Here is a 144,179-nt window from a genome sequence, read left to right as displayed (position 1 = left end):
AGCCTCCTTCCATCCCCATAACTCCTTCCCTTACCTCCAAGGATGTTCCAAGCAGCAGCTCAGCAACATGTTGTCCTTCCAGCTGCCAGTAGCATACTTCTGGCTCAGCCCGGAGGGCTAAAATGGAGGCTGCTCAACCGTCTCCACCAATCACATGATCAGAGCTAGCCTGCACTTGCCGGCTGCCCAGCTGCCACTCCAAGCCCTTAAAGTGTCAGGCACCAAAGGTGCTCTGCCACAGTCTGTTACAGCAAAAGCCCTAAGGGAAGACATCAAGCTAAGGTGGTGACTGAATTTAAGCTAGCAATGGGAATCAAGGACAATAAAAAGTCCTTCTTTAGGTATATACAGAACAGGAGAAAAACAAATGGAAGCGTGGGGCCACTGATTAACAATTTGGGACAGCTGGTTACTGACACTCAGGAGAAAACTGAACTCCTGAATGACTACTTTGCTTCCGTATTTCACCAGACTAAGGGGAAAATCATGCTAGATAAGGGGAAAATCATGCTAGATAAGGTTCAGAATGGGCATGGTGGAAATTGCCACCTTCCTTCTTTTGGCACTGAGCTGGTGCATGATCTGCTAGAAAAGTTAGACATTTATAAGTCAGCAGGACCAAATGAACATCACCTGAGAGTGCTAAAGGAGCTGGCCAAAATCATTTCAGGACCTCTGGTGAAAATCTTCCAAAACTTGTGGCATTTGGGGAGGTCCCTGAAGACTGGAAGAGGGCCCATCTTCAAGAAGGGGTGGAGAGAGGACATGGACAACTATAGGCCAATTAACCTAACTTGTATCCCAGGGAAAAATCCTGGAAAAATTCTATGCTTGCAGAAGGTAGGATTCTGAACGACAGCCAGCATGGCTTCGTTGTGGGCAGGTCTTGTCTTAGCAATCTCATCTTCCACAACCACGTAACTCGCTACCTGGATAAAAGAGAGAGGGTCAACATTGTATACTGAGACTTCCAAAAGGCCTTTGGTCTGGTATCCCATAGGGCTGTGCAAGGCTTCGGACAGAGCTTTGGATCTGGAGAAGCTTTGGACGCTTTGGGGTCCGAAGCAGCACATCTGGGTCAAAGTGCCGGCCTCGTTAGGCTTCCCGATGCAGTTCGGAGCTTCTGAAGAGCTTCAGAGCCACCTTGGAGATCCGGCCATAGGGTATAATGGGGAAACAATAAAATGTCTATAACTGTGTTGTTTTTTTCCTGATTTGGATGAAATTGTCAGGGGTGGTAGAATCTGCAGAGAGCATGAAGTCAGCCAAGTTTTAAGAAGATTGGTGCAGGGGCTTGGGGGGAACAGTACCTCAAATTCTTGAAAGCAAAACTCATGTCATGTCTAGTTGTTACAACATAGTGGGGTGAAAACTGCAGGGTGGTAGCTCTTAATGAGGCCACAAAGTGTGCTAAGTTTCAAGAAGATCGGTGTAGGGATTTGGGGGCAACTGTACCCCAAATTACTGAAAGCAAAACTCTTGTCACGTCTACGTGTGAGAACACAGGTAGGTCAAAACTGCAGGGCTGGTAGCTCTTGCTGAGGCCACAAAGCCTGCCAAGTTTCAAGAAGATCGGTGCCGGTGCAGGGGTTTATGGGGAACTGCCCCTCAAGCAGGGGATGAGCAAAACTGGTGCTATGGGTACTCTGGGACTGACTGTGTCCGTCTTGGGGCAGGGAAGGGAGACGCTGCTGCAGGCCTGACTGCTAAGCTGCTGTGTTACCAGTTACCAGTCCATCAATCATGATTCACTCAGGGCCCAGCTCAATACACAGGACCTAGCTACTACATAATGACATAAAGAGCATCAATTAGCAAGTACAAAACCAGGCTAAGGAAAGGAAATAATCAATACAGACAATCAACTGCCCCAAGACAGAGACAGTCAGTCCCACAAGCACCTATGGCCCGAGTTTTGCCCATGAGCAGCTAGTGGTGCAGGGCCCCAGAACCCCCCTGCACTGATCTCCTCAACACCTGGCAGGCGTCACAGCAGGGGCCACCATCCCTGCAGCTGTCACCCCGCTGCGCCTTAACACACGCAGTGTCACCCATGTCACGAGTTTTGCTTGTCCACAGCTTGGGGTGCAGTTCCCCCCAAGCCCCTACACCGGTCTCCTTGAAACTTGGCAGACTCTGTGGCCTCAGTAAGAGCTACCACCCCTGCAGTTTTGACGCCCTGTGTGGTGTAACACAGCTGTGACATAGGTTTGGCTTTCAAAAATTTGGGGTATACTTTTCCCCAAACCCCTGCACTGATCTTCTTGAAACTTGGCAGGTTTTATGATCTTAGCAGAGGCTACCATCCCGGCATGTTTCATCAAAATCAGACAAAAAACAACAAAGTTATAGGTATTTCATTGATTCCCCCATTATACCCTATGGTCGGATCTCTGAGGTGGCTCTGAAGCTTTGGAGCTGCTTTGGCCGGATCGAGGCAGCAACCCGGTCCAGAGCGCTGGATTGGATCATGGCCATCTGAAGTGGCCGGATCCGAATCCGGATTGGATCGCTGCCGACTTGCACTGGTCTAGTATCCCATGATGTTCTCATGGGAAAATTGGAGGCTTGCTGGCTTAACTGCTCGACAGTTCGGTGGGTAGGAAGCTGGCTGTGAGGTAGGACCCAGAGAGTTCTAATGAACAGCTCTGTGTCGTCCTGGTGAGAAGTGGCCAGTGGTGTCCCTCAGGGGTTTGTGCTTGGTCCAGTGCTTTTCAACATCTTTATCAATGATTTGAATGTGAGGGTGAAGAGCTGTCTTGGCCAAGTTCACAGACAACACCAAGTTATGGGGGAGTATGGTCACGCTTGAAGATAGGCTGCAGATACACGTGGACCTAGACCGGCTGGCAAGACGGGCAGATCAGAACCAGATGAAGTTCAACATTGAGAAGTAAGTGTAAAGTGCTCCATCTAGGCATGAAAAATCCCCAACATACATACGGGCTTGGTGGCATCAATTTAACTAGCACCACAACTGAAAGGGACCTAGAGGTAATCATAGATCATAGCATAGTATGAACATGAGCCGTCAGTGCAATACTGTAGCCAGCAAGGCAAACAATACTCTGGCATGCATCAACCGAAGCATCTCAGGTAAAACCATGGAAGTGATTCTTCTGCTTTAATCAGCATTGGTGAGACTGCAGCTGGAGTATTGTGTCCAGTTCTGGGCACCGCACTTTGACAAGAACGTGGAAAAGCTTGAGAAAGGCCAGAGAAGAGCCCCCCATATGATCAGAGACTTGTATGCCAAACCATATGAGGAAAGGCTGAGGGACCTGGGACTCTTCAGCCTGAAAAAGAGAAGGCTGAGAGGGGACTTGGTAACAGCTTACTGCTAAATTTGGGGAGTACATCAAAGGTTCACCAGGGCACCCTTGGGGAAAACCAGGAGTAGTGGCCACAAACTCCTGGAAGACTGTTTCAAGCTTAACTCTAGGAAAAACTTCTTCATGGTCAGAGTGTCCAGACTGTCGAATAAACTCCCTCTAGAGGTGCTGCAATCATCTACTCTGGAGATCTTCAAGAGGAGACTGGATGATCACCTTGCTGGGGTCACTTGACCCCAGTTGTATTTCCTGCCTAGTGCAGGTGGACTGGTGATCTTGTGAGGTCCCTTCCAGCCCCTTACAATCTATGAAACCTATGAAACCTTTGGATACCAGAATGGAGGAGACACAAGTTATTCCAGGTATCAGGGATTAAGACCTTCCATTTATGCCACAGAAATCTTTGTGCTTCTTGTGACAGATGAATTGAAAAATGAACAGGTTAGGATTGCATGTTACAAGAGCAGCAGAAAGAAGGAGGCTTGTCCTCCAAGGAGGATTCATATTTGTATAGCAATTATATGTTTATACCAATAATTTAGGAAGTGTGGCCTAGTAGACAAATAGATTGGGACTCAGGACTGCTGGATCCTATTCTCAGGTCTGCCACAGACTTGCTGGATGATTTTGGACAAGCCACTTTGTTTTTGTACCTCAAGTTCCCCATCTATAAAATAGGGATAAGAGATTGAAGCCTCTAATCCTGGAAACTAATTGGCAAATGGACACTTTTATTCAGGCACAGATTCTCTTTAAAAGGACTTAATGCCAGAGATAGGCTCACACTTATGTATCATTTTAGTCGTGAGTGACTGGTGCCTCCTGAATCTTGCGGGGCACTTGCAGAAGCTGCTGAGGGCAGAGGCCCTTTCGGAGAGGGGGGTACCAGTCCTACTGACATCAGTGTTAGCCATCGGGGGAGCACATGCACCCTTGTGCTCCCCCTACCAGTCACCTATGATTTTGGTGGACTTAACGTTTGGGAAAGATACGTGATGTAAGGAAAGTGTAGTAGGTGTCCACGCTTAAATGTAGTTGGAACACTGCACTGTTGTGGTGATGCAGGGGTACAACTTAGCTGTGTGTGAGAGGTGACTAGCATGAATTAACTTAAAAAATAAAGAACAGCAAAGTTCTCTTGGTCAAAGTATAGCATAAGGCTCTCTAGGTTAGAGTGCAGTTCCCTAACAGTTACAGAACTATGCTTCCCCAGTAAAAAACATGCTGTTAATGCAGAAGTCCCTAACTGTGACCAGGATCTGTATACTAGCACAGTGTAATCAATTTAATTTGTGTATTTATTAATAGCTCTTTCCCTCTGCAGTGTAATTATCTCTGTGTTAGACAGAAACTTCCTACTTGTCTTTGCCACCTGTCAGCCTGACAGCTGTAGGATATGCTGCTGTAATGATAAATGCCAATGGATTTCCCCACCACACACTCAGTCTTCACATGGCTGATAGGGTGGGGAGTTGCTCTTAGCTAGTTTTTTCATGTAGAACAGGCTGTGTCCCTGTCATTACCAAGCAGGGTTTCCAGCTGGTCTTCAACAACTGATAGGAGGAGCTCCAAAAACATGAGTCCAATTCCCAGTTCCTTGGCACAGGAACCTGGAAGTGGGGTGGGGAGTGCAGAAATGGTAGCCTTAAGTCACACTTGCTCCCTGCATACCCAGAGGCAGGGCAAAGTAAAAAATATAGGCAAGTGTCAAATTTTATGTTGCCCCTGGTGTGTCATTTCTCAGGCCTAGGCACTGCTTTTATTCCCACAGTGATGGGGCTAGGCATGGAGTTGCACATGTTACAGCAACATAAGAAAGAAAGGACATAGAAACTTGCCAGCACTTCAGAAATGAGATAGATACAGAGCACAGTGTGGAAGTTTCTTACAAGATAGAGATGGGAAAGGCATGCAACATGTATTGTCTCTTCCTCCTTTGTGTCATGAGTGCCACATTGTACCATGCTGCAAGAGTGCCCCATGCCATTTAATTTACTTACCTGGCCCTTTGGCCATGCCAGGGAAGTGTGATCATGAATGCATATGTTCTGCTACATGCTTCTCACTGGAAAGGTGAGCTGCAGAGGTCAAAAACTTGTGTCTGCTTTCAAGCTTCCTTATACAAAGGTGGCCCAAAAGGTGCTGTGCTTGTTTTAAATAATCTGCTCCCTTTTTATATTAGAAAGAGAGGGAAAGGATGCCTGTCAACCACTGTTCTTTCTTTTTTTCTTTTTCTTTTTTTTTTTGTTTAATATCTATTTAATTCAATACAACAATCAGCATTTGAAGAGGAAAAAGTGTACATTGTAGAAGACTTTTCCCCTATAAAAACTGAGACTACACAAGACAGCTTTCTATCCAGCCAGGGAAGATGAAGCTTGCCATTTCAGATGCTTCCAAGATTAAGAACAAACATGAGAAAAAGTGAAAACAAACTTTCCCATGCCTTCTTTTGGCATTATATTTTTATGCCCTTTTACAATAAAGCTATATATATCCTTTGCATATTTCAGTTCAAGAGCCATGAGGAAGGATCTACAAGTGGGGTAGGGAAGGGGGAGATTCTTCACTGGCTGGCTAAAACAATCATAGTTAAAATCCTTAAACCAAAATATTATTGGATTCTGAGCCCATTGTGCAGGGACAGCTAAAGCACGGTGGTGTTCAACAATAGGAAGTTATCTGTTCCCTACTTGGGTACCACAAGAAGTGAGTGTGACAGAGTTAAAAACCTGAAAAGAATGGTTTTCTTGATATTCTTTCAGCCGTTAAGGACTTGGGCAGGCATATAAATATCTCTGTGCATGTATTATTGAGAACTGAGTACACTGACAGACCTCAATAAATAATCTCCATTTACTGCCCCTTACTTTTTTACCACAGAATAGACATGTTCTCAAACAATGCTGTAGCATAGCAACTTCTCATTCAAACTGCACAGAAAATTACAGGGAAAATGGCTTGAAAATTGTACCATAATGGATTTCTTTTCATAGTAAACGGTAGTGTTCTCCTTTTTAAATTGTGCTTCAGTGAAATTTCCTTTGGACTTGCTGTTCACTGTATATCATTTAGTTAGTTCCTTTTAAAATCAGATCACTGACATTCCATAGCCAGCATAGAACAGTATACATTCTTCACATATTTTCATTGAAAACCTGCCACTATTCTATAAGGCAGATGGGGATGATCTCATAATAATTATGAAGTAATCTTTCTTTTAATCCTTTCATGAATTAAATAATGTGGCTGTGAAAAAAAAACATGTCATGGTAGTAATTTCACTTCATATTCTTCATATGTGAAATTGAGGATTTGCTATAGCACCTGAGTTAGTTTCATTGAAGTGAAGAATGGTTATTATAGAATTTGAGCTGTAGTGTCACCTGGAAGTGGGTATCTGGTTTCACCCTTTAGCACAAAATAATCAAAGGATAAAAAAAAGACAAGAAAAAAATTTCAAAATAAGGGGTACAATTTAAAATGACCTAACTTACCGGGTACTTGGAACTACTACCAAAATGCTTATGAGTTATTAGGTGATATGACCTGTATAGTGTGGGGGAATGAAGGATGGGGGAAGAAGAGAGATCCTCTCAGAAGGAACATGGCTGTGAATGTTAAACTATTTAGACATTTCTCATGTGCCCACAAGAACAAATACAATTCACAGACGAGTCAGCTGCTGTCCACTAGAAAACAGTTTCTTTAGTTTGTCTCTCAAAAGGGTTATATTTGTGTGGGTTCATTTGGAAGGTTAGCCAGACAGGCATTGCTTGTGTTGTGTCATAAAATAAGTGAATTGCAGACTTTTACATTTAGCAATAGGAATTTGTCCTCAGCTTTCTATTGACAAAAGTATTCTTGCTTTGTCCACTCTGAGCTTTTGCTCCAGCATCCATGCAGGTTAATGTACCCCCTGGTTTACCATTAGAGTATTTGCACATCAGAAAGAAGTGTTGATTTAGTTTGCCTTCATTTTGATCTATAATTTAGCACAAGATTGACATTAGCTATTTCTGTTGTCAAACAAGTGTCTACACATACCCCACCTCCAAAACAGCCAAATTGGTTTATGTGTCTTTTGTTATTTCAGTGCAAACTTGCATTTAGTTAAACCAGAGTTGCACTGGTTTGACTAATTACATTTTTTATGTCTTCCAGTAAGGATTACAATGGACATACTCTAGCTTCTTTAGAAGATCCTAAAATTAGAATCTGAAAATTCAGTTGTTTGACATCTTACCCTTTGAGAGGTTGTTATAGAACAATCGTCTCTTAAAATACAAGATGGGCAATTTTCCCCCCCTAAAATGTCACTGGTAGATATACAGCATCAGCTAGGTAATTATAACAGTACAAAAACTGAAATGGAAACAGTCTTAAGCTCCATTCTTGCAGTTTGTTACAAGGGCAGACTACAGGCAACAAACTGTGGGCCTTAAAGAGCAGCAGGATAGCGACAGTGAATCCCCAACAGAAATGCTTTGTATAGAATCTTTCAAAATCTCTGAATAATTGTCCTATTTTTTCTGTTTCTGCAGAATCTGAGCTCTACCCACATGATAGGTAATTTAGCACTAATCCATAGCGATCAAAATAGTGTCCTATTTTATAATTTGCAGTTCAGTTTTATGACACTTGAACATCCTAATTTATTCCCTTAGGCCCTAACAAGTGAGAGGCTTTCATTGCTTTGTGTTGTTTTTCACTTCCCACTGTAAACAAGAATCCACCACTTACAATAAAAGCCAGAATAAGGCATCACATGATTTATTTTGAGACAATATGTATGTCATTGTTTTGTAAAGCTATTAGTACATCAATATTAAATATATCCTCAACATACATAAAATATATTAAAGACAGATGAAAAAAGGGAGAATGTCAACCCCTTCTTGTCTACTGTTTATAACAGAGGTCTATTGTATAACTTGTCTGACTTCCTAGCATTGACTTCACAATTAAAAGATAAATAGCTTTAAAAGTTCTCTGTACCTATATTGTTATGTAGATGAAAGCAAGCCTTTAAAAGTAATCTATGGAATCTCAGAATCTTAAAGAGGGGCTGTCATCCAGACCCCATCTTAGAGCAAAATCAATTAACAGTAGCACAAAAATGTCTGGCTGCTGCAGCTAAACCCCAGAATGTAGCAGAACTATAGAAAACTGCAAGAAATTAGTAGATTCATGCCAGTGAAACTGAATGGTGAATCTAGGAATCAGAGTTTTGATGAATAAGTCACTCCATAATGTAGACATATAAGCAATTTATTGAGAGTAAACAGCAACTAAAAGTACTACCAGCAATAAGCTTCCTTTGAGCATTTAAGGGATATTGGCTCTAATGCATCTTTATTTGGCTTCCTACTGGGCCATCGTACCTCTTCACTAACCACCTACTGACAGATTCACCTGGGCTTTTACAGAATATTTTTTCCAGCAGTGGTGATGGCAGAGAAGGCTTTCTTTTGATTTTCTGTGATGCAGGTTTTGCCCTTATACTCTGCATTGCTCAAAATAAGGTAACTCAGAATGGAGGATAACACAAAATCTGGCCAATTCTGTGCTTTAATTGGCCTTTTACTTATTTGTTGGTTTCACAACTTGAAACAAATGTGATATTCATGGGCATGAAATAGAATCTCTGTGCTTGAGTCTCAGCTGCCTTGCATATTGTGCAGTCATTTATGCCTTTTGAAAACGGCAGTAAAACGCTTCTAGAGCAGAATGACAGAATTTTACTTTCATTTTGCACAGGCAAAAAGGGCCTATACAAAGCACAAGGTGGTAGAGAATCAGACCTTCTCTTGATTCCTTAAGTAATATTAAGCACATATTTGCAGTTACTTCTTTCTTGGCTTGAAGAGGCCACCAGGGTTTTAATTTCAAAGCACTGGTTCTCTGTTGAGCTCAGGACAAGCAATTTGAGAAACCGTGCTAGGATTGAGGATTGGCCAAGTGCACCAAGAAAATATGAAAACCTGAGGATAACAGTAAAGACTCTTTCTCTGCCTCTCCCCGCCACCCCATTTGATGGTCAATCTTTAGAAAGCAAAAGTCTTTCATACGTATCAGTATTACTCAAGGTCCCAGATGAGAACTCATTAATGCCTTTACTCTGGGCCCTCTGTTAGCCACCCTGTCACATCCTGGTTTCCTAGAGTTTTAAAATAGAAATTATGCAAATTGAAACACTCACTTTGTCAGGGAGCCAGTGTTATGCTAAATAGTGTTGCCCAAACTGATGACACTGAATACCTAATTTGCATAGCTTTGCACCAGAAAGTGTGTTTGGGGGAAAGTAGCCATAAATTTTCTCCATAATAAATGTACCCTTACAAAGATGGAGAGCTTGGATTTTAGCTTTTGCTGCAAATTTTGAGTATACTTGTATTAAAAATAATTAGGAAAAAAGACTGACTTCCCATATTTGGTTGGCTATTTGGGATGCACGTTGTTCACCTGATTAGTCCTGTTAAAATCAGTGGAATCGTCATACATGTAAAGTTAAACATGTGTGTTTACAGGATAGAATATTTAGGGCCCTGGCTTTACACATGTGCATATGCCCATAGTTAAGGGGAACTAGAGTCCTTGTGCTTAAGTGCAACAAATACCACTTAGGGAGCTAGAACACTGTCATTTAGACACAGAGATGGAAACAGAATTTACATTCAGATCCTTAAAATTGCATACATTCTCTCTTTGTACTCTACCCAAATAATGGAATTGGAAAATAAGAAAAATAAATCTGTAATTTTATATTCACATTTTATTTTAACCACGATCACATCAGTGACAGATCAGTTTTGTCTTAGCACTGGCATTTGCTTACTTTTGATACAGTAATTTCCCACTGCTTAAATACTTTTTGCTTGGCTCTTTTATCTAATAAAATTACTAGTATAACTGAAGGAGACTGTGCATGAGATTTTTAGCGTGGTAGAGATTTTTTTTTTCTCCAGTAAACATTTTGTGACACATCAGCAGTTTAATGGTTACTGAAATTATTCAGTGAGGCTGAATTTAGTGAATAGTTACAGGGAAAAAAAAGGAGAGAGTAGTTCAGAAAAGGCAAAATGTTTCATTTTGACACTTTTGAGGCAATACATTTCTTATTTTGAAACCACATTTCAAATTTGACTTAAGAGGGATGAATGAAAAGTATTCAGTAAGCTAAAAGGAAAAAAGCATTTCATTTCAGGATGAATGAAATGTTTTGGATATTCTTGTCAACCTTCAGTTGACATTTTTTGCCACCATTTTGCTAACATTTCCCCTAAATTCCAATTTTTTGTTTTGATGACTGAACTGGAAAATGATCATCCACACCATTCTAATGAATACTTCCATTGCTTTTATAGCTCATGGTTGCACCAATTGCTATAGATGTTTGGAAGAATACGGTGGTTATCTTCCATTTGGTGCATTCAGATTTAGTCTGAAAACTAAGGGCGTGTGTAGACGAAAGACGGGCCCTAGATTAAAGCAGTGAGGTTTAAAAAACACAGCTTCAATTTAGGACTGATTAACCCCTCATGTTGTGCACACACCCCGCTGACTTACCTGCCTCTCCAGTAGGGAGGGGAGGGTGAGCTTCTGGCGGGCAAGCAGTCCCTGCACTGTGGGGAAGGGGGATCGAGGGGGGTGCTTCCCTCTGCAGCAGCTGCGGCCGCCCCCACCCCGGTGGCATCCATCCACAGGCACCCGGTTCGGGCAGTCCCAGGGGGCACCACAGCTGCTGAGGGAAGCACCAGGCCCCCGTACAGCTCAGGCAAGCAGGCTTTGAAGAGACCAGACTCACTGCTTTTCTTGGGCAGAGCTGCTTTCCTGGGCTGCTGTCAGGCTGTCTGCAGGGCGTCCTGCAGAGTTGTGGAGCTGTATGGAGCCTGGTGCTTCGCTCTGTGGCTGTAGGGGCAGCAAACTAAAACTCCTTAAAGTCCCCAAGTCATTTAAGGTGTATTATGCCACTGAATTTCCTACAGCGGCTGGAATTAGTGCGCAATACGTTGCCAAGGCGTGCAAATACCAACACCATTAAAGCAGTACAAAAGCATTTAGTCCACTTTAAAGTGTTGTGCAAACAGGCCTCCCATTTCATCTACACATGGCCTCAGGCTAGAATTGCTCCATTTTCAGGAAAGTACATTTACTCAAATCCTAGATGAGGTTTTCCCTACATTCAACATGGAGGGTGGTAGAAGCCCTTCATCTTAGGTACAAATACAAGTGGGTCAGGCAGCAGGGGGAGAAGTGGTGGGAGGCACAGGCAGCAAGGGTTCCACCTGCCCCCCTTGCCACTACTTTCTCTACTGCAGTGGTGGGGGGAAAATTCAAGATTTGTCTAAAAATTAGATTCTATATTTGGAAAATTATAATAAATTCAAAGTCATATCAGATCTGGGTAAATACAGAAATCAGTGCATATGAGAATGGACATGAAAGAAGCCTGCATTTCTTCTACTCCAACTTTTCTAACCTTGCCCTAAGAGCTCAGAAATTTCCTGTCTGTTTTGGCATTACATAAGAATATTTCTGTTATTTGGAAAACCAACATTTTTTCTATCCTTTGACAATTAAATGTATTTCAAAGTGTGGATATATGTTCCTGTAATTTAAATTTAATTTAATTCTGCATAAAGCATTTACTCATGCTACAAGCTTAAATATCAAATTTGTAGTGGAAAAATGTGTAAGATGCATGCTTTAACTGTGCCTTCTAAAGTGCAACCTTTTCTCATACAATAAAACAAATATTTGAATATTATGGATTGGAATTCATTATTTAGTTAATATTAAAATATTGAGAATTAAATGTTTATATACTATTTATGCTCCTTTTTTTCCTTTGGGTGGAAACATCCATTATCTTTGGAAAATGGAGCCTTAAATGACTAAGTAAAAGTTAGGTCTGCCAGATACCAAAAGCCTACTTGTTATCTAATGGTAATGGTTGATTTATCAGGGATTATTGCTTAATTGTGGTACTGCAGTCATCTGTACAGTAAGGGAAGATGATGAATGTGTAACTGTCACATACGTCACAGCCATGGAAGTGCATCAGATATATAACACCTGAGGTTATGAATCTTTTACTAAGGCATGTGGAGACACAGCACACAAATATTTAGGTGTTGGCTTGCAGTAGTTATGATAAAGAAACTTCCTTCAGTACAAAAGAGACTCCTGTATGCCTTTCAGAAAGTTGCTTGAAGATACTTTTTCTGCTGACATACAGTATAGTAAAAAAGAAAAAACAATCAGATCAGCTTTCATAGAAGAGAAGTTAGAAGCACTAAAAATAAACATTTTAACTTCTTATTTTATCATTATTAATGTAGGTGGGCATTCCACACAAGTATTCACAGACTGATTAATTGATTCACTACTTGTATTTGTTACCTGTAAAAGATCTTTGTTTGGAAAGACTATTATCATTATCTGGGAACCTTCTACCATGTTCACTTAATAATAGATACTTTTAACAATTCACTTGAAAAATACATATTTGTGTGTAATAAAGGAGGAGCCTTCATTGTGATAACCCATGGAGCCACATTTATGGACATTATAGGATGTCTCTACTTTCTTTTGGAATGGTATTGCACAACAAACAGCGTCTTGTTTTTGGCAAGTTGTTAGGGCAACATTCCATCAACAGGAGATTAGGGTAATAAAGTAGGATTCTTAGGATTGAGATTCTCAGATTCAAAGGGGATATTGATATTCTCCATGGTTTGCTGACAGACAGCCAGTTGCTATAGGCAGGACACTGAAAGAGGAGATTTGCACTGGCCTTGTCTGTACAGTAGAAAGTTACCAAAAAAGTTGCATTGGGAATATTTTCGTAAATTTCCCAGATGTAAAAGTCCCTCTAGATCATGGACATGCCTCGATTCTTCAGGTTACATTATGATATGATTTCGCTTTTAGTGTGAGGAACAGAGAACAGCTATGAGTTGTGAGGTTCTGATCTGGCTGCTTCTCATGACAGCACCAGATGTCCCAAGGTCATGAAAGTGTATTATAATGGGTATGACAGGAAAGATTTCTGGTGAATCTGGCTGCAGTTCATTCACTCCTACTTGCTGCGTATCTCAAAGTCTCTTCAGGTTTGGGGATTTTTAAGTTTGGTATCAGCATACTGTCCTTGAAAATGAAGACCATAGTGTATTGAGGAGTGGGTGTGCTAAGCAGAACGTAAACAGATCCTGTGCAAACCTTCACATACGTGTATGCCAAAGCAGCTCAGCTCTGAATACAGGTGGGTCTGAATAGAAACTCTAGATCCAAATATTCCTAAAGTATGGAAGTATATGGTTCTAATAGTGAAAGTGAACTCTGCAGTGTTCCCCCTGGGGACTTTCCTCCACACTGTTGCCCTGGAAGGAGTGGAGATTTGCCATAAGTCTAGTCCTCGAACCTGAAAAATTCAGATAGGTCCAGTGAAGGTCCTAAACAAAGTAATGAGAGTGCAGTGGCTCCATGTTGGCTCATAGTCCCTGGTATTCTCTTGGTCCTTCCCTCCCTCCCCCAGCTTCTACCTTATGGAGCTGAGTTACCAAGCCCTCCATGGCAATACCTAGCTCTTATAGGCAATTTTCCAGATCAGCGTGTAACCTGTGGTAAAGGTAATACAGCCACCTCTCTCTAATGTTGTATAGGTCTGTAGGGGAATAATGTATATCTCCAAGACCTTCTTTTGGCCCACTCGGTCTTGGTTCCTCCTTCCAGATTGATTCTGATCCCTGGGATGGAAGTTGAAGAGTGCTACTGTCCTTCTGATCTTTGAAAGAATTAAGATCTCTCTTGGGAGGATGCAGGGATCTGATGTGGGTAGGGATATAATATGGTCATGCTTTACTAATCCCATGAAAAATCATTCAGTTGCCTTGACTGTTGCAGCAAGATGCTCAAGATTCTGTTATGGCCTAATACAGTGTTTTTCAGCCTGTGGTCTGCAGACCACTGGGGGTCCAGGGAGCACAACTAGGGCATCCACAAGAGGCTGTAAAGATGGCAGACCCGCCCAAAGGGGAAGCACCACTAGTGCTGCTGCTGCTGCTGCTGCTTCAGCTTCCCCCATGGTCAGAAGCTGCCTGAGCACCAGCAGCAGGCAGCCCAGAGCTAGCAGGCAGAGCATGGCTGGGTAGCCCCGCTGCTTCTATCGCTGCTTCATGTGGGACATGGCAATGCTGCAGCTGTGGCCCCTCCACCTGCCCAGCAATATCAATCTACAAACTGGAACAGGTGTATGTGTGTGTGCATGCACACATACACACATGTGAGTGTGCATGTGTGTTAGAGCGAGAGAGCACATACCAGTTTGGATGGAATTTCCATTGGAAAAATTGGCAGTGTCTTGACACGCTTACGGAAAACTTTACAATAAAAATTGCACATATTTCAGTAAAAGATTAGGTCCTATAATTGGCAACGTGTAGGGATTGCACGTGGGTGCACATGCACCCACTGAGATCAGCTGTGCACCCCCTGGAAGTGCCAGCTGCGAAACCGGAAGTGCTGGTGGAAGTGCACTTCCGGTTTCGCTGCTGGCTTGGTGATTGGCTGCTGGGGGGACCTCCCACCCCAGGTTGGTGATCAGCAATAAGGGACCCTCCTCCCCCTTCGGTGCTTAGGTTCCCCCCTCCAGACTTGGGAGGCACCAGTTGCTCATGGGTCCTATACAACTGATGGGAGGCTACCACCAAAAGTCTGGTGGGGTATAGGGATAGCTACTACCTTTGTCTGTGCCCTGCGTTCTCATCTTCACAGCACATCTAATACACGTGAATATGTGAGGGTTTGATGTGACAGTGTGGGGGAATCCTAGGCGAATGGTTGCCTGTGTATGCAGGGGACTGTTACCTGATAGCTTTCATCAAGAAGCTTCAACTGTGGGTTTCTCAAATAAGAGAAAACAACTTTGACACATTTGAAACCTTGACAGCTTTTTGACTGAAAATGAGTTGACACTGGACAATGGTTGAAAAGCAAAATCAAGGAACACTTGTTGGTGCTCAAATCTTAGTTTTACCAGTATTTTCCTGAAGTGGGCAATGACAATGAGTGGATATTTTACCCCTTCATAGCAGACTGCAACTCTAGGTCTGTCTAACAGCTCAAGAAGAAGGGTAATTGCTCAAGTTATTGGGGAACTGAAACTTGAATTCAGTCAGGAACCTCTTACCCAGTTCTGGTTAAAAATAAAAAAGGAATACCCTGATCTGACAGATAACGCTGTCAATGGTTTGATGCTGTTCACCACCACGTACTTATGTGAAAGTAGGTTTTCAGCCTTAGTATCAATAAAAACAAAATACCGAAATAAACTGGGTGTTGAAGGAGATCTAAGACTGAAATGTCACCTATCCTACTAAACTTTCATGTGTTTTTTGCCAAGAAGAAAGCTCAACCATCTCATTACAACTGATGACAAAATGGTGAGTTCACAAAATTGTGTTGTTGTTGATATTATTTTTATTTTTAACACAAAAGATTTTCAGTAATTTTCTATTTAGGTTTGCTATACACACAAAAGATTTCCAAAGGGGGCTGTGCCTGTATTCAACATTTTTTAGAGGTCCATGATTTGAAAACCACTGGCCTAATGTAAACAAAATTTTAAAAACCTAAAACATTGAAAAATCCAGTTAGATATACTCTTAGATCTAGCCAAAATAGAACATGACTAGTAAAAAGAACAAAAAACTAGTGCTTTTTGATGCCATAATAATTCTAAGAAACTTGGCACTCAGAGCCTTTCTGAGTCCGGGTGCCTTTGAAGTCTAAGATTATTATCGTCAGGATCCTTAGTCCAGCTCTGAATGCCTTGGAAAGCGTATTTTATGTTACTGCCATTATGAATGATTAGAAAGAGTCAGAGTTTATTTTAAAAAGAATCTTGAGTCTGGTCTACATTAGAACAATTTACTGATGAAATTTACCATCTGGTGGCAGAGACATGCAGGTGTTCAGTTTATTATCCCGTTGATACATCTAAACTTCTGTTAGTCTGGCAGAACCACATCCACAAGTGTTATATGGCCTCTGCTAGTGCTGTTCCACCGCTGCCTGTGAGGATCCTGCATGGCCTTACAAGATTCTGCCCATATGCGGTGTGTTCAGATGTTTGTGGACATTTGGCTCCCCGGGGACAAGTAGTGGCAGCATAGCTAGTGCTCCTGTCCCCAGAGAGCACCCATGCCCCAGGTGGGGTAGAGCACTGGGCTGGCCCTTACCTGAGTTCTGGGGGCCTCCCAGGGTTGCAGCCACGGCTATTTTACTGCACAGAGGCTGGCCGGCAGCCGCAGCATGGCTCCAGGTGGCCCAGCTCTGCTTTTCAGCAGCACATGCTGGTTAAGTGTGTGTTGCACTGTTTTTTTTCCTCTGGGTGTTTTTGACACTTGGATATGCAGTGCTACATACTGCATGACTGTGCTCATCTGGATGTGACCATGGGCTCAAATTCTTCTCTAGCAATACTCTCACAGTGTTTCTGTGGCATTGACCAAGTGGTCACATTTTGGAACTCCAGGAGCTGCAGTGACTGGAAGCCCACTTGCTCCTTAGATCCTCAGCATGCTAGAAAATGTCTCTTTTCCTACTAGCTTTTGTGAACCAACCTTTGGAGCACACAAATATGGCTCCGTGGATTGCCAGAGCTAAAACTACAACTTAAGTTTGTGTTGGTGTCTAAACAAGGAGAGGAGTCCAGAATTGCTTTAGCCTGTGGAAGGAAGGAGTGATACTTGCTCAGGTGAGGAATTCCTGCGGGAATACAGACTACACAGATGTTTAGGAGCAAATGTTTAGAAACACCAATTTCAAAGCAGCTGTTATACAGCATGGACAATTGCCTGTTCCTGGAGCTGTGACTAGATGTCCACTCCAATGGAGTGCATGTCTACATGTGATGCTGTGTCGTCATAGCAACTCACTATGGCAATGTAGCATCAACGGGCAAAAACCGTGATGCCACAGCTAGGTTGCCGTAGCAACATTCTCCCTCTTTATAGTGTGCTGCTACAGCGACATAGTAGCTAAAAATAACCATATGTGGCCGGCACAGCACTGTATGGGCTGTTACTGTGCTGTCATTTACTACTTCCAAAGGGAGTACTAAATGACAGCACAGTAAAAACGGCGCCATACAGCCATGTATAGACATGCCCTGGAAGGCTGAAGAAGCTTGGTACAAAAATTCTAGTATTGTGGCCATCCTCTTTTACAAATTTTATAGCAATTACTGATTGCCCCAGATTTGTATTTTCGTCTGATCCTTGGTGCTAGCTCCACCGTGTGTAGCTGGTCAGATGCCTGTAGCATTCTGTGACCATTCATGGTCTTCATCATTTGCTTCTCTCATTTCCACTGCTGTAGAGAGACTGTTGAGGCTGTAGTTCTGCAGATATAGATGAATCAGTTGCTCTATCTGCAAAACAGGTAAGACAGCTCCTTTGGTTTAGCATCTCTGCTTCTGACTGTGATGGAGGGACTAAAAACCAGAACAGATTAAGGGATGGAAAGGAGGAATTGTGGGCATTTTTAAAATAGCATAAAAAAAAAAGATCATAGGATGGGACAGAGAGAGTCGTGGGAACTTTATTTCAAACTTCCACTGTTCTTGGAATATTATCCCACAATACACAGCAAAAATTTCTAGTAGATAGTGAACCCTATGGCAGTGCAGGGACGCTGGGATACCTACCTGCCATGCAACAAGCCTTTTGTCTCTTTTGTCAGTACCTTTCATTGTGAGGTTATGCACTGGCAAAGATAGCCAAGTAGGGACACACTCTATTGACATAATAATGGCAGCAGCTATATGGCAGTAAAAACAGAATCCCTTTTCAAGGGCAGACATTGCCTTGATAATAAGGCAGATTGGCAGTCAGGAGACTGGGATCCCAATCCAGGCTTGTTGCAGTGCACAGTTGCACTGGGGGAAGTCAGCCCTCTCATCGTGACTTGATTTTTAAAATAAAAATAAGAATGCTGATGTCGTTCACAGGTGTGTAGCGAGAGTTCATTAATTACTGTTGATAGGCCTGGAGTTATGGTGACAGGTGCCTTTAGAGAAAACCTGCTGTTGCTGTAAAATCAAACCTGCTACATGTTTGTATGATTCATGTACAGAACAGATGCATAGTAAACAGAGTGAATGTGTGTTTACTGCAAAGAGTAAAAAAAGTATGCAGAGCCAGTTTCTCTCATCTGTTTTATTGTTAGATTAAAAAAAAAAAAGAAAGAAAAAAAGACCAGATCCTGACAGGTGCTGAATGCCTGAAGTCTTTTTCAAACTCTGTAGGAGTAGGAGCATTTTCAGCCTTATTGGAGGTAATCAACGGTTTACAGCAGGGAGTCTTTTGTGTTTTAAAACAGATACTAATTGTCTGATGTGTAGGGGGAAAAAAACCCCAGGGGGCAACAAAGGAAGCAATGCATGTTGTCCTGTGTGGCAATTATTTTCTACTAATTGATGTGCTAAAAAGGGAAGCCGAAGTGAAAACTGAGGAGGTTTAACTCTGACCAGTTTACCTAGGTGAGTTGCTCATGGATTCAATCTCTTGCATGGAATACCTTCTACTCAACATACATTTTTTGTGTTCCATTTTTTGGAGCTGGATATGAACAAACAAGGCATAAGCCACAGACCAAATTCAGTTTGAAATCTTTTTAATAAAGATGAGGGGATAATATATATACGGTTGTACAATTTTGCATGTTAGACTATCACAGACCCACAGGAAGGTAAATCATGTGCTGTGTGCCTTGTAGATGTCCAGTTAATTGCAGCACTTTGTGATATGCAGGCTCTGAGCTTAGGATTGGAGTCACAAATACTTAAATACTGTTCTATAACTGATCTCAAGTACACATACATATACTGTAGGGCTGTGCAAAGCTTTGGTCACTGATTTGATTTGGCAGAGATTTGGCCAGATTTGGTGGCCAAATCTCTGAATCCAAACTGAGCTGGAACCCTCCGAATCAATTCAGAGAGGTATGGAAAGATTCAATGATTCGGACATTGACACAGCTTTAAATAGTTTTTTTACACACCACAAGGTACTAGGTGACTCATGAATGCTGTGATGGTGGGGCAGGTGGAGCATCCCACAGGAGCATGTGGGGGTCCCCAGCATGCTCGACAGCAGACCCAGAAGTGGACCAGAAGCACTTCTGGGTCCACCAGGGAGGGCATGGGGGCACCTTCCTGGCTCAGTGACTGGTGCCTCCTGCGTCTGGAGGGGCACCCAGGGTCCTCCCATGGTAGATCACTGAGCCAGGGTGGCACAGGGAAGGGGGAACAGCATACTTGGTGGCAGACCTGGATTTCTGGTCCACTTCTGGGTTCGCCACTGAACATACAGGGAACCCCCACCCCTGTGCTCCTGTGGGATGCTCCATCTGCGCCAGCATTGCAGAGTTCACAAGACATACCTGGTACCTTGAGGTATGTAGAAGAAACATTTAAAGCTGTGTCTATGCTGATTCAAAGAATCAGCATCAAATCTTCAGATTTGGATTCAGCCAAATTGAGTTGGGGACAGTGATCTGAATCAATGAATTAAATCACTGTCCCCAATTCAGGCCGAAACTGAATCCAAATTGAACATGGCCCGTTTCACACACCCTTAATATACTGTTATTTCATTATAGAAATATTACATAAAAGAGAATCACAAAGCCATGAAGACGAGAAGACAAATGTTCAAAAGCACGTAAAGCCAATCTTTGAAATTCAGGCCCAAGATTTTACAAACAGTTTTTTCACAGCTTTTGGTATATGAAAAATTATACCATAAAACTTAAATATGAACATTTGCTCTAGCAGTTTTGAACCTGTCACCTTTTCTACTGCAATCAGAGATTAGTTGACCAGTCATGCAAAATGACCATGCCTGAATAAGGAATAATCTTGATTATACCATAGTAGAGGAATGCAGGTTTGGATCCAAATTCTTCATGGCCCATAACTTTCAAGAAACGTTGATAATACTAGCTACATGGATCACAATTCTCTCAAGGTCTTACAGTTCAAAAGATGCTTGGTGAATCCAATTTCTGTATAACCCTGAGGAAGAAGCAGAGAACGCATCTTGTTGCTAGTAAAATTAGGATTACCTACTCCATACCATACCCCAAGAATATTAGAGATTTCCATGCCAGTGATGACTGTAAAACAGCTTTCTGAAAGCTTGCACACTGTCATTATACATGTACACAAGATACAGGTTTTCTAAAAGCATAGTTTTCTTAGGAAAGCCATGCATATCTGACCTAGTGATGAATGTGTATCCAGCTTATCTAGAATCAAATACAACCTCTACTGCCTCCAGTTCCCTTAACCCACACTACTTTTTAAATTCATGTCAGTAAATGTTTCATAGTTTGGTAGTTTGTAGGGTTGGAAGGGACCTGAGCAGATCATCAAGTTCAACTCCCTGCCATGGCAGGAAAAGAGTACTGGGGTTGATGACCCCAGCAAGGTGTTCATCTAGCCTCCTCTTAAAGACCCCCAGGGTAGGAGCCAGCACCACTTCTCTTGGAAGTTGATTCCAGATCTTTGCCGCTCTGACAATGCAGTAGCGCCTCCTGATATCTAGTCTGAATCTACCCTCTGCCAGCTTGTGACTGTTATTCCTAGTCACTCCTGGTAGTGCTGGGGGGAACAGGGACTCCCTCAATGCCTGCTGGTCCTCTCTGACTAGTTTGTAACAGGCCACAAGATCCCCCCTCAGCCTTCTCTTGTGCAGGCTCAACAGGTTCAGGTCCCGTAGCCTCTCCTCGTAGGGCCTGCCCTGCTGCCCCCTGATCATGCGAGTGGTCCTCCTCTGGACCCTCTCCATGTTGTCCGCAACCCTCCTGAAGTGCGGTGCCCAGAACTGGATGCAGTACTCCAACTGCGGCCTGACCAGTGCTGCATAGAGGGGAAGGATCACCTCCTTGGACCTGCTCAAGATGTATCTGTGGATGTATGACAAGGTACAGTTGGCCTTCCTAACTGCATCCCCACACTGCCGGCCCACGTTCATCTTGGCATCAATGATGACTCCAAGATCCTTTTCTGCCTCTGCACTGATGAGAAGGGAGTTCCCCAGCCTGTAGGTATGGTGCTGGTTCTTCTTCCCCAGGTGCAGCACCTTGCACTTGTCGGTGTTGAGTCCCATCCTATTCTCATCTGCCCACCCCTGTAACCTGTCTAGGTCTGATTGCAGCTTATTTCTCCCTTCTAGCGTACCCACATCCCCCCACATCTTAGTGTCATCAGCTAACTTGAACAGGGTGCTTTTTACCCCCTCGTCCAAGTCACTGATGAAGATGTTGAACAGTGCGGGCCTAAGGACCGAGCTCTGCGAAACCCCACTGCCTACGTCCCTCCAGGTCAAAAATGACCTGTCCACCACCACTCTCTGGGTGCGGCCCTGCAGCCAGCTGGTGACCCATTTGACTGTGTAGGTGTCGACACTACAGTCCCCCAGTTTCTTAATGAGAACAGGGTGAGAGACAGTGTCGAAGGCCTTCCAAAAGTCCATGAAGACTGTGTCCACTGCTACCCCTGCATCTAAGGATTTGGTGACCTGGTCATAGAAGGCCACCAGGTTGGTCTGACAGGACCTACCTCTAATGAACCTGTGTTGGTTGCCCCTAAGCATAATTCCCCTGGGCCCCTCATGGACATGTGCTAAAATAATTCTCTCAAAAAGCTTGCTCAGGACTGAGGTAAAACTAACTGACCTATAGTTTCCTGGGTCCTCCTTCCTCCCCTTTTTGAAGACTGGAACCACATTGGCCCTCTTCCAGTCCTCTGGCACCACACCAGAGCACCACGAGTGCTCGTAAAGCCGTGCCAGGGGTCCCGCAATGACCTCAGCCAATTCCCTCAGAAGGAAGGAATGTTATAGTTTTATGAACAATGTCATATGGACAAAAGGGACTGGGCTGAGACAATCAGCCAAACTTCCTTCTACTTGCAATATAGGTAAAAAATAAAAATCAAGTCTCCAGCAACAGACAGTCCAGACAGTCAGTCAGACAGTCAAAGAGCCTGAGGTTGACTCAATTTAATTTTCACAGCTTGAAGCTGCATAGATTGAACGTATAAGTAAGGGAACAGACTTCTACTTTTGATTCTAGAAATGCAGCCACATGCCTGCAGTGGCCCAGGCCAGAAGCTGGGGGAGCTGGAGCACACTTCTCTGCTTGGCTGAGCAGACAGCTTGGGCCAAGGCTGGCCTGCCCACCCTGCAAAGGAGGAGTCTGCTGAAGGAGGTGCAAAGCACCCTGGAATGCTGGGGGACTAAGAGTTATTTGAATCTGCAGGGGCTCTGGGACAGAAGTTCAATAAACTGATTTACTCTGAATCAGTTAAGTCTCATACTACATCCATCCAGGTTTATTTTAAACTGGGTTCAGTTATTTTGAAAGTGGTTTATGTGCACTGAACTTCTGTTGTGTTACAGATTTGAACCAATTTCTGACTGGTTATACCAATTTATGTGCAATTTCTGTCCCTAGGATAACAAAATATTTAAATTTACAAGATGATATGTCTATGATTCTGCCAGCTGATGAACTATTGGCATCACAGTCCTCCAAAAGCCACTCAATCATCTTTCTGGAAATTGTGTAAGTGATTTGAGGGGTGAAAAAGTTTTACTATTTTTATGTTTACATTTGACCTAAGTGTTTTTATCTTATCAAAATAGATATGTATAAATGTATTAAACATGTTTTTATAAATGGTAACAGCTTAGGAATGTTCCAAACCTGATTTTTAGAAAACTAAGAGTTTCTCTTGAAATGGACAATTAGGTGCCACTGTGAACAAATCATCTGCTGAAAATGATCAGCATTACAAGACTCTTTGCCATAAAGCAATTTTAAAAGATATTTATGGCTTGCCTCTTTTTACCAGTGTATGTCATTATCAGAAAAGATCCTTAAAACTCTCAGAACCAAATCCTGATCCCATAGAAGTCACTAAAAACGTTGCCATTACCTTCACCAGGACTAGATTTTAGCACTAGAAGTATAAGATGCAAAAATGATAAAAAAATAGAATGATGAGCAATATTTTATATAGATCCTTTAAATAATTGCATTCTTAAATTCTTATTAGTGCTTGCATTTTTTCTTTCTATAGAACTACTTCAGTAATTAATAGTTGTTTTTAAAAATATCTTCAGTTGTTCTAGACAAATGAACAAAATAGTAAATTGCTTGAAATCAGTGAAGCCAACACAACTATCTCTATTGTTTACACTGCTCCCATGAAACCCTTTTGCCAAACTGATGAGGTTTACAGTTCACTTGCTAAGCTTGTCGGCTTGTGGTAGCACAATGCAATGACTCTTTTCACAGAATGAAACTGGAATTGTAGGGGAACCGTATTCTTATAAAAAAGATTTTGTATGTGTCCATAGTTTCCTAGGGCTTTTCTACACAAGGAATGGTTTCTGATTACTTCTATCCATGGACACTATTTTGCAATAAAATACAATATTCATGCTTAACGTACTTTAACAATCAACAAGGAGCAGTTAATTAGGAAGAGCTCCATGTATAGCCCTTTCATTTGAGTTTTCATGAGCCTTTTATTTTCTGTTTGTAAATGTTTAAAGGCTTTCCATCATTCTTCCATTAATAACAAACTATTGTAATGCTTTTAAAATTTGTTGGAATGAATCAGAATATAAAAGCAACTGAGTGTCATTCTGGGATGTAATAAAGCCATAATACAAAGCAAAATGAAGAGAAATTAAGCCAGTACTGTTGCACAACAGTTCAGGAAGCCTGAGTTTCTTCCATTCTGCGAATACTTATGCATGTTCTTTTTAACATAACATGCAGCAAGTAGTTCTTTTGAAATTAATGAAACAATTTGCAGGATGCAAAGTTTAGCAGGTGAATAATTCTTCGTAGGTTTAGAGTCATGCACAGATTTTTGTATTTCATTACAGTAGATTTTAATGCTGAACGAGCATTAAAGGTGGAAGGGTTTCTTACAGCAACTTTCTAGCCACATTAAGGTGCCATTTTTGACACTTGTGTGCTGGTTGCAGTTCTCTCACCCCTGTAATGTCAGTGCCTAAATATACTGGTATACAAGGTAATACTGAAAATCCAGAGGGCATTTGAAGCTGTATCTCTGACTTCTTATTACAGTACTTGAACCACCACACCACAGTTTAGTCTTGATTATCCTATCCTTTCTTCAGAGAACTAAATAACTAAGCTTCAGGACATCACCATATTGCTCTCTTCACCTCCTGGCCATTCAGTATCTTGTTCAGACTGGCACCTGTATAGGAGAGTGTACAAATTCCTCATTCCTGATATTTTTTCTCTGGTGTGTGTAGCAGGGACCCCTCTACCCCTGTTAATAGGAAGGCCTGAATAGGTAGGAAACCAAGGGTCAGGCAGGGCAACAGGTGCAGGGGCCTAGGTGGACTGAACCAGGGATTAAAAATCCAGATATTTAATGAAGTAATTAGTTACACCTGGCCTGAGGGGAGAGGGGCAGAAGGCCCAGTCATGTGACCAGGAGCTGGGCTGAGGACATAAACTAGGTCCCTGAGTAGGCTAGGGTGGCCTCTGCTTGCAGCAGGGAAGGAAAGGAGTTGGATGCAGGCCCTTACAAACTGCTCAAGGGAGCTGCAGGTAAAAGGGCCTCAATGAAAGGTAGGGGCCCATGGGCAACACTGCCCTGAGGGAGGGAGATTATTTGTTATGAAGCAGATGGCTTGTGTTTTACTTTGTTTTGTTTTTTTTCTCCCTGTTCTGTTTTGTACTTGTAACTGGAAGACTGGGTTGTGCCTACAGAGATGGAGGAGCACACATACAGGGGGTGTTTGAGTTTGCTTCCTTGCAATAGGTCTCAGAAATCAGCCCTAAGGCAGAGGGGCAGGGACTAGTGAGGTGAAAGTGGATCCCCAAGAAAGGGAGGCTGCTGTCAAGGCAAGGCTGAGGTCTTGAACAGTAGGCCAAGGTGGAAGGTACAGTCAGAGAGAAAAAAGAGCTAAGGCTGGGACAGCTGAAACCCTGACAAACGCTCATGTGAGCGCCCCCTTGAAGGGGAAGTACCAGAGAGACACCAAAGACCACAAGAAAGAGGTTGATTTTAAGATTTATTGGGGCCCTGGGTAATCACAAAATTGGGGGGCCTCCTTTAAAGATGCACTGATATAGTGGTCACATACTGGACTGGCACCAATAAAAGGAAAGCTAAATCAGCTGCACCAGCCAAAAAAAGCCAGTAATGTTAATGTCACCGATAAATGCTGCATGCACAAGGCCAGGAATGTAGTCAGGCAGCTTGGAGAGCAGTGTCCTGCCAGTAAGTTGGGGGGGGGAGCGGGGGGAAGGGGTGTTGGGGAGTCAGATGGAGGCTCCTACAGTGATGGAGGGAGTGGGCCATGGCCAAGTGCTGCCCAGCCAGGGCAGTGACTGTGACCCTGGGGCTAGGAGTGGGATGGAGTCACAGGCAGCTTGTCCAGGGGATGCAGGGGTGGTGGGGAGGGAGGATGGCTCCCTGCTGCTGCATGCACCCCTGGGGGAGGCATGGGGGCATGTGCCCCCCCCCAATTTATGTGTGGGGCAAGGGTGGGCTGCCCACTGTGGGCTCAGGGCCAGGGGCAGTGTTAGCCTCTTCCTGGCAGGGGGGCTGGGCTCAGTTGTGCAGGACAGGTGGCGGTGCTGGAAGGGGTGGGTATGGGAAGGCTACAGGGAATTTTGGGGTGGCTACAGTTGGGGAGGCCCCCAAGCCTCCCCTAGTGTTGCAGTAGCTTGAGCCACTCTGCTCTGCTGTCTTTCCCTTGGGAGCACTGCACAGAGTACCCTGAGCAGGGGCAGTGCTAGGCGTGGTTTGTGGGGGCTACAGCCACCCCAAAATTCTCCGTAGCCTACCTGTACCCTCCCTTCCCAGCACTGCCGCTGCCACCACAGCCTGCCCCACACAGCTGAGCCCACCCTGTGCCTAACCTCGGCCCACTCCCCCTGCCAGGAAGAGGTTGGTGCTGCTGCAAGCTTTTGCCCCCATGTACAAATCCAGGGGCACACATGCCCCTCATGCGTCCCCCCTGGGTGCATGCAGTAGCAGGGAGCTTCCCCCCTCCCCCCTGCCGCATGCCCCCTGGATGAGCCGCCCATGACTCTGTCCTGCTCCCAGTCCTGGGGCCCTATTCACTGCCCCAGCTGGGCAGCCCTGCCCCACTCCCTCCCTCACTGGGAGCCTCGATTTGCGCCCCCCTCCCACCATGGCTCTTCCCCCACCACAATTTACTTGCAGGGTGCTTGCTGCCTGACTGTGATCCTGGCTAGGTGTGTGTTCCCCTGTGTGCTGCCTGCCAATGACTGGTGGAGGGGCCCTGCTTGTGGCTCACTCCTTGGCAGAGAAGTGAAGGCTGTAGTTTTAAACTTGGTGCCATTTTTGTCTCCCCACAGCTGACTGGCTGAGGGGCCCTGGTAGCCTTGGTGCTTGCTGCCCACCAGAAGGGAGATGAAAACAGTGTCAGGTTTAAAACTGCAGCTTTTGCTTCCCTGATGATGAGAACCGAGCTGCAAGTGTGGCCTGTGATTGGCAGGGGCCACTGTGCCCAGGCCCTGCTGGCCTGTGCATTAATCTGCCTGTGCCCCAAGGTTGGGCTAACCTGACCAGGTGGACAGGACCTATGAGGCTATGCCTGGCCCCAGGGACCACTTTGTCCAACAGCCAAAAAAGCAACATCGAGGTCATAGCAGGCAAGAGACTGGGGGGGTGAGGTGAGGCCTGGTAAGGACTGATAAGTGGGGTGGCCCACAAGGGGGATCAGGAGCCAGAATGGCTACTCTTCTTCTCCAACCCCCTCACCCCTGACTGCAGGTATCATAGTGTGTGAACACAACCAGTGCTTGAACTCATTTCATGCTTGCGTTAATAAGGTTCATAGTTCTCCATCTCCAACTGTTGTTCAAATCATAATCTTGTTGGGTTTTTTGACTTTTTGAAATGCAGTTCTGTAGCCTTGTCCCAAACAATTTTTCCTGTTTTATGCAGTATTGCAGCTCTTATCACTGTTTCCTGCATGCTATCGGACAGAGCTATGAAAATGGCTCTGACTGGCAAAAATAGGTTTTAAGATGGAATTAAACAAATTCTCATCATATCCCTTATTATTTTGACCCTAAACATAAGAATGTTATTACCTTCTGGTAACTATCCCACAAAGTACAGTGCAAAATAGCCCGGAATACATGTGGCAAAGATTCACCGTGGGATGTCTGACAAGAAAACTGATTATTTCAAACCATCACCATGCTGTGTTGGCACAATGCTAATAAGATGAAGTAGCTTAGTGGCATGATGACAGTATGGTGTGGACGTGCTGTTTGCACAACAGTCACTGCAGGTCATTTAATGCTGATACACAACCTGTAACGTTTTTATAGTACAAACCTGCCCATTGGGTTTCAGACGGGGAGAGATGCATTAACTTCATTTGCGTTTCACTGACAGGAGACATCTCAGGGAAATCCTGGATCAGCTTCTGATCAGAGCTTTTCACATCCTGGGCAACTGTTATAGACTTGCTAGAATGAAGGTTGTGGTTTCTTCTGTATTACTGCAGCCTGGGCTCTCTGCAGACTTTCCACAGTTGGGAACCATTACCAGGTAGGTTGTCATCCGGGGTAAATACTAGTATAAGTGGTCAAAGACGCTGGAGGGAATCCTGGTTACATTTAAAGTGCTGGTAAGTTTAAAAATGTAGTGTTCAGTGAAAATTTAAATTGCTAGACAAACAACTTGATGGATTTTTTTTTTCCTGATTTTTCTCTTTGCAATGTACCTTCCTCTTGTATTCAGGAATCTCATTTGTGGTGTGGGTTCCCTTGCTGCACACCAATAAGGGCCATGAGTTCCTATCCTGGTATGCCTTTATTTTGGATTTATAAAGCACAATTAATAATCCTTGTCCTCCACAACCTTCCTGTCCTCTACTTGTTATTCTTGGCTACTTTTAGTCATTCACAAAGGCACCTCAATTCTGCCTCTGTAATTGTGTCCAGGTGCACCATTTTTCACATGTGACAGTTTGTATAAATATGAAATCTTACTGTTCATGTGTGTAGCCTGGGTACACCCAAGGGTGTGCCCTGTCCGCAAATGGAAGGGATGAGATGGTCAGGCAAGAGTGCTGTGAGAGGGACCCTGTCATTGGGAAGCAGTTCCCTCTTTTCTCTATAGAGCCAGGCCGGGACACAGTACTTGACTATATATAAATGTATTGATTTATACAGAATGAATATAATTACAAACCCCTAAACTGATATAAGATATTTACAATATGCTTTACATGTGACACCATATTCAATAGTCCACAATCAGGAAATTTGCATTACTTCCAGGGACGTGCAAAGTGGAGCATGGGTAACTGGGAACTCAAAATGGGTTACTCATTGTGCGGGCAGTGATCAACCTCCAGTACAGATGAGTATCAATATCTGGGAACAGGTAAGCACAGGTAGGTCTAGGTATCACTTCAATAAACAAACATATACAGGCAAGCCAGCAGGTAAGGACATGCAGAGGCACCCTGAGCAGGGTGCAGGGCCTGGGACAAATCAGCCTGTGCAGGGACCCACCCCCAGATGCAAGGAAGCCAGTGTTGGATTTGGGAGGGGGGGCGGGTGTTGTTGAGTGGCCAGAGGCAGTGGATTCAGTGGCGGGGGGGAGGTAGCAGCCAGAAGTGAAGCTGGCAGCAGCATGGGGTCGCTGCTCTGCCTGGCTCCACAGGAGCCCCCCCCACCAAGCGGGGGGCCCAGAATGGTCATCCCAATCTGCTCTCCCCCATCCTCAAAGGGACGGCCCTGAGCACAGGTAATGTGGGTAACAATACAGTAGGCACATACAGACAACAAAGCAAATAAACACAGGTAAGTCAAGGTACCATTTCAGTAAGCATATACAGACAGCAACCAGGTAACTCAATATGACATCTTAAAGAATACCCATAATTATATTAACATCAACATTACATCAATCATAAAATATGAGGTGGGGGGATGTGGGCATGACACTAAGATGTGGGGGGATGTGGGCATGGTAGAAGGGAGGAATAGGCTGCAATCAGACCTAGACAGGTTACAGGGGTGGGCGGATGAGAATAGGATGGGATTCAACACCGACAAGTGCAAGGTGATGCATCTGGGGAGGAAGAACCGGCACCATACCTACAGGCTGGGGAACTCCCTTCTTATCAGTGCAGAGGCAGAAAAGGATCTTGGGGTCCTCATTGATGCCAAGATGAACATGGGCCGGCAGTATGGGGATGCAGTCAGGAAGGCCAACTGCACCTTCTCATTCATCCACAGATGCTTCTTAAGCTGGTCCAAGGAGGTGATCCTCCCCCTCTGTGCGGCACTGGTCAGACTGCAGCTGGAGTACTGTGTCCAATTCTGGGTGCTGCACTTCAGGAGGGATGTGGACAACATGGGTCCAGAGGACTTGTATGACCAGGGGGCAGCAGGGCAGGCCCTATGAGGGGAGGCTACAGGACCTGAACCTGTTCAGCCTCCACAAGAGAAGGCTGAGGGGGGATCTAGTGGCCTGTTACAAACTAGTCAGAGGGGACCAGCAGGCATTGGGGGAGTCCCTGTTCCCCCGAGCACTACCAGGAGTGACTAGAAATAATGGTCACAAGCTGACAGAGGGTAGATTCAGACTAGATATCAGGAGGCGCTACTGCACTGTCAGAGCAGCTAGGATCTGGAATCAACTTCCAAGAGAAGTGGTGCTGGCTCCTACCCTGGGGGTTTTTAAGAGGAGGTTAGATGAACATCTTGCTGGAGTCGTTTGACCCCAGTACTCTTTCCTGCCATGACAGGGGGTTGAACTTGATTATCTGCTCAGGTCCCTTCCGACCCTACTAACTATGAAACTATGTAGGTGCATTCAACACCCCACGGGGTGTTCTCTGGAGCCCCTCTCCCTTTGAGTCTGGGCTTGGGCTCACCTCCTGATGGAGGAGAAGGAGGTCTCCAGAATCCCACCCCCTTCCCTCCTTTGACAGTACCAGGCTCCTGTCCCACAGCCCAGGACCATGTATATCTAGCTCTTGCAGGGGCCCCTCCCAGGGCCACTCTCCTGTGGGACCCGCTCTCAAACAACTCCTGCTCCCACTCTCCAGAGCAGTCGGGGCTCGTCTCCTGGATGTCAGCTTCCTGTGGGCTCTCCCCAGTGGTGCCTCCAGCTCCTCTTGGGGCCAGACACCCCACTCTGGGCACCCAGGCCAAGTTGTGCTGCCTCCACTGGCTATCTGGCCTCATACTGGGGGTCTTCCTTTCCCTGCTGCCCTGTGCCCTCTGGGCACCAAGGGCTCCGTTGGCTATGCCAAGCTGTGCTGCCACTGGGTCCAGCCATCTGGCCTCACATGGGGGTTTCCCTGGGCCCCACTCTGGACACTGAGGGCTCTTTTAGATATGTTGAGCCATGCTGCCAGCTCTGGCTGCCTGGCCTGAACCACCTTAAGGAGTTCCCTGGGGCTGAGGCTCTATGCACTGGTCCATGCACTGTGCGGTGGCACGAGTGGTCTCAGACCACTCCCAGGGCCAAGGCTTTGTGCACCAGGGATGTGCACCACAGGAGCCTCCTGCTGCTTGAATCTTTGAATGGTGTCTTCAGGGATTTTTCTGGGCAATTGCGCACTAGGCAGCTCTCCCCAGCTTTCTGGACCCCGCTCTTCTTGAGTTCTTCAGCGTGTCTTTCCCAGCGTGCCAAACACACTGTCCTCTTATTCTCTCTGGAGGCCCTGCCCCTAGAGTCTTGCAGACCTGCAAAGTGCAGACTTCAATCAGGTCTGGGGCTCCTCGTCCTCCACCCACTCTCCCCCGCCTCTGAGGAGGGGCAGGGCAAACCCCTCTCAGCCATTGCCTGATTGGTGGAAATGTTCCATCAATGGGGAGTGCCTTCTTCCAAGCCTTGGCAAAAGTGGTGAGCCTGCCACGTGTGTAAAGGGATTAGATGTCCACCCATCTGATCTATGATCAAATCCTAAAATGTTACTAGACTGCTTTTACAACTGTTGCTCAGCTAGCTTTCATTGACTTCTGTGGAAATTTTGCCAAAATAAGGAGGCCTGAATGAAATCTGAGGAAGGGTCTTTTTAAAATTGCAGTTTAAACATATTTGAACAAATCCCATCTGCTATTTAGGGCAATCCAACTAAAATAACAGCAAAGCTATTATTAGATGCTGTAGAAATGGTGTACATTGCAAACCAACATCTGAAGGAGGTGAAGCTGACAACTGTATAGGGTCCAGTAACTAATTGGCTAATAGTCTTCCCAGAAAATGAGGACATTGTAGAATGGAACTTGTCTGCTAGAGTTGTTTGTTATCGTCCCAGCCAAAGTGCTATGCTTGTTTTGCAGTCATTAGGTTCCTACAGCTGATGCTAGCTACTATTTGAGATTAGCCTTCAGATTTCATGAGGCAAGCAGACTTTGTTTTGTTTTGTTTACATTGGGACTGGAAATGCTTCTGAAAACTATGTATGAATTTGTTTTAAACACCGATTCCACTGAATCAGTTAACATGCTAATGTGGTTTGTCTGGCACGTGTAAATTAGGTGCCTAAAGCATCAAAATTGTAACAGAGGATGTATTTGGCAGCAGTGTTGGTCTGACACACACACGCGCGCGCGTGAAAATCTAGTACTCTTGGTTCAGTGATGGTACCTTTTTATTAGACCTGTCAACCAAATTTGAATGAGGTGCTGGCTAACACAGTGTTAAGCACAGGCATGCACAGACAAGTCAGTGGAAAATCCCCAGAGGGCTAATGAGCATGCCCAACATATGCCCCATATTTGACCCCACACTTGTCCATCATGATTTTTCAATGAGGTAATCTGAATTGGCATTACGCGCATGCCTAGACATGCACCAGAATGGACTAGAACTTTCCAAAAGGGGAGCTATCTGATTGGCCACTTGAAGCATATTTAAGACCAGTGAGTCTCCACCCCCAGCGGAGACCAGACCAGATCTGAGCGGAGACTGCCACAGCAGAGACCGCCTCAGGAGCCTCTTAGAACCCTGGTTTGCTTAGGCCCAGGGCCCCGCTGGTCTCCTCGCCATGGTCGTATCCTGGTGTACCCCTTCCTAGAAAGCGTTCTTCTCGTCTCGACCATTCGATATCGATTATCGTTTACTTGTTCACGTTCCGGTTATCTTCGACTTGTTTCGGCCACTCGTTCTCGATTACTTGTTCGTTCTCATTACTCGTTCACCAAGTTCCGGCCTCGTTTTCTCGTTCTACATTTCCGATCAACTTGTTATTCGACTCGTTCCTGTTCATCGACTTCGTTCCTGTTCATTGACTCGGCACCGTTTCTCATTCACCATTATCGTATTATCGTATTTCTGTAACCAAGTTGACCTGACCTACGCTACATTACCATCTCGTGGCGTAAGTAAACAATAAAAGCATTCTGTTTTGAAACCACACGCGTCCCGCCCGCTCTGACTCCTTGCCACTAATCCCACCTGTTTGATCCGTACTTGGCACTACGCGCATGCATAGACATGTACCAGAATGGACTAGAACTTTCCAAAAGGGGAGCTATCTGATTGGCCACTCGAAACATATTTAAGGCCAGTGAGTCTCCACCCCCAGCAGAGACCAGACCAGAAGGAGACCAGACTCGACCTGAGCAGAGGCTGCTACAGCAGAGACTGCCTCAGGAGAGCCTCTTAGAACCCTGGTTTGCTTCCCAGAGTTCCACTGGTCTCCCTGCCACTGTCATATCCCGGCGTACCCCTTCCTAGAAAGCGTTCCTCTCGTCTCGACCATTTGTTATCGATCATCGCTTACTTGTTCACTCGTTTCAGCCACTCATTCTCGATCAACTGTTCGTTTCTCGTTACTCGTTTACCACGTTCCGGCCTCGTTTTCTCGTTACGTTTCCGATCAACTCGTTATTCAACTCGTTCCTGTTCATTGACTTCATTCCTGTTGCTGACTCGGCACTGTTTCTCGTTCACTGTTATCGTATTATCGTATTACTGTAACCAAGCTTGAACCAACCTACACTACAACACCACCTCGTGGCGTAAGTAAACAATAAAAGCATTCTGTTTTGCAACCACACGCTTGTCCTGACCGCTCTGACTCCTCGCTGCTAATCCCACCTGTTCGATCCGCACTCAGCCCACCGTGACACCGGGGCGCTTGGCTCCGACAAGACCAACTGAGAAATTGCAAAAAAATATATCTTCAAGCTTTCAGGCTAACAAGCCCTTCATCAGGCTCAGGGAAAGTTAAGTTTTCAGGGACTCAGAGGAAGATTTCCAGCTTCTGCTTCCTCTGTGCAAAAATGAAGTTTGTTTCCTACATATGGGGACTTTTTACCATCTTTGACTTTCCCTGAGCCTGATGAAGGGTGTGAGAGCCTAAAAGCTTGCAGAAAAAGGTGTTTTTTCCAGATTGAACATCAAAATGTTCAACCTAGAAAAAAATACTAAAGTTCAGATTATTATCCAAAATGAATCACATTTGTCCAAATGTTCTTATGGACCCACCAGATCCAGTGACTCTCCATATTAATTATTTTTCCTACAGTGGACTGTTATAGTCTTGAGTAAGCCACAACAGTATCCTTCCTTCCCAGCTATGCCAGTCAAATTTTTCACTGGAGAGCAGGTGCAATATATTCACTCCCATTTCCACCTCTTCAAGGAGCAGGTTAGGAAGCTGATTTTCCTAATCTGGTACAAGTGTATTCAATAAGCCTGTTCACTGTGCTGTCATTTCCTGGAGCCTGTGTTCTTTCTTCTCTGTGATGCTGGGAAATACCAGAGCTCTCCATTCCTATGATAACTGATTCTCTGGAGAATGGAAAACACTTCTCTGCAGAGAGTTCTTCACAAAGTCTCTAATACAATAGAGAATCAGATATATGGCTATATTGTTTTCTTCTTAAATATTAAAACAAGGCAAAATGCGGTAAATTTTAAGTGTTTTGAAGTTCAAAGCTGATTGTGGTAGCACAGAAAAATGCACACATCCTATCTGTTTATTGGACTGGTTAGGCCTCTATTTCCATCTCAACCGCCAACACTTTTGATAGTCCTGGAAGTGTTTTCTGCCAAACACAATAAGGAAGAGAAATCAAACAAATCTGTACGAGGGAAGGCCCAAGAGGTAAGAAAGCCACTTAGTCACACTTCCGGAAAGAACCCCCAAAACTAATCTCCATTGTTTTTTTGTTTGTTTGTTTGTTTGTTTTAGTAGGGACAGTAGTCCCAGAAAGCAGTACAGCACTGTTTTTGGGTTTTTTCCTCTTCTATGAAAATCCCATAAAGTGACTGCCCAGCACTACTCAGTTCACAGTGGCTCCAACTTTAAAATCCAGAATAAATTGGATTTAAAAAAGGGATATCCTGAAGCTCAAGATGTTTGAAAGACTTTTGAATGCCTAAGTCCAAATTCAGATGTAAGTTAAATAGCTGTTGCATCACACAAGTCATTAAAGTTGTGGGCATGCATAGTAAGGCTGAATTTTAGCCCTTAAGCTATAGTTACAAGCACAAGAAGAGGTATGGCATCTAAACTCTCCATCCATGTAACGTTAGTGTGTTATTTAACAGAACTCTCCACATTTCTGTAACTAGTGCCAACCAGGAAGGCACTTTGTTTTTACAAGAAAGTAAACTTTATCTAGAGCAAAAAGCTGAAAGCTCCCTTAACCAGCGTGACATGAGTATGTGTTGATTTACTCCCTTTTTGGTTCTACCTCCAAAGGAGTTACCTCCTACTAGACATACTTCTTGTAGCTTCCATCCTTTAGTGAAAAGGAAGAGAACAGCACAGCAAGCGTTTTATTCTGAGTATTTCAACTTGCTTACTGAAATGTTCTCAATGCTGATTTCACATAGGTCATAACTGTCAGTAAGCCTTTACTGTTGCATCAGTCTTTTTATGGGGGTGGTGGGGGGGATGGCAAAATAGGGTCAGGCCCTTGGTTTGCTCTGTTTTCATCCATGAAGAAGGCCTGCAGGTTTTTGTTAAGGATCTCTTTTACTTGCTATTATGTACCTGAATACACCTGTTCCTGATGCTTCTTAATTTGACCAACCCAAAACAGACAAAAAAGAGTTGGACAACTCCACCGTTGAACTCTTGTACCATGTATTTCTGGTGAGTCCTCAACATAGCACTTGTCCAAATGTGCGTGAGGTATATACTCAGGGTGATTTGCAATGACTACTAATTTTGCTTATAACACATACTTTGTCATTAATGATTTGTTTTTTAGATTTAAATGTTTTACTACCAAGATAAATACCTAAAGAACCAAGAGGTACTTTGTGTTTGAGTAAATAGATCATGTACTAGAAAGTGCTATGAACACACACATTGTTTTATTAACATCAGCGAAGGCAGATTTTCCTTCAATATACAAATGTGGTGCATGACTACCTTTCCCATATCAGCTGTGAACTCTGTGATGGGGGAGTCTCAGGTTCAAAGCTTAAGTTTTAAATCTTTGCTGGCTTACATTAATTCTTTCTCCTAGTCATTGAATGATTGTTAGGACTTGGGTACTACTGTGGCCCCTAGTTGGTTATAAAGGTCTCTGAAACCTATTTTTACCTCTTAAGCTGTGTGTGTGTGTGATTTTTTTTTTTTTTTTTTTTTAACCAATACATTTGTAAAAACAGACATACTGATACCCATACACCCAGAAGGTAGCCTATAAAATCAAATTATCATTAAATAGGTCTTGGAAAAAGCATCCTTACAATCTTTTAATAGCAACCCAAACTGTTGGGTGTGTTAATACCCTTACATATTTCTATCTGGCAGCACACTTCTCTGATCTCTGCTAAAACGTGATCAGGAACGAATGCTTTCTTACAGAGTACTTACTGAGATGTTTGTTGTCCGGACACTTCAGACTGGTCATTCTAAAACTGCTCCAAAGAATGTGCCTGAAAGCTTGGATGGAAAAATGCTCTTTTTTTGTGACTGGTCATGCTAAAACTAGCTGAAAAGACAGGCCTCGGGGCTGGGTGAAAATGTTCTCTTCTTGTAAAAGAAAGAAACTGATATTTTTGGAAAAAGCGGGAAGGAAGCTGATATAGAACACTGACTGCAGTGTAAGCTGAGTGTCCATCTGCAGGAATTCCAGACAAAAAATCTTCCTTTATCCTTTTAGAACTGTGATCCTAAATATCAAATGCCTTGTCAAACAATAACTGAAGAATTCAAGTCAGAAATATTATAAATTTACTCAGAAATTGACAGTTACAAAGAAAGAGGTTGTTCCTCCCCTTTTCTAAAGAGAGATGGGAAAGTTAAATCTTTTAGGCTGCTAAATGTTTTAAGGGAAGGGGAAAACTATTTTAAAGTTCAATGCACTTTAATTTTTTGAAGAGGGCCCATAGTAAGATGAAAAGTTGGATTTTTAGGACTCTTTTCCTAAATAAAGTACTGAGAATGGGTTACAACAGGGGTTAGCAACCCCCGCCATGTGTGCAGTGTAAGGCACACGAGGCCATTGTGTTCGGCACACCACCACCAGCTTGGGTTCTAGGTAGTTGCTGCCAGCCACGAAGCCTGGGCGGGCAGCTGCAAGCCCTGCTGCAAGCGGATTGGGCTCCGTGGCTAGTAGCAACTACTCAGAGCCTGGGCCAGTTGCAGCCAGAAGGATGCAAACATCTGCTCCAGGCTCCGGCATTAGCTCCATACTAGTGGGTGCATGTGTGCCTTGGAGCGGACAGTGGGGGAGCGGCCTGAGGCGGTGCAAGCCCAGCCTCTCCCCTGCTGCTGGCACAGAGCTGATGACTGGGCTCTGGAGCCCTGCATAGCTGTAGCCAGCCTCGGCTCTGGGCAGCTGCAGTGGGCAGGTGGCAAACCACTGCACCCGCCTCCACAGCCCTGGCATCAGCTCCATGTTGGCAGCAACTGCATGTGCACCTTGGAGTGGACAGTGGGAGGGCTATGGTGCCTCAGGCCCTGTCCCCACTGCTCGCTCTGAGGTGCATATGCACCCACCAGTATGGAGCTGATCCCAGAGCCCAGAGCAGCTGTCTGCAGTTTCCCAGTTGCAGCCAGCACAGGCTCTAGTAGCTCCTGCCAACCATGGAGCCCAGGCTGCTTGCATCAAGGCTGACAACTGAGCCCGCCTGACTCCCACCCTCTCCGAACCCACCCCTCCCAACCAGGATGAGGTTGGTGCTGCCTCTTGCCAGAAGCACCGCACCTTTTGTGGGCTTAGCTGTGTGGGATGGGTGGGTGGTTGGGCTGATTTGGGCAGGCTCTGGGCCGGGGCCTTGGCCAGCTGTGCTGCAGCCTGGGGTCTGGCTCCCCAGGGAAGCACAGGGGCTCTGGCGGAACTAGGGCATTGTTGGGTCGGACTTTGTCCAGTGGCCCAGGAGCCTGGCTCCATGCGCCTGCGCATCTGGTTCTGTGTGTTTGCCTGCCTCTGTCTGGTTCTGTGCGTCTGTGCCCACACATTTAGTTCTGGATGTGTGTGTGCATGTGTCTGTTCTGGGTGTGTTCTGGTTCTCTGTATTTGTGCATGTGTCTCTGTCTCATTACAACATGTTCAACAACAAAGGCAACATTTATGATATTATTAAATATACTAATATGCAGTGTGTCCTGCCATGTTCTCCCCCCCTTGCAATTTTGTTGTTCTGGCATGTGGGCACTCCCACACCTTCCAAGCTACACACTGTGGGTTTTTTTGGCACTCCGGCCAAAAAACGTTGCTTCCCCTGGGTTACAAGATATTATAAACAGTAGCCTTCAATTATTTACAAATTGTATAAAAACAGCCATGATTGTTATTGTGTAAATATCAATGGTGTAAACACAACTATTTTAATCACCCTGACCTCTAACTTGCTTGGAACACACTTTTTCCCAAAATGCCAACAGCTGCAGGTGTCTTATGTACTCCAGTGCTTTTACAAGTCCTAACAGCAGTGAGCCAGAAGCAAAGATAACAGTAGAAAGAATTCTAACACAAATATGCTAGCAAATAAAAGGTTAATTGTTTGTTCAGCTGATTGCCAGAGTGTTCAGAGGGATTAACTGCTAGTTCTCAGGTAATTTCTATTATGTTATGAAAATTGTGAAGGTGTTGCTTTCAAGAAACTGTTCAAAGGGCTTGATTTGACATACACACTCTGAACATGTAAAATTAATTAATATTTAAAATGATTAAAGTTTAATCATTTGGAGTGTCTCATAATTAGGTCTAGCATGGTAGGTCTGGATCAGGTTTTCTTCTGAATTTAACTTTAAAAAAAGAGAATACACTCATTTTATTATCACTTAAAAATGAAAAGGGGATATAGTTGCATAGTTTCACTTTTAAGGACAGTTTCATGTGCCTATTATGTGCACATTAAAGAAATTCAGCTGTGTCCCCCCCTGTAACAGTAAATGATTTGCAACTTTTTAGGTCCGATAAATGTAAGGTATTTTTGTTCAAATAGAAGGTGAAAGTTTAGCTGTATGAGACATCACTCTTTCAAGTTCCTCCAGCAGACGAAATAAAACATCTTTTGTGGCTCCAGCTCCACCCACCTTTCCTCTAAAAATGAAAAATTATTTCTTGTAATTAACTACACAGTTTGTTACATTGAGGAGGAGGAGAGCAGGCTTGGCACTGATGTTTTCTCAATATGTAAGCTCAGCAGGCCAATGCCTTGTAGTCCATTTGGCAGAAAACCAACATACCATTAGTGAGCAGACACCTGAAAACTCAGCTATGGCAGAGCATATGTTTAAAGATAGGCTACAAGGTTTTGATCTAGCTGAAAGATGGCATTTTTTATATTCAGTACAGTGGCCAAAGTTAATTTTAAGTGGTTGTCTTACTCGATCCTTATTCTCCTTTATACTGGGATACTGCAAGGCTTCTTATTCTGCACTATGTTTTAGTTTCTAGATCAGAGATTCTCAGCTTTTTTTTTAAGATCACGACACTCCTCATTAGACTCAACTGCTCTCTTTGGAAAATGCCAGTCCTTAGTTCACACTTCTTTTCTGGCTGCAAGAAAATAATAGAGAAATTCTTTTGTTGCAAGGAACTCAAAGATCACACAGCACATCAGAATGTTTTTAATGTCCTGAATTCCTATTTGAAATCCCTGGGTTCATTTGGTGGATCATCCTTGTACACGCCTGGCAGTGCTAACATTGTGTGGCACCCTGGAAAGGGTCTCTGGTGCTGTGGCACCTGTTCTAGAATGTTATTGGACTTTATCTTTTTGAAGATAGGATACATTTCTGAGATTCCTTTCCCAGTCAGGCTATGGAAATAACCATTTCCAACATGTTTCTTTTATTTCTGTAGGACAAATTAAAGCACACAGAGTAAAATGGTGTTTAAGTGCCCATCCAAGCGCCATATTACAAAGCACTCCTAAACAGTTTGGGTGCGGTTCTACTCTCAACCCTTCTTGTCCATCCTGTGAGTGATCACTCAAAGCAAGTCTTGTGTAGCTGTGGCTTGGAATGCGCATTACTGAGTTACTGTTGGAGAGGAGACTGTTCAGAGAAGCAACTACTATGGATAATAATGATGAATAAAACTTGGCAAAAGGTGAGCTTCATGGGGGGGGAGCGGGAAATCCTCAGTGAGGAGGAAGTCCCAATCATTGTTGGGATATGGTATAACAGTATTTGAATGATGACCTCTACCTCACCAAAAGAGTTATGCAGAGCAACTACTACACTTTTAACATCTTATGGGATGCAGGTCTGACTGTTCTTGAGGGACAAACTTTTTATTACTTTGATACATATCTCAGAGTTATTTAAAAATTTGGTTTTGAGTCGTTATTAATTATCAGCACATTTATGGGCTGTAAGCAAGGAAACTTACTATAGCAAGTTCTCTCCATCTTCCAAGTCCATGACAGTGTGGTGTTTGTCAATAGTTTTCTGTCATGAGCGTGACCATGATGTGACCAAACACGGGATTATACAATTGCATAAATCTGAACGTGCTGGGATGAAACTTTCCCATTTGGAACAGGCATCTCCATCTGAGAGCTTATTTGACAAAGCGTGCATGAGGAGCACATTTCTGGGTGACTTAATACTTGCCTGTACTTCCTTCTGGTTTGGGGCTTATGAGTCTTTATAGCTAAAAACTTGCTTACACACCTGTTATTTGAGCTCAGTTGATCAGGCTAGCTCTGCTGGAATAACTGCCCTGGCCTAACTCTCAATGGGAATAGCTCTTCTCCCAGAACGAAAGCATCTGCCCAGACTGCTAACCAGAATGGTGGTTTTGCTTTAAATCTTCCTCCTGCCTTTTTCCAAAGCCCCCTTTAGACAAGTCTTAAAACTTCTGCCCCTACTCTTCAAAGTGTAATCACTCTTCTAAGAAAGTGTACCATATTGTTTTTGGAGGTTTACTCATTTAAAAAAAAAATCTTAACTTAGGGAAAGAAAGCAAGTACTGGATGCCTAATGGCAGTGAACTGCAGCCCCAGATAAACCCGTGGTGCCTGTGGCCGGGGGGTGCCGGGGCGGGCGCGGGAGAGGCGGCGGCGGGGAGCCGCAGTCGCGCTCTGACGGGCCAAGGACGGGGCTGGGGCTGGGGCTGGGGCTGGGCTCTGGCGGCGCCGGACACCCGCTGCCTCCCCCGCGCCTGCTCGCAGGCCGCCTGCGCCGGCCGCAGCCGAGGGCTGGAGCCTCCTCCGCAGCGGGCGCGGCGGCCGCACCTGCCGGGGGGCGCGGGGGAAGGGCCGGGCGGGCCGGGCCGGGGCGGGGCGGGCTGGCGCCGTCACTCAGCTCGCGGCCTCGGGAGAACAAGGGCCTGCGCGGAGCAGCAGCAGGTTCCGTGGCCGCCGGCGGGAGCAGATGGCGGCGCCGCTCGGCCTCTACCTGCGTCTGGGGCAGTGGCTGCTGCTGCTGCCCAGCCTCGCCCGCGCCTTCAACCTGGACGCGGAGCAGGCGGTCGTGCGGCGCGGCGGCGCCGGCAGCCTCTTCGGCTTCTCCCTGGCCATGCACTGGCAGCTGCAGCCGCAGGACAAGAGGCTGTGAGTGACCCGGCCCCGGGCCAAACTTCCCCGCTCCCCTCCGGGCAGGTCCCGGGCGGGCCGCACCGACTCGGCCGCGCCGCGGCCACCTGTTGGCGGGGCAGCGGAGCGGTGACAGGCGATCGCCATTTGCCGCTCCCGGGCGCTGGTGCCGGGATCGGGAGCAGGGCGGGGGCGGTGCCAGGTCCTGGCGGCCGCGGGCCCGGCGCCGCGCGGGGAGGCGGCTGCTCTGAGCCGGGGGTGCCTGCCGGCTGCTGCCATGTGCGCCGCGGCCGGGGAGCTGCACTCTCGCTGCCTGGCCTTGCGGGAGCTGCGCCCCTCGCACGTGCTCTAGCTGTGAAGCTGGCTAGAAAAGACTCAGGCTGCTGCTTCCCCGCGCAGGAGGAAAGCTAGTGCTCCGGGGCTCGATCTGCTCCACGACTTGATCAGGAGCCCGAGAGGGATATAAAATACCAGCCCCTCTTCAAGGCTGAGCTGGTCTCGCACTCCCCATGAGAAGATGGCACGGGCGGGGCGGGTGTTTCCAGTGTAATGGTGCAAGGAAAGGCGGCGCTTACGGAACAGCCAAAGGCAAAATGAACGGGACGCTTCCCCCCAGGCCTCTTCCCCGGGCTTCCCTGAGGAGCTGCCTGGTGTTTACTGACCTTCTTTCTGTGTGTGTCGCTGTGAGGAAAGGTTTCGTTGTGACAGGACAAGAAAAGCCCTCATATTTTGGTTTAATGCAGAAAGAAATAAGAGCGCGGAACTGACCTTGCAGGAGAAGTGGGGCAAGTAGCAGTCGGACAGAAAGTTACATTTTATAGGTCTGCATTTTGCCCTGACTTGCACTTGTGTAACTACTGATTGCAGTGAAGTTGCATGAGTGAACATCAACAGCTGTTATTGTTAGCTCTTCATGCTTGTAGGACAGGGGCTCCCAAAGGCAAAAGAATAAATATCTTAATGTAAGAAGTTGCTTTTTAGAATCGTATATCATTGTCCCGGCTTGTGGTTTTAAGAACCACTGTATGTGGTTCTTAAAAGCATGCATCCTTTTACTCTAAATGGTCAATAAAAGGACAGTCTACAGTTTATTAGACCTTGTATGGTACAGTCAGATGTGGCTAGTGAGTAGATATTAAAATGTCTAGGGATATTAAACCAGTAGGATAATCTACAGTTTATTAGCCTCCTATGGTATGGCCAAATGCAGCTAGTAGTTAGGAATTGGAATATGTGGGGACATAAAACCATTCTGTAGGGGTTCTTGGTCTTGGGAGGCCAGTTGCAATGTTCAGGCAAGTTTGTGAAATTTTAGATTAAAATTTCTCTAAGATTATTAGAATGATACTTCTGCATTAGCTGTATAGAACACCTGGTGGCAATTCAGATCTGAGGGAAGAGAAAATAAGCAGATCCTTACCTTGTGGACAGGGCTCTCTGGGAAAAAAAAAAAATCTGAGTAATGCAGAACCAGACTAGGGAACAGTGCACACAGGCTGAATCTTGCAAACTCCACTGGAGTCATGCAAACTGCTGTAAGGTAGAAGACAGGGTAGAGTTGCATGTAATAGACTTGAAGAGTGGCCCAGCAGTTTGGGTGCTCTCTGTATTTTAGGAGACCAAGGTTCAATTCCCTGCTGTACCTCAGTTTCTATCTGTAAAGTGGGGTTAATTATATTTGCTGGCCTTACTGGGGTGTTGTAAGAATAAATGCATTAAATATTGTAAACTGCTTGGATACTTCAATAATGTTGGCATATAAAATACTTTACACAGCATCCCTAGAAGGCAACATTTTTAAGCTCTGTGGAGCTGGAAACATCTTGTCAAATAGCAACATAATCAAACTCGGTGGGAGTTTTGTCATTGGAAAACTAAACTAAAGGACTATATTTCAGGCTTGGTTGTGCATTAGTAAAAAAAAACTAGATAAAATAATGGTACTTATGGTTGGTAGCAAACGACTCCTTTACAGTGTCCATTGGGTGCGCTGAGGCCACCCCAAACACAGGAACTCTTTCTATAGGCAGGACAGCTTATGTCCTTTGTGCATGCGTTTCAGGGAGGTCTGGGTGCTGGCAGCAATTGAGCCTATTTGACAGTTAAGTAGGTAAAAATTACTGTTGTTATCACAGCTGAAGATGGGACATGCTGTTGGGAGTGACTGCAGACTACCTGTGGGTCGGGAGCTCTATCCAACTTTGTTTTTCAGCTCTTTTGCAAAGATAGTTTTATAAACTGTGGCCTCATTGAATCAACCACCCAGATCAGCTGAAACAATAAAAACAATAGATTTTATTTTGCATGTTCATCTTTATCCAATGCTAACTTCAAAGCTCAGCTTTGGATTTTTAAGTAAGCACTATTAAACATGCAGCCAAAATGCACAAAATAGATCTTACCACTGAACCTTAATTGAATGTGACAGCTGAGTTCTTGCTTGGCATGGTTCTTCAATCTAAATCATAAATCCAGACTGTGATCATTTTGTGCCAAGTAATTGGATCCTAGCAAAAGCAAGCAGGGAGGAGAATCCTTGGGCTTTATCATTTGAGTCTAGGAATAGAGAACCCGTTTCAGCATGCCAGCTGCATGTTATCAAAGATGGTCTTAGTTGTCTCAGCAATATTTTCTTAATCATCTTTCTCCTTGACCTGATACAGGTTTCAAGATCAATTATTTTCATTTTCTTGCCATCACTGATTGCTTGGAGTGAGAATTGCAAATCATTTGTAGGATGTGGGTGGAGAAATTTTGAGGAAATATGACTAAGATCAAGGTACAATTGCAGTTGCCTTTAATAAAACAATGTTTACTTTTGATTTTCTTTTCCTTGTTCACAGGATGCAAAGGGTTGTATATTTCTAGATTTATATGTGATAATTACTTACCATTATAATAAAAAGAAAAGGACTTATATAATTGTAAATGACTGGTGTAGACTTACTCCCAATTTAATAGGTCACTGTTTTTATTAAGTATAAGGTTATGAGCTTAAGGGCAAATAACAGTTTTTGCTGCAGGAAGGAAGCTCTTCACTTGCAAGTGACAGAGCAGAAGAACTTGGGTTTATTAGGCAATTGTAGGATGTCTTTGAGCTTGTGATGTTATCAAAAAGCCAAATGCAAGACAGATCAGGGGAGGTGTTTCCAATAAGGATTGGAAACTAGTAATAATGACTGTACAAGGGACTGGTAAGTTCTCATCTGAAATGCTGATTGCTCATGTTGAAGAAATACAAACTCGAAGTGGAACTGATGCAGGGAAGGCTGTGGGGTCGATCAGGGGAATGGAGTGTATATCATTCAAGGGAGACAAAATGCCTGGTTTAGTAGTTAGTCTGGCAGAACAAAGGTTAAAGGAGTATGTGATTTCCCTCTTAGTACACCAAGGTAGATGCCAGGAAAAAGAGAATAGCGGCTCAAGTGAAAGGACAATGTTGGCACAAGAACAAATGGCTATAAACAGGCCATGGATAAATTTAGACTGGAAATTAGAAGGAAGACTTTATCCATTAAGCAAATGAGATTCTCTTACAGTTTTCCAGTAGGAGTGGGCAACCAAAAAAATCTAACTAGCTTTAAGATGGAGTTTGATCAGTTTATGACCAATTTATGAAAGACATGCAGGAGCAGCAGGAAACTGAATTCAGTCATGCAGCAGTTCACTTCTAGTCCTTTAGTTCATACCAGTTAACACCATTAGAGATTTAATTTTGTGACTTAGACTGGGGTATCAAACTTATCCAGCTCATGGGGACAGATGAGTGATGCAGGACCAATCCATGGGCCTGATCGAGCATCCTTCCCCCACCCCCCAACTCTACCCTATGCCAGATCTAATGTACATGGTGCCTGTTCCAGGCAGTTTAGGATCATAGAGGAGAGGCCTGGGGTCCTAGGCTTGGCTGCTGCTGCTGCAAGAACAAGACATGGTGACAGGCTTCTTCCTGCAGTACTGCTGCTCTTGCCTGGGTGCTCTGCAGCCAAGCCAGGGAGAGTAGCTGCTCTGGAGCCCCAGCAGCATGCTGCAACTTGTTCTCACAGTAGCAGCCAAGCACCTGGGCAAGAGCTGTTGTGCTGGATCCCTAGCAGTACTACACAGAGAAAGAAGCACAGCCCGACATTGCAGCTTTTGGCTGTTGCTGTAGGAGCAAGCTGCAGTACTTCTGGGCCTCCAGCACCGCAGGTTTCACCCGGGCTCTTGGTGGCTGCTGCTGCAGGAAAGCCCCCCCATCACAACCAGAGTCAGGGCAAAAGTCTGTGGGCTGGATGACCTGGCTCTGGTGTTTGACACCCCTGAGTTAGACCACTGGTCCTACAAGCACTTGAGCACGTGTATATTTTTACTTATTATGGTAGTCCCTATTTGAATGGCTTTAAGGAGCTAAATGGGTATTTTTCAAGGCAGGTGAGAAGGAAGTTGTAGTGTTCAAATTTCAGGATACTGAAGACCTGGATGACAGTTTAGCTCTGATGATAGAGGGGAAAATTCAGATACCTAACTTGCTTGGGCTATGTCCATGCTAGAAGGTTTTTCTATGAGGATATTTTTCTGTTTGCAGCTACCAACACTGTGTTATTGGAGCATGGGCTACTTTGGCACTTGGACTGATTCCTCTTATTCCTTGTTCCTGGCATAAGAGGTGTTTCATGTGGAGAGATGCCTAGATTTTATGGTTGCTGATACTGCAGTGTTTGTACAGTTTTTCTAGGCTGGCAGCTCTGTGAGGGGGAGGGCTTTTATTGTCCTGAGAAGTGGTTTTATTAAAGGAACTTTTGTCAACAAAACTTTTGAAGTGTAGGTCAGATCTTGGGTATGTTTGTGAATTCCACTGCATCTATCTAACTGCACCTTTCTACATCTTAACATTTCTGCTAGCTTTTACTTTGTCTATGAGTTCCAAAAATGTGGCTTTGCCCTTTGTCTTCTAGCCTCTTTTATAAATGTTGCAGTTGGGACAGCAGTATTACAAAAGTTTTACTGAGAGTAATTACCAGATTCTGCTGTCCTGATTCTTTTATCCTTCTTCTCTGGATGACTCTTGTTTTCCCCTCATTTCTTTGGTGGATTGTCTCCTCTTCAGGATGCTTCCTTTGACGACCTTCCTGTTTTCTTTGTAGACCCTATACCTGTGAATCCAATCCAGATGATTCATTTTCACTATTTCATCTGTGAAACTAGATCAGTTTGCGGTTGCATTCTGGACAGTTTGGAAGGGCAAGGTGAGTGTTGGGGAGGCTGGAGAGGATGAGGTTATAGTAGTTTAGATATAAGATCCCTACGTTTTAGTATTTGGAAGAACTGATTTGGAAGATTTAGAAGTTTAAAATGGGAAGGTCATTTATATCGTTATGAGGGGTCGAAGAGTTAAACAGGGTTTGATTTGTTATCCTCTGTGAAGAAGAGGAATATGGAGTTGCCACGGTCAAGGGAGTAAGGAGAGATAAGGAGCTCTTTCTCCCTGACTCCTGGTATGAGTTAACTGAGTCATCTGTGGCAGAGAGTTGAAAACATAAAGCACATACTGTAAGAAGTGTGTCACAGCACAGAATGAAGTCTCTTCATGAACATTCCTATTATGCCTACGCTAGTGCCCAGTTTATCCAGTAAGCTATAGAAATACAGCACAAGTAAAGCACTCCCAGGACTGTCCTGCACTAGGGAGGCTTTCCTGCATAAGGGTATGTCAGCAAGGCCCTCTGGTGGAGATGGAGCTTAGACGGTCCCAAAGAATACTTTTGTTGTAACTAAACTACTACCTTACACAACATAAGCTGGCACAGTATAAATAGTGTATCCATGTGTGCTTGTGTATGTATGCATGGGGGTCAGTATATCTATGTCATCTAGGGCTCATGTTTTGTTTTTATACTCCTAACCAACACAGGCTGGCAAGGCTTCTTTGTATAGACTTTGGCCTGTACTTGGAAGCCTCTGCCAGTATGTCATGCTACCAGACCATGTCTATTGTGAGTGCACTTCACACCATCAAAACTGTTCTTTTGCTTGTGAATGTTTTCCAGTCTTCCATGAATAAAGCAAGCTATAGCAGCTAAAGCACAGTTTTGCTAGTTTTAACTGTGTCATTTTTTTTTTTTTTTTTAGAGGTTTTTGCAAGTGTAGCTGAGTCCATTGCAAATCGTATCGCACCTCTAGCCAACATAGCCATACTAGCAAATGAAGGTGAAGTCGCACAAGAAAGCTTGATGACAGTCTGCATTAGCGTAGTAGCTTCTCCTCCTCCAGATTTTTCCTGGTGATGCCAGCAGTTTTCAGGCCATTTTACTGTATCTTATGGATGGCTCAGATTCTTCATCAAGACTATGCTGGATGCATGACTTGCATGAAATGTTATTGTTAGCTATGAGGCCTGACTAGAAGAACAGTTTATTCCTTTGTCTTCTGATTTCAGTGGGAGTTTGCTGGGGTAAGTGCTGAAGGATTTGGCCTATGGTCTGCAAGATAGTAAATAGCCTCGACTTCAAGCGACAGCTTTCAAAAATAAGCTAAGACAGCAACTACAATTAAAGGTTATTGAACTGGTGCTTTACTACTGGAAAATGCACACACGTGTTTTATTTTTTGTTCTGTCCTTTTCTTTAAGTACCTGGAGGCTGCTGGTCAAATATAGTACCTGCTTATGTTAACACTATCTCATCAACTTTGATGGAATCGCAGTAGCTCAGGGCTGTCCAATTTCAAAGCAGTCAGGGTCTACACTGCGTGGACTGCACCAGGGTGAGTCATGGGCCCTTGTGGACACCCCTGCCTAACACTGTGCAGCATAGTCCCTTTCTTCTCCACTGCCCTGTCCCTTGGTGTAGGAGCAGGAAGCAGTAGCTTCCCTGAACGAGGGAAAGGGATCCTGGAGCTCCCAGCTGCAGTTGCTGTCCCCCTTATTGCTTTGGCTGTAGCTTAACCCCTTGCAGGCTGTATGTGGCTTGTAGGCCACCAGTTAGACAGGCTTATGACTACCTTATGAAACTGGTGGTAACTCCCTGGAATAATGATAAATGCACTTGTGGAATGGCTAAAAAAACCCAAGATGCAGTGATAGCCTCTATATTTATTCATTTGTAAAAGTCTCAGTAAGCTGTAATGGACATCTTTGGAAGCACTAATTAGTTTCATTAGGTTTTGTGTTTGGAACAGTGACAGTGTTTTTGCTGCATCTCTGTTTCTGCAAGCTGAGATGTTGTTGCACATGAAAAGCTGGGAAATGTCAAGCCTTGGCAAAGACATTTTCAAAATATAACAGCTCTTTTCATCTAGATGACTTAAAGTTCCTATTCTTCACTTGTCTGTTGCTTATCCTTTCTGGAAGGCATGAATTTGTGACGCTCTGTATACCAAAACCATGATTAGTAAATAATGTTACAATATATAAATTAACAGTATGGATGTTGTATATGGCCAGCCCAGTAAGCTTTGATGATGCAGAATATTATAGGTGTCCTGGAACCTGTAAAGAAATCAGATCTAAAGTTTTAACCTTGTATGTTGTCAACTTGGAGATGAGATTAGAACAGCCTGAACAGAACAAAAATAGTTCATAGTGCAAACAAGGCCGGACCTTGAACTGAGGGAGGAGAAGGCAGTTGTCCTTGTTAAACTAAATTAACATTTTAATATGCAGGTTAAGGACAAGGATTTTCCTTGACAAGTTTGTTCTATTCTTGGATAGCAGGGTTAGTGAGTTGTTTATAAAGATCTCTGAACTTAATCCAATCTAAGAACATGCATAAAAGTGAGTGGAGCTGCAGGAGAGGACCTGAAAAACAGCAACACCCCCCTGTACTGCTGCTCCTTTCTAGGCTAGGCTGTTGTAGATATGCACAGACAGTTGGGCAGACCTGCCATTCAGTCAGACATGCATACAATCCTGTCTTATACTTAAAATGTAGCCCTTTTGTCTTCAGTAAAGCTATTAATGAGTCATTCTTTTGTGCAGAGGGTCATAATAGTTAAGACATCCATTTTAATAACAAGAAAAACATCTGGTACAATCCAGATTGAGAATTCAAGATGCTAATGGGTTAGGATAAATTTATCAGAAGTATGTGACTTGCCAGGAAAAGTCCAAGGATGGGGAGAACTAAAGAATTTTCTGTCCTCCTCTTGTCCACCCTTTCTATTCAGTTTGAAACCTGAAACCACAGGTCCAAAGCTGACTGTGGCATACTTGACATTTGCGTGTTTTGCTTTAATTCTCTTCAGTACAGAAATGAGACTCGGAGCTAAGAATAATGGTTCTGCTTTGAATCAGATTCCTGAAAGTTCTAGCTGGCATACCGCCTCTCAAACTAATTGTGGTCCCAGTCTAGTTGACTGGTATGAGAAAACTTACACTGTGCTTTTGAGTGACACAGTCGGTAGAAAAAGATGCGTAGAAAACGTGAGATACAGGAATTTAAAAAAAGTGCTGTTCAAATATCTGAAGCATATAAACATGCACACAACAGTTCTTACCTTGCTGGTATGCAGTTATGTTTCAGGGTAGAAGGATTTGGGACAGGTGTGACATGTAGTTTTGGACATCCTTCTATAACAGGAACAGTTCAAAGGTCATTCTACATCTGGCATAGTCATAATGATTCCTATTTACATTTGGAAGCATCACTGTCTTAGACTGAGTTTTCATCTCCTAAACGTACGGAAGCAGCAGCTGTGGTCTTGAGAGGCAACATGCTTTTAGATTTCTCTGCAGAGACATTAGTATTTATTTATTAGAATTGTATGTACCTCTTCCCAAGGAGTCTTAGGGTAGTGTATGGTAGAAGACAAAAAATATGGAATTAGAATTAAATATTTAAATAAGATGAGGCATCACGGGAAAATTCTCCCCATCCCCCAAATTAAAACTTTATGCTTCACACCCCACCATTCTGCTCCCTTGCCTCTGATCAAGGAAAGTGTCCTCCCATCCAACCCAACCTCACTTTCCAACCCATTCAATACCAGCATAAAAGAACAACAAATTCCTCCCCAACCATATTTACTCCAATTTCTGTCCACTGCCACTCCCTTGCCTCACACCCAGGGGAATCCTCTATTCCTTCTACTTCCTTCCCTCCTCCCCCTCCTTCATACCATTATCCTACCCAAACCCATGCCTCCCTCTCACATGGCTGTCTGTGCCCACCACCTGTTTCCCTGTCTCACATCTGTGGGAGTCCCCAAACCCATAACACACTCTCTCACAGGGAGACCTTATTAAGGCTTGTGGGTTATGGTGAAACAGTGGTGGAGAGGTGATGGTAATTTTGAACATGGAAGGAGCTGTTGAAAAATTCAATTATGCATAACAATTATTTGGAAAAAGGTAAGGTACAATTTTTTTTGTGCTAGTATGTGTTATGCACAGGGGTGTGATTTTTTTAAAACTGAAATAGCTAAATGAGTTAAAGCTGCATTTTCTACTAGAGATCCATTTATTTCATAGATTTCATAGTAGACATCAGGGCTGGAAGGGACCTCGGGAAATCGAGTCCAGCCCCCCGCCCAAAGGGCAGGAAGTCAGCTGGGGTCATAGGATCCCAGCAAGATAAGCATCCAATTTACTCTTGAAGGTGTTCAGTGTAGGTGCTTGAACCACCTCCGCTGGCAGACTGTTCCAGACCTTGGGGGCCTGGACAGTAAAGAAATTCTTCCTTATGTCCAGCCTGAAACGGTCTTGCAGGAGTTTGTGACTGTTCGACCTCGTCATCCCTTGGGGCGCTCTGGTGAACAAACGTTCCCCCAGATCCTGGTGGTCACCCTTGATAAACTTATAGGTGGCCATCAGATCACCCCTGAGCCTGCGCTTTTCCAGGCTAAAGAGTCCCATGTCTCTCAGCCTATCATCGTAAGATCTGTTTTCCTGACCCCTGATCATGCGCGTGGCTCTCCTCTGGACTCTCTCAAGCTTCTCCGCATCCTTTTTGAATTGTGGAGCCCAAAATTGGACGCAGTACTCCAGCTGCGGTCTCACCAAGGCCGAGTACAAGGGGAGAATGATGTCCCGGGACTTGCTTGAGAAGCATCTATGGATGCAAGCCAGCGTTTTGGTCGCTTTACTAGCCGCAGCATCGCATTGCAGGCTCATGTTCATCTTGTGGTCAATGATGATCCCCAAGTCTCTTCCTTCTGTAGTGCTATCCAACGTACCACTGCCGAGCCTATAAGGGTGCTGCAGGTTTTTCCTCCCAAGGTGGAGAACCTTGCATTTTTTGGTGTTAAACGCCATCAGGTTCTCATCTGTCCATTTGCTGAGCTTGTCCAGGTCAGCCTGGATCACCTGCCTATCTTCTGGCGTGGATGCTTTGCCCCAAAGTTTGGTGTTATTGGCGAACTTGGCCAGTCTACTCCTGCCTCCAATGTCCACATCATTAATGAAGATGTTGACCAGTATGGGTCCAAGGACAGAGCCTTGAGGGACCCCACTGGTCACAGGGCACCTCTATGAATGACTGCCATCAATTACAACCCTCTGGGTCCGACCACGGAGCCAATTTCCCAGCCAGCGGATCGTGGTGGAGCCAAGGCTACAACTGGTCAGTTTGGCCAAGAGGTGATCATGGGATACCAGATCAAAAGCTTTTTTGAAGTCAAGATATACGACATCAATCTTTTCTCCCTTGTCCAGGTGATAGGTCACCTGGTCATAGAAGGAAATGAGATTGGTCAAACAAGACCTACCTGCAACAAACCCGTGCTGGCTATCCCTTAGGATGTTAGCCTGGGCCAGTCCCTCAAGGATGGCCTCCTTAACAAACTTTTCTAAGATCTTCCCCAGGATAGAAGTCAGGCTAATGGGCCTGTAGTTAGCCGGATCCACTCTCCTCCCTTTCTTGAAGATTGGCACCACATTGGCCTTCTTCCAGTCTTTGGGCACTACAGAGCACGAGGAGTTTTCAAAGATCCATGCCAGGGGCTGGGCTATGACGCTCGCCAGCTCCTTGAGTACCCTGGGGTGCAGGTTGTCAGGGCCGGCTGACTTGAAGGTATCCAGCTTCTCAAGGTGTTCCTTCACGAGGTCAGCATTTATGGAGGGTAGGGGATCCCCATCACCCGGATCTCCCTGTCCCATAGCAGGCATGGGTGTCCCATGGGACTGATGAAAGACTGACGCAAAGTACCTATTTAATAGGTTGGCTTTTTCCTGGGCGTCAGTTGCCCCATCTGGTTTAGCAGGGGTCCAACGTTGCCCTTGCTTTTCCTCCGGCTCCCCACATATCTGAAAAAGGACTTTTTGTTGTCTTTGATGCTTGATTGCTGTTAAAGTGCCTTATACCAGCACAGCTTCTACTTCCTTCCAGGAACAAAATGTATTGTTAAATGGCACCTCTCTACAGATGTATCTGCATACATGCTGGGGGAATTGTACATAATGGTCTAATTCCTGAGTGTAGTCGATGCATGTGGATAAGCTCCCATTCATTCCCATCTTCCAGTCGCTTCCATTTGTGATGTTAGGGCAGAATAAATGTCCTTTCTTTTGCTTGGGAAGCACGGCAAATAGTTTGTTTTAAGAAGCTACCTTAGAAACTTTAGGTAAAATAGGTTGTGTCTCTCTGCAGTTGGCTCATTTGTGTAGAATCTTAGACTGAATTGGGACTGTTGTAAATCTGCACAATGGGGCAATCAAATCAGGGAGAAAGGAGCAATTTTTGTATTATCTAAGTTTGTTAGAAGTGTGTTTAGTAATAAGCAGTCTTTATGGTAAAAGTGCTTTGTATTTGCATAATGTCTTTATCTGAAAATTGCAAAGCAATTTACAGTGGTAGTATTCCTGTTTTACAGATCAGAAAACTGAGGCAAAGATACTTGCAGAAAATCATTGTAATTATAACTAAACAGTTTTTAATTCTATGGGCAGTGGATGTGCTATAATTTTAAACTGGGCAGATTAGCTTGTCATTCAGAAATGGGACAGGAAGGCTGACTTCCCACAAATGTTAATCTTTGTAAGCTTAATAAAGAAAACAGAAAAAACAGGCAATAATAAATTGAATCTGTAAACCACTCTATCTCAAAATAAAATGGAAAAATTCCCAAATTGATTAGATGTCTGGCATTACTATTGAAGTAAATCTTTCACAAACTACAGAGTATTACCATCCAACTTTCTTTTTTAAGATCTAGCTAAATATGCTTGTCATTGCCATAATATAATTTCATAATGGAAAGTTCTTCTAGGAGTAGCCAGATCTGCCGTAGAATAACGGCTGTTAAAATTGGTTTTGGGGCTTAGGTTATTGTTTGTTTTTAAACATTTAAAGATCAAGTTGGAAGTGCGGTTGCATAAGAATCCAACCTAGAAGAAAAAGAGAACCTAAATTCATTTAAATTAATGTTGCTTCAGTGCATTGTATTTTATCACTTCTAAATTATTGTGTACCTGAATCTTTTCCACACCTCTATCTCCATGGGGCTGAAGGTTAAAGGAATGCAAATGAGTAGGTAAATTGTCCTTTTAAAAAGAAGTAAGCAAAAATGTACATCAATTGGAGAGATTGTTTCAACTTCTTCATTGAAATGTACTTTGATATAGAACTAACATTTAATGGTAATGTGCTTGATAGGCCACAGGGTAGTAAGATGCCAACATGCTTAGGAAGATTTTGAAAGAAAATACATAAAATGACATGGCATATGTGACCACCGGGCCTTCCCCAGCTGCCAGCTGTGATCTCCTTGTGGTTGTCTCCGCCCCTTCCAGGCCTGTTCGTTGCCAGGGTAGTTCTTCCTCCTGCGCCGCCAGCCCCGTTCTTGCCTGCCACGACTTGATGTCCCTAGTGGGTGGGGCTAGTTCGTGGGTCCCTTGGTGGCCTGGGCTAGGCCCGATGGTTGCTTATGGGGCTCCGCCATCCCTCATGCCACCTTCGATGTATCGCCGTCTTGTTGCCCGTGGTTGTCCCTGCAGGCCTCGGCTGCTGTTCTAGGTCTCAGGGCCAAATACAGGGGACACTATTAACCCTGTAGTGTCGTATGCCCTAACCCTATCCTGTGAGGGGACCTTTGCCGTCACCTCTGTTGAAGTCTCACCACAAGCCCCCACCTTGGTGCACGCCTCTGGGCTCTGTTCCCCTAACTCAGGGACGCTGGAGTCCCTACGACTCGTAACTGACCCTCCACCAGCTCCCCATCCCTGGACCCTTACGGGTGGGAGGGGCACTCCCCACTAACGGCTACTTAGTGCCCGTCTTGGAGCCCTCCATCAAATGTCAAAGGTCCTGGTGGCGATCCCACCCCGATTACCCTCCTGCCGGGTTGTCCTTGGCTCTTCGCCCCTTCTTTGGCATCCTCCACACTTGCCATCCCAACACCTTGCTTCAGGATCCTGCTGCGCGCTCCCAGGATTGCTCCTGTCTTCCCTTGCTTGGTCAGCCCATCGCTTCTCTGGAGATCGGCCAATATCCTGGTCACAGTGCCTCCCTCCTTGGCTACCAGCCTCTCTGACTCACTGGATCTTTGGGGGCTTGCCTGCGGAGCCTGCTCTGCTGCTGGCACCGGCTGCAGCCTGGTCTCCAGGCTATCTGCTCCCTCCGGAGCGGTGACCACCGTTTTTAACTCTGCCGGCTGGTGTCTGACGTCACCGGCCGGCCACAGCTGTACGAAGAGGTGGCTAACAAGCCGCATGGGTTCCTCTTCCTGCTCTGCATGGCTTTCGTCCTGGGCTGCAGGTAAGTGTCCTGCGTTACCGCGGCTCCTGGGACAGCATATTAGAATAGCAGAAAATTTAGGCTTGGAAGAGACCTCAGGAGCTCATCTAGTCCCAAAGGCATGCTCAAAGCAGGACTATCCACAACTAGATCTTCCCAGCCAAGGCTTTGTCTAGCCAGGTCTTAAAAACCTCTAGTATAATATGCTGCATTTTTGAATGATGCACATATTTATTTCTAAGAAATAATCCATACTTAGAAAAACTACAGACATATGTAGGCAACCTCCTGTTCTGCAGTTGCATAAGAATCCAACCTAGAAAAAAAAAGAACCTAGATTCATTTAAATTAATGTTGTTTCAGTGCATTGTATTTTATCACTTCTAAATGATTGTGTACCTGAATCTTTTTCACACCTCTAAAGCTTATAAAAATGAAAACAAAAGAGACACAGACAGATATCTTGACCTGTATATTGTGTGCAGAGCATTTCTGTACCTTTCAGCCTTGTGGGTATTCTTAAGAAGAATATCCCTTTGCACTTGAGAAATGAGAGCAATGCATCTTTGGGTCCTCTTTCAAGGACCAATCTATATCACTGATGATTTTTTTTTTTTTCTTTTTTTAACAAGTCCAGCAATGCCATTTTATTTTAATGAATATGTCAGAAGTATTCTCTGTAAATTTGAATGGGAAGAGGACATGCTTCTACAAGGCTTGGGGTTCTTAGTAGTTCATAAGCAGCTTGCAAAGCATCTGGATAATTGGTAGTGGGTTGCTGAATTAAGGAAGAGCTTCTCATCTGATTGTTGAGGCTTTTACTTCAAAACAAACTGCTTTTCCACTCAGCTAGAGCACATCAGCTGTCCCGCACAGCTGATTGGAGAAGCAGCACCCTTTGAGAAAAAAGCTGTGGCAAATGACTGGTGTTGCACAGCTTCACAGGTTGAGTGAAGGGGGGAGATGGCAGAACCTAACCTTGTGTAGTATCCAGAGTCTACTGTAAAAACCTTGAAGCACAGGTTTTAAAAATTGCATTTTGCAGAGTACTAACTGGTGATCCATGTAGCATAGACTCTTTGCATGGCATTTGCTCTTCCATTTTCCCTTTAAATTAAATCACGTCTAAAAGTATGTTATTTCCCTAATAATTGCTTACATGGGAAACTAATATCACAGTTCGTACAGGGATGTTATGGCTGTGAATAGAAGGGATGGGGGTCTCCATTATCAAGAATTCACAGGATGAAAAAGTCCTTGTCTTAGTACAGTATGTAGAACTTGCGTTCTCCATTTTAGGAGATGGCTAAGTAGCTTCAGGGTAATCACTATGCTCATCTATTTGCTTTCTTTCCTTCCTTCCTTCCTTCTACACTGTGCTGGAGTTCGAGTCCCAGGGTTTTCTGTTAATAAAATGATTGACCTGCTGCTGCTGACTTAAGCACTATATCTTCCCTCAGTCTGCTGTCCCTAGGGGCAGAATGCCTGCAGTTCTTGCAGACTTAATCTGGAGTTTTGGGTGCTTGGTATCTCTGATAATTAGGTTCATGAAGAGCATCTTGTAAATGCAGAGCAGTCAGGCTGAAAATAACTTTTGAATGACTCATTACGCTTGCAAAGTGATGTGAATTGCTTGAGTTTTTGAGATGTGCATAGTAGCATATGCACATGAAATGTCTGCATAAGATCCTGAAAATAAAGTGGGAAGACAGAATACCAAACGGAGGTACTGGAACATAAAGGACAGAAACCACTCAAGAGGAGGAGACTGTGACAGATTGGCTATGTCAGGAGAATGAGAGGAGACCATATCCCCAAGAATATTTTGTATAGCAAGATTCAAGACAGCTCTAGAAAGTGGGGTCCCTCTATGGCGGTACCACAATGTGTGCAAAAATGGATGTGAAGTTGTTCAACATCAGCATATAAAGATGGGAGGAGTGTGCAGAATCTCCTCTGAGAACGTCTGATAATGGGTGCAGCATACTATACACTTGGAATTGGGCTTGTCACCCACAAACAGATTCGTCAGGCATCCGACTAGACTGTTTGCATGTACACCCCATGATTCAGAGGATCGAAGGTATGCACTGGAAGGAAAGTGTAAATTTCAGGGACAACCAAAATGTGCAAGTGCTGCTGAAAGGGATCTCATCATTGACTGTGTGGTTCCCCTTTTCACAGTGTTGTTTACATTTTAAGTGTTCTGTATAAAAATTGTAACTATTTTAATGTTGTTTTCCCATTCTTTCATACCCACTGCTGAAGTTTTGTACTAGTTAAATCTATTGGCTGTGGATCCTGTTTTTCCAGGGGCATATAATTAAAATTGCTCACTGGCTTTTCCTTATTCAATTCCTCAATCTAGAATTAAATTCTAAAATTTAATATTTATTTGGTATGGGCCTCGGTCTCCATATGAGAAGCAGACCTTGAAGATGATGACACACAATGCACTTGTTCAGTGGTGCTAGAAATAATATGTATCTTTTTCATCTATGTTGGGGAGTTGCATCTGATAAACCATGAGCATAAGGGATAAGAGAGAACTTTCAAAGCCCAAGATCGATTTATGTTCATACAAGTCGGGCTGGTCAGTAGGAAACTTAATGATAAGATTTGGTCACAGAATGCTGGGTAACATTCAGCTTCTCTCCTTTTTCTTTTCTCCATTTTTTTTTTTCTCCATAAGTAGCAAGAGGATAATGAGCTCTGTTGCCTATTGTCAGCAGAGATCAAGCAAAGTTGCACTAACTAGTAAGGGGTACATTAGTTTTTGCCTATCTTTCAGCCTACAAGAATGTTATAGGAAAAGTCTATTTGAGTTCCAGCATTATTGTCATGCTCTGCTTAAGTGAGACTGTGAAAAGAGAGCAAGGAAAGAATTTATGCATTTGGTGTGGGGGAGGGTGATAAAAAATGAAGTATAGATTATATAGCTTGGTAGAAGAAAGTAAATTTAAGTTTCTTCATTTTAAACTCTCAGATTCTAGCTACTTTTTGAAACAAACACAAGTTGTTTTCACAACTGGAAAACCTTGAACTCCTCACAGTTTGTCCATTCCTTCTCATGTAATATCTTGTACATGTATGGAGAAGGAGGGAGATGTCCATGGATGTCATAGCTCAGTTTATTTCCTTAAAGATATGCTGAATGGTTGCATGGATTAAAAGAGGGTTGTTTGGGTGCTCTAAGCAAATATGTAACTCCTTTTTGAGCAACATGTTGTACTAATAAAAATATCTTAATGGAGTGGTCACCTAAGTGAGGGGACTGTCTGAATTAAGTTTATTTGAATAAATTGTGGTTTAGATGGTATCTGAGTACACAGATTCTTAAATCCTGACCTTCAGCAAAAAAAGGAAAACATCTGGATGTGTGCAGGGTGGGACCCCACCCCAGCCTGCCCCACCCTGCGCAGAATGAGGGGGACACATTTTCCCCCGCCATGCCCTCCTGGATGAGTGATGGGAGCAGCAGCGGGAGCCACCAGACAAGCAGGCGAGTGCCAGACCAGTGTTTCTTGGACAAGGGGCGTGCAGTGGCAGGACCTGCACCCCCCAGAGGAACCAGGGGTCTCTCCCACACCCATCCTGCTCCAGCTGGGCTGTGCTTGCTCCAGCCCCACTCCTCCTGTACTGCGGGGGCCTTGATCTGCTCCCCCCACCCCGATCCCTTCCCTCCCCTGGCCCCTTTCACCACACCAGATTTATGGGCTGCATGAAGCTCTCCAAGCTGCTGGGCTGTGCCCTTCACTGCCTATGTGCTGCACTGTGGCTGCACGCCTGCACAGGCATTTTTCAGACAAATTATTGTCCACATCAGGCCAATTTCCAATACAATCAATTTTCTTTATAATGGTGTTGATCCAATATCTGACCAATGCATTGGTGCACCTTTAGTGTAAAAATAATACAGCAATTTTTCTAATGCAAAGAACTCAGACCATGACAGGTCAGAATGCTGTTAACATTATGGGCTCTCATTTGAAATCATGTTTGTCTTGTTAGGGGTGCAGGCATGATTCACAGTGCTAACATTTCATGGCACCCCCACAGCAGCCCAGAAAGGCCCTCGAGGTACCCAGGGTTCTGTGCCCCTTGGTTGAGAATTTTGGCCTACACATGAGCTGCTGGCTAGCCTCACTGACTTTGCCCAACTTCTCTATGATACTTGTGGTTGTGAGTTTTGGCATCATTGTGAATGTTGCTTAACTGGAAAGACAAATTAAATTTTCAAGGCTGCTGGTATTGTTCAGGTGAATTTCTCACTCTAGGCCGGGGTGGGCAAAATGCGGCCTGTGGGCCGGATGTGGCCTACCGGGTCATTTTATCTGGCCTGCGAAGCCCCTAAAAAACTTAAAAAATTTATCTATCTGTCCTTGCCTGTTATGCGGCCCACGATGGCTTGCCAAAACTCAGTTTCATAGTTTCAGTTTCATAGTTTCTAGGGTCAGAAGGGACGTGAACAGGTCATCAAGTCTGACCCCCTCCTCTCCCCCCCCCGGACAGGAATAAGTGCTGGGATTATAATGCCCCAGCCAGATATCTATCCAACCTCCTCTTGAAGACCCCCAAGGTAGGGGAGAACATCACCTCCCTTGGGAGCCCATTCCAGAGCCTGGTAGCCCTAACCATAAAGTAGTGCCTCCTGATATCAAGCCTGAACGAACTCTCAATCAATCTGTGGCCATTATTCCTTGTTATTCCAGGTGGTGCCTGGGGGAACAGAGCCTCACCTATTTTCTGCTGGTCCCCCCTGGTGAGTTTATAGATGGCCACGAGATCCCCTCTCAGGCTTCTCTTGTGGAGGCTGAATAGATTCAGGCCCTTCAATCAATCTTTGTAGGGCCTGGCCTGCTGTCCCCCCATGATGCGAGTGGCCCTTCTCTAGATCCTCTCACGTTTAGCCACATCCCTCTTGAAGTGTGGCGCCCAGAACTGGATGCAGTACTCCAACTGTGGCTTGACCAGTGTCGCATAGAGGGGAAGGATCACCTCCCTGGACCTGCTTGTGATGCATCTGTAGATGCACAACAAGGTGAGGTTAGCCCTACTGACTGCTTCCTCACATTGGTGGCTCATGTTCATCCTGGAGTCAACAATGACTTTAAGATGCCTTTTTGCCACTGTGTTAACAAGAAGGGTGTTCCCCAGCCTATACGTGTGTTGCTGGTTCCTTCTCCCTAGATGCAGCACCTTGTACTTGTCTGCGTTGAATTCCATCCTATTCTCATCCACCCTCCTCTGTAACCTGCCTGGATCTGGTTGGATTCTGTCCCTCCTCTCCAGTGTGCCCACTTCCCCCTATATCTTTGTGTCATCAATGAATCTGGACAGCGTACTTTCCACGCCCACCTTGAAGTCACCGCGAAAGATGTTGAATAGCACAGGCCCAAGGACCGAGCCCTGGGGAACTCCACTGCCCACGTCCCTTTGGGTTGAAAATGACCCATCCACCACCACTTTCTGGGTGCAACCATCAAGCCAATTTGCAACCCATCTGACTGTGTAGGTATCAATGCCTCAGTCGCCTAGTTCTTTCATGAGAATGGGTTTTGAAACGGTATCAAAGGCCTTCTTTTAGTTCAGGTAGATGACATCCACCTCAACACCTGTGTCCAAGGACTTGGTGACCTGGTCATAAAAAAAAAACAAGGTTAGTCAGGCAGGATCTGTGTGCAGTGATCTTGTGTTGGTTGACCCTGAGCATTACCTCCCATGCTGGGCCCCCACAGATGTGCTCCTTGATAATTTTCTCAAAGGTTTTCCCAAAGATTGAGGTGAGACTAATTGGCCTATAGTTACATGGGTCCTCCTTTCTCCCCTTCTTGTAAATGGGGACCACATTGGCCCTTTCCAGTCCTCTGGGACCTGGCAGGAGCACCATGAGCGCTCTTACAGCTGTGCCAGGGGCCCTGCTATGACCTCTGCCAGTTCCCTCAGTACCCTTGGATGAAGAGCATCCAGACCTGCTGATTTAAACATGTCCAGCCCCTCCAAAAGTTCCCTAACTAGATTGTCCCTGACCCTAGGGATGGCATCATGTCCCCTTCTGTCTGTCCGTACTCCTAGTGGGGGAGTTGTCCCAGTCCCTGCTCAGAAATATGGAGGCAAAGAACTCGTTGAAGAAATCAGCTTTTTCCTCTGCTGCAAGCACCGGATTGCTAAACGTGTCCTGTAGGGGCCCCACATTATCTGACCTGGGGCAGAGCACCCCTGGTTGGCAAGGAGCCCAGGGGAACAGTCTGACAGCCTGTGGCTGTTTCCCCCCCCTCCCTTTTCCCTCGCCCCGCTCAGTGTGTTGTGGAGGGGCTGGCTAGGGCATGAGGGTGCTTCAGTGTGTGGCTAGCTGGCAAGCATCCCTCTACAGTGAAGCACCCTCATGTCCCAGCCAGCCCCTTGAGCATCTGCATCTGCACTGCTGTGGAGTTTTTTTACTCTGTAGAGGGATAGTACTTGTAAATACAAGTATTGTCCTGCTGTTGAGTAAATTAGTTTACTACTTTGGTTTAGTAATGGGGCATATGTATAGATGCCTAGACATTTACAATACTGCACAGCTACTTAGTCTACTTGCAGCAAGTGTCTCGTGTAGACATGCCATCTGTCTACTTACTTTGTTTCTCACATACTTAATGGTTTACCATTTTGATTATAGTCTTAAGCTAATTCTGTTAGTCCTGTGAAAGAAGATATTCATCCTAAGATGTATTTAAAGCTCCTCTGGATTTTGTTATAATGAATAGTATGTACCCATTATAACTGAGGGGGAGCAGGAGGGGAATCCAGCTAATCCATTTCCATATTCTAGCTACTACTGTTCTAGGCACATATTTCAGAAAACTAGGTAAATAATGTGGCTTGGGTATTTCACTTTTATTTTGAGGCATCAAAAAGAGGTGCCTGTTTTAGAGTACTGAAAAAAGCTGATGCAAAAAGAAGTGTTCAGACTTCTCAGGATGTTCTAGTTAATGAAAATGAGTTTACCTATGTGTTTCTGATACATGTGAAACATGAAACTTGTGAAATAATTTTCATTGAAAAAATGGCCTTCAGTAGCAGGACTGACTTAATCCATTAGCTTCTCTTTAATAAGTACAGTAATAGTAGTAATGCTGTGCAGTAGATTTCAATGAGGTTGCCTTGCTCACCCTTACTTTGCAAGTAGGCAGTCTAGGTCTGGTATAGCATCAGTGATCTGAAGATATCAAACGTCATAATTTATTATTAATCCCTGTAAAGCTTCATGAAGTAGGGAAATGGTATGCCTTTTTGTTTCTCTAAATTGATAAAGGTAAAGACACAGAAAGGGCCAGCTTGCTGGTGAGCAGCCATACACAGAATATATCTGCACTGCAGTCAGTGGTATGACTACAGCTTTTGTAGACGTATCCAGGGACAAATCCAGAGTGGGGTGTGGTGGTACAGTCGCAGCCCAGTCTCCACAGTGTAGCTTGGTAGCTCCACTTCCCTGCAGCCTTGGGTGCCCGAGCCCCCTATGGAACTGTGATCACATCATGAGAGCAGCAGTTAGGGATTTTAAGTCTCCAGAACAGGTAAGAATTCCTACCTCCCTGCCCTTTGGCACTTCCTTTTTCCTCCTTCCCCCACATTCCTCCCCCTTCCTAGTTAGGTCTCTGGGCATAGGAAAGGGAGACCTGTCTGCTGCTGCCGCAGTCCCTGGCTGACTCGGGGATAGGGGAAACCCAGATCTGCTCCTGCCCTACACTAGTAGAGGCTGTGAGGAGGAGCTGTGTGCAGAGCTGGGCACACCTGGGGACAGTAGCAGTGGTCACTGGGCAGGTTCCCCCTCTGCCTGATCTCCCTGCCTGGTCCTCCTGGGTGTCCCTTGCCAGCCTGGACACAGGTGCAGGGAGGTAGAACCTGCTTGCAAACACCACGGTCCCTGGCTGAGCCCACCTCATGCAGCTGCTCCCTGCAGTACCAACTGGAGTGGGGCAGGAGCAGCTAGGACCCTGGTAGTGAACAGGTCTCCCCTTTCTGTGCCCAGAGGTGTAAGTAGAGAGGGCAGGAGGGGAATGGGAGGGGAGGTATTGCTGAGCATGGAGAGGAAGAAATAGGAAGGTGCTGAGAGGAAGGGGGTGGAAGAAATTCTTACCTGTTTTGGGGACAAAGAAAAGGCTCCAGCTGCTGCTCCTGTGTCATGGTCTGCCCACCCCAGTGAGGGGGAGAGACTTGCAGCAGGGGAGAGCTTTAGCACTGGTTATCCTACTCCAAAGTTAGAGTACTATACGTAAGTAATGGAAAATGTATTTTAAGTAGAGCCTCTGTAACAATAGATGATTGTTATATGCCCAAAAATGGTTTTGTGCAAAAGTACTTTATCTCTTTAAGTATAAAATATGCTTCAGTTAGGTTAGCAGGTCTCATTTCCATCTATTAAGGTAATGATCTGTCAAAAGGTATTAGGATCCATGTGAAATAGACTCTTTTGATGTATGTGAAAGATAAGCACTTGTTTTCCATATGCCATCTTTGGGCATGGAATACCAAAACAGTCATTAGCTTGCGCTCCATAGCTTGGTTTTGTAGTACTTGCCCTGCCCCTTCTATTGCTTCTCATTTCTTTTACCATCCCCCATGGTATAATCTGCTCTTTTTTTTAAGAGCTGATCTAGTGAAATGAAATTGTTAATCCTTTAAACACCAGGGATTGAGGAAGGGAGATTAATTGTCTATCTGGGAAGCAATTTTGTTGTTAATTTGAAAAGACACATCTGGAGTTGCATATTGATAGAGCTATCGGTAACCTACAAACTGAACAGAACACATCAAAAATTGGTTCTGCAGCCACATAATTACCAGCTAGATTTTTGAGGGATCTGGCAAAGCTTAATTTCTAGATGATATGCCATATAACCTCTATTTATGTTCACAGGAGTTACACTAATACATCAAGGGTTTTTACCCTGTGAAACACATTTTGGTGCGTTGTTTTCATTATCTTGAGGTGATGACTCCATTCATACAGCAGACGTGGCCTCTGCAACAGGGCAACTTTTTTTGTTGTACAGACCAGTTTAGTCACGGTTGAATGCTGTGTGTTTTTAGGCCAAATAAAACCTGTCAAGACCTTTATAAGGGGATAATTCTTAACTGGAGAATTTAATGATGGTTTATTTTTGGCAGGTTGGAAGACAATAGGGCCTAATCCCATTCACATTGAAGTCAACAACTAACCCTCATCAACTTTACTGAGAAGAGAACTGGCCACTATATAGAACATTTCCCACTTGACTTATGTGAACTATGACATTTTCCTACTTATGAGCTGTTGCAACTGCAAGGGCCTTTTCTTTGTTGAATTGTTCATAAATGCCTTCTTTGTAGTATTGCTGTTGTTGCAAAGGTCGGTTTTGGGTGAGAAGGAGGTTTGAGCTTGGGAGCATCAGTACTAAAAGCATGAGCCAGAATGATGAGTCGCCTGAGCTGGAAGCAGTAACAGACAAATGAGCTAACGTGGACCAGCCCTTAGGGTACAAAGACCCGTTCTTGCCGAAACATCCCAAACAGAAACAATGTGCAGTGCTAGAAAAGATTTCTGTCTAGGAAAGCTAAAAATCTAATTTGAAACAAAAGTAAGAGCTGTGACCAGTGAAAATGGGGATATGTTTGTGTAACAGATGTGTTCAAATTAAGTTCTGTGGACTACCCCTTCATTGCCGTCAATGGAACCGAGCCATTTGAGAGCCAAGCAGTGGAAGCACTGGTGAGAGGGTGCAGGAGCTGATGTCTCTGCTCAAATAAAAAAAATGTTACCCATTAAGAGCAGTGGCGTTCAACCTTTTGATCCCACAGGTCAGCTGAGTGGCCCAGGGCTGATCCACAGGCTGGATTAAGCCCTGCACGGTAGAATCAGGACCTGAGGCCTGGCACCTCCCCCACTGCCCTGCTTGCAGGAATTGGGCCCCAGGGGCCTGGTAGTGCCCCCTCCTGTCTTCCTCAAATCAGAATTAGGCCTTGGGGTTTGGTGTGGCCCCTGTACACTGGGGTTGGGCTTTGAGGCCTGGCAATGTCCTTGCTGAGCCCTGCAGGCTGGAATCAGGCCCCTAATCCAGTGTGCAGGGCCTGGGACTCCCCATGGGTCTGAACATCTGGCAGCAGGAGAGTGATACCACTGCTCCCCCACTACTAAATTTCCAGATCTGTGGGGAGCCCCATGGGCTGGATGACACAGTGCCACGGACTGAGACCTAAGCACTCCTGCATTAGGGTACTTTGTTTAACCATTTTCCTAGTTAATCGCTTTGGGATTATGCTGCAGTTTTTTTTGTTTTTGTTTTTTGTAAAGGAGAAGAAAGCATAATATCTACAGTGGCAGCAGTGTTATCCCACAATAACGACGTGAAACGGGATGTTTAGGCTTAATGAAAGCAGAACTGAAAAGTGTTCACACTACTGACAGCTTTATTTAACTTATTTATGGACATGGCTAATGGCTTGTTACCCAGGAAACACTTTAAGTGATTCCTGTTCCAGTCTGTGCAGCGATCAGAAGGCTGACGTGATTAATGTGCTCCATTCACTTCTAGCGAAAGCATGGCAAATATAGGATGTCTTCTGGGCTTGTGGGGTAAAATCTTCAAGATTAAGACAAGTAGCATTTACAGTTATGCTCACCATATTTTCTTACCTGTATTCAAGGGCTGTCTGATTTCTTTGGATATTTAAATGCTTTGGCAAAGTTTCTGAAGGCAATGAACCTTAAGACTGAGTGCACAGTGAGATGCAGTGAAGTGATACCTTCTATCTTGATTACCATTTTTGGCCTGTATAATATTGTAAATCAATGCTAAATTAACTAAAAGGTGTTGCTTTTTAAGAACAGGATGCTCTTTCCAGTTATGCTAACTGGATTTTTCCTTTTTAATTTCCTTTTGCCCAATTTAATGTTTTGGACAAAAGATACTATACTGAATTAATGAAATTTATTTCTCTGATCAGAAATATTTTGACAGCTTTTTGTATAGTCTCTTGGAAAGTGCCAGGCCATTCTCAGGATGAAAGTGTAAACTAGCAATGAAGGTTGATGAAAGTATAAAGTGGTGGGAAGCAAGATAAACCAAAACGCTTTTCAGAAGCATCTCTTTTAGTTCAATAATTTCTTCTAAACTGCAGCTTTTTGTGTACAAATGATTAGTGTATTTAAATGGGTAAAACTGGAGGAAAATTAATTTTAAGTTGATACTGCTACCATTTCTTACTGCATTGCCACTGTTTCCATTAGTTTGGTAAGGATTCTGAAAGCATATAATCCAGATCTATCACAGTCACTTGTTGAATTTCTGAGGCATTACTGTACAAAGCAAATAAGAATTTAGGACTAAATAAATTCCCTGTTAATATTTCATATTGGCTGTTAATGGAAAGCTGTTGCTGGTGTATATGTTTTTAAAAGAATTTTGGACTAGATTTTATGAACTAGGTTACTTCCCTTCATCTGTTCATCAGACTTGAATGAATGATGTTCATTAACTAGTAGCAAACATAGACATACCTGAATCATCAAATAAGGTCTGAAAAGCTATTTTTCCCCTTTTATAAGCACACACTTTTTAAAATGCATGGTCCATGGGCCACTCTATGTTCCTGAACAGTCATTTAGAGTTTTGCCATTCCACATATTCAGTGAGTGATATAGCACTCTACAGACAACCAATGTTTGTCTCTGATTGTGGCTGTATAGAACAAATTTCAGTGTGGTGGTGAGTCTTAATGAGCTGTGGCTGCAAGCACATAATGAGGCAGCCTTTCATATATTTTTAACATAAAGCAAATTGTATGTCCACTGAGCTCACAATCCTTAAAGACCTCAATTTTCACCAATGACAACCTAGTTAGCCTCCTGTTATTAGAAGTTCATTTAATAGTTTTGTTACTTGGCTGGGAGAAAGGTCAGCAGTAGGTCTGTGTGAAGGGGCTAGTATTTGATTTGGATTTGGCTAATTTGGTGACTCAATTCAGTAATTAGAATCATTGCCCTGAATCGATTCGGCTGAATCTGATTCGGAGATTCAGCCGCCGCCCCCTACTTACTGGCATGGAGTCCAGGTCCAGCTCCCTGCGGCGGTGAGTGGGCACTGCCGGAATCTCTCTAAAGCTCTCCCAGTCTTTTCCAAATCAATCTGGAGCGCTTTGAATCAATTTGGACCTTTTTATTGGTCTCCTGATTTGTTTTATTGGTCTCCCCGCAATTGAATCAGCAACTGAAGCTTTGCACAGCCCTAGTTAGCAGTAGTACAATGCATAATTAAGCTAATGAACACAGGGCTTTTCTGCACTATGGAGCCACTGTCCTATAGCTGTGCACTCAGCCACACTCATAGCTGTTTGCCAGCAGAGCTCCATTGGTGAAGACATGGCATATACAGACAGAATGGGTTTTCTGTGCTGGCCTTACTCCGCTGCCTCCTTGAATAGCATATGCAAAGCTTAAAACAAACACACACAAAACCCACTCCTTTTATCTGGGCTGTGTCTACTTTTGCTGGCATCTTTTTACATCTCTGACATAGCTGTGCCAATAAAACTTTATAGGTTAGGCTAGACCTTGAAAGCTAGACTAATACAATATTGTATGCCTGCTTCTGCAACCCTCTGTTAATCTGTAGTTTTCTCTCATGTGAGGTTCCTTTTGTATGTATGTGTCATGGAAATTGCACAAAGCTAAATTTCCAGGAGAGGCTAATATACAGGATGGTTGCCATAAGCATATTTTGTGGTTTTATGACATGATAAACCAGTAGCGGCATGTAAAATAGAAGCCTGTCTCTTTGAATCTCTGTGGCAAATACTGGTGTCTAGCTCCCATCGACTCATGAGCTTTGGAAATCAGGCTACATTTTAAGATCTTAACTTCAGGCATTTGGGTTTGAATGGTTTAGCCACAGCTTTATTCATTGAAGAAGAGATTTTAATAAAAGGCAAGTCAGCTTTTACAATCAGAAAAAATTAAGAGCTCATTCTCCAGTCTCTTTCACAATAAGCTCTTTGTTTATATTGGCAGGAAAGACATTTTGAGATGAGAACATTTGTGGGGGGTTTTTTAACAACCCCTCCCAACTTTTATTCTGGTTCTTTGTGAGGAAGTGGTTTTGATCACCATCAAATTAGATTCCAGAACGTGCGTGGCTGCAGGAAAAAACTACTATGTTTTCATAGATTAAAAAAAATTATTAATAAAATGAATAAGTAGCAGTACATGGTGACTTGAGGTAAAAATAAGCCCATAATGATGCTCTCAAATATTCTGCAATGTTCTTCACAGGAATATACAGTCTAATTTATGTGGGTTGCCTCAGTTAAGATGAAATTCCCCTCACTGCATATGACCTATTCAGTAGCATACTTCTTCTCACTATGGTTATTTATGCAGCGTTATGTCTGACCTGCTCTTTATATGTTGTGCTTGATTTATTGAACAAAAAATTAATTGAGCATTTATTAGGAATGGAAAATATCTAGTCTGTTTGAATAATCCTCAGCCTCTTTCTAATGACCAGTCTGCAGAACCCCAAACAGTGTTTGGTTATCTCAGTCTGGTGTGCTTTATAGGGCAGGCTTGTAGTGCTTTAGTTTGGATTAATTCCACCACTTGTTATGATGTCTTTTGGCACTGCTGGAAACTGCATTCTAGAATGTACCAACATCTGTCTAGTCTAAACCTGTTTTACTAGAGTCTGTTCATAATGTAGTAAGATTATATGACACTGTTCAGCAATCATTTATGTAAAATGGTTTGAGATTCTCCTTTGTTTGTGAGCCTACACAGCCCAAATACGCTGCTGAGGAAGTAGGGAATATAGGTGCTGTAGACTGGTGCTAAGTGGTTGTCTAACTCTACTGTCTCACATTGCCTGTCCAGGGGATGCTCAGGTCTATTCTGAAACAGCTTGATTGCTAGTAGCTGGTATGTGCAGAGCAGCAGAAGTACAAGTAGCTGTTACCTAATATTTTTATTAATGCTTGAGAAGGTTGAGGGGGAATCTGTAAAGCAATGAACCAAAACTATATACCTGTATCCATTGTTAAAGGTACTCTCTGTGACACATGCGCATGCGCGCGCGCACACACACACACACGCCCCCCCCACAACAGCCCATCTTGTGACCTGCCAAAAACACACTTTTACACTTGCCTCACTCTTATCCCATTAACACAGACTGCACTGTGCACCTGCGGTCCCATATGCCCATGCACTGATCACTGTCACAATTATGCAAAGGACTACTTCAGTCCCTGCCCTCCCTTCCCATCTCCTCTGCCTGTTTGCCCAGTCCTTTTACTCTTCTACCCTTGATTCCTTTTCTCAAGTTATCCACAGAAGTCCATTAACTGTATTTCTTTGTCAACAGGTTGCTGGTTGGAGCACCTCGGGAGAAAGCTTTCCCAGCCCAGCAAGCTAACAGAACTGGAGGATTATATAGGTGTGACATTATATCAGAGACATATTGCACACGTGTCATGTTTGATGAGAAAAGTAAGCTCTCTCCTATTTTTGTTTTAAACTGAAGCAACTGCATGGGGCCACAGGGCTGTCCAATTTCTAAGTGGCCTGGGGAAGCTGGAGGCAGAAGGGGTGCATGGAGCTCCTGTTACAAATGAGCTGATAAGGAGAGTTGTGGCTGAGCAAGAGTCCTGGGATTGTAACTTAACCATGCAGCCTGTGGGCTGCCAGTTGGACAGTGCTGGCTTATCAAACCGCAGGTCATGAGAGTCTTTATAACTGGATGTGATCTAAAAAGTTACATTTTAGAAACTTTAAATATATTTCCAATCGCTCTTACCTGTTTTTTTTGAAGATGCATAAATCTTGGTTTAATTACTAAAGCTGCATTAAAACAACAAAGATCTGTGATAAAACTAATGTTGATTGCTGGTTAAGACTTTCAGTGACAACATGTATAAACAGTGCCACCTAAAGACTATTTAAGGTACTATGTAAAACTGCTGAAAATGTTGCAAAAAATGTTTGTTTTATTGTTTTTAATTGTAATATGTGGAACTGTTTTGTGGTGATCCACAGCTGACCCAGAGAAGGAAAGTAAAGAAGACCAGTGGATGGGTGTAACTGTCCGAAGCCAGGGACCAGGAGGGAAGGTGGTGGTAAGTCTCAAATATTCTTAAACATCTCTTCAGGCTTATAAGGCATGTAAGAAAGTTACGTGGAGAGGTGTAAACCTTTCAGAGCACGCTGTAGATTTTGTTGCTGTCTTTTAAATCAAAGGAATTTAATTTGTCCCTAGGGAAGCAGAGGATTTTAGATTATCTGAAATTTTTTTTCACTATCATGACAACTTAGAACAGAAGAGGTTTGGAATATTTTTCTAGGAATCTGAGTTTTAAGTTGGCATTATTAGGAAACTTTTTAAGATTTAATTTTAATATGAAAGCATAAGATTGTTCTTCACCTTTTTTAACCCAGAAGAGTTCTAACCATCACACTTTCTTGCCTATGTTGCAAGAGTGGTCACATTTTCTTGGATTTATTGTGTATTAGTATACATCTCCGTCTGAGAGAGAGTATGAGTTTATTATGATTACAAAGCAGTAGATGTCCCTGGACGTTTTACTGGCCTTTGAGCCAGAGTTGGGGAGTGAATTAACTTTGTAATAAGACCTTGTATTAACGATGCTAGTCATGATATGAGGCCATACCATTTTTTATTTTATATGGTGCAGAGTAGTTTAGTTGTTTCATAAGTTATCACTGAATGACACCATAAATCTTTGTAGCTAAATAATTGTCCTTGTTACTAAATATACTTTGTAGAGTAGTGTGGTGCCAGCTACATGTTGGGTACAAGTATGTGCTTACAACTGTGGCTGTGCTCTTGCATGGGAACTCTTCCAGCCTCACTGCCTCCAAAATTGGCAGCAAGCTATTTACGGAAATACAGGAGTGAGTTAATACTCCCAGAATAGGTAATTACTTGTTCTGATATGCCTCAGAACCTGAGTAGAGGGTCAACTTCACGTGGCCACGAGCAGGGAGACAATAGCTGTCTGCTGAGCGAAATGTGTGGGAAGAGCAATTCCCTTCCCACAAATCCCAGTGAAATATGGCAAATGTACATGTGAGATCTGCCATACGCAGAGTTTCCAGTAACTGTATGAGTGGTGGTGCAGCCTGTATGGTAGGTGGTATGCCTTTCACTCTTGCCCAACATGCAGATGTTACAAGATATGACTCCACTGTTCTGCACAGTGCAAGCAGGTGGACTAGATCCTCAGCAGACGTAGGCACTTAAGTTGTGCCCAACTCCACAGATGCTGAATTACAGAACTGTGATCTTCAGAAGTTCTGCTGAGCTCTGCCTGGCTCTGGAGGTGCCTGAAGTTCATGGGAGCTGGATCAAGCAGTCATCCCATGTTTTCCGGGACAGTTCTGAGTTTTCAAGGCACTGTTCCAGTGTCCCAAAAAGTCCCTGAAATGGCACCTTTGGTCTAAATTTGGAAAATCTGATCCTCACTCTTTGTAGGTTTCTACAGTGCCAGACAGTTAATTTAGTCTTGTTTCATTGCTAAACAAATGTTACTCCACTGATCCCAGTTCAAGAAGTAGCCACAGGATCTCAGTGTACATAGCACAACACTGCCTAGTACTACAGGAGTGCAGTTCTGCTTCTTCTGGTTTGGGAAGCCTAATCTGGCTTGCAGTGCCTCAAGGTGGTGGTCATCCTAGCTGGAACTGGTAATGGTGTAGACAAATTATAGATCTGGACAATGTGGAGCATGTGGAGTTGCTTCCTGGATTTTGCTTCCTCCAAATTGGTTGCCATATGATGAATCATAACATGAAAAATTAAGGCTTTAGCACCTTAGTCTTTATAGTACTGAGTCACGCAGTACCTGCCTCATGCCTAAGCCCTGCTGAGATCCTCCATAAACAAGATTGTCATCACTGTGTGTCAGCTCATTAGACCCATCTCTTAGATATGATGCCAGACGTGTTGGTGGTGAAGCTATTATTTTTTATGCAATAGGTCAATGTTTAGAGGACTTGCCTAGTGACTACTTATGTATCTTATATTAAATGGCTTTTGGTTATAAAATGATAAGCAGTCATTTGAGTAGGCACTAGGATCCAGGCCTCATCCTCCTTGGAAAATGTCCTGATCATGAGACTACAATCACAAGCTCTGCTTCTCTTTTTCTCTATCCAAAGAAAACTTTTATTGTGTTTTGCTAAGTGGAGAGGCCAGAGCTCATTTCTTGGTGCCCGAGCCTTCTTGTATATCATATAGGGAGCCTGTTCTTCCTAAGTTTAGAAAGATAGACCCTGCTATAGGGGACAGGTACCCAAGCCCCTTGGCTAAGGGAGAACATAGCTTATTATTTGACTTTTAATGACCATTTTCAAGAAGACATACAGAAGCTATAGTATGTTTTGCTTATCCATTATATCCTGGTTCTTCTTGCAGACATGTGCACACCGCTATGAAAAAAGACAATACGTGAACACTCTTCAGGAAACTCGTGATATCATTGGGAGGTGCTATGTGTTGAGCCAAAATCTCACAATTGTGGATGATATGGATGGTGGAGAGTGGAGTTTCTGTGATGGTCGATTGCGAGGCCACGAGAAATTTGGTTCATGTCAGCAAGGTGTCGCTGCTACTTTCACCAGAGACTATCATTATATTGTATTTGGTGCACCAGGCACTTATAATTGGAAAGGTATGACCCTATTTCCTCCCTGCCTTGCTAGATTTTTTCACCAGTAATAATTTCTTCGATGTTAAAAAGGATGTTTTTAAGGAAAATATCTCATTGGTGTCAACCCCGAAGATTTGTAAATTGTTCTCATAACCTGCTAAATTGTCTCGAAACTTGTACATTACAAACTTAGAAGAATTTTAAAAAGTTTAAAGTTAAAACAGAAGTAGATATACTGATTCTAATTGTATGGTAGGATTCAGTGCTTGTTTTAAAGGATGGATGTTCACATTGGAGCAAATTTTAAAGTGTTGCATACATTGTTTTTAAAGCTGTTGGGCTTTATTTTCTGTTTTTCAATGGTTTTTCAAATGCATACACGTATGCTAAGGCCTTTTTCGTACTTGGTCTCACAGTGTACTTGTTCCTCTGTAAACTAATTTATCCTGAACTCAATACTACAGGTAATGAGAAAATGGCCAAAGGCCAATTAAAAGAAAAAAAGAAAACCAAACAAAAATTTAAGTATTTAAAGTAAGGGAAAATCCTGGCTTTACTTAAGTAAAATTTTCACTAGCTTCAGTGTTCTACTTAATAAAAACTAAGGGCTTGGCCCATACCTGGAAAATACTGCACCTCTTGGAAAAATAAATGAATAGATGTGTCTTGTTCAGTCTTTGTGGAAAAGCTGCTAATGCCAGTCCTGCCTCTCTTCTTAGTAATTTCTCTTGCAGTTCATCACATCAACAGCTGAAAATGCTGTCCTCCCCCTCCTGTAGAATGTGTGATATATGACCCCTGCTATAAATTGTTCCTTCATACACCTGTGTCTTTCATGTGAACCGTGCAAAATTTTTGAGTTAAGCTTGGGCACAAGGTGTACTTCTGTGAAAACTTAATCTTTCACGTATCTGTTTCTGTTGAGAAAATTTGACCATGCTGAAACAGAATATTGCGTTCAGAGATTGCTTTGCCTTAATTGCAGAGAACTGCTGTGGTGGTATATCAGTTTTAAGAGTATTTTTTCAAATTGAGGAAAACCATTTTTGCACTTTCCAAATTGTTAAATATGCCTGTCAGAAGGGAAGCACCCATTTTTATTGAACTTGACACAACTATTTTTAAAACAAAATGTTTCCCAGGTGTATCATTTAGCATTTCATACTGATTTGATAAGAATTTTATGATTAGTATTATAGATTCGTCTCATAAGACTTTAATGGAAAATGCCATTTTATATGCTGGATGAAGAGGGTTCATAATCTGTTTGTTCCATGTTTGGTTGACAGTTTTATTACTATACCATATTTTCTAGATCATTGCATGGCATCATCATGACTCCCTTGATGCACAAAATACCATGAGACTTTAAAAGGCAGCTAGAATTTACAAATTCATTCCTTTTTAAAGTAACTTCACAAAACATGTTAGGCATTTGGCAGTTCAAACAACAATCTTGACAGCACTGTTGCTAATGTCAACCAGGGACCATTTCTCTTATTTGTTTTCCTCCTTGTCATTCATTCATTTTTTATTTTACCATTTCATTTCCTCAGGGGTGGTTCGTGCAGAACAAAAGAACCAGACATTTTATGAGCTGGGTATCTTTGATGATGGGCCTTATGAAGTTGGTGATGAGGCCTCCCGAGATGAGAGTCTTGTTCCTGTTCCAGCTAACAGTTATTTAGGTAGGATTAAGCACACGTGATAAAACTCTTGAGACTTCTTAAATACTCACTATCCAAATCTGGTACGATAATAGAAAATATGAGTAGAAAGCAAATAATTTATGGACTGTGTAAAATTCAGCCCGTTCTTGGTCATTCACATCCTCCTCTACATTTATGGGCCTTTTGAAGTGTAAGATGATACTCTTAAGGTATCTCTAAGAGCTGCAATGTGATGAGACATTTAAGAGCTTTGACAAGGGACTTCAAATTATCGGGGTGTGATTTATAATCGCTCTCCAATAATAAGTACTATCTATAGATCCATAGCACTTGGCCATGTAGCGTTGGGAGTTCTGGTAAAACTTGAGTTTCTGGACATGATTGCGAAGGCCTCATATTGTATTCATCCGTACAACATAAAAACTGTAGCCAGCTGCCAGACAATGGTTCTCAACCAGGGTGCTCTGAAAACCTGGGGTGCTATGAGAGCCTTTCAAGGGTGCCATGGAGCACCATGCAAGATTAGTACTGTTAGGTGTGCCAACACTCGCAAGATAAACCCAGAGATTTCAAATAGAAATTCAGTGTCAAAAATTCTGACCCTGTTGTAGTCTTTCTGAGTTCTTTCTTTGCAGGAGAAGAATTTCTGTTTGTTTTTCTGTAGTCAGAAATACAAGTTAAGAACTGACACTTCTTGGGGGATGCCTTGAATCTCAAAGGGTTGAGAACCACTGTCCTAAGACTATTTGTAGTCTGGCAGTGCTAAGTAATTCAAGTACAACATGGTAAATATGCTTTTAACGGTTTTAAACATTAATGTAGCTTGAAACTGCTATAGTGTGATTTTTTTTTTTTCATGACAAATAGTAAAAGAAAACTTTCCTATTTAAACCTATTTGTGAAGACAGACCATTGTTCCTAAGTCAATGGATAGATGGGACTGCAAACCAACAGGATAACCTGGTGAAGAATAAAGCTGAGCTGAATCTCTGAAAAGCTGAATAGTCTTAAGAGAAAAGTGCGAAGTCATTTGGTATCTCTACACTAGCACTTTAGAAGTTAAAAAATACTGCTGTTTGATGCACTCAGAATGAACCTAGAAGGTTAAGTGCTGGTGATGGAAAAAGAGAGTTTTAATTCTTGGCGTTGCGTATGGGAACACTTACAAAAGTGAGGGCTCCCCAGAGTTAGAGCCAACTTAGAGAGAGATTTTTTTTCCAACTATTTAGTTGGTCTAATAAAATACATCGCATTTACCCAAAGAACCTCGTCTGCAAAGTGAGCATGAGACTTTTTAAAGAGGATATAGACCATAAACTGCAGATACAGAATGAATACAATGATCCACAAGGCCTTTGTTCAGTTGGAATAAGATCAGAATGAATAGGTGCAGTGACAACAATTACTGATGGTAGAGAGACAAATTGATAGCAAAACTAAGGATCTGAGAGGTCTTTTGGATTGAGGAAAGGATGCCGTGGGAGGAGTTTTTAGATCACTGTGCAGAGAATAAGACTTTAAATAAAGTGTGGTGATTTAGTATTTGGTCTTCCTGTTCATCAGCACAGATTTCATATCAAACGTAATACTGCATTTACATTCTAGGATGTAAATTTAACTGGTGGATTTGTCATTCTAAAATGATTTTTCTTGATTGCATCTTTCAAATTCAGTTGGTTTTCCCTTTTATTGGCATTTATTGGCAGTTTCTATGCCCTAGGTTATTGAATAAGCCTGCATGATTCTGCAGTTGCTTTGCTGCTTAACTACCATATTTTTATTCTTCTTTGATCTCTTCCTTCCATATATATTTACAGGTCTTCTGTTTTTGACAAGTGTTTCTGATACTGATCCTGATCAGTTTGTATACAAAACACTACCTCCCAATATAAGGGTGGACAAATCAGTGGATGTGATGATGAATAGCTACCTAGGTTTGTGACCTCTTGAGGTGACAATATATGGTCTCAATCATAGCTTTTTTTTCTTTTGTTTTTTTTTTTAAACATCTGTGTAAACTTAGACACACTTTTTTCCCCATTTCAAATGCACTTCGATAGAGGCATGTGATGGCAGGGATTCAGATGAAGGATAACTTGGCAAGTAAGATGCATTTAAGACAAATTAACCTGCAGTATAATTCTTAATGCATCCTGGGGCCTTCTTACCAAGTTTATCTGAAACTCTGTCTTGCAGTGATTTTTTGTAATTGAGAATTGGAATGGCAGTGGTGAAGGCTTACAGGAGGATAAAAAGGGCAGCTTCATATTTAGTATTTTTGTGCTTCTCTCCTAATCTAGACTTTTTTTCCTATGAATTTGTGACACTGGCTAGTGAAAACTTTAGCACAAATTCATGCCATGTTCCAATATATGCAATAATCATATTTAAAGTATGTGAAACAACTCAAACCCCTTTTTTAAAATTTAGGTTTGATACTTGACATTTTAGGGCTTTATTCACTTAAGTATGTCATTTACAAACATATTCAGGTTAATACTGCTAATTTCACCACTACAGATTCTCAAATACTGTGTAACATCATTAATATAAGACACTGTGCTTGTGCAGTATACTTTGCATGTATATGACTGAGAATGCTTTGTATGTATGTATGTTTATGTGTGTGTATAAAACTTTATAAGTACTATTCATCCTGTGTTAAAATAAATACTTAAGCTATATTAAAGTGGTAAAGTTTTACTTGATCTTTTTAAATGGCTGCCATAAGCATATATGATGTATCTGAAAGGTACAGTTGCATGGTCAATAAAATTGATACTATATAGACAGTAAGAGGTAGAGATTTGTGTCTGTATATACAATACGTTTAATACATACATGTACAGACAACGTCAGATTTCATTGAGTAAGCACGCTTATGGTGGATTTATATAAGAAAAATGTTTTCTTCAGGCCCTTTATATCTCTAGCAAGAGCACAGATATAAGCCTCATAGCATTTTATATTTACACTTGTGCACTCTTAAACTGTTTTTTTTTTTTTCCAGTTGATCTAAAAGCTACTGGAGTGACTAGCTTACACTGTGGATATTTGCTAAATTTGGTTGCAGTACCACTACTAAAAACCACTTTAATATAGTATGCACATGTACTTTTCATATTTAGTGATGGAAAAAACCTTACTTTTGTGTGTTCACTTTTTGTTCTAGGTTTTTCTTTGGACTCTGGCAAAGGTATTGTGTCTCAGGAGGAGATAACTTTTGTGTCTGGTGCACCACGAGCCAACCACAGTGGGGCAGTTGTTTTGCTAGGAAAAGATCCTAGTATTCAGAGAGCGCTTTCACTTGTGCATATATTTGAAGGAGAAGGGCTAGCCTCTTCGTTTGGCTATGATGTTGCAGTTGTGGATCTCAATAAGGATGGGTGAGGTTTTTTTTTTTCCTACTAAGTTCTGATTTTTGCATTGCTATAGTGTCTTCTGGGTAAAATAGCTGCCTAAACTTGTGCTCTGTGGGGGAGTGGTTGGGACAGGAAGGAGGGTGTTTTAATTACAGTGGTTTCCAGACAGCTACTCTAATTAAAATGGCTTACTGTCACATTTATTAAGCCTCCATTAAAATGGCCTCAAGACACTTTATCTAAAGGTCATTCGATGAAGTTTAGATATGGCCCTTGCAGTCATTATAAAACACGTGAGAGCTTAGTACGTGGCAGTGCTTAAGCTTAAGCATTCTAATTAGAACGTGGAGCAAGCTCGATTAATCAAGTTTTCTCCAATGTGTTCTAATCAGAATGCAAATGAGCATGTGTATAGGTAGCCAGTGTGTTTTTAAAAGAGTGACTTGAAGATACTGAAAAAAAGGGAAGGTATATATATTTTTTTCTCCTTCTCCTTTATGGTATGTAAGGAAGACTTGCTGAGTTTATTTTGTTTTTGGGTGTTTTTTCTGCTTGGTTTTGACTCTAGGAATACTAGGAATGGCAAGTTCCATGTTCTCCAGCTTTGTGGAGGACTTGCTGAGGATCTTGGAGTAGTCTGGGGAAGCTTTCCTTGTTAACTGGAGGGTGTTAGACTTTTTTCCCCTACTAATCACTTATGGGCAACTAAGTTTAGAAAATGAATAAAGCACAAAAAAGCAGGAAAAATTATTTTTGATACATAAAGAAACACTCTTGAGCATTCGTTATATATCAGAGAAGGGGGAAAAAATCTGAAACTAATGTGTCACTTTAATGAATGCCCTTAGGTTCATTCTTATTACTGTACCCATTTAAAGTACTTTTTAACAACCTTTGCTACCTCTTTGTCAGACCAACTGACTTAAAGACTATGGGCTTAATATAATTTAAATTGATGGGCATTTCCAGTTACTTTTTCATAACTCTTTTAAAATTATTGCGTTTTATTTTAAGCTGGCAAGATATTGTTGTTGGAGCCCCACAATACTTCGAGAGAGATGAAGATATTGGTGGTGCTGTGTATATCTACATTAATCAGAACGGCAATTGGGAAGGCGTGAAGCCAGTTCGCCTTAATGGAACTACTGATTCTATGTTTGGTCTTGCTGTTGAAAATATTGGTGACGTTAATCAGGATGGATTCCCAGGTGAGAAAGCAGGCCTTGAAATAAGCGTATGCCCATTTTTGCTTAAAACCAGGCTCTGAGGAGCTCATGCTATCATGGATGTAACCATTCAAAGATTCTTCTGAATACCGTAATTTCTTTTCAACAGATATTGCAGTAGGGGCACCCTATGATGGTTCAGGCAAGGTATATATATATCATGGATCTAAGAATGGAATAAATACAAAAGCAACACAGGTAATTAAGATCATGTGCTCAACCTTGAATTGGTGTTAAGCATAAGAAGTTACCCTGGCATGTTAGGACCACAAATATCTACTTCCCTCCCACTTCTACCAGTGAAAAAGAGGTATATAAGAAAGCTCTTTGGGGTTGTACAAAGGGTATGTTGGCAGAGAAGATCAGGAGTGGTTAATTTTAACACTGAGCCCTTCTACCGAGGAAGTTGATGTAGAGTTCATTATCATTCCTAGGAAGTGGGGAAGGGGCCACTGGATTACATAAGCTCTATTTCATAAGGGATCTGCTAATACCGAAGAGCTGTTGATTAGAGCCCAGGCATCTTTTTTACTTTAGTAAAAGTTTCTCTCCTTTGAGGTGTCTTACCTAAATGAAGTAGTCTCAGAATGCCTCGATATTTTTAGTTTTTGAGTATGAAACATTTCATATATCCTTTTTAAGATTCTTAAACACTTCATTCTTGACCATCTGTTTGTTTTTAGATTCTCGATGGTGAAAAAAATAACATTCAGTTCTTTGGTTATTCTATTGCTGGAAATATGGATCTTGATAGAAATTCCTATCCTGATATTGCTGTTGGGTCACTTTCAGATTCTGTATCTGTTTACAGGTAGGTATATAGTATTTTACTAAATCTGTGTTGATTTTATTTTTTAACACTCTGCTTTGAAGAGACCAGTGTATTTGCTGAGGATTGTAATGCATATTTTAATCCTGAGGTTCAAAACTCTGTTTCAGCTATTTGAATGATTAGAGCAAGGGCTGAACTCAGCCCCCTTCATACCAAGATGTAAATAGATTGGGGGTGAATGAGAGAGTTGGTGAATCCACGACCCCAAATCTGTCATCTCTTAACTGAGGCATTTGAACTCATTTACTCTCTGCAGCTCCTTGCTGTAATGTACTGGCAGATGTAGACTGTACAAGTTTTGCTAGCATCTCATCTGTGCCAACCACTTCTGTTTCTCCTTTAAGGAAACCTACAGGTGGGCCGAATAACCCACTTCTTGGTTGTCTTGTCTCTTAATTAGGCCCAATTTCTCATAGGCTAATTCTGTTAGTGTGACCCCATTCTGAGTTTGTTCAGCAGTGATAATTTTGATCTAACCCTTGGGTAGCATTAACATACCTGTTTTGTTTGGATATTAATTTGGTTCTAGTCTGTCTTTTCCTATTGTAAAAGCTTCTGTTATCTCAAGTGTTATAACAATCAGTGTTATGTTACAAACTTTTTTCCACCATCCTTTGAGCTGACAGCTGGGTAGGCCTGTATCACAATATACTGACTTGGGCCTCTAGGTACTTCCATAGTGCAAATAACAATAATCTATTTCCCCTGCAATCTTTCAGCTGAGTGCCATAGGTGTGGGGCATATGCTGCCCATAGGTTGTAGTAGTGGGGCTAAGGGAACTATTTGGGCCTCTTACGGCTACCTCAAGCCTGTATTTTAGCTACTAATGCTTTGTATTGAACACAGGCTTTGACCATGAGCAGATCTGGTGTTAATATAGTTCCCCTCGGCATACAGCATTACTGACAATAAGCAGGAAGAGGAGGATTTGATCGGGACCATAAACCCATTTCAGATTCAGAGTTGTGGTGCTATCTTCAGGGCTCTCCATGGTTAGGGTTCAGCATAGCTAAATGGGTGTCAAAAGCTCCAAGATGAAGGCCATGCTCGACAACTCTTGTCCTTAGGCATAGTGAAACTTTACCATAAAGGTAAAGCTCATCTCTATAGGAGATGGAGCTTTCTGGGAGGCCAGTCTGAGACTGGAAAAACTCCCATGGGAACTGAAGAGAAATCTTCCCCTCCAGAAAAACTTTAAAAAACAGAACACTGCACTGCACTGCACTGCACTGCACATACAGTTCTTCCTCTGATGAGAGGATGGGAGAATAAACCACACGTGACAGGTTGTCATACAGTTTCATGGTGTACTAAAAGGTGCTTAATATTATGGTGATGAAGGTGGCACGGAAGTCTATATAAGCCAGAAGGTAAACACAAGAGTATTTAAGTTGCTGTGGTGTAAAAGACGTGAGCCCGTGGAAGCCTCCCATTACAAAAAGGAGTACTCCATTACAATAAGGAGTACTTAAGTCGACTTTTAGGACAAATTTACCAGCAGTGGTATTGCTAGAGTCAGTAGTAAAAACCCCATTCTTATAATTAATTAAAAAAAGAAAAAAATATGCCAATATGACTTTTATGGCTGTAATGCTATACAAGTAATGGTCACACAGTGGAAAAACAAGTTTTCCACAGCAAACATAACTTTGTCTCCTTTGCACATTAAACTTGATGTATGTTAATCTAAATGATTTCTGGTACCTACTGTTTCCTCATTGGAGCTGAATTACAATTGCTTTTGAGAATTTTTGCTTTGAATTTCCTGACTCCTGTGAATATAAAATTATCTTAACAATAGTAATCACGTCATCTTTTATTTATTTATTTATTTATTTATTTATTTTTGGTCAGGCTTGTTTATCTTGTTTAGAATATGTTTTGTTTCTAACCATACTGAACATCAAATGCAGTAATTTTTTTCAGGGCAATGTGAGTTTTTTTTAGGGTAATGTGATATAGGGTATTCGGTGTCTTCACAGTAAATCTGCAAGAGCATAAAAGGCTTTTATAAATTGAATGAGTAACATGACTTATTTTATTAATTGTAACTCTTTTTATCTCTTCCCTTCATCCCTTCAATGCTACCCAAAATAAGGGCTCGGCCTGTTATAAGCATTAAGAAAACAATTAAGATATTGCCTGACAAAATTGACTTAAACAGAAAAACCTGCCGTGAACCCAGTGGAATCTGGTAAGGTGTTTAATTTATTTAATTCTGAGGCTTGGCATAATGAGTGCTGCTTATTTTGTTTCTTAGGCTTCACAGAAAAAAACAAAAACTTATCACACTAGTTTTCATGTTATGAGCACATAACTAACTATCAGTTATAATGTATGTTTGAGTCCCAATATGGACTCTCAGAAGAATCTTTGGATTGTGTCCACTAGGCTGAAGTGCTGCAACAAATGAGAATTATATTTGTATCACCACATTCAATCATTGGCTTTTGTTCTTGAGTGCAAGGACAGGGAAATGGATTTAATTGATTGTTGCCCGTGTATCTTTATTTTTTGTTGTGCAACTTTTTACAACTTAGAATTCCTTGCTTTACTTCAGAGCTTTCTTCTGACTGAAACAATATTGCTTGCACAGTGTACACTTTTAACAAGATGTAAAAGGCTGAGGTTGGGTAAGCAATTCATAGATTCATAGATGCTAGGGTCGGAAGGGACCTCAATAGATCATCGAGTCTGACCCCCTGCATAAGCAGGAAAGAGTGCTGGGCCTACATTACCCCAGCTAGATACACATCTAGCCTTCGCTTGAAGACCCCCAGGGTAGGGGAGAGCACCACCTCCCTTGGGAGCCCGTTCCAGACCTTGGCCACTCGAACTGTGAAGAAGTTCCTCCTAATATCCAATCTAAATCTGCTCTCTTCTAGCTTGTGGCCATTATTTCTTGTAACCCCCGGGGGGGCCTTGGTGAATAAATACTCACCAATTCCCTTCTGTGCCCCCCTGATGAACTTATAGGCAGCCACCAGGTCGCCTCTCAACCTTCTCTTGCGGAGGCTGAAAAGATCCAGTTTCTCTAGTCTCTCCTCGTAGGGCTTGGCCCTTAACCATACGAGTGGCCCTTCTCTGGACCCTCTCCAGATTATCCGCATCCTTCGTGAAGTGCGGCGCCCAGAATTGCACGCAGTACTCCAGCTGCGGTCTGACCAGTGCCCGATAGAGGGGAAGTATCACCTCCTTGGACCTATTTGTCATGCATCTGCTGATGCACGATAAAGTGCCATTGGCTTTTCTGATGGTTTCGTCACACTGCCGACTCATGTTCATCTTGGAGTCCACTAGGACTCCAAGATCCCTTTCCACTTCAGTGCCACCCAGCAGGTCATTTCCTAGGCTGTAGGTGTGCTGGACATTTTTCCTCCCTAGATGCAGCACTTTGCATTTCTCCTTGTTGAACTGCATTCTGTTGTTTTCTGCCCACTTGTCTAACCTGTCCAGGTCTGCTTGCAGCTGTTCCCTGCCCTCCGGCGTGTCCACTTCACCCCATAGCTTAGTGTCATCTGCAAACTTGGACAGAGTACATTTCACTCCCTCATTCAAGTCGCTGATGAAGACATTAAAGAGTATCGGTCCAAGGACCGAGCCCTGCGGGACCCCACTGCCCACACCCTTCCAGGTCGAAACCGACCCATCCACCACGACTCTCTGGGTGCGACCCTCCAGCCAATTCTCCACCCACCGGACTGTGCAGTCATCCAAGTCACAGCCCCTTAACTTGTTCACCAGTATGGGGTGGGATACTGTATCAAAGGCCTTCCTGAAGTCCAAGTATACGACATCCACCCCTCTTCCTGCGTCGAGGCGTTTTGTAACCTCATAAAAAGAGACTAGATTGGTCAGGCACGATCTGCCTGCCACGAACCCATGCTGGTTTCCCCTCAGCATAACTTGCCCTGCTGGGCTCTCACAAATGTGAGCCTTGATAATTTTTTCAAAGACTTTGCCAAGGATGGAGGTGAGACTAACTGGCCTATAGTTGCCCGGGTCCTCCTTCCTCCCCTTCTTGAAAATGGGAACCACATTGGCCCTTTTCCAGTCCTCCGGGACTTGACCCGTGCGCCACGAGCGTTCAAATATTCCCGCCAGTGGCTCTGCAATGATGTCGGCCAGTGCCTTCAGTACCCTCAGATGGAGCTCATGGAAAGGAATAGAAGGTTTCTTCAAAGTCGCATTTCACAGTAGTAAATTTCAACTGTACTCTTTCTCTTCATTGCTCATAGACTGTAAATAGATGTCTCATTGGACACGAGCCTGATTGTTCCAGGGTTTGACTCGGATCAAAACAGGTGTAGCGAGCACACTGTGGCGAAGTAGGAACTCCCTGACTAGCCACAGTGCTAGTCTCCCCCCTGCCTCTCACGCCTGCCACACCTTGTTGTTAAATGATTATGGTTTGAATTAGGTGGGAAGCTGCCCATTGAATGCCCTCTTATCTTGAGCATATGTATACAGCACTAACCACCCCTACCTGGGCTTAGGCGACTGCAGTCAAGCTTGGCCCCACTATCTGCTCTCCAGGGCCTTGCACCCCACATGGGCTTAAGTGGCATACCAGGGCGTGCCTGGCCCTCTACTGCCTCTGATGATAAATAACCCACCCGAAGGTGTGGGCTGGGTTAAGGTGCCCCTCCTTGCCTTTCACCGGAGAGGTAGCCGGCCTGGCATTTCCTGGGGGCTCTGACACCACAAAGAGCCCCAGCAGGCCGCACTTCCCCAGCAGGGTGCAGTTTTAGGTCATGCCCAGGGCCAGGAGGCCTTCTCCTTCCCTGTAGCCTCTCCCTGACCTCCAAGTTGTTCTTGGAGCAGCAGCTCCTTCATGAGATCTTGCTTCCCTCAGCACCAGGCAGCAACTGCTGCTGCCAGCCCTGCTGGCCTGAGACTTAAGATGGCTGCTTGTCAGGCCTGAGCTGCACCTGTTTGCTGCCTGGCCCAGTTCTGAAAGTGGCAGAGCACCAGGAGTGCTTTGACACATGCCTTCCCCCTTAAAACGGTTGCTGGGGGTGCGTTTCCCCTGCTGCTCAGCCAACAGGCTCACCCCAGAGCTTGCAACTTCCCTAAGTGGCAAGCACCCCACTGGTGCTCTACCACACACACACACACACAGAGCCCTTCCAAGCTGCATTGCTGCTGTTTCTCTATCAGTAGGTGGTCAGCAAGAGCACACAGCCTGGCTGGCTTGTCTTGGAATGCCCCATGGTAATCTTATAAACACACACAGCTGCATCATAGGTAAAAGCTTAAGCACATACTTCAGAGGGAATTGAAGCAGGAAACTAGACTCGTATGTCTGTTGGATCCTGGGACAAAATGCGTTCTCCTGGGACCAATGCGAGGTCTATTTGCAGCCTTACACTTGAGCTTCTAAAGAATAAGAATGAGTAGGGTGCTAGGTAGGGCACGTGTCAATTGCTCTCCCTCAGTTTAGTATAATTTTTTCTTCCCTGTCCTTGTCCATGGTTTGGAGCTCTGCTTATGTTGGCAAAAACCCCAGTGAGGGTGCAGCTTTGTATAGTGCAGCTGATATCACTCTGGTGACAGAAAACGTACAGGCAACCCCTGCTTAACACTGTTTCACTTAGCGCTATTTACCTATAATGCTTATTTTAAATTGATACCTGATTTCACTTAGCGCTCAGGGAGTTTCACTATAATGCTTGTGGGCACCATCTTGGGTGATTAAAAACAATTGCGGTAGCCATCTCTGGTCATCAAATACTTTCAGTTTCACTTAACGCTTATTTTGCTTAATGCTCAGTTTTTCAGGAACCAATTAAGAACGTTAAGCGGGGGTTGCCTATACTTCTACTGACAGAGCAGTACTTATGCTAGGGGGCCTAGCTGAAATGCTGCTGCCAGAATTAGTGGCCGCAGCCCCTGTACCATTTATTAAATGCAACATATTTGCTTGTTTAGGAGTGCTTTAGATGGCTTTTTCATTACGTGGCAGATCCTCTCTGGAAGCAGATGTAATAGGCTCTTTGTATCTTAGTGATAAAAAGAAGGGTTTGAGTCTTTTCTTACTTATTCGTCATAAATTATTGAGACTATGAGACCACTATAGGAAAGTAGAAGGCATGGAAGGTAGTATTAACATGGAATAACAACCACAGTGAAATGTTAGGGCGATGTTATAGGTTACCTTTAAACTGTCATAAAGGCACTTAAAACAGGAGTATTTACCCATTAAAGGGTGTTAACTCATCCTAAAAACCGTCTAAGGGTGAGTCATCCTAGAAACCGTCTAACGGTGGGGCTGTCTTCTAGCCATTCTAGCCAGGTTGAGATAAGGTATTGTTAGTCAGTTCCCTGGAGATCTAGTGATCAGTTTGCAGACTTCCAGAATCCCACGATGCACAGCTTCCAGTCTACCCCTTCTCACCCTCTTGCGGCTCCAGGGCCTCACCAGCTGGCAGCTCTGTGTGGAGCACAAAACCACTGTGGCTGAAGTACAGTGGCTGAGGGAAGCATGTTTTTCTCCCCTCAGCCTGCCAGACTCCCCTGCCCCAACCTGATTCCAGCACCCAGCCTTCCCCGGAGAGGGCAGTGCCAGAGGGCTTATTGGAACAGGCTGGTGTGGGGCCATCTGGCTGGGCTTGGCTAGGGGGCTCCCCAAGGCCCAGTTCTGTACTGCTACCCACAATTCACTAATACAGGGGTTGTGAATTGTACACAGGGGTAAGTGGAAAGGTGCTAGGGGGTACGCGTGGGCGGGCGGGGATGGAGCACCACCACCCCCTGCCGCCATCTCCCAGGAGAAGGGCTTGGGGGAAGAGCAGCGCTTCCCCTCTGTGGGCTGCCAGGTGCCACCCAGCCAGCTGGATGCAGGCTGCCATCCATCACCTGCCACTGCCATGTGTCAGCCCCTGCTGGCCACCGCCACCGGAAGGGGTACAGTCCTTTTAAAAAAGATTGAAAACCCCTGCACTAACATATGAGGGAGTCTTAATTTTTTTTTTTTTCATTTCTATGCGCCATCTTCCCTTCTCCTCTCCCACCAGACAGGGAATGAATTGAGTTTGGCCACAGCACTGCTTGCTAGCCCTCTAGTGACAAGTCACAGTTATGCAGGTCAGAGATGGCATTAAGCCTTAACCTTTGACTGCTCTGAAACTGTCCTAAGTTCATGTTGGCTAAAATGTTTTAAAGGTAACCTGTAATAGCACCCTCACATGGGCTTTTCACTAGAAATATGAAATTGGGCTCATCTTCCAGTGGAACAGACAGTAAAACAGAAATTAATCTGATTGTACAGAAAGAAACTCCTTGACCAACATAACTTTGGGCAGTGACCCGTTATGCACTAGCTTCCTATAAGCTTCTGTATGAGCGACTAGAACTAATTTTCTAATTTAGGAATATAAAAGCTAGAAATGACCAAGTGCAAGGAGTACTTTGTTTCCTTTACCTTCAGTAATTGAAACAAATGGCATAGCAAACAAAAAGCAAATAAACTGTCCTCCCCCACACCCAGTAATGTTTCATCTGGGGAGTCAAAAAAGGAGAGAAGACCATTTCTGGCAGATGTGATGTCACCTACCCACTTTGGAAGGTTCTTGGAAACTACTGTTTTTCTTTGTCATCCCACATGCTTGTGTCGTGCAGGGCATCCATCAGTTTCCACTATTTTGTGCATATACTTTGAAAGGGAAGGCTTTAGAAGAATACAGATACACTGGACTAGAAAAGTTCTGTAGTTATATAAAGAAAATAATTCATGATTATTCCTTTGGTATTGGGGCTCAGACCTACCAGTTCACCCATAAGGCACTGTAATCATTACACCTGTGCTAACAGAATGCAGAATAGATGCAAGAGACTGCTGTGAGAGAGATGGCATTTTTTTGTCCTTTCAACATGAATGCAAATGACTATACAAGGTTCATGGCAACAGAGAATCACTCCCATTTATTTTTAAACAGGCTCTCTCTACACATTACAGATATCACACAATTAACTGCTTAATTGCACAATTACCTTAAGACCAGCTACACATGCTATCATGACATAAAACTCCAACTGACTGTAACATTAGACCGAAAATGTGTTCTGACTTTATAGATGATTGTTACTGAGCTTTAATTTGTGCCCCCCCCAGCTAAGAGCTCTGTCAACTGCAGGGGTGCACCATGACCAGCCAAGGCTGGGAGTCCTGCAGCTGAAGGGAATCTTAGCCCCAGCATCTGTCGACTCCAGGTCCTGGCACCCAGTGTCTGCAGCTGTGGGACTGTCTGGGTCCCCATGCTGCTGGGGCCAAAAGTCCCCTCAATTGCTGGATTCCTGGCTGGGCATGGTACATCCTTGTCATCCTGTCAATTGAGGGGGCTCCCAGCTGCAGGGGAGAGCCTGGAGAGCCTGCTACACATGTAAACTAAAGCTTGGTAGCAACTAGCTGGGTCCCAGCAGCCAGGGGGGTGCGGCTGCCCCAGGGGTGCATGAAACCCTTGGGCCTGGGGATCACAGCTGTCAGGCTTGGGGGTGCATGGGGTGCCTTTGCAGCTGTAAGCCCCTCAACTGAGGGGGCTTCAAGCTGTAGGAGTTCCCTTTGCACTGGCAATAAGGAGTGATGGGATCTAATGCATTATTGTGGATCTGGCATTAGATTCCATCGCGTCTTTACCTGCTTTCGTAGGCGGGCCACAGTTAAACAAAATGTTTCTCAGTATCTCAGTTGCTCAGGATCTGTCATTTGTTCTGTCATAATCCCATTAGTTCTCCTGAGGATTCCCACAGTAAAACAAGGGATGCAACAGGATTTTTTTTTTTAAAGGAGAAGCACACTGCAAAGCATCGTATTTTTGAAAATTACCCTTCTGGTTTAAAATGCATTTCAGAAGAGAAAAAGGCACTTCTTTCTTTTTGTAGTGCCCTATTCAGGAAGAAATGAAACGCCAGTTCTCACATGAAAATGAATATAATTTAAAATTGATTAAACTGTTCAAGAACATTAAAACTTGTCAACCTGTTGGATCTTGCCTATCTGAAATTAAATTCTTGACTTCTTACAGCCTGAATGTTGAAGCATGTTTTGAATATACTGCTAACCCCCAAGATTTCAATCCAAAAATAAGTAAGTAGATAAAAATACTTTTAGTCTGCTTATTGTGAGAGTAAGTCTATTCAGTGCTATGGAAGAAACAAGCAGCTGTTTGCTGTCAGAAAAAGTTAACCGCAGAGGTAGCCATGTAAACTGTAGTAATCTGTGCTCACTGTTTGTTCTAGATTTGAAGTGTAATTCAATACAGGGCACAGCTGGCTGTCACAGGAGCTCTGTAGAGAAGAGCTAACATATGTCTGAATGGCAGGTTTCTGTATAAACACAGTTGTGCTGTGTTACTAAATGGTGTGGCCACCAGCTGGATTTGACTACTTAAAGAGTCTTTAAAAGCTCTGTGATTATTAGCCAACAACAGCTCCAACAGAATCTGTGAATCAGTTCACACACCAGTACTTGGTGTCACTTTACAAAAGACATAGTTTTTAAAAGCCTATTTCATGGAGTTGAAACAAAAAACCAAACAAACCTATACATACACGTGTGTGTGTTTGTGTGTATATGCACGCGCACAATTACATTGCTTTTAAAAATCAAATCAAAGCCAATTCCAAATGTTTACAGGTGTCTGGGACACGATGAGCAAAGAGATAACTCCCCCCCAACAACAAAAAAACCTTGCGTGTGTGTGAATATGTATGTATGTGTATATGTATATACAAAGAAGAAATATACAAGTAAGAGTCTGTAGTATAAGCTTCTACACTTATGGAAGTAGTTTAATGGCTGTGGGCACCTAGAGTAATCTTATTCATGTAAGGTGGAATTTTTATTCCATAAGATTAAAGAATGTTTAAAATAGCAGTTTCAGATACCTTCTTTTACTTGTATATGGCTAAGATGCTGTAGTTTCTTTGTAATGGAAGAGGGGCATGTGTTACCATGCATTTGGAGAGGGGAGGGAATCTTAAATGTATGGCCTTATAGCTAACATTGAATCCGATCTGAGTGCGTCTTCTACGCACAAGTAGCCAAGTTCCCCAAACTGCTGCTTGAGTGCTAAGGCCATGGTACTATAGCTGGGAAGATATTAATGATGCCAGTAAACTTGAACAGGGATTTTTTTGTAAAATCCTTTGACTGATAATGAGAGAAGGTGCTTTTGGATCCAAAATGTTCAAGGAAAGGGAAGGTGACCGCCAAATGAAAGAAGTATAATCCTGGCTGTTAAAAGGTTGTATCTAATAAGGCTTTGCAAACAAGGGAGTATAGTCAGTATATTGTAGTACAAGACAATGTATGGCAGGACCATGGTTGAATATATTAACATTCTTAAGTTATCATACTTTCTGTGTGTGAAGTATTTTTCCTTTTATTTTTTATTTAGAACTTAACTATACTTTTGAAGCAGAAAAGGATAGGAGGCGCTTAGGTCTACCTTCCAGAGTACAGTTTCCCAATCATCCATCTGATCAGCTTACTGGGAGTTTAAAATTACAAGGGCAAAATACAAGGGAGTGTGTGAAAACATCTCTTGTGCTCCAGGTAAGGTAATGGGCAGAGGATTTTGTCTCGCTTTCTGCTACAGTTGAACACTTCTTTGTGGAGTAGAGTGGGGTGGGAGGGTGATGATCCTACTGTGTGCATCATCTTATGGTTACCGAGAGGAGACAGTTGCTGCTATTTTTGCCTTCCCACTTGGTCTTCTTTTGGATCATTACCGGTGAGAGAAGTAATTAGTAAGCCAATGAGAGCACTGGGATGTTCAGATCCTTGTGTTGATGCATTTTCTTTTAAAAATGTTGATTTAAGTCAATAAATACTTTGGACTTTCTGTTGCCTTTCTGAAAGGAAAGGCCCCACTCTACGTAGAATATATTGCTTTGTTAGGAAAGCCAGTGTCTTGGGGTTTTTATACTGTGTATTAAATATGCTATTTAAAATGTTTTAATAGGAAAATATCAAAGATAAACTACGTCCCATTCCGCTGTCAGTTGATGTTAAAATCAGTGGCTCAGACTCTGGCTCTCAATCCAGGAGAAGACAAGGAAGAGCACTTCCAGATCTTCTTCCAGTTCTAAATTCAAATGAACCAGAAACAGTGAATGCAGAAGTAAGTCTTTTATTGCATGTTCTGCTGGAGATCTCCTTAAACCTCACAACTGTGTAGGACAGAAAAATAAAGAGTTGGGTTATTTGCATAACATATTGGTTCTAGCACATACCTTGATAGTTAATCCCTGAAATAAAAGCTGAGAAGAAATTGGCTGTGACCAAAGGTAAGTAACTGATATGGCAAATCACATAAATTAATTTTGTATTTTCATCTGCTCTCTTACATTGGCTGTTATCAGCAGAGTATTTTAAAATTTGCTTATGCACACTGCCTTTCTAAGCTTGCATCCAAATTTTAGCAAAGCACCACCCTGTAGTACTTCGCCTGTTACATAGACCCAGTGACTTGCAAGATGCTGAGTACTGCATGTAACAGGCCAAGTACTGTCTTGGAAGAAACCCCTTTTCACTGTGAAGGGGTAGGCCCCACATTGCCTATTTTTGCATTTTCACATGGCAGTTGGCAACAAAAATGTAAATTACTAACCAAGTGCCAGTGTCCTTTTATCTCTGTAGTCGAGCAAGTCCAGGGGCTCTGAAGTGCCTATACATCTAACCTTAATTACAAACATGTCAGCAGCTTGATTTAATATTGTTTTGTATGTTTGTATGTAGTTGATTCTGTTTTTTATGTATGTGCAGTTCTTAAAAGAAGGATGTGGAGAAGATAATATATGCAATAGCAATCTAAAACTTCAGTACAGATTCTGCACCAGAGAAGGAAATGAAGACAGATTTTCTTATTTACCAGTGTAAGACTTGATTCTTGTATTGGTTATAATTTAAACTAAAGTAGCTGTGGGCAAGGGCTTCAAACATGAGCAAGGTAGTGGAGAATCTATTTTAAAAGAAGAATTTGGAGGGGTAGTTTGTTTAGTAAGACAAAGTTTAAGAGGGGAGTACCAAGCAGGGCAAAGAAATGAGCCAAAGGATGGTATTGGTGCATGAGCAAGGGTATAGTAATGTGGCCATGAATAAAATACAGGCCTGAAATGAAGTGAAGTGTTTTAACCATGAGACTAAGGAGGTTATGGAACAGTTTTCTGATAAATGATAAGTTTACAAACGCAATTACATGATTATATTGCCTACTATAATAGGAGACTTGACTGACTTGGGAGGTCTTTTCCAGGCTTTTATCCCCTGTCCTTGTGGGCAGGCCTTCAGTGCTTTCTTGGTGCTGTCTAGGCACTGCATTCTAACATGCTCTGATGACCTGCTATCATGTCTCATTTCCTGGTTTAGGATATGAGGAGCACATGGGTAGGGTGTGTTTGAGAGTGGCATCCAGAGCAGAGGAAACAGTGTAGACGTACCCTGAATCTGCAAAAATGACTGAACATGAACAGATGTTTAGAAAGGATCAGATTTTTGTCTTTTCTTTTCTAATGCATGAGACTGAATTAATTTTATTTCTTTAGTGAGAACAGTGTCCCAGTGCTTGTCCTGAAAGATCAGAAAGATATTGCACTAGAAATAACGGTGACAAATAATCCATCAGATACAAAAAATCCCAAGAAAGATGGTGAAGATGCACACGAAGCTAAACTAACTGCAACTTTTCCAGATAGTTTGACTTACTCTACATTTAGAGAGCTGAGGGCTTATCCGGTAAGTATTCCGGAAAAGCAAGGAAAAGGATATATAAGTATATTTAAATATTTATTAAAATATTTTGACTTGTAATGTCTTTCATTAACTCAGGAAAAACAGTTAACTTGTGGTGCCAATCAGAATGGTTCTCGGGCAGAGTGTGAACTTGGAAACCCTTTCAAAAGAAATTCCAATGTAAGTGGCATTTACCTTTCAAGTAGAGTTGGGGCTCATGCTTCAAAATTAAATTCTGGCCCCAATCCTGAAGTTGAGGTTTGAGGGAGGGGATTGGTTTGGAGCCCAGCTGTTTTATATATTTTAGAGCTTGTTGTATTTTTAACTTGACATAAACTTGCTCTAGAAAAATGTACTAATTTAAGTGCTTTACTGTACATTTTTATTTTTCTTGTTTAGGTAACCTTTTACCTGGTTTTGAGTACAACTAAAGTTAATGTTGACACAACTGACTTGGACATTACGTTAGAGTTAGAAACGTAAGGCTTTTTTTTGTTGTTTTGGGGGGTTTTTTTGGTTATCTCTTTGCTTATTGTTTCCCAGATGCTTGTAAACATTTGGAACTGGCTTTGATTTGATTTGTAAAAGCAATGTAATTGTAATGTGAAAACTGTTAAGATTTTAAAATAAACAGTGTTGTTTCCTTTTACATTGTAGAACAAGCAATCAAGTTAATTTGGCTCCAATTACTGCTACTGCTAAAGTGGTTATTCAGTTGCTTTTGTCAGTTACTGGGTAAGTGTTTATAGTTAATGAAACAAATCAATATGAGAGAACTGTTTGATTTATAACCCTCACTAAAATATGGGTTTTTGTTTTTTAATTGAACAGAGTTGCGAAGCCTTCCCAGGTGTACTTTGGAGGTAACATCATTGGTGAGAGTGCTATGAAATCTGAGGATGATATTGGAAATCTAATAGAATACGAGTTTAGAGTGAGTTGATCTTGATTATTAAGATGTCATGACTGTTCATCAGATAAGCAATCTACTGTGTTTCATACAGGTGAATATGTAAAATCCAGCTGATTTGAGGCTGGCTGTCCTTGGAATAGATCTCTACCTTGGTTTAGAAATCCATAGCCTGATTAGTACATAAAGAACTGGGCTTCCTTTGGCCGTGGAAATGTTAGGATTGCATTTCCCAAAAGTGTCTTCCATTTGTTTGTGGGCAATACTGAGTGTAGTCCTCTGTACATACTGTTTTCTACCAAAAATATCCAAGTGACAAAGTTTATATAAACCCCACTGATGACATACTCGGGTGTTTAGTACTCAAAGTGTTTGTGTAGGAGCTTATGTACATGAAGTGGAGCACGCAGCGACAGGACCTGTGTTGAAGCTGCTTTCAACACATGGTCCTTAGGAGCTCACACTGGTTTTATGCTTTTTAATTACTAAAGCATGGACTTCACATCCATGTTGTTCAAACAGTGAACACTTTGCTGAGTGTTCTGGTGTTTGCAATGTAAATGTTTGCTCCTGTATTTTCATCCATTCAAACAGGCTTCTGTTCCACATTTGCTCAGTACAGTACCTTTCCTTTCCATTCAGAGCTGGCTGTTCTTCCACTAGAATTCTCCCTTGCCTTTCAAATGTCTACCCTGACAGGTAGTAGCATATGGGCTGTGTTACACATTCTACTTTTGAGCTGCTCAAATGTTGACCGGTTAGTGCTAGTTTGAGTGTGGAGCAGTTCCACCTTAAGGATAAAAATCTTGTCTGACTGTCCCTCACCTGCACAGTTGTGACTTGCCACTAGAAGACTGGCAAGCAGGGGCCTAACTAGGAGCTGCAGAGAGGTGAGTTACCACTAGAGGGTTGGTGAGCCAGGACAGGCTTTTATCCCTACTCTGGGTGGTGGTGGGGAGAGGCAGAGTGAGAGATGGGTTGCCTGGAGGTGAGAACATGAAGCTGGGAGGTGGAGCATTAATGGGATGTGGGTGGGTAATGAAAAGGGAGGTGGAGAGGAAATAGGTATAGGGAAAGGGTGGCGAAATGAAGAAAGATGGCCACTGAAGGAAAAATTAAAAGTGTTTAAAAAAAAAAAGAAAAAAAAAAAAAAGAAAGAAATAGAGGAAGCAAATTAAAGAGGTTCTCATGTTGTAATAAATTGGGATTGGGGAGTTGGGGGTGCTGATCATCCTTCCTGGGGTGGCTGAGGAGGTGGGAGCAATGAGAGAAGGTACTTTTGGGGGAACTACTGCCCCTGCCCTGGGAAGGAAGCCCCAGTTCATGAGAACTTGATCTGGCCCCCTACCTTGTTCCTCCCACCCTCACTCCCCCACTGTGCTTAGATCCCCCACTCCTGGACTAGTCCATGCCCTGCAACTCTTCTTTTCTGGTGACTGAATTTCTAGTTTGACCCTGAGTACAAGATATGAATTTTTGTAGGGCTTTCAATCCCATTCACTGCTGCGACTCCTCATTTAGAAACTGCTGTAGTAGGGCAAGAAGGCCAGAGTTGTCATTCTGTGCTGTCAGATTTCCCCTTGCAGTTGCAGTCCCTCTGTTTTTATATAACTGAATGTATTTTTGTTACTGCTAAAAACATCCTCAGTCCTGTTGCTGTTCTGGCAGATGATAGATTTGCAGGTAACACTGGCTGAGGGAGCAGATATTCCAGTTGTTGCTGAACTTCGTAGTTTACATATTCTAACTTTTAACATTTGGTTGCATCCTCTTAGCCTATGCTTATCTAAACCCAATTGCCTACCTGTTCTATTCAGATCCTCGCAGGCTTTTAGTAAACCTTACAGTTGCTTTAGTTTTTACTCTTACTTATAAGATCTATAGTAAAAAACTGAATCTCTCCTGGTTTTTTTATGTATAAACTGTACAGCATCATCTAGAACACTTATAGTGGGATCACACTTCCTATAATTTAGGAGAACTGTTATCTTTTATTTTGAATCCATAATTGTTTGGAAAAATCACAGATATTCAGTACTTCAGAATATGTGCTTTTGCATGATTTTGGCATTCATATTAAAAAAAAACCCTCTTGGTACACAGTTTTAGTATGCATTTGTAACTTTAAATTCTAAGTTTTTTTGGGTTTTGTTTTCCTAACAGGTAACTAACTTGGGTAGACCACTTAAAACATTTGGTACAGCTTCTTTGGACATCCAGTGGCCTAAAGAAATCGATAATGGCAAATGGCTGCTTTATTTGATGAAAGTAGAATCCAAAGAATTGGGAATAATCCCTTGTGAACCTCGGAATGAAATAAACTATTTGCAACTCAGAGTAAGTGCATTTTCACCTATTAAAAGCAAGTTAATCTACTGCTGAAGAACCAGGGAGAATGCAATAGTGGGATGTTGGCACACTTTTACACATGGTCCAACATGTCCCAATTAGAAAGCATCAGAGTAAATGATTAATTGAGTCTGCTGGAGTCTTCTAATCGGAACTTTCCAGCATGCTGCAACATCTTGTGTATTCAGTGTCCCTGCATTTCAAAATGGTGGTGGGGGAGCTTTAGCTAAAGCTTGCCAAACAAGCATTAGTTAATCTCCCCCCCCCCACTGACATTTTGAAATGCAGGATGCTGAATACATTTGATGCTGCGGGCGTCTCAATTACAGCGGCTCTCAAGAGCCACTTTAATTAAAATGCACCTTTGTCTCCCTGTCTTCCCCCTGACCCCCCCAAGCATGCATATAGGTGCCCTTTGGTGCTTATCTTGGAATACATTCTGTATTGCTAATAGCTTAGAAAGTGTATCAGAATCCCACAGTACCAGATCTCTCTGTTCTGGCTCCTTCATTGTGTATTTACAACAAAACACACTTTAAAACTTTTTAATTTTAAGAATACAGTTCTTTTCTTATGGGGAAAATTTTGTGCCAAAAGGATAGAGGAGAACAGGACAACTATTATTTATATATGTTTAAACATTTTAGTTTTAAAGCCTGTCTCATTTCTTTTGGCCCCTTTTCCTTGTTTCTTGCGGAAAGTCTTTTGGCATTTGCCAGTATCCACTTTAAAAATCTTTCTTGCCTTTTAGTTTTTCAGCATAAGGGCCCAACCCTTGCAGCCGTTTGTCCAGAGTAGCCCTTTGAAGCAGATATAGCATTGGGATCCAAATTAGTTTTTACAAGACTAAGTTTCTACTTAGCTAGAGGACTACAAAGTGGTGCTTAGGAGACAGCTGATATAATGAGGAAACCATACTCTGCCACATGCTTTCATCTTTTCTGAAACCAAGCTCCAACTAAAACTGACCACCTGCTTTTCAAACTTGACTAACTGTTGTGGCCAAGCTGTAGGCAAAGCCAGTGAAAGGAGCCAGTAAGAGCCACTTGCCTTTCAACTACAATACTTTGTTCATCAGTGGCTGAGAAGAGTCTAGTTTGTGCTCCTCTTTTACTTCAGAGTGCATAGGAGAGAAATTGGGGTGAGAGGATGGATGGTTTTGATTACGCACGTAGTACTCATGTTCTGAATGGCTAGGCAAGCTTATTGACCTCACTAGATGCTGTCTACATATAAATTAGAAAAAAGCCAAAGATATATGCGTTCGTTTAATCTGTTTTTAGTTAAGTAAACTTCAAACATACAGGTGATTTTTTTTTTTTTTTTTTTAAAAGGTGCATGGAATTTATTTAATCGGGAAGTGTTTTTCCTTTTTTATTTTAGACTTTACTTAACCCATGGCAGACTTTAAAAAACGTTACAGATTATGATGAGAGATGATAAATCTAGCTCCAGCTGTGATGTTAGCATACTCAGTGTCAGTGGATATTACCTGAAGAGCAAGGGGTTGATAATAATAAATGTCACTGAATCCTGCAAGCCCTTTGCATGCAATTGCTGTTGGAGGATGTGGGAGTTTTTGGTATGCAAGAGATTGCAAGAACTAGCCTATATCTTATCTTCCCAAAGAATATGGCTTTAACAGACTTATCTCTACTGATGCTTGCTAGTACTCAAATTAAAAGTGGTGCTACTAATAGCCCATACTCTGAATGCCTTAAAAATGAAATGGTCAGGTAAAACATTTGCCTTCTTCAGGTTACAGAACGTACATTACTGATTAAATTCCAGTAACTGCTGTGGTACCAACACTCCTCGCTAGTAGCGTAGGAAGTGGCTAGAAAAGCTGCCCATGTTACAGGTGCTCAATGAATCATGGTAGTCAGGTGACACAAACATACCTGATGTGATGACCAGCACTAGGCTCTAGTGTCACTGCTGTACTTTCACTTCCCTGTTAATTTTACTGAGTCAGGTTTAAGATACCAGTTTAATGGAAAAAGGTTTACATTAGAGGAAAATAATTTTTAAACTTGCTTGTATTATTCTTACCCTCCTTTTAGAAATTGTTTACTTGCTGTAGTACCATGATGAAGTCCAAAGAAAACCTGCTTTGTTTTACTGGATTTGTATTTACAATATGAAAACAATGAAACAATATTATGGGAAATTACGGTAGCTGCTAAATGAGCTACACTTTTTTTAGATGGATCTGTTTAAGAGGCCAAAATTGCCGCTCTTTTATATTTGGAATTTAATCTGGATCTTCAGGTATTGGGTATTTAAATAATCTGTTGTATTCTGATTAGTCCAGTTAAGCTCATTTACTCTATATATTTCTCTCTTTGTTTGTAAAGGACTCCCATAACTCAAGGAGAAAACGTGAGATTGCAGAGAAGCAGATTAATGATGGCAAGAAGTTTTCTTTGTTTCCAGAAAGAAAATACAAAACTCTGGTAAGCATTTCCCTATCAGAATATCAGTTATGCTTTAGTCCCCATCCCCCACTTTTGCCCCTCCAGTTTCCTTTCTCAGTTTAGCTGGATGAAGGAAGGTGTGTTTACAACACTTTTTTAGTTTGTTTTGTTTTGTTTTGTTTTATTGCTTTCTTTCTGCCGGTCTGTGGTTAACTATTTATTTATTTTTTCCCAGTGTTCTTTTAAAGTTATGATTAGTTTGTTGGATTAGTTTCTACACAACCATAGAAGACCACTTTTATGTAGACAGTTAGCTTGTAGAATTTGACTTTAAAGGGCAGCAAATAACAAACAAGACCAAAAGTAAAGAATTTGTGTGCAAAATGATGCATACATTTTTCAACAATATTAGAACAGAGCCTAGCACCCTGAGCCAAGTCTCCCTGAAATTGGTGAGTGTTTGCTGTTGACTTACAGTGGGAACAGATTTGAGTCTTCTAAAGGGAGCCCTGGCCTTTACTTTAAGGTGCAGACTTGTCTGATCCATTCCTTAAAACAGTTTAAGTCCTGGCCTACAACTTAAACGTTACACTTTCTGTCAAATATGACTTTTGAATTAACATGTTATAAATTTAAATTATAGGACTGTAAGGGGAGTGCACGCTGTGTGAACATAAAGTGTCCGTTGCAAGGCTTGGACAGCAAGGCATTGGTTGTACTGCGTTCAAGACTGTGGAATAGTACTTTTCTAGAGGTATGTTCTGTTACTGTCTGTTCTTGAGGCATTTTCATTTTCCCCTCACATGCCTTGTAATGTATGTACGCTTTATTTTGAAACAGGAATATTCCAAGCTGAACTACCTTGACATTGTTGTTAGGGCTACAATCAGTATTCCTGCTGCAGCAGAAAATGTTAAGCTCACAAATGAGACTGCTCAGGTGAGTTTTTTAACATGGATCCTCCATTTTATCAGTACACATCTAACACATGCTGCAACAGGGAATGTTTTAATTCAGAAACATTGAAAATGGTATTGGATCCATGAAACCTCTGTCTTCCTGTGTGAGACATCCAGTACAGTTGAAGAACAGATGCATACTCTTTTCTTACTTTTACCTAGGCTCAGTCAGTAGTACTGCCTTCCATCTGCAGGCAGGCATGGGACTAGTTCTGCAAGAGGCTGACCTGTGTCTTCTGTTGTAAAACCAGTGTTGCTGTTGAGCTGCAAGACGCAGAGCAGTCTGCTACAGGAAGAATATGCATATCAGCATTGTTTCCCATTTGTAATATTTCTTGAAACTAAGTCACCCGGTGGAAATGAATCCAGTAATATGTTTGCCGATCGGTAGGAGTGAGAAGACTCCAGGCCAATTATTTGGCTTAGATTTTGCTCTTACTCTTTTCTTCCAAATGAGCAGAAATATTCTAGGTTAGGAAGGTTGTTATATTGTGTTGGTTCCTTTGAGAACCATTTAAGTTTTGGTTCCCATTAATTTACATGATGTTTGAGTGCATAATAACATAATAATCCAAGTTCTGAATTAAGTAGGTATATTGTTGTACAACACCCCTACTCTACCAAACCCAAACTAATGATTGGAGGCTTGGAATTGTTGTGAACCTTCAGTTCATCCCTTTAGATTTCTCTTTTTTTTTTCCTGTGACTTTTGGTACAGAACTTGTACCACCTGAAAAAATCACGCTCTCATAGACTGTAGGTCTCTCACACTTCAGTCAATCAGCTTGGAAACTTTACTGACACAATAAAATATCAAGTCTGCCCTGGAGTCCCCAAGTCTGAGTAGAATCAGATTCTTGTCTTTAAATTTGGGTGTTAAAGACATTAGCAACCATTTAACAACTGAAGAGGAGAAAACATCTTTAGAACATAGACATGTCTGTATGCACAACTTGAAGGTCTGAAGAACTGCTGTGAAGATTAGTTTGGGATTAGAGTTAAGTACTTCTGAAATTTACTTTATATCCTCTTCACTCCTACAATCTTTCCCTCTCCCTTAGGTACGTGTTACTGTCTTCCCTGCAAAGACAGTAGCACACTATACAGGAGTGCCTTGGTGGATCATTTTAGTAGCTATTCTTGCTGGGATGCTGATGCTTGCACTGTTGGTATTTTTGCTATGGAAGGTGAGTTACTTTAATAATCCACCTATTTTTCAGTTGCATATGAACAAATAAGGTAGCAAATTACTTAAGCATTGTTTTGCTAATTAAGTTGTAAAAAAGAGCAACATAATCATACATCTTTACTGAAAGTGGAATAATCTCATGAATATGTATTTTCTCTCATTTTACACAATAATCCATGAAATCATTTACTTTGCTTTGTTGTTTAAAAAAAAAAATCAAATTGCAGAATTTAGAACCTGAAACACTTGGGGGGGAGGGGGGGGCAGGCAACAGAGGCAACACTGGGAGGGGTGGCTATGGGGAATTTTGGGATGGCTGTAGCCTACCTTGTAGCCACCCCTCCCAGTGCTGCTGCCACCTGTCCCAAGCACAGCCCCAGCCCAACACCCCTACTGGGAAGAGGCTGGCAGAGCCCCTGGCCTTGTGCCTACAGCGAGCAGTCCGTCCACACCCCGTGCACAAATCTGGGGGGCGCATGGCCCCAGGTAGCTACCCCCTCCCCACCCTAGATGAGCTGCCTGTGGCTCCATCTAGCTCTTAGGGTTAGATTCCAGTATTCACTGCCCTGGCTAGGCAGTGCCTGCCCCACTCCCTCCCTTACTGTGTGGACCTCAATCTGCCCTGCTTCACCTTACACTTCTTTCCCCTCACATGCTTACCAGCAGGATGCTGCTCTCCAAGCTGCTGGGCTACATTCCTTTAAATCGGCTATCAGATTGTTATTGGCTGATTATGGCTGGTTAGTAGTTGGCAGTCAGTATTGGCCAAGAAAATCTTATGTACCACTAGTAAGAATGTATGCATCACAAATTATTAGTACTATTTACACTTGGAACAGTAAGCGTTTCCCGGTAGACATTATGTGGGTGCATTCTTATAATCTGAGAATATTCTCAAACAGATGCATGGTGACAAGTAATACCCTAGGAAAAACATACTGTTACTTTGCATAGAAAGTGCTGAAGAATATTGAAGATTGGCTACAAACGCTGCATTATCTGAACACCTGTTTTCTCCTTCTAGAATCTTAAATTTAATTTCTGCTCCCAAAATCAAAAAAATATCCCTTTGGTTTAATTATCCTAACTTCTTTAATTACCTGGTTGCTTCCGTGAGTATCCCAGCTGTAGTTCTTAGAGTTCTTCTGGGGGTGGAAATGAGCAATTGGCTGCAGAGTTGCCATTATTTATTCCAGTCAGAGATTTAAGTGCAAAAGAACAACTGTCTTATTCCTGACTCTAGCTGGAAGCACTGGGATGCAAGTTAGTTGTTACTATGGAATCAAATTCCTGGATTGGGAATGTCACCTCGGACCTTAGTACTGTCTGGTACACTAACACAGAAGTTGTCCTCAGTCCCCTGAAAATACTCATTTGAAAATAGCTTTTCTGGACAGCGGCTGCTTTCTGCTGACCATAAAGGGGGGCTGCTTGTTATCAGTTCCTTTTAGATTGTCCTCCAGATTCTGCTGATTTTGCTTCTTTCCGGCAAGTACTTAATCTACTGTTGTAAAGGGAAAGAACAAATAATTGACAAAGTTTATGAATTATGGTTTAATAACCTACTTGACGTGCTACTGAGTTATGAGATTTGAGTAAGCAGTATTGGTCCACTGTTGTGTGGCTTGTTTGGGTTTTTTTAAACATAGAAATGAGACTGAAACAAATCTAGAGAAACCTAGACTTCTCTTCTAATTGGAATTAAGCATGCCTCTGTCATGCAGACAAAAGCATTTTCAGTTGTATATGAAGGGCAGCGGAGTTTTGAAGAAAGCAGATGAATCTCGAGTAATAGTAAAGCATTTTCAATTATCTTATGTGAGCTACTGCACCCATTTATGCGCTATAAGGGTGCATTACAAATATTTGTGAAATCCTGTTTTAGAGAATAGCATTTGTTTTATATAACGTTAAAAAAAAAGCTATTGCTGGATCTCGGGATATTGTAGCATTCAGCAAATCCTTTCTGACCTACAAATGTCATAATTTTTTACTTTTCATAGAAGAAAATGATATCCTAGGACATTTTGAAATACTTTCTACTCGCCCATGTTATGTTCTCAGTTGCTGTTTTGCACATGTAAAAGGAATGGAAAGGTGTAATGACAGGGAGGTGTCTTCATTTTTTTAATATATAAAATAATACAAAAAGGTTGACTCTTTTACACCAATCCAAAAAAGTTGACTAAATACCTTGCTTCCTTGTAGTGTGGTTTCTTCAAGAGAAATAAGAAAGATCATTATGATGCCACATATCACAAGGCTGAGATCCATGCTCAGCCATCTGATAAAGAGAGGCTTACTTCTGATGCATAGTATTGATCTACTTCTGTAATTGGTAATTGATTAATATTTTAAAAAAAATTCTTAGCTGTGGGACATGCTCTGGTTTTGGTGGCTAACTGTGGGAAGCTTGCTGCGTATGTTCCATTAATACTGGATCTTAAAATACCAATATTTGCTTGCTTACTGTTTATAATGTTCACTTTTTTCAGTGCACGTGAAGAAATATATGCTTTTAGAAATTGCTTTAATTATGTTTTATGTATGGGTTTGAGAATATTCTTATTCTCTATAGTAAAATATTTTTATGAGGTAATACTTTTTATTGGGACATAAATATTTTAAATCTTCAAGCTTTACAGATGTCATAGTGTAGAAGTAAGATTTAAAATGAGAAATGTTGACTTAACTGTTTGAAGGCAAAACAAGTGGCTTTATTAACCCCTATTGCATGCTAAAGGATTTATACTGCTCATGATAAAAAGGTGCTTTCTAATACCTGCTTTTAATTGCTGTGGAAACGGATACAATTTTAATATTTTTTGTAATTCTTTGAAGTGTGCCAGTTGCATGATTTATGCTTTTAATAATTCTTACTTAAGGTTGGAAGGAATAATTGTATATGGATTGTGTTTCTTAAAATGAGGATATTTTGGGGTCTGATCTGTTAACTTGATGCGCAGTAAAGGGTAGGTAATGTTTTTTTCTAAAATTCTGTAGGTTTAGTTGAGGTCTTAGATCTGAATACTGATCACATTTCCCCCTACTATTTACCATCTTAAAGTGAGGGTTTTTTGGTGTTTTACGATGAAGAGTAACATTACTTACAAACTTGTGTTAAGTAATGTGTTCTGCTGAATAAACCAATGAAAAAGACCTTTATATTCTGCCCATCACTTCATCCACTCACCCAACAACAGTCTTCAAAGTCATTCTCACCATTTACTTCAAGGGAACTGATCACAGTGTGCAGAGCTAAGTGGCTGTGCAAACTTTGCAACACCAGGTCTTAAACAGGAAACTTGGTGCATCAAAGCTTTTATTTTATCTGGAAAAATTTTGATCAGCCAGAGACAAAAACATTTTCAGTTGAACAGACCCATGTCTTAATAACTTTGGCCCTGAAATATCCCTCTATTACCCACCCATCCCCCTTCATTCCACCTAGGAGCCCTGCATTTTTTTTACTTTTGACTTGGAAACATTTTATTCTTCAGTACCTTTGCTTGCCAGTCCTTTGAGAGATGCCACTTCTTTTATCCTAGCTCAAAGGACAATGTTAGACCTGTTTACGGTACTCTGATTGCAGCTGAATCCCATACTGTCCCTTTGTCGCTCTTCTCTAGTGTGGATTCTTCCAGCGCTCCAGGTACGATGACAGCGTCCCCCGCTACCATGCTGTTAGAATTCGGAAAGAAGAGCGTCAGATCAAAGATGGAAAATATAAGGATGATCATGAGAAAAAACAATGGATTACAAAATGGAGTGAAAATGAAAGTTACTCCTAGGGGAAACTTCATTCTACCAAATATATTTTAGTGTCTTCATTAATGAAATACTGATGGCTCAAGACCTGCATACAATATGGACCAGTATTTTGACTGTAGATATCGTTACTTATTCTGAGGATTTTGTTTTGCACAACTAAAATTAAGACTGCTTGAACTGATTTATCTGCATTATTTAAAATTGCCTCTATGACTAACTCACATTTTATAAACAGCATATTGAACTGACTCTTCTATGAAGTATGCACATCAGTGTACAATAAGGACTTCAGCATACTTGAAGTCAGTGAGTGTGCAAGAAATGCAGGATCAGATGCAAAATATCACTTCCTTCCCCCTCCTTATTTGTGTGTAGCCTGTTATACACCCTGTGGTCTTTAAACACTTTTTCCAAGTAGAATCTTAGGTGTGCAGCTACAGCAGTTGGGGCTTAACCTAAAGTGTAGTCTGAAGATGAACATGCAAATGTCTTGTTGCTATAATTTTTCTAATAACTGGTGGCATGTGTAGATGAAACGGGGGCCCTAAATTGAAGTACTGAGTTCTAAAAAACACTGCTTCAATTTAGGGATGATTAAGCCCATGTGTCATGCAAACATCTTTGCTGCCTCTCCTGTGGGGAGGGGAGGGCAAGCTGCCAGCAGGTGGAGCAATCCCTGGGCTGCAGAGAGGGGCTAGTGCTTCCCTCTGCGGCTGCTTCCTACCACCCCCTGGCAGCACCCGTCTGCAGGCACCCAGCTTGGGCGGCCCCAGGGGGCGCTGCAGCCACGGAGGGAAGCAGCTGGGCCCTGTGCAGCTGAAGCAAGTGGGGGGGGGGAGGGGAATGATCAGGCTTGCCACTTTTCTTGGACAGAGCCTACTTTCTCAGGCTGCTGCCAGACTACTTGCAGGGCTTCTTGCAAAGCTGTGGACCTGCACAGAGCGCAGTGGTTCACTCCATGACTGTAGGGGCAGCAAACTAAACTCCTTGAAGGAGTTTTAGTTTCCTGCGCCCTGAGTTTTATTTAATGTGCATTATGCTGCCAAATTTCCTACAGCAGCTGGAATTAATGCACAATACACCACTGAGGCGTGCAAACACTGACACCATTACAGCAGTGCAAAAGCATTTAGCCTGCTTTTAAAGTGTTGTGTACACATTTTGTCTACACATGGCCAGTTGTGAGAACCTTGCTTGCACCAAATTACTCAACACAGGTTTTAAAAAAAGAGGCTTGAATACTAGATGTGTTTTGTATATATTTTAGTCATTCTTTTATTTATTGTTGTTTAAAAACCCTTTATCTGACTAACCCATAGGCCAAAGACTACTTAATCAAACCTCCAAATTGCTATAGTTTTTTTTTTTTTAGATTTGGAGCTTTTTAGGGATCTTTTAAAAAGTGGTAAAAGTGCCAATGCTTTAAGTGTAAATTTCAAATCACTGATACATTTTTTAAATGTAAACATTTATTCCACCAATTTGTGTGGGTCTCTTTTCCTTATATATTTGTTTATGCAGTAGGAATTAGCATGGTCCTGTAAAATAATCAGTGTAATAATTCAGAATAAAGTTTTATATGGGTTTTTTTTTCTATACAGTTTTTATACTTAATGCAAGAAGTGACAGGTGCTCTTGGAAATAATTTTGCAGCTCCATTAGGATTGCATATTTGGAGAAAAGTGTCTACTACTGCAAATACTATATGGCACTTGAAAGAGAGTAAGCTCCTAACTTTCCTTAGCTGTGGATCTGCGCTGATCCACATTGAAACTACTGACTTAAGAATACTGTTAAAATAGTTCTGTTCAGTATCCTGATTTATAACAACATAAATGATAGCTATTTAAAGAGATTTTTAAGTTTTTTACCTATGTTCTAAAATACTGGTACTATTTAAATAGGAATCAAGATCCAGCTCTCAGCTGTTTGTTCCTTATGACTAATACTGACAGGTATCAGTGTGCTGACTTTCCCCCCCCCCCCCCTTTGGGTAATGATGAGACCTATGCAAAAGTTAAATAACGTTTTTTCCAGGGCCAAAGCCTTCTAAGCTGTACCTCCTCCTAACAGGCCATTAGCTCTAATAGGAGTAGGGGTGACTGTAAGCTAGATGCGATCACTAACTGTTATGTGGTGTGTTTGATATCTTCAGACAGTTCTACAGCCCTTACTCTTAAGTGTTATTTTTAGAAACTGCATTGATTTGTAGATTGAGAAGTCTTAAATGTACAACTTTCCTCTTTAGCCCTCTCTTGAATGTTTTTCAAATTACCGTATTTTCTTGCATACGACATTTCCCCAGATAAAATATGTACCTTGTTTTGGGAAGGCAGAGTGAAGAAAATGACTCTTCCAAAGTAACAGCTGAATGAGGCTGCATGGACCAGGGACAGTCTGTTCTTTAACACCACTCACTCTCACCTTGCAAGCCTGACAGTTCAAGTTTTAACCCTGTCACAGCCGCTAATGGGGTTTGCAAGGAAAGAGTGAATGACCTGCAAAGCAGACTTGGCCTCTTCCACATGGCTGGGAAGGAAAGGCAGCACAGCCCGTGGCATCCACTGTTGCATCTCCATTCCAGGAGGGAAATCCAGCTTCTTTACTTAAAACATACATCTCAGTTGGGGATGGCTAAGTTTTTTTGGGAAGAGGGATGCTATACAAGTAAGAAAGACACATTTTGTGGCCCTGATCCTGCAAACACTCATTTTGGAACTGGGACCTTTTAAACCCATATCCCTAAAGTGAGGGCTATGACAATATTTTTAAATCCCCATTCTTTTGCTGACTGGGCCATTCACCTAAGCAACTGGATTTGTATCCAAAAATGTCAGTTTCTCAACAGTTGATTCTGTTTCTAGTCCTTCCAGTTATGAAGGATAGGGTTGTGAATGTGATATCCTCATACTAGAGCGAAAAAAACATGAATGTTGTGATTGTGTTTAATGTAAGGCTGTCAAAAACATCATCTCAAGTCATGTCACTGGTTTACTTCCATCTTGTAAACACATTTTTATATGAACTAAAAATGTTAAATCATTCCATAATTGGATGTTACCTGTGGATATTTGTATACAAGTGTGAACATTTTTTAAATAAATGTTTATTGCCTTGGTAGTACTGATATATTTCTTACAGTATAATTACACTTAAATAATGATTAGTAGCCAAGCTTCTATAACTTTCAGTTCTCACTAGTATCTCTCATAACATTAAGCTAGCCCACTCTTAAGGTACATTTTGTTCCGACCCATGCCAGCCACTGGAAAGTAGGTATTTCAGATCACAGAACTACAAGATGCCTCCTTGGCCAATAACTCCAGTCCCCTGTGTTTGCAGGTAGCCATTTACCCAAATATACCTAAAAACGGTTTACTCCATATCCTTGCACATTACAACTACAAGGCATAACAATCAGAAAATGAGCACTGCATTTGTATCCAAACTGGATACTTTACATTTGCAGGTAAAGTAGCAGGGAGGAAAAGGATGCTGGCCATATTCTAGCACTGCAGTGGCAGAAAACTAACTGATTAATATGTTCAGAGGATTGTAGGAAGAGAACAGCAACCCCCCCATGCCCAATCTGACTGGTGGGCAGAAGAGTTCCTTCCAGTTTGGCCTGGAATAGAAAAGCAAGACCATTGAAATACGGAACCTATGAAGTACCAGCTTCTCAGCCTTAACTGTGATCACTGTCCAAATGCTTCTGATAAAAGGAAAAAGTGTGAAACAAAGCAAACCCAGAAGCTAATACAGTATTCATGGCAGGGAAGAAGAAAGCCGAATGAGAAGGAAAACTAGCCCTTTCAGATCCTGAACTATGGGATTGCTACTACAAGCAACCTCTATACCTCAATATGGGGATTGCCCTTACTTATACATTCTGATTCTTGAACCAAGGGCTTGCTATCCTATCGTACTGGTCCGTCCATAACTTACAGAGCTTATCTAAAGGCAGTTACAGTTCTTTACACCAACTGCTTATCCCAGAAGGGCACTCCACATTTTTCTTAGCAGTTTATTCATACCACCTTGCAAAGCAGGCATTTGCCAATGAAGCACCTCTGAACTAGTTAGTCTTTAAGATGCCAACCTGTCCTAGTCTCTACTTGACTTTAGACTAACATGGCTAATAACCTCTGGCCTCCTCTGATTGAAATAATCTTCTAAATTTCCATGTAAGTTGTTCAGAATCAAGTTGTAGGAATTTGTTCTGTGGTCTTCTCCTATGTCAGCATTCACCTTTTGAACATATTCCTGAAAAGTAACCATAGCTCCTCTCAATCTTTGTTTTGATACGTTAAATAGGCCAAACTCCTTCAATTGTGTTTCACAAGATAGTGTCTGCATTCTCTTAATACCCTTTTTTGTACTTCTTCCACTTTGATGTCTGTCTTTTTTTCCCCTTTTTAAATTTTTTTTTGGACATAGTACAGTTCTGGTTGCCCCAGGATTTCTAAATAGGATTTTACCAATGCCTTGTATATAAGTTCCTAGTACATTTTTTGCCTCTCTTATGACCTGCACATTAGCAGCTCACAATTGTCCTAAGCCTGATGAATAAAGCCAGGACTTGCTGCTCCTCAGTTGATTCCAATTTATAAGCTTCCCTTCCCCCAAGACCATTTTACACCTGGATGTTCTTGTTAAGTGGTCCTTAAACTATACTTCACATTTGCATGTTATACTGGTATATATTACAATAAAGCTTAGTTAATATACCTTAGTTTTATTCTATTTAGGTAAAACTTGATGTCATCCATAAATTTCATGAGGATACATCTAGTTTCAGTACCAAGACTTCTAATAAGTGTTTAGGTCCTCAAACTGAGCCATGAAAAAGTCCACTGGTAATTGCTATTCAGTTTGACAACTTACTTTTCTATGTAACCCAATATATTTTTCCTTTGTGCTAACTACTTATCCACAGTTGTTGTATTAGTCCCCATCTTTTCAAGTTTGGCCAATAATTTCCCCATGAGGCATGGTATCAAAAGCTATGCTTAAATCTGAATTCACTGCACTGTCCAAGTAGACAGTTATCTGGTCACACAAGATATGTAATTAATCTGACATTCTTCCTTGGATAATACCATGTTGTCTAGGTCTAATTTTCTGTTCACTTCCATCTCCTTTGACTATTCCTTCAATATCTATCCTAAGACCTACTGAAGTCAGGCTAACTGACCTGTAACTGCCTCTTTTTTCCAAATACAGGGACTACTTAATTCACTACTGCTATTCCTCATAGTGTACTGTCTGAAAATTGGAAGGGTTTAGGTTAAGTTTGAGGCAAATTCATGGCCCCTGTCTTCAGTTAGCATTCATTGACCCAAGGAAAAGTTAATTAAGGGCTGATTGGCCGCCCCTGGCTGGAGTGAGAATTGCAGATGGTAGCTACCATGGATTAATTTTTGAGCTGTTAGTTGACCAAATTAGAGTTAAGAGTTGCGGGGCCACTAAGCGAACCTGGCATCAGCAAAAATGTGGGACAGGACTTGGTTCCCTGAGTAGGATTAGAGTAAGGCCACTCAGGCCAGTATGTGGAAGCCAAGTAGAATTAGGAGACAAGCTAGTGAGTGGCCTCAGTCTACAATTCATTTAGGCTAGTGAGTGGCCTCAATCTAGAATTCATGTATTTTGGCAGTCATGTGGCCTCAGGTTTGGGCTAGATTTGGGATTGCTTGGTGGTCACCACCTGAATTCAGAGATGGAGGCTGATTGATTATCTCTGGTTAGAGCAGGAACTGAGGCCAATAGGGAATCTGACTTGAGGCTCCATTACAAACCCTAATGGGGCCTGAAATAGGGATACTTTTCAGACCATAGGCAAGGGGGAGGGATGAGGTCCATCGGTCCATTTGTGCCAGGGTTTGGATTGAAAATGGATGGTGTCACTGGGGTATATGTAGGTTGGTTTGGCACAGCATTGCAACGAATACTGAAGTTGCTTGGTGGCCAACAAACTAGGTTTGGATCTAGTACAGTTTTAGGCCCTGAGTTGGTGTGAAGGGTGTTTTTGGCTGGTAGCACTGAGCTAGAGTGCCACAACAGAGTCACAGTTCAAGCTTGTAGGTGGCTTCAGGTTTAAAATAGAATTTGGGATCATATGTAGCACTGGGCTAGGATGAAGATTGTGGAAAGCAGGAGATGGTAGATGATCCTAGGCTAAAGTTAGGAGTGGGATTGGCAGGAGCCTCCAAACTGGGTTTGCAAGGGGTCCTGTCTAGGCTTAGACTTGGGGCTGATAGTATTGGCAGTTTAACTTTGGGATTAACATGGGATCCTGGGCCAAGGTAAGGCTTGGGGCCCCAAGCTAGGCACAGATGTAGAGGAGGAAGGTGTAAACTAGCTTTGTATTAGTGCTAGAAATAGGTCCTACTTCTAGCCCAAACTCAAAGTAGTCAGGCTGCTTCTGCTTGCTGCAATGTTGGCTCCCATCTTGGTAATACTAGCTGGCTAGAGTCCTAACCGTAGCTCTGGAGGCAGATCCAAGCAGGGTGCAGTGGTAGCTCTCTGATTTCTGCTCCACCCAAACTCTAGCTAAAAACCTTAGCTCAGATGCAGCAATATTAACTTATGTGTAGAAATAACTCACCGTGAAGTACTGGAGGCACTGCTAAGCCACTCAAAAAGGCTAGTTTTGGTTTATGAATCTGAATAAGATATCTACATTTAACTGTGATGACTACAGGACTAATGACATAATATATCTTTGGGCTATTTTTTGCCAAGTTTGTTGTGTTTTTTCAAATTTTACATGGAATCTAGTAAATGAGCGCACATTCTAATAGTTACTTGTATTGCTTTGATCGTGAACTGACTAGTATATATGCTAGCCCCGTTGCATATCAGTAAAACATCCAGTTCTTTAATAAGAGATGACCATGTGTTGTGTTATATGTGATAATGTGCCATACCATCTGCACCCCCAAGTTTTCAAAGTCCTAGATCCATCCATGAATAACTCCAACTGAGGGCCCTCTACCAAGCAACACCATAGCTTTAACCATGTGCTCCATGCCAGTGCCTCTGGCTCCTACTTTAATATAGTTTTATACCCCCTCTAGGCTCTCCTAAATGATCTGAACACTAGTCTAACCTTATCCCATGCTTTCAGCTAGGAATGTGAAAGGTTAAGTGTTTAAATGATAAGTATATTTATACTGGTAATACACTACTGGTTAACGTGTAGTGCAGGGTGCACTCCGGCAGGGAAGCAAAGTGCCAAGGAACAGGAACAGGAAGGCAACCGGGTAGTCAGGAAAAGTGAAGAGAAGGAAGGGCCTGATGCTCATAGCTAGTAGGGCTGTGAGAAGCATCAGCCACTGATTCGATTTGGCTCGGTTCAGTGGCTGAATCTCTGAATCTGAATAGAATCAGATGACTATAATTTCTCTGAATCGAATTGGCCCCCTCCAAATTGATTTGGAAAGATTCGGAGATTTGGACATAGATACAGCTTTAAATATTGTTTCTACCTATCTCTAGGTAGTAGGGGCTCCTAAGTGCTGCGATGCTGGGGCACGTGGAGTGTCCCACAGAAGCGCCTAGCAGCAGACCTGGAACTGGACCAGAAGTGCTTCCGGGTCTGCTGGGGAGTGCATGGGGGTGCCCCCCAGCTTGGTGACTGGTGACTCCTGGGTCTGGGGTCACCCAGGGTTCCCCTGCAGCCGATTGCTGAGCTGGGTGTGGGGGGGGAGTGGTGTGGTGGCCCTGCCCCATGCACTCCCTGACAGACCTGGAAGTAGACCAGAAGTACTTCCGGTCCACTTTGGGGTTTGCCGCTGAGCAAGTGGAGGGCCCCCCGCACTCCTGTGGGACGCTCCATGCACCCTCGCATCACAGTGATCATGAGCCGTGCCTGCTACCTTAAGGTACATAGAAAAAACTTTTAAAGCTGTGTTTGTGTCTGAATTGGTGATTCTCCGACTTGGCATTGAATTTTCATATTCAGATTCGGCCAAATCAAATCAGGGAAAGTGATTTGAACCAACAAATTGAATCACTGTCCCTGATTCAGGCTGAATCTGAATCAAATAGGGCTCGCTTTGCACACCCCTAAAAGCTAGTCTGCTCCTTCCCTCCCAATGCACCAGCAGCTGCAGCAGCCTAGGAAAGCCCCTTGCCTGCTGCTGCCATTGGCAGCTTTATGTGGGCTGTGCTGTCTGGCCCCAGGGAGTGGCTTCCAGAAGCAGCTGTTTCTGAGCAGGTCTGTGCACAGCTCTCAGCTCCCTGTGTTGCTGTGGCCCCTCTCCTGTGGTGGGGCTGGGCAGGGGAGGTGCCAGCTCTGGGCTCTGTACCCCCTGGCCGGGTCTAGGTATGTGCTAGCATTTAAGTTTCACTGATTATAATTAGAGGATGTTAAACAGACAATTTTTTAAATGATATTTACATCCCTACTTTCAGCATGCCCTAGCCCTTCCTTTCTCCAGCACCTCCTGATGTTCTACACCTGCCCTTGTCTAGCACCCCCCTTGGACATGAAGTTTAACCCTCATTCCAGTCCATCATCCCCTGCCAGTTCCAACCCTAATCCTAGTGTTAGAGGCTACGTCCTTGCCTCATGAGAGGCTGTAGCCTGGTACCCCTTGCCTTCAAACACTACTTCTAAATGTTTGACCTCATTTTCCAAACCTTATACCTAAGCCAGGGGTGGGCAGTTATTTTGCGTGGAGGGCCCCTTACTGAGTTTTGGCAAGCCATTGAAGGCCACATGACAGGCACCCAGGAGCAGATAAATATTAATTTTCTAAATTTTTAGGGGCCCCGCAGGCCGGATACAATGGCCTGGTGGGCCGCATTTTGCTCGCCCCGACCTAAGCCATTGCCATGCCTGGCCTCAGCCCCAACTTTACAGTGGCATGCACCCCTTCCTTGTAACAACTCTGATCTGTATGGATCTCCTAGCCCCATCCCTAAGTGGAGCTTATTACTGCTACAAGGCTGTTGTGCAGGTCCTGCATTTTACATATTGTCTTAAGCTATTCCACCCAGGAGAGCAGACAAATGCCAGCAGGCTCCCTATGCCCGAAGAAGGGTGTTTGTGCCTGAAAACTTGTAAAGAACAATTTTTCCAACTATTTACTTGGTCTAATAAAAGATTAGATAAAGTTATGTGGTTCAGCTGCTGTGGCCTCCTAAACAGTGTAACATCAGGCAATAGACCCTGGTTTACTTTTAATAAGTTTGGAGTATTGACGTGCCACAGACAAATGGCAAAGCTGAACATCACAGTCCAAACTGCTAAATATATGACAGAACAATTCTTGAATAGGAAAACTCCCAGAGAGGGTCTCAATAACATCCTGCTACCAGCATTTGATATCAAGAAACATTTACATCTTGGTGTACATAGCTCTGGCAGAGGGAAGAGTAATAAAACTCGTTCTCTCTCTCTCACCCCCCCCCCAAAAAACCCTTCTTCAGTCAACATCATAGCTGAATGAGTACAGCTACTTAAATGAGGACTTCTGTTCAACATATACCCATCCTTTATCTTATCTTTTGCACTTGTAGTAGACAAATATAAATGTGGACATGGAGAACAGATACACACTCAGTCAAAACTTGATCAAGATGCACCATGAAAGATCTCAGTAACCAATGGTGTCAATAGACTTAGAAACACCATTCCAGCTGCATAACTGAGCACCAGACCGGCATCTTAATGCAGGCTCAGACTTGCTCTAATATCAAACTGCTTGCAAGGTCTGATGAAGGGTTACTTTCTATAATACAAAGACAAGAAAGAACAGCCCCCACAAGCCCAGAGGAAAACACCGCAAAATGTTAACAGTTAATTCCAAACAAAATTAAACAAAAATGCTAAAGGTTAATTCCAAATTAAAAATATAAACATTGCTATTTGAAGTCCATATTATCTATTGTACCTGCTTTTGCAATATCAAGTAAGTGAGACAAAAAGATTGGAATAGATAGCTTGCAAGTGGAGGGCATTATCATAAATGCTTATGATAAGATGATGACTACAAACTTACCTTTACAGATGTGTTTGGTTAGAAAGGTCTAGAGGAGTGCAGGAAAGAATAAGGGTTTCCCCCTTTTTGAAGCAGTATGTGTGAAACTTGCAGAGGAGTACAATAAAGGCAGCTCTTAAGAATTCATTCAGTGAGCCCATAGCTAGCTGCAGCATCTCTGAAATCAGTTCTCTTAATAAAAGGCTGGTTTACTTTTAGAGTGCTTTCACTCAGCACAGAATATGTAAAAAAGTATGTCAAAAGTAAGTTGAGCAGGACCACAGCAATACACAGTATGTTATTAATAGGTAACGTTAAAAACAGAACAACAGCGTGAAGAAAGATAGTCAAACCACCACAAATGCTAAGTTTCCAGACAAAATTATTTGTTCCCATGCTTTTGGATGTTGTTTTATGGACAGAGGAGGCTCCCAAGCGCATCCGCTCATGACTCATACTGCTTTCAGCTCCTCCAGGCCCTCCAACAGAATAGGATTTTTCTTACAGTAATGTATCTTTTTATTTGATTGTTTTTAAGTACAGAATTAAAAAACGCTCTAATCTCCACAGTTGGCTCACAGACCTCACTGCACGGTCTTAGAAAGTTTTGAGACTTATCTTAGCCCTCTGCTGAGATGGACAGCACAATGCAACTCTCCTGCTCCCTTCTCTTTCAAACACCTATACCCCAAGGACTTCCTACCTGAAGCCTTGCCAGCAATCCCACTCTCTCTTTAGTTTTTGGGAGTTTTGTAGTCTGGTTATTTAGAAAGTTGGTGCTAGTTTGCCCTCAGAGCAGTTCTCAACCTCTCTAGCAGCTACCCCTTTCCACCTGAGCTTTAGCCTCTTATCTCCAGTTGTGGCTAGTCAGCCAGTTAGCTGCTAAGGAGCTCTCTTTCTCCCCTCCCAGGACTTAGTAGGATGAATATATGACAGTCTGTATATAGACCATAGAAGATAGAGATGAGAAGAAGGTGGTAGAGGGTTCTTATACTTTTTTATTCCCTACTGGAAGTGGGAAGAGAGGGAAAAAGGAGAGGGATTATTGCCAGGAATAACAGATTCCACCACATGCAGGTGGAATCAAAATGCTACAATAGCTTAACATCTCTGAAAAACGATCTCAGGCAACCGAACAATGTGCTGAGGAGAAAGGGGGCAACAAGAGAATTATGCATTTCAGCAGGCATGGTCTCCTAAGCATTGTCATGTCAGCTAGCAGACCCTGGCTGACTTTTAGCAAATGTGGGCTGCAACTTAGAAATGGGAACTCTGTCACCTCTCCATGCTAGCCAGACACATGGCAAAGCCAATATTGACAGCAAGACCCACATGGAAGGGTTGACCCCACCACAAGGAGTGAGTGCCACAAGAAGTCATGCACTAAGCAGGAATCCTAGGATACTGATGCTCAACCTTTTTGACTAGTGGGATGGATAGACAGTGCCTGGCCCCTGCCGAAACTTGGCTGGTGGACCCAGTGCAGTACAGGGACAGGTGCAGCTGGGACTCATGCAGCTGTGTGGCTGTGCAGGAGGGAGGAGGGGGCAGCCTCTGTATGGGGGAAGGAGGCTTGGTCCAGTCCCAACCTGGCCCCATGGTGGGAGGGGGCATGACTCAGCCCTACTCCAGCTCCTTGGGGGGAGCGGGGGGTGCATAGCCTGATCTAGGCCACGCAGGTTCATAGCCTGGCTCTGATCCTCTGCATGGGTTTGGGGTTTTGGCAGCCGTGTGGAGTGGCAGAATTAACTGCCACTGTTCCCTGGCACCACATTTCCTGACCCTTTGGGAGCCCCACAGGCCAGATCCCAAGGCTCTACGGTCTGTATTTGGCGCAGAGGCCGCCAGTTGAGTGCCACTGCCTCACACCACAAACCGCTTCGTGAATGGGGAGAGAGCCAAGAGGATGCATGCGATGGCCAGCCATGAATCTGCAACAAGTCTAGGAAACAATCTGTGGGGAAAGTCTGAAAGAACTAGAATGGGCTAGTGTGGGGAGAAGGCCGCGGTGGGGCTGGACAGCAGTCTTCAAACACCTGACGGGTGGTTATAGGGAGGATGAGCGGCTGCCAGAGGCAGGGCAGGGCGCTGTGGAGTGGGGGAAGCCGAGGCTGGCTGCCGGGCAGTACTTGCACGCTGCCAGCGAGCGGGCGGCTGGACACTCCGCTCCGCTCCGCTCAGTCACCTGCTGCTCGCGTCCCCTTTCTTCCCGCCAGAGGCGGAGCGGGCGCATAGCTGGAGCGCTCCCCGCCAGGTCCTGCCCCCCGCAGCCTCCGGGCCAGCTGCAAACCAGCTTTGCCCGCCCCTTCCCTCCTCTGCCTCCTCCCGGCGTCAGGCGGCGCGGCGCTGCGCGAGGCGGGGCCGGGCCGGGCCGAAGGATGGCGGCGGGCCCGGCCTGAGCGGGGCTGCCATGCGGCTGCTGCGGGCGCTGCGGTGCTGCGTGTCGCTGGCCGGGCTGCCGCAGCAGGTGGACTTCTACGCCCGCTTCTCGCCCTCACCCCTCTCCATGAAGCAGTTCCTGGACTTCGGTGAGCGCCCTGCTAGGGGGGACAGCCCCGGCCCCGGCCCCGGCCCCGGCAGGCTCCCGCGCGGCCTCCCTGCTCCGGCCCGGCGAGGTGAGGTGGGGCAGGAGTGTTTTGTCTTGCCCTGCCCTGCCGTGCGCTCTGAGGGCGCCTTCACTGCCGGGCGGGAACAGGGGGAGGCCCCTGCCTTTGTGTGCAGCAGCCTTGGGGGTGTCTGGCCTCTCAGTTGCTGAAATGTTCTCGGCGTCCTGGAGAAGTGGGGCTGGCGGGCTCCTCCAGCGGGCACCTAGTCCCACCCCTGCCCGAGGACGGATGGCGGGGTCGTCCCTGTTCAGACTGGCCTATACAAATCCATAACCTGAGCTCTTCCTAAAACCGTCCTCAACAAAGCTTGCAGCTTCAGGCAGCCTGACTTTAGCCGCAGCAGAAGTTGTGTGGTTGGGGAAGCAATGACAAGCCATGCCGTACCAAGCAAAGCATCCAGCAGCCCAGGCTTGGTGGGTGAGGGCACACGGCTGCCTTGGGATGCACCTTGTTTAGAGGAGTGGGGGGACGTGGGTGGAACACCTGTTGATGCGCTCTGGGTACTTGGAAAGGGAGGAAATAGCAAATACAACATCACGATGGGTGTCTTTGCTATAGGCCCCAGACGGGAGGATAAGCTGGATGATGATTTGATTTGATATCTTTTTGTTTTTTTAACGTCAAGTAGATCTAATGGAGGCATTCCTCCCTGCTTGCCCCTCCGGTCATATGGGTGAGGGCAAGTGAAACTAAGGGGCATCCGAACCACAAGCCTCTGGGCTTGTGCCTGCATGTAGGATGCCCACCAAAGGATTTGAGAACATCTGAAGCCCCAGGTGGGGGCCAAGGATGTTTGCCGGTTGTAGGGCCACTTATGGTTCTGGACTGACTCACAGATTTGGAATTGATTTGGCTTGGGACATGGAAAAAATTAAATAATAATAATAAAAAGATCTAATGGAAGCATTCAAATCATAGGGCTTGGTCTGTTTGAGGAACTTTATCTGTGTCCTGCATGGCAGTTAATGTGCCCAGCATTTTTATAAGATGAGCTTGAGAACTTAAATTCAATAAGCCTGGACACTAAGTACACCAGGGATTTAACATAGTGACTTCATGGCCCATTATAATCTACTTGATAACTTCTGCACTTCACTGGTGATAACAACCCTCTTGAGCAATCTTTTTTTACTCATGCTTTTGTTCTGTCTGCCACTTAGCTCTGCTGTGTTGCTTCCCTCCCAGAGGAAGGGTACCGTGATACGCTTACATCTATTCCAGCTGGGCAGTTGGCCCATTAAAATAGATCACCCACAAGAATTCTTGCCTCTTTGCAATTTTTAAAGAGTTATGATTATGTTAAGCCTTGTTGAACTTAGGCTAGGAGCAGACATTGCATTAGTCCCAGGACACATTGTGACCATGTTTCTGCCAGATAATAAAAGTCCTAGTACCAGCATAAACACACACACTCATCATTCTTTCAATCAGGGTTTCATCAGCAGATGAACGCGCTGCTGCTTCTCTGCCATTGACTCAGTGATTTAGTCCGGAGGTTCAGAGATGCTTTGTGATGTCCTGCGACAAACTTTCAGCACTTCTTGTCTAATGATCCTCTTTAGGATTTGTCTTGGGACAACAGATATGAATGTCTGAATGACTGAACTTTGTTCTGGGATAAAATGTTTTTTTCTGGGGGCAAATGTGATGTCTGTTTGTAGCCCTAGTGGGTATAACAGCCATCCTCCATTTGGGATCGGGATCAGTGTAAAAAGTGGCTGACCTCCTGTATAGAAACATGCAGAAACTAGGTTGGACAGCCCTATCTTCTACCTGACTTGTGACTAACGTGACTGAGCCACCTCTCTCTATAGAAATAGATAGCTGAAACAGTAGTGGCCTCTGCCCAAAGCAACAAAACATACAGACAGTGGGTTTTAACTGGTTATTGTTTTAGAGAGGTGTGAGAGAGCAAGCAAGCAAAAGTCATGACAGTCTGAGCACCCTGAGAATGTGGCCCTGAGAAAAGATTATAGATAAAGATTTGGGCTAAGTGCTGACTAAGAGGAGGCTTGGAACAGTAAACAAGGACTGCCTTGTTAGTTGTTTCTCCTGTATTCATACAAACTGGGCTTTGGATCTTCATTATAATGAAGCAAAGCATCAAAGAGAAACCTGACTTAAGTATCAGTTTATTTTGATAGGAACAACCAATGGGAGACCAAATTTTTAACAGTGTTGTCAGTTCAAGAGTGATAATAGAAGGCATTTCCTGCTACTTGAAAACAAAGTACCACACACAAAATAAGTTTGGAAGTGTCAAATCATACTGTAGTAGACCCAAGTTTCAGCAGCAGGTGTGGAGGTGCAGGGTTGTGCCCTCTGCTACTGCCAGGGGGCAAGGGGTGCCTCACCATGGTGGTGTGGGGCACCTGACAGTGGCACTGAACCTCCTTGTCTGGCCGTGCTCTGATCTGCTGTGCTTGGTCCTGTCAACTGGGCTGCAGAGGCGCCAGGGGGAGGGCACCACACCAGGGAGCCCTGAGTCCCCAGCCAGCCTGCATCCACCCCTTCTCCCCACTGCCACTCCAGCCATGCTGCCTGTGGAGGAGGGGGAACTGGGCTCTGCTCTGCTCCCGTTATAGCAGTTGAGGCACTGTTAGGCTTCCAAATTGCTTTAAAATTGTAAATATATCAATAAAACATTGTGTTCAACTGATACCTATACATATAGTGGCATTTCATTTTAATTGTGGAAAAATGCAGATTTTGGAGGTTTTAATCAGAATTGACAAAAAATATGTACACAATTTGTGCTTTTTAAAATCAGAGAATTTGTGATTTTTTTTTTTAATACAGAAAAAAACCAGAATCCCTGTGAGTGCAAAAAAATAAACAGGGTGCCTGACCAATTAGTTACCATCTGATCCTGATTTAGTGTTGAGATGAGACTGCAAAAGTGTGCGCAGATAAGTAGATTTTTCTGTGTGTTAACCACAGGTGTTAACTTTACTCTTATTTTTTTTCCTCCCAAATATTTTTTTGACTTAGGATCAGAAAATGCTTGTGAAAAGACTTCATTTATGTTTTTACGTCAAGAGTTACCTGTAAGATTGGCAAATATAATGAAAGAAATAAGTCTGCTTCCAGACAACCTTTTAAGAACACCTTCAGTTCAGCTAGTGCAGAGCTGGTAAGAACTGCTTTGTTTGTTATATTATCTTTTAAACTCTTTTAAGAGTTTCCTTTGCAATTAATATTAAGTGAAATGAATAAATCAATGATTTAGGGGGAAAAAACTGCTTGTGGTATCATTACACAATTTATTCTGAATAAAATAATTTAGAATTTAACAGAGAGAATGGGTGTGTCTATACATGTGCTTTAATGTGCATTAGCCAATTTTACAGGCATTTTTACATGTGCTGTGGGGCATTGTGGTGGGCACATTAATTAGTGAGCTGCACTAATTAAAAGGGCCCACGTATCACACATCAGTGTCCCCCTATGTGTCCTTGCACTGAAAAAATGTCAGCAGGGCACTTTGAACTAAAGCTCATCTAATGTGTTTTATTTCAAAATGCCCCACCACCATTTTTTCAGTGCAGAGATGTATGGGGGCAATGATGCACATAATGCGAAAGGCTGCTGGAGCGTGTCAGTTTCCATGCTCCAGCAGACTTGATTAATTGAGTCTGCTCTGATGCACTGGATCTCAAGTGTGTCAGAGCAAGCTCCCCGCAGGTGTATAGGAGCCCTAAAAAAACATGCTGTTTAGTTAATGTGCATTAAAATAGGCTAATATGCATTAAGTGTCACTTAAAAAATGTGCTGTTTAGTTAATGCGCATTAAGACAGTATAATGCACGTTCCTAGTACCTCAAAATAGTGGTACTAGATATAACGTGCATTAACTAAAGCACATCAATGCACATGTAGACACACCCACTACTAAGTATAAAATTTTAAACTTGGGCCGTGTGTAGATGAAACGAGAGGCATGTGCGCACGACACTTCAAAGTGGGCTAAATGCTTTTCCACTACGTCAGTGGTGTTGGTGTTTGCACGCGTCGGCCGTGTATTGTGTATTAATTCCAGCTGCTGTGGGAAATTCGGCAGCATAACGCACCTTAAATGACTTGGGGTGCAGCAAACTAAAACGCCTTCAAGGCTCCGTGCAGCTCCATGGCTCTTCGGGCAGCCTGGCAGCAGCCCAGGAAAGCAACCTCTGCCCAAGAAAAGCAGTGAGCCTGAATTTTGCACCCCCCTGCCCCACCATCCCCAGGACCTCCCTGCCTGCCTGATCTGCATGCCATCCTCTGCGGCTGTGGTGCCTCGCGGGCCGGGTGCCTGTGGGGGGTCCTTGCTGCTGCAGAGGGAAGCACCAGCCCCTACGCAGCCCAGGGACTGCTCTGCTCACCAGCAGCTCTTCCTCCCCTCCGCGCTGGAGAGGCAGGTGTCAGTGGGATGTGTACATGATGTGTGGGTTTAATCAGCTCTAAATTGAAGCTGTGTTTTTTAAAACCTACTGCTTCAATTTAGGGCCCCTGTTTCGTCTACACACGCCCTTATAAACCAGCCTATATTTGATTGAGAATTTTAAATATTTGGTTGCTAGTTCATGACATGTACATTTTCTTTCTTAGGATATACAAATGGTTAGTTGGTTTCACTCTTTTAGTTTGACTGGTTATCTGCCATTACTTCAAACACCTTTTAATTGTTATTTCATTCAAGGATACAGCCCCGCAGCATAACCTATATTGTTTGCTCCTGAATGTATTATCTTGCATTTAATTGTTGAAAGTCATGTTGTTCAAGTGAACCAACCTTGAGGAGTAATTCAGAGGAGCCTATATCACTGGCTTTTCTCTTTATTTGCTCTTGGGCCAATATATGTCATCTGTAATCTGTAATGTTAGTGTCAGTTTCTTTCAGTTTGGCATGCTGACCAGCTCTAGGCCAACAATAGATCATTGTAGGACCTCATCTGAAACACCCAAGGGGATAATGCCCTGTTTAGTTAGCTTATGATCCACTAGCCAGTTTATTATATATACATTTGATAGGGGTTATATTGATTCATTGTAGTAAATGTTTTATAACATCATGATGTAGGATTAAGTCAGATGTCTTATAGGTTATATACATTATGTCTCTTTTCATTTTTTTTATATTAAATTGGTTCATAATTTGACAAGATCTGTTCTGTGTAAAAGCAGGTTGGTTGCCACTTATGGTACTGTTGTTTAATTATGGAGTCTCTTATCAGCTACCTGTTATTTTGCCTAGTATCAGTTGCCCACTGCTGCTTTTAGCTTCCCTGTTTTGTTGTTGTTTTTTTTAAATGCAACTTTGCTTTATCTTAACTAGAATGGTGTTAAATAAAAAACGTGTTTTGTTTGTGTTCAAGTGTCTAGAAGGTTCTCATTCAGTTATTACTCATTTTTGTGCTACCCTTCATTCCACTCATTGAACTTTCAGAGTTTTGGTTTTTTTTGAACTTTGGCCCTTTTAAAGCTTCAAGTACATGTTACTCATAGCAACCCTTCTGTTTGCACATTACTAGAATTAGGCTGTGATTGCTTGCATCAAGGAGACTCAGTTTTCAGTTCAGTGGTCAGTCTATCCTTATCCATCAGAGTGAGGTCCAGTGCACAGAGAATTTTACTTCCAATTTGTGTGCAAAAAATGTTAAAAATATATCGCCTAGGTGTTGGAATTCTGAGCGTGTTTCACTAGTAGCAACATGAGACTTTTGACATAGGTCCTTGAGAACAGAGTCTCTTATAATAAAGCAATTTCTTCCTTCATGTTACAGGTTGTAGGTTAAACGTACTACCTCATTTACCCACATCCAAGATGAGTCGTGTGTCCCCCTCCCCTGCCCCCCACCTTTGACATGGAGAGTGCAGGTGCAGGGTAGGCCATATGGTGCAGGGCTCAGAGAGGTGTAGGGGAAGCACAAGGGAGACCACATGGTGCCAGTAGGGGAGAGACTGTGCAGTGTGTGGCCTGAGAGGAGCCTGGGGGAGACTGCACAGAGGCAGGTGAGCTGCTGTTGCTGCTGCCACTGCCATTGCCTAGCTGGAGGCAGAACCTGAGCTGCTGCATGGAGTAAATAATGGCTTGTGAGGGGACAGAGCCAACAGCCAGGGTGGGGGGGGTCAGGTGCCAGGGCGGCAAGTGGCCCAGGTGGCAGGGGGAAAGGAAGACACTCTGGAGGGACAAGTGGTTGGGGGTGGAGAGGCCACAGGGGGCATGTTCTGTGGGTGCAAGGAATGGGGGTTAGGCCACTCATCCCTTGCCACTGTTTTCTCTGCTGCAGCAGCAGGGGCATGAATTTAAGATGGCCCCCCAATAATTAGCTTCTGTACAAGGAAAATTGTAACATTCGGAACAAAGTCATAATTTTCCATGTATAGAATTTAATTATTTGGGGAAGGGTTAAAGTCATCCTGTTGAAGTCATCTTGGACTTAGGTGAATGAATACTCATTCTGTTTCCTCCCTCTCCCCCCCCACAGTTTTGGGAGAGAAGTCTGATATACTCCACACCTAATAATCCCTTCTCATTTATTAGTTGGGTTATTAATTTTTGATTGTTCCAGGTACTGTTCTTTGAACTTACCTGTTTTTGATTTAGAGTTGCTCCTTGCCTTTCTTTCCTCTCTTTTTTAAGTGGCGTATATCCAGTTGATTTTTTTTTTTTTTAACATTCCAGGCCTGTTTTGTTTTGTTTTTACGTTTTCATTTGAGTTAATTAATTTCATTATCAGATTCTTCTTGGTTTTCTTGCTCGTCTAGTACTGGCATATACGTAACAGATTTCCCACCCCCTGGTATTGCTTGATTCTTTATACTCGTGCCACTTTGGGTCTGTGTAGAGTGTTTCCCTCACTTCAGATGCTAATTTTAAGCACTAACTACTTTCAGGTCACCTTCTGTTAAGGCAGAAGCTGTCAAATCATTCAATCCTCTGTTCTACAAGATCAGAACCCTCTATAGTATATAACACTACTTAGATAGCTAACAGTTTACAATCTTCTATCCTCTTACCTCCACAGAACAGAAGTGATCTCAGAGATCCTCTGTATTGTCCTCATTTTCTGTTCTTTTTGAGGATTCTGTAGCTTTCTTGATCTGAACTAGGATACTGTGTCTAATAGATACCAGGTTTCCCACATACAACACGAACCTTTTGCAAAATTGGGTTGTGTATTATTAAGCAGAGAAACTGATTTTCTGCCCAGGATAGAAGTTCCTGGCTTTGATTTCTGCTCCACAGTGCAGCAGCTGCAGTATTACTATTCAAGCAGCTGAGAGAGTTAGTAGTCTTAGTGGCTCATTGTTCTTCACTTACAGATATTAACAATCATCTCTCCTTTTTAATGGTCTTGATATTCTACTAATCAATATAACCTTTCTTAGGGCAATTTTCTGGCCTGCTATGTGCTCCTGATCTCTCTTCTCCTATTTCATAGCTCTAGATTAGTTTGTTTCAAAACCATAGATCCACACATGGAGACCAGTTTTCACAAACACCTAAGGCAGGGGTGGGCAAAATATGGCCCATGGGCCGCATCAGGCCTGTGAGGCTATTCTATCCGGCTCATGGAGCATCTAAAATTTAGAAATTAATGTTTATCTGTCTTTGGTTCCTGTAAAAAATGACAGGAACCAAGGGCAGTCGGACCCAGGGGAAGCCCAGCGGCCTTCTACAACAGCTTCGTCCTGCCCTCCCAGCCAGAAGCCCCAGCAGGGACTTCTGGCCTGGGACCATGTAGCTGCCCCAGCTGGAACCTCATGTAAGTGGGGGGAGACCCTGGGAAGAAACTGAGCCCGGGGAAAAGTGGCCCCTCACCTGTCCTGTGGCTGGTGCTTTCTGCTGCAGCTGCTCACAGCCTGCATGGGGCTGTCCTGAGCAGGCACAGGCAGCTCCAGACAGGCTGGGAGCGGCTGTTACTGGGGGCCAGCTACAGGGTGGGGGAGGGGCCGCTTTTCCCCCCTACTCTCCGCACCAGCTTGTAACCCGTCTCCGCAGGATCGCAGGCGTGTGTACAGTGTGCTGGAACTCTGAATGCAATGTAGAAATGGTGATTGCCAATTTAAATGTGAGGGGATACAGCAGTGTTATTTTGTATGATGAGAGCAAGTCCACATCATTTTATTATACCTGTGTGTGCATTCAGTCTTTGTCACAACATATGATTGAAACCACTTGCCCTGCTAAGCACTCAGGGAAGTGCATTAGTTTTTCCTCCACCACTGTTTAAGACAGAAGCCTGTTTATATTTTGAGGCTTGCATGAGGGCAGTCATTCCTTTCAAATGACTGAAAACTGCCCAGCTTTGCAAACACAATCCTAAAGAAATATCTACCTGGGAACCACAGCTTTCTGACAGAAGGGTCAGGTTTAGTCTTTACTTGTGTCAGCCTTTGGGCTGACTAAACTTTGTTGTTTTAACTCTGTGATTGGTCCTATGAGAAATGTTTTTATCTCTCCCTGGATAAATTTAGTGGAAGAAAGAAGAGTATGTGTGGAGAGTTGTGCTTGTGATGGGCAGGATATAACTGGCGTGAATGGGCTATTTTGGCTCAGTGTAGTGCTGAAAAGCATTTTTTCTGGCTAAAAAGTTAGGTCTCATGGGCTAACAGTCAAATATGAGGCTACGGGCCCAGAGTTAAGGAGGCATAAATGGCTAATAGTGGAGAGAGTTCAGAATGAAGAATGAATTGTTTTTGAATGTAACAGTCATGGCCTGTAATTCTAATATTGTGAGTCAGCTATTCTAAATAATACCAAAATTTAAAAGTGGGATGACAGTTGCACCAAGTTTGCATGAGGCAGGGCTAAAATGAAAAATATATTTCTTTGTGAACAACAGTTAAGGAATGCATGTGATACCAGCAAGGAACCTATGGCTGAGAACCCTTTTCTAGCAAATATTGTAGCACCTTTATCTACTGAACCCAATAAATTGTTTTGGGCCTGAATGTGAGGTCCCATTAGTCCACTGCTCTAGTTGGCTTGAGTTAATTCTCTGTCTTCACTGGTGCCAGGGTAATCCAAGTCAGGACCTTTAGAAAGGTGAAAGTAAAATTGCTGAGAAGCCTTTTTTGAATAAAGTGAATGAATTTGGAGATAATGATAGCGTTTATAACTGCCCCTGCCTGTACTGGGAGCGAGTGGGAGCATGGGGCCCACACTGGTGTCAGCCAGGCCCAGGGTAGGGAGGCAGGTGTACAGGGTCCCAGCCGGCAGTGGCTCTATGGAGCCGGGCCAGCTCCCCACTCTCCCTGCTGGTGCAGCCCAGCCCGGCTCCACAGCCCCTGCCAGTGTGCACCCTGCTTTGGGGCCCGCTAGTGCTGGCCCTGGGACATTGGTCCCAAGATGGTGACCAGGGGGTGGGGCACCTGTCAAGGGGCAGAGCTACCCATGCAGTCCTCGACAGCTTGCCAAAACTGGGTAAGCGGCCCTCTGCCCAGAATAATTGACTGCCCCTGACCTAAGGCATCAGCTTTAGTTAATCAGGAAAAGCAGGGAGGGCCAGCTAAAAAGTAGTCTCTGTCCCTGCTTTATGCAGCCATAACTGGAAAATCTTTTTTTCTTCATTCTGCCTTTTAAACACAAGGTGCGCATTATATTCTGGGGCGTGTTGTGTGTGAGAAAATGCAGCATTTTAAGTTGCAAGGTAAACAGCATATACTGTGCTGAAACTATTACAACCTTTTTCTGAGAATTACATGCATTTTAAATTTCAAAATGAAGTACTCAAAATAGAGAAGGAAAATATGCAATTTTTTTTCAAATATAGAAAACCACTTTTAAAAATATATGATTGTGAGTTAATACTTTGCTTATCCATTTGAATGATCAAACTTCAATAAAGTAAAAAGAGACTTAATTTTGGCCAAAAACAAGCAGGAGTGCATGCAGCATAAAGCTATTTAGGAAGCTGACAGTATCCGAAAATAGGGCCTGAGAATGTTAGCGCCTTTTAAACAGTAGCATGACTATTTTGAGGCTATGGCATCTTTCCTTCTTCAGAGCTAAGAGGTGTTAAGCATTAGTATCTTTGCAAATGGAGGATCCGTGTGGACAAAAATTCATCATCCAGAACTTCATTTTTTTTAAGGTATGATCAGAGTCTTCAGGAGATCCTTGACTTCAAGGACAAAAATGCAGAAGATTCAGAAACTATTCATAGGTAAATGTATTTTTAATTCCAATATGTATGTGTGTATATGTGTAAGTCCTGGCAACATGAAATTTCAAATCAAGAAAGCTCTTTAATGTTTTTGACATTTTAGTAAGGGATGGAAGAATAATAAGAGCTACAGACTTTCACTAAATCAGGGAGGTGGGGAGGGGAAGGCATTACCTTTTGCTTATTTGATTTGACCAAATTCGAATTCTGATCTTGGAACTGCTACTTAAAACTAAAGAAATTGAAAAGGTATAAGATGGAACATATGGTGTGAGCTAGGAAGTGGCACCTCAGAATATCAGTGTCTGTGTAGTAGATGCCAGATAGCAATCAAAGCAAAAGTTACTGTTCCCGCTTCAGTTTTTAAGGATGATCTCTACCTCTGAAAAACTACTGTTATGCATTGCACTTCTAACGACCTTTTCAATAAAGGGCATCATTTATGTGAATACAATCAAACCCATATCTTTCATAAGATTAGGTCCTTTGCCCTTCTGCAAAATGAAGGTTAACCCATACATAGTCATAGCAAACAACTGTACAGCTGGAACTGTACAGCTCCAGCTGTTTGCTGCTACTTTTACTTCAAAGGATGTCACTTTTCCAATTTGCTGCATAGGCTGATGAGCTCCAGCTGATCACAGGAAAGTAGCGCTGTAACGAACCTCATGAGGTCATCTAGCCCAGTCCCTTGCTCGAGGCAGGATCGCCCCTGGTTTTAAACCACCCCAGTCAAGTGGCTGTCTAACCTACTCTTGACAGGTTCCAGAGATGGAGATTCTGCAACTTCTCTAGGTAGCTTGTTCCTACAGGTGACCACCCCTGTAGTCAGAAAGTTCTTCCTAATCTCCAACCTATATTACCTCTGCTGTTTTGAGGCCCTTGCTCCTAGTCCTGTCCTTTCCCATCCCCTACAGCCACAGATAAAAGAGTATCTCCATCCCCTTTATAATTGCCCTTCAGGTAATTGAAGACTCTTACTAAATCCCCTCTCAGACATCAGTTTTCCAGACTGTAACCCTGGCTCTTTCAGCCTTTCCTCATGGTTTGCAGGTCTCTAATTATTTTTCCTGTGCTCTGTTAGACTCGTTCTAATCTGTCCACAACTTGAAGCATGGGGCCCAGAACTGGACAGAGTATTAGAGATGAGGCCTCGCCAGTGCTCAGTATAGCAGAAAAATCACTTCCCTTGATTTTAGAGGGACATTACTGTTACTACAAGAAGTTTGGAGAAAAAGTGCCCTTTGAAATGAAAGCCGCAGCAAACAGTTCATTTTAATTTTGCAACCTGCTGCAGATTAAGTGGGTTGTGAATCACTTGGATACATATGATCTTAATTCTGCTGTATCAAGTGCAGCTGATCCTTCATTAGTTGGGGCAGTAAGTTTTGATCTTTAGTGAGAATCTGGTTTATTGAATGAACTTTGAATTCACTTGAAAGTAAAAAAAAAAAATTGACCATGTATTGATTTTAGTTTTACAGATACTGTGATCAAAATCCGGAATCGACATAATGATGTAATCCCTACTATGGCTCAGGGTGTGGTTGAGTACAAGGAGAGCTTTGGTATTGATCCAGTAACCTCCCAGAATGTGCAGTACTTTTTGGATCGTTTCTACATGAGTCGCATATCAATTAGAATGCTCCTTAATCAACATTGTAAGTGCTACTGTTTAAAGGGGCAGGGAGGAGTCAAATTGAAGGTGCCTGTATTTTTTTTGTTTTTTTAATTTGTTAACTATTTGTTGTTTACTTAAATAAGTACTGACACATACAAATGCACTGTCAAGTTCATCAACCGTTCCAATCCCCCTCTTTTTTTTTGAGGAATGCCAAAGAGGGATTTAAAGAATGTTTGTTCTTTTCCATATAGCACTGCTGAAGAAGTAATTTAATGGTTTTTACGTTTTTTTATGTTTTTTATTAAATGCTATTGTTTCTTATTTGGCAGCTTTGCTTTTTGGTGGAAAAATTAAAGTTAATCCAGCTCACCCAAAACACATTGGAAGCATTAATCCCAACTGTGATGTTGTAGCAGTTATTAAAGGTAAATTCCAGCAGACCTGCTGTACAAGAACGTTGAAAAGGTACTTGAAAATCTATAGAGTGTGAACTAACATAAAGCAGGTATTTAATTTCTCCCTTAGCTGGGACAGAAAATTTCAGTTCAAATGTCATGTTTTGGCAGTTCTACTTGTATTTCATTTTTGGATAGAAAATAATGAACCATCTGCAATGCAGTTCATAATATCTTTCATTTTCGCTGACCAACTTATCAGAAAACTATAACTGGGAAAAGTGTGTGGTGGCAATGCTCATTTTCTTTAACTTGTTTCTGCTTTGATATATTATAGATGGCTATGAAAATGCGAAGACACTTTGTGATTTGTATTACATGAGCTCTCCAGAACTTGTCCTTGAAGAGATGAATGGTATATGTTTGGGCTCAATGGGGCCTTGTTTTTTTTTCAGTGTAATGATCATCCCCTTTGAAGTGACTAACAGAAGAATGTGTTGTCCTTTCATATGCTTAGTGGGTCTTCCTGTAAATCCCAGACAAGGCTTTACATTTGTTTTCCATCCCCTTCTGCTCCTAATTATTTTTTTAAATAAGATTAGTCTGAAGGGAAGTTTTATGTTAGTTTTACAACTGTTGGTCTAAGAGCTTTCAGCTGGTTTCCTCCCTGCCCAAGATCTCATCTCTTTACCTTTTTAGTCTTTACGTTAAGGTGTAGAAGAAAACCATAGAAAGTCTTCTCTGTGACTTTATTATATATTCCATCCTATCTGCTTTAATATCTCTGAAATCCTTAATCAGATTAGACTGTGTTCTAGCTGTCAGGTATTTGTGCTTACACTTCAATGTAGATACAGTTTGTCCACGGTGGCCAACATGTGGTACAAGTGGCACAGGAAGCCTCTGTGTGTGGCACATGGCAGACCAGGGAGGGGACAGGCAGCACAGCAGCAGATAAGGCAGGAAGCAGAAGGTAGAGGAAGAGATTAGATACAGAAGCAGATTGAACAGAGGTAAGGGATATTCAACCTGGGGGGGAGGTGGGCAGTGGAGTTCCCCAAGGCTCGGTCCTTGGGCCTGCGCTGTTCAATTTCTTCATCAGCGATTTGGACAAAGGGGTGAAATGCAACCTGTTTAAATTCGCTGACGATACCAATATTTGGGGTGAGGTGAGCACGCTACTAGGGAGGGAAAGGTTGCAGCAAGATCTGGATAGGTTACAGGAGTGGGCTAACATAAACAGGATGCGTTTCAATACTGACAAGTGCAGGGTGCTGCACTTAGGCAGTAGAAACCAGCAGCACACTTATAGAATGGGAAACTCCCTTCTAGAGAGCACGGAGGCAGAAAGGGATCTTGGAGTCATTATTGACTCCAAGATGAACATGGGCCAACAATGCGAGGTCACGGTTGGCAGGGCTAACCGGATCTTGTCATGCATCCACAGGTGCATCTCAAGTAGAGCCAGGGAGGTGATCCTCCCCCTCTGTGCAACGCTGGTCAGGCCACAGCTGGAGTACTGCGTCCAGTTCTGTGCTTCCCATTTCAGGAGGGATGTGGACAACATTGAAAGGGTCCAGAGGAGGGTCACACGCATGATCTGGGGACAACAGGGCAGACCCTACATTGAAAGACTGCGGGACCTAAACCTGTTCAGCCTTGACAAGAGAAGGCTGAGGGGGGACCTGGTGACTGTCTATAAACTCACTAGGGGGGACCAGAAGGGTTTGGGGGAGACGCTGTTTCCCCTAGCGCCCCCTGGCATGACAAGGATCAATGGACACAAATTATTGGAGAGTAGGTTTAGATTAGACATCTGCAAGAACTACTTCACAGTTAGGGTGGCTAGGAGCTGGAACCAACTTCCAAGGGAAGTGGTGCTGTCTCCTACCCTGGGGATCTGTAAGAAGAGGCTTGATGCCTACTTGGCTGGACTCATTTGAGTCCAGTTTTTTTCTCCTGCCCAGGCAGGGGGTGGAACTTGAAGATCTACAAGGTCCCTTCTGACCCCGCTTTTGTGATTCTATGATAGTGGCATGGGGGGAGGGTGCAGGGTGATTTCTAGCACATCTACCAGAAAGGTTGGCTATCACTGACTTTGGTCTTGTGGACAGTTATTGGCACACTTCCAATTGTGGTTTTTGAAAATCTGGCAACAAGGATGCATATATAAACATACAAATGTAAAATATAGTTAATCAAGATTCTGAAAAGTTTTTGACAAACAGTATAGTGAAACATTTCTATTCAGCTTCTTTCTCTATTTTTGTAATATATTTTAACAGTGAACACAAAATAGAGACTTTCAAATAACCTTTTGAACTATGTGGCTATTGCTAAGACTAACAGTGGACATGTAATATACTGTCTGGTTTTCTTTCTTCTTTCCAGTAAAATCCCCAGGACAGCTCATACAAGTAGTATATGTACCATCCCATCTCTATCACATGGTTTTTGAACTTTTCAAGGTTTGTGCAGTAGGATCATTCTTTCACAACATTTTTATGTAAAGAGTGTCTTCAGCATTTTTTTAATGGCAACTTGAAACTGTACCTGTAATTGTGAGGCTTTAAAAACAAAAGGGCTAGGAACAGACATTATACATAAATCGGTTTAAGTGATCAGAAACTGGTTTAAACCTGTAATAGAACAGACATTCAGTGCACATAAACCAGTTAGAAAATGGCTGAAACCAGTTTGAGACAAACCTGGCTGAATGTAGTATCAGACATAACTGATTTGGGTCAAACTGTTTTATGTAGTGTCTGTCCCAGACACCTTGCTAGTTTAAGTTAAGTCAGAATCCCCCAGCATCCTGGCATGCTCTCTGGGCTGGGCAGGGCTCTCTGCTCCACAGCAGGGCTGGCCCCTCCCCTGTGTTCCCTGAGTGTAGCTCTGGCAGAAACTGGAGATACAGCAGGGTTTGCCTGGCTTCCCCTTGCCATTGCTCCCCCCCACCCTTCACTGCTTAAGCAGAGATCCCTTTCTCCTCTCTCCCACAGCATGGACGGTAGCTAGTATGTGGTATGCTACCTAACACTGAGAGGTGTCTGTGTGTGTGTCTGCTTAGGGCTTTTGGGAGCTAATCAACAGGACAGTGCCAGCTTAGGGCTTTTAAGAGCTAATCAACAGGTTAGCTGGTAACATCCCTACATTCCTTCTTTTGAAAAAAGCTGTTTGAGAAGAGCTTCAACTAATGAGCAAGGCTTTGTTTTCTCATGGGGTGCTAAATGCTGATGACAGAGCTAATAAATGTTCTGTTATCAAGCGGTGTGGGGGTGGGGCTCCCATATCAGAGCATCCTGCCTGGGCCTGGCTCAGCATTGGGGAAGGGAAAGGAGGGCTGCTCCAGTGTCCCCCGGCTTCAAGCCCAAGAGGCTGCAGGCATGTGCTTGCATTTTTTCAGTCCACAGAGGATGTCTGTGTGGTTACGAACTGGTTTAGCCTAGCCATGTTAAACGAATCTGCAAGGACTGAGTCAATTCAGGCTCAGGCTTTTTGAATGTCTGTCCCTAGCCAAGAAGTATCATACAGGGCAAGACTATGGTCCCTTTAGCTCAGTATCCTGTCTCCGGCAGTGGCCGGAGTGCATGCTTTAGAGGGAGAGCATTGAACCAAATATGTCTAGAGAAATCTATATATCCTCTATTCATTAACCTCCCTGGCCTCCACAATTATTGCCATTTAGAAATGCTAAAGGGAACATCTGCAGTTGTTCTGATGTTTATTATCAGCTATGATATCCTACTTTCATATTTAATCGAGTCTTCCAACAAATCAAGTAGCTAAATGTCTAAATCGGTGGCTTTCAGGTTTTCCTGACTCAAAGCACCCTTCAGAAAATGAGACCTCTTAGTTTTCACTCCTTTCTGAACAACAGAAAAGGAATCAAACAATTCTCTATTGCAAAGAGCTCAGACTAGAACAGGTTTGTATGTTTTTGACACCCTGACATCCTGGCTGAGAATCATAGGTCTTAAAGTTTACACAAACACTGCATATAAAATATGAAGATTTGAAAAATGTGTTTCTTGTCTTTCTCATCAGTACAGAAAAACATACCAGGATTTCTTTATTAGGCCATAGCTCTTCAATTTTTTCCCCTAATGTATTGAATCTATGTATGCCGTATTCTAACTGAACAAGCAAAGCAATTAAGATCTAAAACTATACTTTTTAAATGTATTTGTGGACCACTAACTTTCTTTTTTTTAATCCACTGTAGAAATAATAAAACGATGATGTCACAAGACACTGACATGTAAACTGATTTTTTTTTTTTTTTGGTTGGACTACTTAAAATGACATTCTGCTAGTACCTGAACTCCAGTGCTTTATTAATCCTTTAAAGAGAGGATGCTTGTTAAGATTCAGTTCCTCTCACCTTAAAATAAGGCAAGAGTACTTACAATATATCTCTCCCAATAAGACTTCTAGTAAAACTGTGGAAGACTGGGGTAAAAGAAGATGGTAGACTGGGGTAAAAGAAGATGGTAAAAAAGAAAGTCTTTTTTTTTTTTAAGACGACGGGATGTTTTTATTATTATATTTTAAAATGTTACCAGGAAGCAAAAATGGAAAACGACTGCTGTCTCATTTTCACAGTCATATAGAGCATATTTAAGCTGGGCAAATTGTATGGCAGGTAGCTCTGTGTGAAATTCGCTGCGTGTTTCATTTTGAAGATGTTCTGATGAATTTCAAGCTTGAAACAGTGATATCAAAATGAAACAAAAGCCTTCAAAACAGCTTTGAAATGAAACAAGGGCACTCAAAACGTTTCAAAAGTTTTGAAACATTTCGAGTTTCGAAGCTAGGCTTACTTGGCTTCAGTGCTGGTCCCAGCTGGCAGCAGCAGCTTCCTGTCATCTGGCAGGCAGATCGGGGGCCTGCACCCTTGGGAGGAGTCTGGCACAGCCCCTGCAGCCCTCCTGGGGGTGCAGGTGGGCCCCCAATCTGTCTGCAGGATGACAGGAGGCTGCTGCTACCAGCTGGGACTGGTGCTGGGTGTAGCCCGCACCCAGCAGTGGAAAGATTGGTGCTGCCACCAGCCCCAGCTAGCAGCGACAGCATGCTGTCATCTTGCGCACAGATCTGGGGGCCTGCACCTCCTGGAGAGCTGCAGGGGTTGTGCTGGACTCCTCCGGGGGGTGCGGGTCCCCGATCTGCCTGCCAGATGACAGGAGGCTGGTTCTGCCACCTGGGGCCCAACGGCAGTACTAATCTTCCTGGTGCTTGGCATGAGCTGTGCCCAGTGCCGGTCCCAGCTGGCAGCAGCAGCCTCCTGTCATCCGGCAGGCAGAGCAGGGGCCTGCATCCCAAGAGGAGTCCAGCACAGCCCTGCAGTCCTCCTAGGGGTGTGGGTGGACCCTCCATCTGCCTGCTGGATGACAGGAGGCTGCCACTACCAGCAAGTGACAGGAGTTTTGCTTGTTAACACCTTGAGGTGCAGTTTCTGAGAAACTTCTACCTATTTCTTTGAAGCATGGTAGGCTTTGTGCCCTCAGAAAGGGCTACCATCCGTGCAAGTTTCATCTGAATCAGGCAAGAAATGACAAAGTTTTAGGCATTTTCATGATTCCTCATTATAGCCTATGGGTGAAACACTGAAACAGCGAAACAGTTTTGACAAAACAAAAGGGAACAGTGCTTTCAAAATGGAACTTGATGCTGTTCCATCGCAATTGAAGTAGAAGTGGAATGGTGCTGCATCACACAGCCCTAGTGGCAGCTACTACATGGACTTCAGAGTTTTTCCAATCCTGGAGTTTTCTTGAGCAGTCTGTATCATTACTGAGTTGTTTGGAGCTTTGCATAATTTCAGAGTTTAAAAAGGAAACCTCTAGATTGCTTGACTAAACTTTCACCATTTGTATAATGTTAAGCATTCTAAAGCCTTTTAAAATACTTGTTTCAAAAGTCTGCTCTATGAATGAACTACGTAAACAGTGATAGTTTAAACAAGTACTAGGTGCTTCCTGTTTTTGGAAACTACCAACCTACAAATGCATTCTAATGAAACTATTCCTAACTGTAGATCCATTTACTATCAAAGTTAAAGTAAAAACTACTTATGCTCAACTTAAAATATTTCTCAGAATGCAATGAGAGCCACGATGGAGCACAATGTTGATCGATGTATTTATCCTCCAGTTCACGTACACGTTACACTGGGAAATGAAGATTTAACTGTGAAGGTAACCATTTTTGAGGGAAAATAGTTATTTTCTGACCTGTGGGGGGGGGAAGGCTCAGATTAGGGTTTCAGGTCAGCAATGAGTGAGAATATCAAGGATTTTGTGAAAGAGATAATGTGAATGTGATAATTCTTGTGTGAAAGAGGGAGATAATGAATGTGATGTTACTTTATCTTTTTTTTTGTGGTTAGGGTGTACATCAGTGCTCAGCAGCCTATGGCCTGTGGAGCCATTGGATCTCGCCTAGGGAGCTGGAGCTTTGGCAGTAGAAGCTTCCCCTATGCCTTGGTGGGGAGAAGCAGTGACAATGGGAGGTTACCCTATGCCAGCGATTTTCAACCTTTTTTGTATCAGGACCCATTTGTAAACACTGGCTAGTCCTGACCCAGTGCTCCTCACTCCTGACCTGTTGCTTCCAGCCCCTCAGTGTGTGGGGCAGGGGATGGAGATGTAGACTCCATCCGCTGGAATTTACCTGGTGTAATAAAAATGCATGTTCCAATCTGTATCAGTAGTTAAAATTCCTAGTAGACTGCAAGTTGATGAACCATCTTTTTCTAGAGGTGATATCTAAATATTTGTTTTGAGAGATGCAAATATACTTTTTGTGAGGTATAGAATGAAGTGGGACGTAGGCTTACTGAAGATCTCTGAGTTAAAGTAAAAGGGAGAAATAGCACACGTGATCGATGGCAGAACATGGCTGGGTACCTAGCACAGGTGCTGCACAGAGGCAGCAGCAACTTCTTATTGGTGCAGATGAAGAAATCAGGTGGGGGAAGCTTTTTTGATTTGCTGCTTACTAATTGGGAAGAACTGGTTGAAAAATGAAGGTGGAAGGCAGTCTGAGTGAAATGACAAAATTCATGATTCAAGGGAAGGAAGGATGGCTGCAGAATAAAACATCAGATTTGTCTGTAGATTTATTTTCAACTCTATTCTTTGTGAAAATCAGGTTACGTTGTGCGTGAGTGTGTGCAGGAACAATGCTAACCATGTTTACTTATGTTCTAGATGAGTGATCGTGGTGGTGGCGTTCCTGTGAGGAAGATTGACAGACTGTTCAACTACATGTATTCAACTGCACCGCATCCTCGTGTTGAGACATCAAGAGCAACACCCCTGGTCTGTATGTGTGTTTGTGTATATTTTATGCTTATTACCAGATTATATGCTTGATAATCTGACACCTTTAGTGTTAAAGATTAATTGAAATGTTCTTCTGAGAACAAACAGGAAAATTATGTAAAAATCTTAAAAGCAGCAACAGAATATATAATAATACGAAATAGGAAAGATGCCAATTTATGCCTAATATTTACTAAAACGCGAGTTTGAACTTTTTTGTTCTTCCAAATTTGAACAAATTAGACATGCAGAGCAGAACATGGAGCTATGTTCCTTGTACCACCATAAGATTTGTTTACCATCTGTTTTGGAAGTATAGCACTCTGATCTTTTGATTCTGACTGCTGGGTAGATTACAAAATTAATTTAGGAATGTTTATGTGTTTTAAAGTCTCCTGCCTTCAAGTGTACTTTTGTCATTTTGTTTGAAATATATGATGTCCTGAAAAAGAAAGGAAGTGTGTACATTATGGTAGTGTTTTTAAGATGAACCCCATCATAATTAGATTCTGTACATGGAAAATTTATAAATTTGTAATAATTTTTCCTGCATAGAATCTTATTGGAAGGGTCTTCTTAAATTCAACCCTCATCACTAAGGCAGGGAAAGCAGCGGTAGGGGGGGAGAGACAGTAGGGGAGTCAAGCAGCCAAACCCTCACCCCCTTGCTGCCTGTGACCCTCTGCATCTTTCCCTTCCTGCCCCCTTCTCCGTTTATCTTCAGGCAGGACTCTGATCCTGGTGCAACCTGGGGCATAGAACACGTTAGCTAAGGAGTGGGCAATTATTTTGAGTGGAGGGCCACTTACTAAGTTTTGGCAAGCCATCAAGGGCTGCATGACAGGCAGCCCAGGGCAGATTAATTTTCTAATTTTTTTAGGGGCCCCACAGGCTGGATAAAATAGCTTGGTGGGCCGCCATTTGCCCACCCCTGAGTGCTCCTGCTCAGCCATGCAGCAGTGGTTTCAGTGGCAGCAGCTGCAGCTTAGGCCCCAGGACCAGGTTGGAGCTGCTGCTGCTGATGCATGACCAGGTGGAACCTGAAACCAGCATGCTCTCTGGGGCCAGAGCCCTGATTTGAGAGTAAACAGTGGTGAGAAGGGAGGGGGGTGTTTGGGGCTGCAACTGCACCCCCCCCCCCATGTACTTGAGTCCCAGATTTGCTTTTTCACTTGTGTCAAATGGAGACGGGGGGAAATCTTGGATTCTTAGTGAGATTGCCTCTGGTGATCTCATCTGTTACAGATGGAAATCTTGGATTCTTAGTGAGATTGCCTCTGGTGATCTCATCTGTTACAGATGATCATAAAACATCTATTGGTTAAGTTCCTTATTTCAAGATTAGTGGCATCCCAAGGTACAGGTGTAGAGGAGGAATCTACTATTTGATAGGGATATACAGCCATGCTGCAGATCAGTTCTCAAAGGGGTATCTGCAGGCTGCTTGATGTGAAGCACAATGTTCATTCTGGTACTGTTTTCTTTTTCTTGGTTAACTGCAAGTAATTTGAAAAGTTCACACCTTTTCATTAGAACCAGCTGGTAGAAGTTGGGGTGCACATTATATGCCAGAAATATTTATCCCTGTAGATCCAGAAATATGGCAGCAGAGCAGTGGTGGTAGCAGTAATTGTGGCTCTGGGAGACCAGGAGGTGGCTCCAGGAGATGCAGCAATTAATGCTGTTGTCCCTCCTGTCACCAGATTTCTGGATCTGTGGGGAGTTGCTTGGACAGAGTTGCTGGACCTGTGGGGAGTTGCATGCTGGTGCACAGGGTCAGTCCATGGCTGGACCTGGTGTGCAGGGTTAGTCTGTGGGCTGCATCTGACGTGGGGCTGGCAGCAGGCTAAGCCCTGTACTTGCTGCTACTCAGTTACTACAAGAAAAGATTTTATTTTCTGTATGCTGCCTTTCAAAAACAAGGTGCATATTACACCGTGCAGGCGTATGCTATATTATGGTATGCAAGAAATACAGTATTGCCAGTTGCCAAAGAAGTAAGAATGGTTTCACTGCACCTAGTCTCAAACATCTACATCCCTTTCCTAAAAAGGTGCTTTTTTGGGTGGATGAGTATGACAAGAGGGAAACTTCTGGATGTATGGGAGAAAACTATTGCTTCAGATTTGGATTCCTTACTTTACTGATCCCCTAAGAGTGATTTATTTCTCTCACATGCCAACATGCATCAAGCAACATGTTTTAGTCTGACTGCTGTTCTCCTGCCTTCCCCAAATTTAGAAAGTGCAGTTATTGCCTATTACCCTAACAGCTCAACAAAACAAAGTGTGGTGATGATGATATGGTTACAGCACACTTACATTTGTCTGTCTCTTATCAGGCTGGGTTTGGTTATGGTTTGCCCATATCACGTCTGTATGCACAGTACTTCCAAGGAGATCTGAAGCTGTATTCCTTTGAAGGTTATGGTACAGATGCGGTTATCTACATAAAGGTAGAGTTTACCACTTTACCTACTTAATTGTAGTAAATTTCTTTGCCATATCTTTTTGTGGCAACCAAATGGCATCATTGTTTCACTAATTAAACTAGAATGCCTAATATTAGCTCTGGAAATTATTCTGAGCTCTGTATTCTCCTCTTGTTTATAGGCTTTGTCAACAGAATCAATTGAAAGGCTCCCTGTGTATAATAAATCAGCTTGGAAACATTATAAGGCAAACCATGAAGCAGATGACTGGTGTGTGCCAAGCAGTGAACCGAAGGACATGACCACTTTCCGAAGTATATAGTTGTCTGGAAAAAATAAACATACCTTTGTTTTCAAGGGACTGTACACAGCTGGCTTATATCAAGTATTTGAACCATATTTGGTATATGAAGATCATTTTTAGTATGCGATAATACAAAGTTGAATTCAAGAATTTGTCACAACTGTTTTAAGGAATTAGATTTGCTTTTGTCAAATTAGCTAACTAAGTGCACACTTCATTTGCTCCTCCTGGTACCTTCAATTGACTTCAGTAGCTAAAACTGGGGAGCAGGATTTTCTAGGTTTTGGGAGGACCAAATCTACTACTTGCACACCTGGTTACTTGCACACCTGGTTTGAATTGTACAATTCATAATTAATAATGTTTCCATTAGGTGAAAACTGGTCAGAGAAGATCTTTCATTTTATTATGTACTACTGAATGAAGTTCTTAAGTGATGTGAATACTGATGTATGAAACAAAAGTGTGTAAGCAGTGGTTCCCAAGTTTCACTGGCCCATGGGTGACAATACTGGGCAAGTAACATATTGGAGGCAATCAGTGATGTAACTGAAGTGGGGCAACCATTGTGTACACTTGATGTCGAGGGGAGGGGCCAAGAAAAAAGTGGCTGCTACTGGCATCTATGAGGTTGCAATTGCAATGGCAAGTGGAAGTTGTTGCTGCCCCCATGCCATGGGTGTCTGGTTGCGTGCCTATGCTACTGCTGGCAATATACTTTGCTTATTCTTTCTCTCAACCTGTTTTTATTCTTTTTAACTTCCTGTGGCTGAGAGTACTGGTGAAAGGCTTCATGGATAATATGTTGCCTGTAACCATGCCTTGGGGACCACCAAACTAAAGTTTTTAATAAATTTATGGAATATGCTATAATTTTTGCACTTACATAGCACCTTCTATCCAGTGAGCCTGAATAAGTTGTGAACCTGAATTTAGTAAAATTTAACAATTTTTTTTGTATTTAATATAGCAATTTCAGTAGAAAATCATGTGTTTCACTGATTTCTGTAGCTATCTGAACATAAATTTTACATATGGCAGAAGTAGCAGAAACATTCGTTTTGTCAAAGTAGCACCTATAAGCTAAACTACTCTCTGGGTATACCTGTTTGCAGCTTGGATACACTTATATCTCAACTCTGGAAATTACAACTCTAAATTGGATTTTTATAAAGAAGAAAAAGCATAGCAGTAGCCACTGATAATCATCTCAGGTATGTAGTACCAGTTCTTCTGGTATGACTGTTTGACTATTTGAATGGCCACATTGGGCGCCTGTATACACCACAGGTTTTAATCTTCATTAAATTAAACAGGTTTATAAAATTTAAACTTGTTAATTTTGGAGTGTTGCATCTGTGTTTACATAAATTAGGTTTTCAAAAGAATTAAGCCGGGTCCCTGGCCAGCACCACAGGAGAGCAGGACCTCGTCCAGTGCTCCACTGCTGCCCTGCCAGCGTGGGACACCCTCCCCCCGCCCCAACTCACCCAGTGCCCATCCCTGCCACACAGCTGTAGAAGCAGGGAGCTGGCAAACCACACACACGCACACACACACAGAGAGAAAAAAAAACTACATCCGAGGTGTGTTACTTTTAAAAAGCAGAGACACTTTGAAAGCAAAAGCAATTTAAAGGGGTGAACTATAAGAAAAAAAAAAGTTGCAGTGCCATCTGGTGGATAAAGGCTCATTAGATATCTTTGAGTACCCTTGTGTTTGCATGCAACAAATCTGGATGTGATGCTTTAATTTCCAGCGAGCCAAACTAAACTACATCCAAGGAGTTTTAGTTTAATGCACAAAAAAGACTTCTGAAGTGTTGGGAAATTCCACTCATGCAAACAGACAAGCAGTTGCAGCGCATGAAAGGGCAAAAATCGTGGTGTGTACATGAGCTCATTATGACCAATCTTATGAAACAAATTAGTGTAATGAATGTGACAGCTGTGTATGTTACTGAAATATGTTAACCTTCTCAGGAGCACTTAAAGAATTCAAGAAAACTTGTGTATTGATATGTCAAAACATACCTAGTACCCAGAACTTCTGGTCTTATTCTGGTCATAAGGCAAGCAGAACTTGTCCTCCAGGCAAGTAAAAGGATATTATTGAAACAAACACCGTATTAGACTGTGGGGAGGAAGAATGAATCAACTTCTGAGGGCTATGACAAGGTTAGTAGTTTCCTTGCTGCTTGGTTCAAATTGCATCTCTGGGTTCTATACATACTTTCACTGAATCCTCATTCTGGAAGCTTTCAGGAGGATGCAGGAAAACACTTGCTTAAAATTCCAACTTGTTACCTCAAGTGATCTAGCTCAGGGGCTGGGAACTTTACTAACCATAGACTATTTCTTGAGACTCAGCTTTGCTCTGTGGGCTGCCCATCTCCTGCTGTGGCCTGGTTGTTTTTGCTCTGTGCAAGTTGGCTGATCTCTACCCCTTGCCCACCCAAAAGCAGTCTCCTCTGAAAGACATAGCAAGGGACAATTTAATTTAGCGAGCAGAGGCTGCAGTGTGGAGGGGAGAGCAGCCCTTGACATGGAGTTGAATAATGTAAAGACTACGCCCTCCACTGCAAGAGCCAGCACCAAGGGATTAGTCAGCTACTAGTAAAATGAGGAACATGGAATCTGGGCCAGATGTGACAGACTAATGGGGTATCGGTGTACTGTTAGGAAGATGCAGATGATCCACCTTAAGTTGTAGACCCCTGCTTGAATCCAAACTATTAGTCTGGGGTGCTGAGTTGAAATGTTCAAATTTATTCAGTTGTTAACACCCTCTTGGCTCAGGATAGGTCAGAGGAGGGTGACACATGTTGGTCTGTCTGATCCCAATCACTGGATTTCTTGTTGTACACCTCAGAGAAGCAGCTGGAACTGTAACGTTGTAGGCTAGTGCTGTGTTAGATGGCTTTTGTTGCTTTAGCAAGACAAATCTCCCTTACCATGATGTGAGAGGTGGAGTGTTTGAGGCATTAATGCCTTTTCATTGTAGTGGTATCTCTGAGACCAAGTGTAAAGCCTGTTTCCTGCTCAAATTAATGCCCAATACAAGGCTGTTCTGAGGTGCTGTCTCAGACTTGATTGAGTCTGCTGTAGTGTGATAATTACCACAACAGCTTCCAGTGTCTTGTGGAGCAGCATCCTTGTACTCAAAAATGGTGGTGGGGCCACTTTACCTAAAGCTTATTCAGTGCTGCTCTAATTAAAGACTCCTGCCCTGCCTCCCAGAGCATGCGTATAAGCACCCATTAGGGCTATGCAAGAAAGCACACAGCCAGAAAGATGCAATTGGGGCCCAACATTTGTAAAATTTAAAAGAAGTATTTTGTACCTGTTACTTTTGACAACCTTAAAGCTAAAAGGATAACTTAAAAAAAATGAAGTACACATTTTAAGGCTGAACACACATTTTATACTAGTTCTGAAAACGTTAAGACAGATGTCATGGTTCAAGAATTAATTGACCTGACTTGAGTAGCATTTAAGAAAAAATGCAAGATATATTTTTAAAGGTTAGAGTATTACAGGTTGCCTCTTAGGACTATCTGTCCAGCACATATATGAGTATATGGGGTTACAGAAACTGAAATCTTTGCTTACATCCCTGCTATGTAGGAGCTTGAGTTTGCATTACTGAAGTAAAAAACCAGGGCCTTAAATCAACTTTCATATGTGGATATTTCAGTTGTTTTCCCCTGTCATGATTATAGTGGAAATAAAAATTACTGTAATCTTCATTTTGTTGCATTTACTTCTGGTCATGAGTTGAGTTTTAATTAAGCAGTAGATTTTTGTACATTATTCTTTATTGTACTGAAAGGATTCACTCACTGCTGCAGGCTGGTTAGAAGTAGCAAGAGGAAATGGACACTTCACTGAAGTGCTGGGATTCAGCCCTGTTTCAGACTTGTTAATCTTGCATTGTGAAATTAATTTGTGTGTGTGATGAAACCAAACTTTTAATGCAATACCTTGGAATGAAGCAATCAATTTGTTCAACAGTTAATGCAGTTTATTAAAACACAAGTTGATTTCTTTGGGAGCTTGGGAATAGAAATTATGGGACACCAGCCTACCAACATCTCTCTCTTTCCATTATTCATTACAACCAGGGATCCTGGTTTTCCCCAATTAAAGATAACAAATGTTCTGATAAACCCCCTAAAATCCATTATTAAAATGAAAGGCTCTCTCTAACCTACCCCCCCCAACCTGCTCGTGCCCCTCGCTCCATTCCCACAGCCTTGCTGGTACCCCTTGCCCCCATACACAGCCCCTGCCCTCCCAGCCCCGCTGGAGGTGGCCTCCAGCTGCCAGGGGGCAGCAGCCAGTGCAGTGGAGCAGAGCGAGCCTGGCTTCTCCTTTGCTGCCTGCCTGCTACAAGCTTGGAGGGGGGCAGTTCCCCACCACTGTGCACACTCCTGGGGAGGAGGGGGAAACCCATGCCCCATACCAGTGTATGGGGCAGGGTGTGCTGTCTGCTGCAGGCTCAGGTTCCTGCTGCCATCCCCTGGGGCCTCCATAGCCTGGTGGGTGCAACCCTGCACTGCAGGGCTGAGCAGGGCCAGGTGGGGGCAGTCCTTACCTCTGAGTTCTGCACTGCCCTGACAACATGTCTTCTACATGCACAGCTGCAGTGAGGGTCACAACCCTGCGCTGCCACGTGCCAGCTGTGTGTGCAGGGGATGCCCTGCGCACAGCCTCCTGTGTAGCAGCAGGGAACCATCTGGGGGGAGGGGCCAAGCTGCCTGCAGCCCTGAGCCCCAAACCTTACACACTGCCTGGCTGGGCAGCAGGCCCAATTTCCTCCCTCCCTATGGGGGCCTCAATTCCTCCTGCCACTTACCTGCAGAAGCTGTTCCCCATGCACATGGTGTGCCCTCCTCGACCATCTTCCTTCTGCTCTCTGCCAGCCTGCTTATACACATGCTTGTTGCAAAACTGCAAGATCTGTGGGTTTCTCTGCTAAAATGAGAAATCTCTGTTTTTATTCTGTTTTTCTGTGGGAAACAGAAAACCTGGAATCCTGATTATAACAGCTCATGATATTAACTTTTTTTTGTCAGTGGCAGACGTTTTCTTTCAAAGGACACTTAAGACAATGCAGTCAAGATAGGTAAATATATGATGAACATACTGGCCCCAGGGGTTTAACTGTTAAAGCACTGCAAAGACAAACTTTTGAAATTTGCAAATGAGGTAGTGTCGGACAAGGTCCTCAGAGGT

At 43.1% G+C, this 144,179-nt stretch overlaps 2 protein-coding genes across 5 annotated transcripts; both read left to right on the top strand.

Moving 5' to 3' along the window:
- Positions 1–41,122: 41,122 nt before the first annotated feature.
- On the top strand, positions 41,123–107,240 carry ITGA6 (integrin subunit alpha 6). 2 transcript variants are annotated; one of them, XM_090045471.1, is made up of 26 exons: positions 41,123–41,391; positions 69,398–69,522; positions 70,069–70,148; positions 72,467–72,722; positions 74,258–74,389; positions 77,544–77,757; positions 78,748–78,941; positions 79,069–79,157; positions 79,643–79,770; positions 81,891–81,986; positions 88,816–88,877; positions 90,190–90,347; positions 90,757–90,915; positions 91,560–91,669; positions 92,339–92,528; positions 92,622–92,705; positions 92,925–93,004; positions 93,183–93,260; positions 93,357–93,459; positions 95,599–95,772; positions 98,142–98,240; positions 98,845–98,955; positions 99,042–99,140; positions 100,222–100,347; positions 102,558–102,687; positions 103,979–104,116. In XM_090045471.1, exons 1-25 carry the CDS (start codon positions 41,213–41,215, stop codon positions 102,663–102,665), a joined length of 3,234 nt encoding a protein of 1,077 aa, XP_089901597.1. In that variant the 5' UTR covers positions 41,123–41,212; the 3' UTR covers positions 102,666–102,687; positions 103,979–104,116. The 2 variants fall into 2 exon arrangements, with proteins under 2 accessions (XP_089901597.1, XP_089901595.1); XM_090045469.1 differs by lacking the exon at positions 102,558–102,687 and having other exon boundaries at positions 103,979–107,240.
- A 9,170-nt stretch (positions 107,241–116,410) lies between these two features.
- Positions 116,411–142,690, top strand: PDK1 (pyruvate dehydrogenase kinase 1). Of its 3 annotated transcripts, XM_090045468.1 has the most exons (12): positions 116,412–116,634; positions 119,704–119,845; positions 126,792–126,863; positions 128,340–128,524; positions 128,817–128,912; positions 129,220–129,297; positions 131,274–131,350; positions 134,981–135,079; positions 136,094–136,204; positions 138,549–138,662; positions 138,820–138,952; positions 140,058–142,690. In XM_090045468.1, the coding sequence occupies exons 1-12, from the start codon at positions 116,517–116,519 to the stop codon at positions 140,129–140,131; spliced, it is 1,299 nt and encodes a 432-aa protein (XP_089901594.1). In that variant the 5' UTR covers positions 116,412–116,516; the 3' UTR covers positions 140,132–142,690. The 3 variants fall into 3 exon arrangements, with proteins under 3 accessions (XP_089901592.1, XP_089901594.1, XP_089901593.1); XM_090045466.1 differs by lacking the exon at positions 140,058–142,690 and having other exon boundaries at positions 116,411–116,721; positions 138,820–139,815; XM_090045467.1 differs by lacking the exon at positions 140,058–142,690 and having other exon boundaries at positions 116,415–116,634; positions 138,820–139,815.
- Positions 142,691–144,179: the final 1,489 nt, after the last annotated feature.

Source organism: Crocodylus siamensis, chromosome 4 (assembly GCF_052110815.1).
Source record: "Crocodylus siamensis isolate JL-2025a chromosome 4, ASM5211081v1, whole genome shotgun sequence".
NCBI lineage: Eukaryota > Metazoa > Chordata > Crocodylia > Crocodylidae > Crocodylus > Crocodylus siamensis.
The sequence above is the reverse complement of the archived record's forward strand: the minus strand, read 5'-3'. Positions and strand labels throughout refer to the sequence as shown.

Excerpts from the sequence above, each read along its gene's own strand:
- ITGA6 (XM_090045469.1), top strand. The coding sequence starts at position 41,213 with ATGGCGGCGCCGCTCGGCCTCTACCTGCGTCTGGGGCAGTGGCTGCTG. Across the intron at positions 95,773-98,141 it reads TAAACTATTTGCAACTCAGA|GACTCCCATAACTCAAGGAG; the intron begins GTAAGTGCATTT and ends TTGTTTGTAAAG. Across the intron at positions 98,956-99,041 it reads GGAATAGTACTTTTCTAGAG|GAATATTCCAAGCTGAACTA; the intron begins GTATGTTCTGTT and ends ATTTTGAAACAG.
- PDK1 (XM_090045466.1), top strand. The coding sequence starts at position 116,517 with ATGCGGCTGCTGCGGGCGCTGCGGTGCTGCGTGTCGCTGGCCGGGCTG. Across the intron at positions 128,525-128,816 it reads AATGCTCCTTAATCAACATT|CTTTGCTTTTTGGTGGAAAA; the intron begins GTAAGTGCTACT and ends CTTATTTGGCAG. Across the intron at positions 131,351-134,980 it reads TGGTTTTTGAACTTTTCAAG|AATGCAATGAGAGCCACGAT; the intron begins GTTTGTGCAGTA and ends AATATTTCTCAG.